This window comes from Pseudophryne corroboree, chromosome 5 (assembly GCF_028390025.1).
Source record: "Pseudophryne corroboree isolate aPseCor3 chromosome 5, aPseCor3.hap2, whole genome shotgun sequence".
In the NCBI taxonomy this organism is placed as follows: domain Eukaryota; kingdom Metazoa; phylum Chordata; class Amphibia; order Anura; family Myobatrachidae; genus Pseudophryne; species Pseudophryne corroboree.
The window spans coordinates 159,604,798-159,748,976 of NC_086448.1; the positions used below are offsets into that span (position 1 = coordinate 159,604,798).

Below are 144,179 nucleotides of genomic sequence, written 5' to 3' on the forward strand. Positions count from 1 at the left end.
CTTTTCTTTGCAAGTAGCTACTATACAAATTGGTTATCAATAACCCTGTACAGCTAATATAGGCACACACTGTACAATGGAACACGGAATAATGATTTTGCATCTTTGTCCATAATTCTCAAACCAAAATTTAAGGTAAAGAGGTCAATGACTTCATTTTACTTGATTTGTGATTCAGAGATTTCATAATGGCCTTACTTACTGGTCCAAGTCCGCTGTTCAGCCTATTCAGGAGTATATTCTCTCCAGCCCAGTTCATTCTTTGGGTTATATTTACTAAAGTGCAGGTTTATAGAAGTGGAGATGTTGCCCATAGCAACCAATTAGATTCTAGCTATTATCTTCTAGAAGGTGCTAGATAAATGGTAAGTAGAATCTGATTGGTTGCTATGAGCAACATCTCTACTTCTATAAACCCACACTTTAGTAAATACTGTACACCCTCTTGTCTCTCTAAGCATCCCTACGTGTCTGATCGGAGTGACAATAGAACAAGAGCTACGCATGACCTGGTGATGTCAACACATACATATGGTTAAATCACATACATAAAATACTATTTCCCTTGACCTCTGGCTTTTAATACATAGATCAGTCTCTGTGAGTGCCTTCACTTTTGTACCATGAACTATGAGTTCTATATTATTGTCCGCAGTCTTCTAGTGGGTGTTCTTTTTGGGTTTTCTGGTTTAATACTGGGATTAGTAAGAGAATGGCATTGTTTCCAGATCATTTGTGATGTAAGACAGTTTGACAGATTTTAAACTATTATTTATCCCTCTCCAAGCACTGTTCTGTACCATAAGGATGTTCCAACTCACTTCCTTCAGTTTGTAACCACCATAGTGAATAGGTAGACTTGATCTGTCCTTGTCCATCTGGGAGTTTTTGCAGGTTTGATCCTGACAGAGGCTCTGCAACTTGCTGCTTGCCATTACCTTATGACACAAGCCTGCAAACTTTTGTTGGAACTACTATGCAACTCCTATTCAGATCAGTTGGCGGATTGGTTCTTTGCAGAATAAATAACAGAAAAGGCAATACTGATAGCCCATACAGATAACATTTCACCATTTAATAATACACTGAATAATATCTTTTAGAAAACACAGTCATTATTAGAATATGGCAGGACATATAAATCTAGACTAGAAGTAGATAAAATGAAAATGCATGCAATGTCATAAAGCAACAGTATAACCATCTATTTAGCAATTTCCAGAATATCCATACAGCAAGAAGTAACAATCTTTTCATACAGCAAGAAGTAACAATCCGACTGCAGCTTGTTGCAGATGAGAGATTTCTTTCAAACAAGTGGTGTAGTCGGTATCAAAGCCTGGAAGTCTGTAGTATCGTCTTCCAGCACCATTAATCTGGAAATTGTATATTCAGTAATAGTGAGCCAACTGCCAAGAAGATATAGAATGTCACTGAACTCTAATGACCATATAAGATGCACAGGCAAATCCCTGAAACCATAATGTGACCCTTGGTAGACGAAATAGTTATTCACTCTGTCTCTGTGCTCCACACTGATTAGTATATATGGAGCATATAACTTCAAAAGACGGCAGGATCTAATAGGATTTGAGGTAACAATAAGGTTAAAAAAGGGGCAGACTAGACGGGCCTAGTGGTTCTTATCTGCCGTCAAATGTTTCTGTGCACTGACACAGTTTCTCCCTGTGTATGAATCTGGTGGTGCGTGCCCCTGTCTATATGGGTGTAGTATGTTATGCCGGCAGCCAGGATCCCGACGCCCAGCATACCGGCGCCGGCATGCAGGGAACTGCTGGGCGAGCACAAATGAGCCCATTGCGGGCTCGCTGCGTTCGCCACGCTGTGGGCACGGTATTCTCCCTCCAGGGGGGTCGTGGACCCCCAAGAGGGAGAATAGTTGTCAGTATGCTGAGTGTCGGGATTCCGGCGCCGGTATACTGAGTGCTGGGATCCCAACAGCCGTCATACTGAATACCACCTGTCTATATCAGCGCTGCTATCTACAAGAAAGCACACCGATATACTAGGCAATGTATAAAAGGTAAGTGGCACTGACTGTTACACCGATATACTAGGCAATGTATAAAAGGTAAGTGGCACTGACTGTTACACCGATATACTAGGCAATGTATAAAAGGTAAGTGGCACTGACTGTTACACCGATATACTAGGCAATGTATAAAAGGTAAGTGCTACTGACTGTTACACCGATATACTAGGCAATGTATAAAAGGTAAGTGGTACTGACTGTTACATTGATATACTAGGCAATGTATAAAAGGTAAGAGGTACTGACTGTTACACCGATATACTAGGCAATGTATAAAAGGTAAGTGGCACTGACTGTTACACCGATATACTAGGCAATGTATAAAAGGTAAGTGGTACTGACTGTTACACCGATATACTAGGCAATGTATAAAAGGTAAGTGGCACTGACTGTTACACCGATATACTAGGCAATGTATAAAAGGTAAGTGGCACTGACTGTTACACCGATATACTAGGCAATGTATAAAAGGTAAGTGCTACTGACTGTTACACCGATATACTAGGCAATGTATAAAAGGTAAGTGGTACTGACTGTTACACCGATATACTAGGCAATGTATAAAAGGTAAGTGGTACTGACTGTTACACCGATATACTAGGCAATGTATAAAAGGTAAGTGGCACTGACTGTTACACCGATATACTAGGCAATGTATAAAAGGTAAGTGGTACTGACTGTTACACCGATATACTAGGCAATGTATAAAAGGTAAGTGGCACTGACTGTTACACCGATATACTAGGCAATGTATAAAAGGTAAGTGGCACTGACTGTTACACCGATATACTAGGCAATGTATAAAAGGTAAGTGCTACTGACTGTTACACCGATATACTAGGCAATGTATAAAAGGTAAGTGGTACTGACTGTTACACCGATATACTAGGCAATGTATAAAAGGTAAGTGGTACTGACTGTTACACCGATATACTAGGCAATGTATAAAAGGTAAGTGGCACTGACTGTTACACCGATATACTAGGCAATGTATAAAAGGTAAGTGCTACTGACTGTTACACCGATATACTAGGCAATGTATAAAAGGTAAGTGGTACTGACTGTTACACCGATATACTAGGCAATGTATAAAAGGTAAGTGGTACTGACTGTTACACCGATATACTAGGCAATGTATAAAAGGTAAGTGGCACTGACTGTTACACCGATATACTAGGCAATGTATAAAAGGTAAGTGGTACTGACTGTTACACCGATATACTAGGCAATGTATAAAAGGTAAGTGGCACTGACTGTTACACCGATATACTAGGCAATGTATAAAAGGTAAGTGGCACTGACTGTTACACCGATATACTAGGCAATGTATAAAAGGTAAGTGGCACTGACTGTTACACCGATATACTAGGCAATGTATAAAAGGTAAGTGGCACTGACTGTTACACCGATATACTAGGCAATGTATAGAAGGTAAGTGGCACTGACTGTTACGATGCATGCAGCTATTGATTTTGATAGCTGCAGGTGTCGTTGCCCATTCACCACAGCAGGGACCTGGTTGTGGCGGCTGCCGGCTTCACGCTGCATGGAAGATCTCGCAAGACTTGGGAGTTTTCACTCCCCCACTTCAGCATCCAAGATGTTAATACATCTCAGCGCTGCTGCTTCCTGCTTCACCTCGGTAAAGAAGCGATGCAGAAAGCATTATACCTGCATGATACGTGCAGGTGTAATACATTTACCCCTATGTTACTATGTGTATCTCCACCTGAAAGCAAGTTGTAAGTACCTCAATTAGCAATGTGGGAGCCTTTGCCGGCAAGGCATTACATACAGTACAAGCTGGAAGCCTGAGCAGCGGTTGTTGGGAGTAACCCTTCTCAGTGGATGAGAGCGGGTCAGGGTGCCAGAGGCAGTCAGACAGATGTTCGCCTGTGATTCAACTCAAATAACAAGGGAGCCTAACGAATTTCCCGGCTCTTATTCATTGCCCGTTTCACCAGAGAGGGTGCAAAAATAAATAACAGCCTGCTGGTGGGCAACATTCGTCTTTTTGGGGTCTATTTACTAAGCCTTGGATGGAGATAAAGTGGACAGGGATAAATGACTAGCCAATCAGCTCCTAACTGTCATGTCACAGGCTGGGTTTGAAAAATGACAGTTAGGAGCTGATTGGCTGGTACTTTATCTCCGTCCACTTTATCTCCATCCAAGTCTTAGTAAATACTCGTAGAGCCCTTAGTGTCCTAACATTTTGCCCCTTTTATACATGGACATCTGCAGCACAATATTCCATTCTGTAGAGCAACTTAAGGGGAGGATTTTGCCTATCTGCTGTTACAATGTTTAGCTGTACACATCCCTGGGAATTACTGCAGCCCAATATTGCTCTATTTCCTACGCACCTCTGTGGGTCCAAGGGAAAATTGTCAATGTTAATGGCCATAAGGTGCTGATGCTCCGACCGTGCTGATGGTACTTTACTGACATCGCCTGGAATAGAGATCTCCCCACGATGCCCTTCTGAGCTTAACTTGACTTTTTAGACACATTAACATCATGGCTGTGTAATGAAACGGAAAACAATTTGCTGCAAATAGTTATGGAAATAATAATTATATTCTTGCAGAGACAATACAAAATGATAATTGCACACACAGCTGACACCATTATTACCTAATAAGCATAATGGATACATAATATAATACCAGAGCAGAGATATTACAAGTTAAGGAGCGAATAACGTTCTGTTTGTTTTATGCTGGACGGAGCATTATTCAGAGGAGGTTAGTAAAAGTGCGCTTAACATGAAGTTTATGCTCATCTTTATTAATCAGAAAACAGTAAGCAAGAACGATTCCACCAATGTGCACTGCTCAAATTCATTATGGTTTATGAACACCTAATGTATCTAAAATTACACTTTCCTCATCCGCAGTGAGATTCTGCAATACAGGCACACATTATCTTCACTGAACTTGCCAGCTCCTCTGGAACAATTTAATCACACAGGCAGGGAAATAACTGGCTATAAACCATTGTTCTTTACAAGTTCACAATCCTTTTCATTGTGCTATTTAAGGAGATAAGACATACATGTAGAAATTATGATTTAAGAATACAAAATGACAGAGAAAACAAATTGTCGCTTTAACTGTAGCATAACCTTGAGGGGTATTTTTCTGTGCTTAACCTGCAGGAAAAGGCTCAGCCTTAGCACTATAGTATTATTTATGGAGAAACAAATTACAATAAAGACAAAATGGAACTGTGGTGGTCATTCCGAGTTGATCGCTCGCTAGCTGTTTTTAGCAGCCGTGCAAACGCTATGCCGCCTCCCACTGGGAGTGTATTTTAGCTTAGCAGAAGTGTGAACGAAAGGATCGCAGAGCGGCGACAAAGTTTTTTTGTGCAGTTTTAGAGTAGCTCAATACCTACTCAGCGCTTGCGATCACTTCAGACTATTCAGTTCCTGTTTTGACATCACAAACACGCCCTGCGTTCGCTCAGCCACACCTGCGTTTTCCTGGCACGCCTGCGTTTTTTTGAACACTCTCTGAAAACGGTTAGTTGACACCCAGAAACGCCCACTTCATGTCAATCACTCTGTGGCCAGCAGTGCGACTGAAAAGCTTCGCTAGACCTTGGGTGAAACTACAACGTTCGTTGTAATAGTACATTGCGTGCGTGCATGGCGCCGCATACACATGCGCAGAAGTGCCATTTTTTAGCCTCATCGCTGCACAGCGACCGAATGCAGCTAGCGATCAACTCGGAATGACCCCCTGTGTTCTTTGGAAATAAAACATTTTTATTTTGCAAATTGTTATAGTGATCATACAGTATATCCCTTCTTGGTTACACTTTATAAGTACTGTGCGGTTTGTCATCCACTGGGACGCTACTCATTTACACAGGATTTCTCCGGCCAAAAGAATAAAGGAAAGATAAACAGGACATTCTCCATTCACGTTTCTTTGTATTTCTCTTTTAACATCAAACCAAGTCATATTGGATCAGTCCCTGTCCTGAATATTTTTCAAGACCACCATGGGTCCAACAAATGCAAAGACGTAAAACAAATACAATAAGAAATAAATGTGGTGACCTAAGAGAAAGGTCCTTGTCGGGGATTGACACGTTGAACATTGTGACTTTGGTGAGTGCACTCTATATAATTTTTTTGTGAGAATTGATTCGTAGTTAAAACAGGATATGACAGGACGGTATCCGGTCTCTAGGTCGACCACACTTAGATTGATAATGTCTAGGTCGACCACTATAAAAATTTAGAGAGGAATTTTAAATCAAGTAAATTGTGTTTATATGTCATCCTTAGGTACAGTTATGTGGTGAGTGACAGGAGTTGTTTCTGTTTGTCCACATATTTTATGATTGGAAGCCACCAGCACTGGTTTTATCTATTACATTGACCATAAATAATAGGTCGACAAGGACTCTAGGTCAACATGTTCTAAGTCGACATGACAAAATGTCGACATGAGTTTTTCACTGTTTTATTTTTTTTACTTTTTCATACTTTACGATCCACGTGGACTACAATTGGGAACAGTAACCCGTGCTGAGCGCAGCGGTAGCGGAGCGAAGCACCTTGCCAAAAGCATGGCGAGTGAAGCGAGCCATGCGAGGGGACACGGTGCACTAATTGGGGTACCCGGTCACTGTACTTATTAAATCACATCCAAAAAAGTGAAAAAAGTCATGTCGACCTTCTGTCATGTCGACCTAGTACATGTCGACCTAGAGTCCCTGTCGACCTAATTCTATGTATAACCAATAAGCAAACTGCTAACCATCATTAAAGGTGAAAGACATACAATGCTTTACTGTAGACCAGTGGTTCCCAAACTTTTTTGAATCATGGCGCGCTAGAGTATCAGAATATTTTACACAGCAAAAGTTTCTTATTCAAAAATTTAGAGAGGAATTTTAAATCAAGTAAATTGTGTTTATATTAGAGATGAGCGGGTTCGGTTCCTCTGAATCCGAACCCGCCCGAACTTCATGTTTTTTTTCACGGGTCCGAGCGACTCGGATCTTCCCGCCTTGCTCGGTTAACCCGAGCGCGCCTGAACGTCATCATCCCGCTGTCGGATTCTCGCGAGGCTCGGATTCTATCGCGAGACTCGGATTCTATATAAGAAGCCGCGCGTCGCCGCCATTTTCACACGTGCATTGAGAGTCATAGGGAGAGGACGTGGCTGGCGTCCTCTCCGTTTAGAGAAGAGAGAGACACAGTAGAGACGAGAGAGACACAGTAGTAGTAATTTTGGGGAGCATTATTAGGAGGAGTACTACTATACTACTATACTACTTGCTGAAGTGATATAGATTAGATAGTGTGACTGTAAGTGTATTGTATTATCTGACTTGTGGGGGAGACACTGACAGTGGGGAGCAGTTAGAGTCTGAGAGCAGGACTCAGGAGTACATATAACGTACAGTGCACACTTTTGCTGCCAGAGTCAGTGCCACACTGCCATTGTTGTGACCACACTGACCACCAGTATAATAACATATTTTGTGATTGTCTGCTTAGGACTCGGAGTACTAGTTGCAAGTTGCAACGTGAGTGACCTGACCACCAGTTTAATAATCAATCACCACCAGTTTAATATATATATATATATATATATATATATAATTGTATATAATATATATATATATATATATATATATATATAATATTGTATACCACCTACCCGTGGTTTTTTTTTTTTTATTCTTCTTTATACATACTACTATAGTAGCTTACTGTAGCAGTCTGCGGTGCTGCTGACCTGACAGTGTCCAGCAGGTCCGTCATCAGTCATTACATAATAAATATATATAGTACCTGTCCGGCTGCAGTACTAGTGATATTATATTGATTTCATCTCATTATCAATAATTTATCATCCAGTCTAGACTCTATATTAGCAGCAGAAACAGTACGTTAGTCCACGGCTGTAGCTACCTCTGTGTCGGCACTCGGCAGTCCATCCATAATTGTATACCACCTACCCGTGGTTTTTTTTTTTCTTTCTTCTTTGTACATACTACTATAGTATAGTAGCTTACTGTAGCAGTCTGCGGTGCTGCTGAGCTGACAGTGTCCAGCAGGTCCGTCATCAGTCATCATTACCTAATAAATATATTATCTACCTGTCCGGCTGCAGTACTAGTGATATTATATATACATACATATATATATTGATTTCATATCATTATCATCCAGTCTATATTAGCAGCAGACACAGTACGGTAGTCCACGGCTGTAGCTACCTCTGTGTCGTCACTCGGCAGTCCATCCATAATTGTATACCACCTACCCGTGGTTTTTTTCTTTTCTTTCTTCTTTGTACATACTACTATAGTATAGTAGCTTACTGTAGCAGTCTGCGGTGCTGCTGAGCTGACAGTGTCCAGCAGGTCCGTCATCAGTCATCATTACCTAATAAATATATTATCTACCTGTCCGGCTGCAGTACTAGTGATATTATATATACATACATATATATATATTGATTTCATATCATTATCATCCAGTCTATATTAGCAGCAGACACAGTACGTTAGTCCACGGCTGTAGCTACCTCTGTGTCGGCACTCGGCAGTCCATCCATAATTGTATACCACCTACCCGTGGTTTTTTTTTTCTTTCTTCTTTGTACATACTACTATAGTATAGTAGCTTACTGTAGCAGTCTGCGGTGCTGCTGAGCTGACAGTGTCCAGCAGGTCCGTCATCAGTCATCATTACCTAATAAATATATTATCTACCTGTCCGGCTGCAGTACTAGTGATATTATATATACATACATATATATATTGATTTCATATCATTATCATCCAGTCTATATTAGCAGCAGACACAGTACGTTAGTCCACGGCTGTAGCTACCTCTGTGTCGGCACTCGGCAGTCCATCCATAATTGTATACCACCTACCCGTGTTTTTTTTTTCTTCTTTCTTCTTTGTACATACTACTATAGTATAGTAGCTTACTGTAGCAGTCTGCGGTGCTGCTGAGCTGACAGTGTCCAGCAGGTCCGTCATCAGTCATCATTACCTAATAAATATATTATCTACCTGTCCGGCTGCAGTACTAGTGATATTATATATACATACATATATATATTGATTTCATATCATTATCATCCAGTCTATATTAGCAGCAGACACAGTACGTTAGTCCACGGCTGTAGCTACCTCTGTGTCGGCACTCGGCAGTCCATCCATAATTGTATACCACCTACCCGTGGTTTTTTTTTTTCTTTCTTCTTTGTACATACTACTATAGTATAGTAGCTTACTGTAGCAGTCTGCGGTGCTGCTGAGCTGACAGTGTCCAGCAGGTCCGTCATCAGTCATCATTACCTAATAAATATATTATCTACCTGTCCGGCTGCAGTACTAGTGATATTATATATACATACATATATATATTGATTTCATATCATTATCATCCAGTCTATATTAGCAGCAGACACAGTACGGTAGTCCACGGCTGTAGCTACCTCTGTGTCGGCACTCGGCAGTCCATCCATAAGTATACTAGTATCCATCCATCTCCATTGTTTACCTGAGGTGCCTTTTAGTTGTGCCTATTAAAATATGGAGAACAAAAATGTTGAGGTTCCAAAATTAGGGAAAGATCAAGATCCACTTCCACCTCGTGCTGAAGCTGCTGCCACTAGTCACGGCCGAGACGATGAAATGCCAGCAACGTCGTCTGCCAAGGCCGATGCCCAATGTCATAGTACAGAGCATGTCAAATCCAAAACACCAAATATCAGTAAAAAAAGGACTCCAAAACCTAAAATAAAATTGTCGGAGGAGAAGCGTAAACTTGCCAATATGCCATTTACCACACGGAGTGGCAAGGAACGGCTGAGGCCCTGGCCTATGTTCATGGCTAGTGGTTCAGCTTCACATGAGGATGGAAGCACTCAGCCTCTCGCTAGAAAAATGAAAAGACTCAAGCTGGCAAAAGCAGTAGCACCGCAAAGAACTGTGCGTTCTTCGAAATCCCAAATCCACAAGGAGAGTCCGACTCCAATTGTGTCGGTTGCGATGCCTGACCTTCCCAACACTGGACGTGAAGAGCATGCGCCTTCCACCATTTGCACGCCCCCTGCAAGTGCTGGAAGGAGCACCCGCAGTCCAGTTCCTGATAGTCAGATTGAAGATGTCAGTGTTGAAGTACACCAGGATGAGGAGGATATGGGTGTTGCTGGCGCTGGGGAGGAAATTGACCAGGAGGATTCTGATGGTGAGGTGGTTTGTTTAAGTCAGGCACCCGGGGAGACACCTGTTGTCCGTGGGAGGAATATGGCCACTGACATGCCTGGTGAAAATACCAAAAAAAATCAGCTCTTCGGTGTGGAAGTATTTCAACTGAAATGCGGACAACAGGTGTCAAGCCGTGTGTTGCCTTTGTCAAGCTGTAATAAGTAGGGGTAAGGACGTTAACCACTTCGGAACATCCTCCCTTATACGTCACCTGCAGCGCATTCATAATAAGTCAGTGACAAGTTCAAAAACTTTGGGTGACAGCGGAAGCAGTCCACTGACCAGTAAATCCCTTCCTCTTGTAACCAAGCTCACGCAAACCACCCCACCAACTCCCTCAGTGTCAATTTCCTCCTTCCCCAGGAATGCCAATAGTCCTGCAGGCCATGTCACTGGCAATTCTGACGATTCCTCTCCTGCCTGGGATTCCTCCGATGCATCCTTGCGTGTAACGCCTACTGCTGCTGGCGCTGCTGTTGTTGCTGCTGGGAGTCGATGGTCATCCCAGAGGGGAAGTCGTAAGACCACTTTTACTACTTCCACCAAGCAATTGACTGTCCAAAAGTCCTTTGCGAGGAAGATGAAATATCACAGCAGTCATCCTACTGCAAAGCGGATAACTGAGGCCTTGGCATCCTGGGTGGTGAGAAACGTGGTTCCGGTATCCATCATTACTGCAGAGCCAACTAGAGACTTGTTGGAGGTACTGTGTCCCCGGTACCAAATACCATCTAAGTTCCATTTCTCTAGGCAGGCGATACCGAAAATGTACACAGACCTCAGAAAAAGAGTCACCAGTGTCCTAAAAAATGCAGCTGTACCCAATGTCCACTTAACCACGGACATGTGGACAAGTGGAGCAGGGCAGGGTCAGGACTATATGACTGTGACAGCCCACTGGGTAGATGTATGGACTCCCGCCACAAGAACAGCAGCGGCGGCACCAGTAGCAGCATCTCGCAAACGCCAACTCTTTCCTAGGCAGGCTACGCTTTGTATCACCGGTTTCCAGAATACGCACACAGCTGAAAACCTCTTACGGCAACTGAGGAAGATCATCGCGGAATGGCTTACCCCAATTGTACTCTCCTGTGGATTTGTGGCATCGGACAACGCCAGCAATATTGTGTGTGCATTAAATATGGGCAAATTCCAGCACGTCCCATGTTTTGCACATACCTTGAATTTGGTGGTGCAGAATTATTTAAAAAACGACAGGGGCGTGCAAGAGATGCTGTCGGTGGCCAGAAGAATTGCGGGACACTTTCGGCGTACAGGCACCACGTACAGAAGACTGGAGCACCACCAAAAACTACTGAACCTGCCCTGCCATCATCTGAAGCAAGAAGTGGTAACGAGGTGGAATTCAACCCTCTATATGCTTCAGAGGTTGGAGGAGCAGCAAAAGGCCATTCAAGCCTATACAATTGAGCACAATATAGGAGGTGGAATGCACCTGTCTCAAGCGCAGTGGAGAATGATTTCAACGTTGTGCAAGGTTCTGATGCCCTTTGAACTTGCCACACGTGAAGTCAGTTCAGACACTGCCAGCCTGAGTCAGGTCATTCCCCTCATCAGGCTTTTGCAGAAGAAGCTGGAGACATTGAAGGAGGAGCTAACACGGAGCGATTCCGCTAGGCATGTGGGACTTGTGGATGGAGCCCTTAATTCGCTTAACAAGGATTCACGGGTGGTCAATCTGTTGAAATCAGAGCACTACATTTTGGCCACCGTGCTCGATCCTAGATTTAAAGCCTACCTTGGATCTCTCTTTCCGGCAGACACAAGTCTGCTGGGGTTGAAAGACCTGCTGGTGAGAAAATTGTCAAGTCAAGCGGAACGCGACCTGTCAACATCTCCTCCTTCACATTCTCCCGCAACTGGGGGTGCGAGGAAAAGGCTCAGAATTCCGAGCCCACCCGCTGGCGGTGATGCAGGGCAGTCTGGAGCGACTGCTGATGCTGACATCTGGTCCGGACTGAAGGACCTGACAACGATTACGGACATGTCGTCTACTGTCACTGCATATGATTCTCTCAACATTGAAAGAATGGTGGAGGATTATATGAGTGACCGCATCCAAGTAGGCACGTCACACAGTCCGTACTTATACTGGCAGGAAAAAGAGGCAATTTGGAGGCCCTTGCACAAACTGGCTTTATTCTACCTAAGTTGCCCTCCCACAAGTGTGTACTCCGAAAGAGTGTTTAGTGCCGCCGCTCACCTTGTCAGCAATCGGCGTACGAGGTTACATCCAGAAAATGTGGAGAAGATGATGTTCATTAAAATGAATTATAATCAATTCCTCCGTGGAGACATTGACCAGCAGCAATTGCCTCCACAAAGTACACAGGGAGCTGAGATGGTGGATTCCAGTGGGGACGAATTGATAATCTGTGAGGAGGGGGATGTACACGGTGATATATCGGAGGATGATGATGAGGTGGACATCTTGCCTCTGTAGAGCCAGTTTGTGCAAGGAGAGATTAATTGCTTCTTTTTTGGTGGGGGTCCAAACCAACCCGTCATTTCAGTCACAGTCGTGTGGCAGACCCTGTCACTGAAATGATGGGTTGGTTAAAGTGTGCATGTCCTGTTTATACAACATAAGGTTGGGTGGGAGGGCCCAAGGACAATTCCATCTTGCACCTCTTTTTTCTTTAATTTTTCTTTGCGTCATGTGCTGTTTGTGGAATGTTTTTTGGAAGGGCCATCCTGCGTGACACTGCAGTGCCACTCCTAGATGGGCCCGGTGTTTGTGTCGGCCACTAGGGTCGCTTTTCTTACTCACACAGCTACCTCATTGCGCCTCTTTTTTTCTTTGCGTCATGTGCTGTTTGGGGAGGGTTTTTTGGAACGGCCATCCTGCGTGACACTGCAGTGCCACTCCTAGATGGGCCCGGTGTTTGTGTCGGCCAATAGGGTCGCTTATCTTACTCACACAGCTACCTCATTGCGCCTCTTTTTTTCTTTGCATCATGTGCTGTTTGGGGAGGGTTTTTTGGAAGGGACATCCTGCGTGACACTGCAGTGCCACTCCTAGATGGGCCCGGTGTTTGTGTCGGCCACTAGGGTCGCTTATCTTACTCACACAGCTACCTCATTGCGCCTCTTTTTTTCTTTGCGTCATGTGCTGTTTGGGGAGGGTTTTTTGGAAGGGACATCCTGCGTGACACTGCAGTGCCACTCCTAGATGGGCCCGGTGTTTGTGTCGGCCACTAGGGTCGCTTAGCTTAGTCATCCAGCGACCTAGGTGCAAATTTTAGGACTAAAAATAATATTGTGAGGTGTGAGGTATTCAGAATAGACTGAAAATGAGTGTAAATTATGGTTTTTGAGGTTAATAATACTTTGGGATCAAAATGACCCCCAAATTCTATGATTTAAGCTGTTTTTTAGTGTTTTTTAAAAAAAACACCCGAATCCAAAACACACCCGAATCCGACAAAAAAAATTCGGTGAGGTTTTGCCAAAACGCGGTCGAACCCAAAACACGGCCGCGGAACCGAACCCAAAACCAAAACACAAAACCCGAAAAATTTCCGGCGCTCATCTCTAGTTTATATGTCATCCTTAGGTACAGTTATGTGGTGAGTGACAGGACTTGTTTCTGTTTGTCCACATATTTTATGATTGGAAGTAGTGATGTGCACCGGACATTTTTCAGGTTTTGTGTTTTGGTTTTGGGTTCGGTTCCGCCGCCGTGTTTTGGTTTCGAACGCGTTTTGGCAAAACCTCACCAAAATTTTTTTGTCGGATTCGGGTGTGTTTTGGATTCGGGTGTTTTTTTCAAAAAACCCTAAAAAACAGCTTAAATCATTGAATTTGGGGGTCATTTTGATCCCATAGTATTATTAACCTCAATAATAATTTACACTCATTTTCAGTCTATTCTGAACACCTCACAATATTATTTTTAGTCCTAAAATTTGCACCGAGGTCGCTGGATGGCTAAGCTAAGCGACCCAAGTGGCCGACACAAACACCTGGCCATCTAGGAGTGGCACTGCAGTGTCACGCAGGATGGCCCTTCCAAAAAATACTCCCCTCCCCAAACAGCACATGACGCAAAGAAAAAAAGAGGCGCAATGAGGTAGCTGTGTGAGTAAGCTAAGCGACCCTAGTGGCCGACACAAACACCTGGCCCATCTAGGAGTGGCACTGCAGTGTCAGGCAGGATGGCCCTTCCAAAAAATACTCCCCAAACAGCACATGACGCAAAGAAAAAAAGAGGCGCAATGAGGTAGCTGTGTGAGTAAGCTAAGCGACCCTAGTGGCCGACACAAACACCTGGCCCATCTAGGAGTGGCACTGCAGTGTCACGCAGGATGGCCCTTCCAAAAAATACTCCCCAAACAGCACATGACGCAAAGAAAAAAAGAGGCGCAATGAAGTAGCTGTGTGAGTAAGCTAAGCGACCCTAGTGGCCGACACAAACACCTGGCCCATCTAGGAGTGGCACTGCAGTGTCAGGCAGGATGGCCCTTCCAAAAAATACTCCCCAAACAGCACATGACGCAAAGAAAAAAAGAGGCGCAATGAGGTAGCTGTGTGAGTAAGCTAAGCGACCCTAGTGGCCGACACAAACACCTGGCTCATCTAGGAGTGGCACTGCAGTGTCACGCAGGATGGCCCTTCCAAAAAATACTCCCCAAACAGCACATGACGCAAAGAAAAATGAAAGAATAAAGAGGTGCAAGATGGAATTGTCCTTGGGCCCTCCCACCCACCCTTATGTTGTATAAACAGGACATGCACACTTTAACGAACCCATCATTTCAGTGACAGGGTCTGCCACACGACTGTGACTGAAATGACTGGTTGGTTTGGGCCCCCACCAAAAAAGAAGCAATCAATCTCTCCTTGCACAAACTGGCTCTACGGAGGGAAGATGTCCACCTCATCATCATCGTCCGATTCATCACCCCTTTCACTGTGTACATCCCCCTCCTCACAGATTATTAATTCGTCCCCACTGGAATCCACCATCTCAGATCCCTGTGTACTTTCTGGAGGCAATTGCTGCTGGTGAATGTCTCCATGGAGGAATTGATTATAATTCATTTTAATGAACATCATCTTCTCCACATTTTCTGGAAGTAACCTCGTACGCCGATTGCTGACAAGGTGAGCGGCGGCACTAAACACTCTTTCAGAGTACACACTGGAGGGAGGGCAACTTAGGTAGAATAAAGCCAGTTTGTGCAAGGGCCTCCAAATTGCCTCTTTTTCCTGCCAGTATACGTACGGACTGTCTGACGTGCCTACTTGGATGCGGTCACTCATATAATCCTCCACCATTCTTTCAATGGTGAGAGAATCATATGCAGTGACAGTAGACGACATGTCAGTAATCGTTGGCAGGTCCTTCAGTCCGGACCAAATGTCAGCATCAGCAGTCGCTCCAGACTGCCCTGCATCACCGCCAGAGAGTGGGCTCGGAATTCGTAGCCTTTTCCTCGCACCCCCAGTTGCGGGAGAATGTGAAGGAGGAGATGTTGACAGGTCGCGTTCCGCTTGACTTGACAATTTTCTCACCAGCAGTTCTTTGAACCTCTGCAGACTTGTGTCTGCCGGAAAGAGAGATCCAACGTAGGTTTTAAATCTAGGATCGAGCACGGTGGCCAAAATGTAGTGCTCTGATTTCAACAGATTGACCACACGTGAATCCTGGTTAAGCGAATGAAGGGCTCCATCCACAAGTCCCACATGCCTAGCGGAATCGCTCTGTTTTAGCTCCTCCTTCAATGCCTCCAGCTTCTTCTGCAAAAGCCTGATGAGGGGAATGACCTGACTCAGGCTGGCAGTGTCTGAACTGACTTCACGTGTGGCAAGTTCAAAGGGCAGCAGAACCTTGCACAACGTTGAAATCATTCTCCACTGCGCTTGAGACAGGTGCATTCCACCTCCTTTGCCTATATCGTGGGCAGATGTATAGGCTTGAATGGCCTTTTGCTGCTCCTCCATCCTCTGAAGCATATAGAGGGTTGAATTCCACCTCGTTACCACCTCTTGCTTCAGATGATGGCTGGGCAGGTTCAGGTTTTTTTGGTGGTGCTCCAGTCTTCTGTACGCGGTGCCTGTACGCCGAAAGTGGCCCGCAATTCTTCTGGCCACCGACAGCATCTCTTGCACGCCCCTGTCGTTTTTTAAATAATTCTGCACCACCAAATTCAAGGTATGTGCAAAACATTGGACGTGCTGGAATTTGCCCAGATGTAATGCACGCACAATATTGCTGGCGTTGTCCGATGCCACAAATCCCCAGGAGAGTCCAATTGGGGTAAGCCATTCTGCGATGATCTTCCTCAGTTGCCGTAAGAGGTTGTCAGCTGTGTGCGTATTCTGGAAAGCGGTGATACAAAGCGTAGCCTGCCTAGGAACGAGTTGGCGTTTGCGAGATGCTGCTACTGGTGCCGCCACTGCTGTTCTTGCAGCGGGAGGCAATACATCTACCCAGTGGGCTGTCACAGTCATGTAGTCCTGAGTCTGCCCTGCTCCACTTGTCCACATGTCCGTGGTTAAGTGGACATTGGGTACAACTGCATTTTTTAGGACACTGGTGAGTCTTTTTCTGACGTCCGTGTACATTCTCGGTATCGCCTGCCTAGAGAAGTGGAACCTAGATGGTATTTGGTAACGGGGGCACACTACCTCAAGAAATTGTCTAGTTCCCTGTGAACTAACGGCGCATACCGGCCGCACGTCTAACACCTACATAGTTGTCAAGGCCTCAGTTATCCGCTTTGCAACAGGATGACTGCTGTGATATTTCATCTTCCTCGCAAAGGACTGTTGGACAATTGCTTACTGGAAGTAGTACAAGTGGTCTTCCGACTTCCCCTCTGGGATGACGATCGACTCCCAGCAGCAACAACAGCAGCGCCAGCAGCAGTAGGCGTTACACTCAAGGATGCATCGGAGGAATCCCAGGCAGGAGAGGACTCGTAAGACTTGCCAGTGACATGGCCTGCAGGACTATTGGCTTTCCTGGGTAAGGAGGAAATTGACACTGAGGGAGTTGGTGGTGTGGTTTGCGTGAGCTTGGTTACAAGAGGAAGGGATTTACTGGTCAGTGGACTGCTTCCGCTGTCGCCCAAAGTTTTTGAACTTGTCACTGACTTATTATGAATGCGCTGCAGGTGACGTATAAGGGAGGATGTTCCGAGGTGGTTAACGTCCTTACCCCTACTTATTACAGCATGACAAAGGCAACACACGGCTTGACACCTGTTGTCCGCATTTCTGTTGAAATACTTCCACACTGAAGAGCTGATTTTTTTGGTATTTTCACCAGGCATGTCAATGGCCATATTCCTCCCACGGACAACAGGTGTCTCCCCGGGTGCCTGACTTAAACAAACCACCTCACCATCAGAATCCTCCTTGTCAATTTCCTCCCCAGCCCAAGCAACACCCATATCCTCATCCTGGTGTACTTCAACACTGACATCTTCAATTTCACTATCAGGAACTGGACTGCGGGTGCTCCTTTCAACACTTGCAGGGGGCGTGCAAATGGTGGAAGGCGCAAGCTCTTCACGTCCAGTGTTGGGAAGGTCAGGCATCGCAACCGACACAATTGGACTCTCCTTTGGGATTTCGAAGAACGCATAGTTCTTTGCTGTGCTTTTGCCGCAAGTCTTTTCTTTTTTCTAGCGAGAGGATGAGTGCTTCCATCCTCATGTGAAGCTGAACCACTAGCCATGAACATAGGCCAGGGACTCAGCCGTTCCTTGCCACTCCGTGTCGTAAATGGCATATTGGCAAGTTTACGCTTCTCCTCAGACGCTTTTAATTTTGATTTTTGGGTAATTTTTTTCCTGATCTTTTGTGTTTTGGATTTTACATGCTCTGTACTATGACATTGGGCATCGGCCTTGGCAGACGATGTTGATGGCATTTCTTCGTCTCGGCCATGACTAGTGGCAGCAGCTTCAGCACGAGGTGGAAGTGGATCTTGATCTTTCCCTATTTTTTTAACCTCCACATTTTTGTTCTCCATATTTTGCGCACAACTAAAAGCCACCACAGGTATACAATGTAGATGGGTGCAGGGGCGGATCCAGAAGAAAATGATAGGGGGGGCACCATGGAAGGGGCAAGTACATTTGTGTGCGGCTTCGGTGCATGTGAGGTGGCGCTTCTAATACAATGCCCACAGTTGTAGCGCTCATTATGCAATGTCCACTGTACTGGTAGTGCCCCTTATATAGACCCCCAAGTAGTGGTGCCCCTTTTGCAATGCCCGTATTGCCCCCAGTAGTAATGTTGCCTGTAGTAATGCCCCCAGTCATTATGCCCCCAGTGGTAATTCCCCTGCAGTCATGACCCCAGTAGTTTACCCCCCCCTTTAGTTTAGCCTCCCAGTGGTAATGCCCGCAGTAGTTTAGCCACCGGTAGTAATGCCCCCCTGTAGTTTGCCCCATTGTAGTTTAGTCCCTGTAGGTATGCCCCCTTGTAGCTTAGCCTTCAGTAGTAATGCCCCCAGTAGTTTGGCCCCTGTAGTTATCCCCCAGTAGTTTGGCCCCTGTAGTTAAGCCCCCAGTAGTTTGGCCCCCCTGTAGTTTAGCCCCCAAGTAGTAATGCCCCTGTAGTTAAGCCGCCAGTAGTAATGCCCCTGTAGTTACGCCGCCAGTAGTTGGCACCTTTATAGTTGGCCCCCAGTAGTTTGCCCCCAGTAGATGCCCCCCAGTAATAATGTCCTCCAGTAGTTTGCCTCCAGTAGTAATGCCCCTTATGAGTTTGCCCCCACTAGATGACCTCCCAGTAGTAATGCCCCAGTAGATGCCCCCCAGTAATAATACCCCCAGTAGATGCCCCCCAGTAGCTGCCCCCAATAGATGACCCCCCCAGTAGTAATGCCCCCAGTAGATGCCCCCCAGTAATAATGCCCCAGTAGCTGCCCCCAATAGATGACCCCCCAGTAGTAATGCCCTCAGTAGATGCCCCCCAGTAATAATGCCCCAGTAGCTGCCCCCAATAGATGACCCCCCAGTAATAATGCCCCCTACGAGTTTGCCCCAATAGATGACCCCCCTGTAGTAATACCCCAGTAGATGGCCCCCAGTAAAAATGTCCCCCAGTAGCTGCCCCCAATAGATGACCCCTCAGTAGTGATGCCCTCAGTAGATGCCCCCTAGTTATAATGCCCCCAGTAGTTTGCCCCCCCAGTAGTAATGCCCCTTGTTGATGCCCCCCCAGTAGTAATGTCCCCCGTAGTTTGCCCCCAGGAGATGCCCCCGCTGCATTAAGGAAATAAAAAACATACTTACCGAGCCCCGTTCCCGCGCCGCTGAAGTCCTCCTCCTCCCCGGGCGTCCGCTCCTCAGTCACTCAGCAGCACTATGAGAGAGACGTCATGACTGACGTCTCTCCCATAGCGCACAGTGACAGCGCCGGAAGCCGGAGCTCAGTACTGAGCTCCTGCCTCCAGCTGCCGCTGTGCAGGGAGACGGGCGCCCGCTGGTAACACAATCTCAGCAGGCGCCCGTCATTTCCCTGTGCGGCGCCGGGGGAGAACGGGACGGAGGCCAGAAATGACAGGGGGGGCACGGGCCCGAGTGCCCCCCCCCCTGGATCCGCCACTGGATGGGTTGATAGTATACTATTATTACTTATACTTATGGACGACGAGTGACGACACAGAGGTAGGTACAGCCGTGGCCTACCGTACTGCTGCTTATATATATATAATATACTGTATAACGGACCTGGTGGACACTGTCAGCAGACTGCTAAACTAGTATGAAGAAAGAAAAAAAACACCACAGGTATACAATGTAGATGGGTGGATAGTATACTATTATTACTTATACTTATGGACGACGAGTGACGACACAGAGGTAGGTACAGCCGTGGCCTACCGTACTGCTGCTTATATAATATACTGTATAACGGACCTGGTGGACACTGTCAGCAGACTGCTAAACTAGTATGAAGAAAGAAAAAAAAAACACCACAGGTATACAATGTAGATGGGTGGATAGTATACTATTATTACTTATACTTATGGACGACGAGTGACGACACAGAGGTAGGTACAGCCGTGGCCTACCGTACTGCTGCTTATATATATATAATATACTGTATAACGGACCTGGTGGACACTGTCAGCAGACTGCTAAACTAGTATGAAGAAAGAAAAAACACCACAGGTATACAATGTAGATGGATGGATAGCATAGTATTATATTACTTATGGACGACGAGTGCACTGACGACACAGAGGTAGGTACAGCCGTGGCCTACCATACTGCTGCTTATATATATATATAATATACTGTATAACGGACCTGGTGAACACTGTCAGCAGACTGCTAAACTAGTATGAAGAAAGAAAAAAAAAACACCACAGGTATACAATGTAGATGGATGGATAGTATAGTATTATATTACTTATGGACGATGAGTGCACTGACGACACAGAGGTAGGTACAGCCGTGGCCTACCGTACTGCTGCTTATATATATATAATATACTGTATAACGGACCTGGTGGACACTGTCAGCAGACTGCTAAACTAGTATGAAGAAAGAAAAAAAAAACACCACAGGTATACAATGTAGATGGATGGATAGTATAGTATTATATTATATTACTTATGGACGACGAGTGCACTGACAACACAGAGGTAGGTACAGCCGTGGCCTACCGTACTGCTGCTTATATAATATACTGTATAACGGACCTGGTGGACACTGTCAGCAGACTGCTAAACAAACTAGTAGTATGAAGAAAAAAAAATACACAGGAGTGTTTTTCAGGCAGACAAACGTATACTGGACTGGTGGTCACTGTCAGCAAAACTGTGCACTGTACTCCTGCTATAACTGCTCCCCAGTCCCCACAATTAGGCAGTGTGAGCAGTGCACTCAGCACAGATATATCATGCAGCAGTGCAGCACACTGAGTGAGCACAGATATGGTGGTCGGAGCGTTTTTTTCAGGCAGAGAAACAAAGGATTAAACTCACTGGTGGTATAATCAAAACCCTGCACTGTACTCCCTAACAGCTGCTCCCCGTCCCCAATCCTCCCCACAATTATAACAATGTCACTCTTAGTCTTTTCTATTACGGAGAGGACGCCAGCCACGTCCTCTCCCTATCAATCTCAATGCACGTGTGAAAATGGCGGCGACGCGCGGCTCCTTATATAGAATCCGAGTCTCGCGAGAATCCGACAGCGGGATGATGACGTTCGGGCGCGCTCGGGTTAACCGAGCAAGGCGGGAGGATCCGAGTCGCTCGGACCCGTGTAAAAAAAAGGTGAAGTTCGGGCGGGTTCGGATTCCGAGGAACCGAACCCGCTCATCACTAATTGGAAGCCACCAGCACTGGTTTTGTCTATTACATTGGCCATAAATAATTTGAATTGGTCCTGGACCACCATTCCAAGGCACCACTGCAAGTGTCCTGAGACACCCCAGGGTGCCACGGCACACAGTTTGAGAACCACTGCTGTAAATACAAAAATCATTTTACTACAGAAGAGGAATTACAAGTACTCTCAAACTTAATGTGATAAATTAATTGGCCCAGTCAGTTTATGTCTAAGAGTACAGGTTGAGTATCCCATATCCAAATATTCCGAAATACGGAATATTCCGAAATACGGACTTTTTTGAGTGAGAGTGAGATAGTGAAACCTTTGTTTTTTGATGGCTCAATGTACACAAACTTTGTATAATACACAAAGTTATTAAAAATATTGTATTAAATGACCTTCAGGTTTTGTGTATAAGGTGTATATGAAACATAAATGAATTGTGTGAATGTAGACACACTTTGTTTAATGCACAAAGTTATAAAAAATATTGGCTAACCTTACCTTCAGGCTGTGTGTATAAGGTGTATATGAAACATAAATGCATTCTGTGCTTAGATTTAGGTCCCACCACCATGATATCTCATTATGCAATGGTATGCAATGGTATGCAATTATTCCAAACTACGGAAAAATCCCATATCCAAAATACCTCTGGTCCCAAGCATTTTGGATAAGGGATACTCAACCTGTATTAGGAAAACTAAAATAGCGCTTTAAGAATAATTAACCAGATTTTTTAATTAATCACTTCTGACAAGTATAATTCCAAGTGATCAGAGAATGTCAAGTGCACTTCCACTCAGGGTCAGCGACAGGAGGTCAAAGGGGACACCTGTACCAGGCCTCAAGGATCAGAGGGGCCCCAAGGATACACCACTTAGTGTCCGGCAGGGATGTGAGCCGTCTTGTCCAAAAAGACCAGTGAGCTGTAGGTGGGCGCAGTCTCAGAGTGACAGGAGCCTCTCACGCACAGTGACTGTGCAGCACGAGTGTGCACCTACTCTTCTGGAACCAGCTCTGTTGCAGGCAGTTACAGGACATTGAGTATTGGTATTATCCATTTAAATTAGCGATGAGCGGGTTCGGTTCCTCGGAATCCGAACCCCCCCGAACTTCACCCATTTTACACGGTTCCGAGGCAGATTCGAATCTTCCCGCTTTGCTCGCTTAACCCGAGCGCGCCCGAACGTCATCAACCCGCTGTCGGATTCTCGCGAGATTTGGATTCTATATAAGGAGCCGCTCATCGCCGCCATTTTTCATTTGTGTATTGGAAATGATAGTGAGAGGACGTGGCTGGCGTCCTCTCAGTTTTATTCAGGTGGCTGCAAATATCTGTGCTCACTGCTTTATTGTGGGGACTGGGGACCAGCAGTATTATATAGGAGGAGTACAGTGCAGAGTTTTGCTGACCAGTAACCACCAGTATTATACGTTCTCAGCCTGAAAAACGCTCCATATCTGTGCTCAGTGTGCTGCATATATCTGTGCTCACACTGCTTTATTGTGGGGACTGGGGACCACCAGTATTATATAGGAGGAGTACAGTGCAGAGTTTTGCTGACCAGTGACCAGTGACCACCAATATTATACGTTCTCTGCCTGAAAAACGCTCCATATCTTTGCACAGTTTGCTGACCACCAGTATATAATATATAGCAGTACGGTACAGTAGGCCACTGCTCTACCTACCTCTGTGTCGTCAAGTATACTATCCATCCATAACTGTGTTGCATTTCAGTTTTGCACAGTTTGCTGACCACCAGTATATAATATATAGCAGTATGGTACAGAAGGCCACTGCTCTACCTACCTCTGTGTCGTCAAGTATACTATCTATCCATACCTGTGGTGCATTGCAGTTGTGCGCAGTATATATAGTAGTAGGCCATTGCTAGTGATACTGGCATATAATTCCACACATTAAAAAATGGAGAACAAAAATGTGGAGGGTAAAATAGGGAAAGATCAAGATCCACTTCCACCTCGTGCTGAAGCTGCTGCCACTAGTCATGGCCGAGACGATGAAATGCCATCAACGTCGTCTGCCAAGGCCGATGCACAATGTCATAGTAGAGAGCATGTAAAATCCAAAAAAATAAAGCTCAGTAAAATGACCAAAAAATCTAAACCAAAATCGTCTGAGGAGAAGCGTAAACTTGCCAATGTGCCATTTACGACACGGAGTGGCAAGGAACGGCTGAGGCCCTGGCCTATGTTCAAGGCTAGTGGTTCAGCTTCACCTGAGGATGGAAGCACTCATCCTCCTGCTAGAAAACTTAAAAGAGTTAAGATGGCAAAAGCACAGCAAAGAACTGTGCGTTCTTCTAAATCACAAATCCCCAAGGAGAGTTCAATTGTATCGGTTGCGATGCCTGACCTTCCCAACACTGGACGGGAAGAGGTTGCGCCTTCCACCATTTGCACGCCCCCTGCAATTGCTGGAAGGAGCACCCGCAGTCCAGTTCCTGATAGTCAAATTGAAGATGTCACTGTTGAAGTACACCAGGATGAGGATATGGGTGTTGCTGGCGCTGGGGAGGAAATTGACAAGGAGGATTCTGATGGTGAGGTGGTTTGTTTAAGTCAGGCACCCGGGGAGACACCTGTTGCCCGTGGAACGAATATGGCCATTGACACGCCTGGTCAAAATACAAAAAAAATCACCTCTTCGGTGTGGAATTATTTCAACATAAATGCGGACAACTGGTGTCAAGCCGTGTGTTGCCTTTGTCAAGCTGTAATAAGTAGGGGTAAGGACGTTAAACACCTAGGAACATCCTCCCTTATACGTCACCTGGACCGCATTCATCAGAAGTCAGTGACAAGTTCAAAAACTTTGGATGACAGCGGAAGCAGTCCACTGACCACTAAATCCCTTTCTCTTGTAACCAAGCTCCTGCAAACCACACCACCAACTCCCTCAGTGTCAATTTCCTCCTTAGACAGGAAAGCCAATAGTCCTGCAGGCCATGTCACTGGCAAGTCTGACGAGTCCTCTCCTGCCTGGGATTCCTCCGATGCATCCTTGAGTGTAATGCCTACTGCTGCTGGCGCTGCTGTTGTTGCTGCTGGGAGTCGATCGTCATCCCAGAGGGGAAGTCGGAAGACCACTTGTACTACTTCCAGTAAGCATTTGACTGTCCAACAGTCCTTTGCGAGGAAGAAGAAATATCACAGCAGTCATCCTGCTGTAAAGCGGATAACTCAGGCCTTGGCAGCCTGGGCGGTGAGAAACGTGTGTCCGGTATCCACCGTTAATTCATAGCCTACTAGAGACTTGATTGAGGTACTATGTCCCCGATACCAAAAACCATCTAGGTTCCATTTCTCTAGGCAGGCGATACCGAAAATGTACACATACGTCAGAAAAAGACTCACCAGTGTCCTAAAAAATGCAGTTGTACCCAATATCCACTTAACCACGGACATGTGGACAAGTGGAGCAGGGCAGACTCAGGACTATATGACTGTGACAGCCCACTGGGTAGATGTATTGCCTCCCGCAGCAAGAACAGCAGCGGCGGCACCAGTAGCAGCATCTCGCAAACGCCAACTCGTTCCTAGGCAGGCTACGCTTTGTATCACCGCTTTCCATAAGAGGCACACAGCTGACAACCTCTTACGGAAACTGAGGAACATCATAGCAGAATGGCTTACCCCAATTGGACTCTCCTGGGGATTTGTGACATCGGACAACGCCACCAATATTGTGCGTGCATTACATCTGGGCAAATTCCAGCACGTCCCATGTTTTGCACATACATTGAATTTGGTGGTGCAGAATTATTTAAGAAACGACAGGGGCGTGCAAGAGATGCTGTCGGTGGCTCAAAGAATTGCGGGCCACTTTCGGCATTCAGCCACCACGTGCCGAAGACTGGAGCACCAGCAAACACTCCTGAACCTGTCCTGCCATCATCTGAAGCAAGAGGTGGTAACGAGGTGGAATTCAACCCTCTATATGCTTCAGAGGATGGAGGAGCAGCAAAAGGCCATTCAAGCCTATACATCTGCCTACGATATAGGCAAAGGAGGGGGAATGCACCTGACTCAAGCGCAGCGGAGAATGATTTCAACGTTGTGCAAGGTTCTGAAACCCTTTGAACTTGCCACACGTGAAGTCAGTTCAGACACTGCCAGCCTGAGTCAGGTCATTCCCCTCATCAGGCTTTTGCAGAAGAAGCTGGAGACATTGAAGGAGGAGCTAAAACAGAGCGATTCCGCTAGGCATGTGGGACTTGTGGATGGAGCCCTTCATTCGCTTATCCAGGATTCACGGGTGGTCAATCTGTTGAAATCAGAGCACTACATTTTGGCCACCGTGCTCAATCCTAGATTTAAAACCTACATTGTATCTCTCTTTCCGGCAGACACAAGTCTGCAGAGGTTCAAAGACCTGCTGGTGAGAAAATTGTCAAGTCAAGCGGAACGTGACCCGTCAACAGCTCCTCCTTCACATTCTCCCGCAACTGGGGGTGCGAGGAAAAGGCTAAGAATTCCGAGCCCACCCGCTGGCGGTGATGCAGGGCAGTCTGGAGCGAGTGCTGACATCTGGTCCGGACTGAAGGACCTGCCAACGATTACTGACATGTCGTCTACTGTCACTGCATATGATTCTGTCACCATTGAAAGAATGGTGGAGGATTATATGAGTGACCGCATCCAAGTAGGCACGTCAGACAGTCCGTACGTGTACTGGCAGGAAAAAGAGGCAATTTGGAGGCCCTTGCAGAAACTGGCTTTATTTTACCTAAGTTGCCCCCCCTACAGTGTGTACTCCGAAAGAGTGTTTAGTGCAGCCGCTCACCTTGTCAGCAATCGGCATATGAGGTTACTTCCAGAATATGTGGAGAAGATGATGTTCATCAAAATGAATTATAATCAATTCCTCCGTGGAGACATTCACCAGCAATTGCCTCCAGAAATTACACAGGGACCTGAGATGGTGGATTCCAGTGGGGACGAATTAATAATCTGTGAGGAGGGGGATGTACACAGTGAAAGGGGTGATGAATCAGACGATGGGGAGGAGGTGGACATCTTGCCTCTGTAGAGCCAGTTTGTGCAAGGAGAGATTGATTGCTTCTTTTTCGGTGGGGGCTCAAACCAACCAGTCATTTCAGTCACAGTCGTGTGGCAGACCCTGTGGCTGAAATGATGGGTTTGTTAAAGTGTGCATGTCCTGTTTATACAAAATAAGGGTGGGTAGGAGGGCCCAAGGACAATTTCATCTTGCACCTCTTTTTTCTTTAATTTTTCTTTGCATCATGTGCTGTTTGGGGACTATTTTTTGAAGTGCCATCCTGTCTGACACTGCAGTGCCACTCTTAGATGGGCCAGGTGTTTGTGTCGGCCACTTGGGACGCTTGGCTTAGTCATCCAGCGACCTCGGTGCAAATTTTAGGACTAAAAATAATATTGTGAGGTGTGAGGTGTTCAGAATAGACTGGAAATGAGTGAAAATTATGGTTATTGAGGTTATTAATACTATGGGATCAAAATTACCCCAAAATTCTATGATTTAAGCTGTTTTTGAGGGGTTTTTGTAAAAAAAACACCCGAATCCAAAACACACCCGAATCCGACAAAAAAATTTCAGGGAGGTTTTGCCAAAATGCGTCCGAATCCAAAACACGGCCGCGGAACCGAATCCAAAACCGAAACACAAAACCCGAAAAATGTCCGGCGCATATCACTAATTTAAATGCATACACACAAGGACTACATAACTTGAACTCAAACCTCACCAGTTGCCCACAAGGGGGTTAATTTAACCCATACATTGTATTAACAATAGTAGTCCAGCAGACTTTCTCCCACCATACTGCCTAGCACATACAAGCTTAGTACTGGTGCAAACCTTATATCTTTCTCTTGCATAATTTGCATGATCTAAAGTCAAGACTTCTCTCTGGACCAATAATTTGAATAGTGTTTTTATTTTTATTTAATATTTTTCACTCAATTAATATATACAGTATAAGGAGTGTATAAGCTGTACCTACACCTCACTATTTGCCCACAAGGGGTGCAACCAACATAATGTATCATCAAAAGTAGTCAAACAGACTCTATTGCACCACACTGTGCGTGCTGTACAAGTTCATCATTGACGTTCACCTTATTCTTCTCTACATCTTGTATCCCCTACCTACACTTTTAAGAGGACTCCTTTCTATTTCTCCATCTACACTTATGAAGTGGACTCTCATCTACGATCCAAAACTACATGGGCATTTACAAATATCCACCTCCTAATGTAGACAGCAGATCCACTGTGCCTATCATTCTCAGCGGCTCAGTCCGAGCTTCAATCCATACTCTAATTTAGGTGCATTCTCATTAGTGTTTCACTAACTGAGTTCCTTCCTTCTACTTCCATACCTCGCTGCACATGCCCGATCTCATCTGATCTTGGAAGCCAAACAGTGTTGGGCTGGGTCAGTACTTGGAAGTGTTGTAGAGATTTATGGACAAATACTGTTGCGGGATTTGAATATAACACTAACAGCAGAATCACTACTTTTCTTTCTTCACTCTATCCTTACGGGCGATTCTTAGCCACCTCTTGTCATGGATTTGTCTTGAAAAACTAAGCAGTATGGTTACCAATACTGCACCATTCAAAACTAGTGTATAGGTTCTCTCAAGTGTCGACTGACCCAATGGGATCTTATTAATACAGATTTTTTTAGTACTGGTCAGGGTGAAATAGATGTAGTACCGTCTTTGTCTACATCCCTTCAATCCATTCTAAACGGATAGATTGACCAGAACATACGCTTATTTTTTATTAACTTTGTTTCATACTTTCAATGTTGCAAATCTGTCCTTTGTTGAATACAAGTTTATTTTAATGATTATAAGAATAAAAGCTATATTTAATGTCTTCTAAATATTTCATGGCATTTACCAAATGAATAAGAGTGCACCCACACAAGAGTCTTCTTTCTCTCCATTTGATTGTTAAGTTATGGGACATGGCAGAAGCTCTGCTGGCCAGGATTCCCATGCCCTGCACCGGTCTCTTCTGATGGGGTCTGCTGTGAAATGATCAGGTCTTGGTACTGGTAAGTGCAGCACAGGTGAGTCTCTCCCCGGGGTAAGAGTGGATTGGTTAAAGGATACAGGGCTTTAGGATGGGGTGGGGGAACTGGGAAGGCAGTATGGAGTCATTGAGGAGAAACAGACTGTGGGGTGTGTGAGGGAGGAAGGAGAGAGGGAGACAGAATGTGGGGTGTATGGGGGAGGAAGGAGAGATATACAGTACATCCAGAAAGTATTCACAGCGCTTCACTTTTTCCACATTTTGTTATGTTACAGCCTTATTCCAAAATGGAATTCATTAATTTTTTCCCTCAAAATTCTACACACAATACCCCATAATGACAACATGAAAAAAAGTTTTTTTTAGATTTTTGCAAATGTATTAAAAATAAAAACTAAGAAATCACATGTACATAAGTATTCACAGCCTTTGCCATGAAGCTCAAAATTGAGCTCAGCTGCATCCTATTTCCACTGATCATCCTTGAGATGTTCCTACAGCTTAATTGGAGTCCACCTGTGGTAAATTCAGTTGATTGGACATGATTTGGAAAATCACACACCTTTCTATATAAGGTCCCTCACTTGACAGTGCATGTCTGAGCACAAATCAAGCATTACGTCAAAGGAATTGTCTGTAGACCTCTGAGACAGGATTGTCTTGAGGCACAAATCTGGGGAAGGGTACAGAAAAATATCTGCTGCTTTGAAGGTCTCAATGGGTAAATGGAAGAAGTTCGGAACCACCAGGACTCTTCCTAGAGCCGGCAAGCTGTCTAAACTGAGCGATCGGGTGTGAAGGGCCCTAGCCAGGGAGGTGACCAAGAACCCGATGGTCAACTCTGTCAGAGCTACAGCATTCCACTGTGAAGAGAGGAGAACCTTCCAGAAGGACAACCATCTCTGCAAAAATCCACCAATCAGGCCTGTATGGTAGAGTGGCCAGACTGAAGCTACTCCTTAGTAAAAAGCACATGGCAGCCCACCTGGAATTTACCAAAATGCACCTGAAGGACTCTCAGACTATGAGAAACAAAATTATCTGGTCTGCTGAGACAAAAATGTAACTCTTTGGCATAAATACCAGGCGTCATGTTTGGAGGAAACCAGGCACTGCTCATCACCAGGCTAATACCATCCCTACAGTGAAGCATGGTGGTGGCAGCATCATGCTGTGGGGATGTTTTTCAGCAGCAGTAACTGGGAGACTAGTCAGGATAGAGGGAAAGAAGAATGCAGCAATGTACAGAGACATCCTGGATGAAAACCTCAGACTGGGGCGACGGTTGATCTTTCAGCAGGACAACGACCCTCAGCACACAGCAAAGATATCAAAGGAGTGGCTTCAGGACAACTCTGTGAATATCCTTGAGTGGCCCAGCCAGAGGCCAGACTTGAATCCAATTGAACATCTCTGGAGAGATCTAAAAATGGCTGTGCACCAACGCTTCCCATCCAACCTGATGGAGCTTGAGAGGTGCTGCAAAGAGGAATGGGCGAAACTGCCCAAAGAGAGGTGTGCCAAGCTTGTGGCATCATATTCAAAAAGACTTGACGCTGTAATTGCTGCCAAAGGTGCATCAACAAAGTATTGAGCAAAGGCTGTGAATAGTTATGTACATGTGAATTTTTAGTTTTTTATTTGTAATAAATTAGCAAAAATCTAAAAAACACTTTTTTCCTGTTGTAATTATGGGGTATGGTGTGTAGAAATTTGAGGGGAAAAAATTATTTATTCCATTTTGGAATAAGGCTGTAACATAACAAAATGTGGAAAAAGTGAAGCGCTGCGAATACTTTCCCGATGCACTGTACATATTAATATACAGTATGTGTATGTATAAATAAATAAATGAATAAATATACATTTATTTATTAACAGTTTCTTATATAATTCTGTTGCGCTTTAATTTAACAGATTATATATGTATAATTGAGGGGGACACTAGCGCACGCAGGGGGGGGGTTCCGAGTACCTAGAAACCCCCCAGCCACCGATGCATCGCCGTAGGTGAGCGTTTTTTTGGGGGGAAAGGGGTGAGGAGGCAGAGAGATGAAGGAACTATGGGGCAGATTTATTGAGCTTGGTGAAGTGATAAAGTGGAAGGTGATAAAGGACCAGCCAGTCAGCTCCTAACTGACATTTTTCAAACCCAGCCTGTGACATGGTAGTTAGGATCTGATTGGCTGGTGCGTTATCACCTTTCACTTTATCACTTCACCGAGCTTAATAAATCTGCCCCTATGTCACGTCAGTGACGCTGCAGCTGCCTCCTCCGCAGCGGAAGCGCCGTAGCGCACAGCTCCTCCTAGGTACTATACTGTAGTTCCTATGGGCTACCGGGGCTGGAGTGTTGGCCGTGTGACACGCTGTAGTCTGTCCTGAGTCCTGAACGTCCATCGTTCATCGCCGGCGCCGGGATCCTGCTGCTGGTTGCTACATAACAAGCATACAGTGGAGAGTAGCTGCTGCCCCAGCCTCAAGGTCAGTGTAACTGCAGGACCTGCCGGTGGTGGAGGGCTGGGGAAGGGAGCCCAGCAGATGCACTGGTAGGTGCACACAGTAGATACTGTAGATATATATATATATATATATATATATATATATATAGTTATATATATATATAGTTATATATATATACAGTATATAGTTTTATATATATATATATATATATATATATATTCACCCCCAGGACTGGCACTCACTTGTAATACATAGATGCAGCCGGTGCCCTCACAAGTAATACAATACCTCCCCCTTGGGTGCAGCACTCCGGGCTTGACAAAAACACGAGACTTATGTTGATCTATTAACGTTTCAGTATTAAACTGTCATCATAATAACATGTTATTCTGATGACAGTTTAATACTGAAACGTTAATAGATCAACATAAGTCTCGTGTTTTTGTCAAGCCCGGAGTGCCGCACCCAAGGGGGAGGTATATATATATATATATATATATATATATATAGATATAGATAGATAGATAGATAGATAGATATAGTGTGTGTGTGTGTGTGTGTGTGTGTGTGTGTGTGTGTGTGTGTGTGTGTGTGTGTGTGTGTGTGTGTGTGTGTGTATATATATACTCGGGTCTGGCACTCCACGCTTACATCATATCTGCGCCAGCGAGTTCACAGTGAGAAACAGATACATGCAATGAGTGCAGCAGCATTGCATGTGTGTGTGTGTGTGTATATATATATGCTGTATATATGTATATATAATATATATATGTGTATATACAGTATATATACAATTATATATATATATTATATATGTATAGACATATATACACACACACACACACACACACACACACACACACGTCTCTCATACATGCCTGGCACTCAGAATCAAATAGAATACAGGAAGCAACTGCTTAAATTAACGTTTAGTTTCTATGTATACAGTATAGATATGGTGGCACTCATGGACTCTTCGTCACCCCATAATGAAGACTCACAGCCACCCGTATGCTACTCCAACATTTTACTGTATAATTAATAACTAGAGATGTGCACCGGACATTTTTTGGGTTTTGTGTTTTGATTTTGGATTCGGTTCCGCGCCCGTGTTTTGGATTTGGACGCGTTTTGGCAAAACCTCCCTGAAATTTTTTTGTCAGATTCAGGTGTAGTTTGGATTCGGGTGTTTTTTTACAAAAACCCCTCAAAAACAGCTTAAATCATAGAATTTGGGGGTCATTTTGATCCCATGGTATTATTAACCTCAATAACCATAATTTCCACTAACTTCCAGTCTATTCTGAACACCTCACACCTCACAATATTATTTTTAGTCCTAAAATTTCACCGAGGTCGCTGGATGACTAAGCTAAGCGACCCAAGTGGACGGCACAAACACCTGGCCCATCTAGGAGTGGCAATGCAGTGTCAGACAGGATGGCACTTAAAAAAATAGTCCCCAAACAGCACATGATGCAAAGAAAAAAAGAGGTGCACCAAGGTCGCTGGATGGCTAAGCTAAGCGACCCAAGTGGCCGGCACAAACACCTGGCCCATCTAGGAGTGGCAATGCAGTGTCAGACAGGATGGTACTTAAAAATATAGTCCCCAAACAGCACATGATGCAAAGAAAAAAAGAGGTGCACCAAGGTCGCTGGATGGCTAAGCTAAGCGTCCCAAGTGGCCGGCACAAACACCTGGCTCATCTAGGAGTGGCACTGCAGTGTCAGACAGGATGGTACTTAAAAAAATAGTCCCCAAACAGCACATGATGCAAAGAAAAAAAGAGGTGCACCAAGGTCGCTGGATGGCTAAGCTAAGCGACCCAAGTGGCCGGCACAAACACCTGGCTCATCTAGGAGTGGCACTGCAGTGTCAGACAGGATGGCACTTAAAAAAAAAGTCCCCAAACAGCACATGATGCAAAGAAAAAAAGAGGTGCACCAAGGTCGCTGGATGGCTAAGCTAAGTGACCCAAGTGGCCGGCACAAACACCTGGCCCATCTAGGAGTGGCACTGCAGTGTCAGAAAGGATGGCACTTAAAAAAATAGTCCCCAAACAGCACATGATGCAAAGAAAAAAAGAGGTGCACCGAGGTCGCTGGATGGCTTAGCTAAACGACCCAAGTGGCCGGCACAAACACCTGGCCCATCTAGGAGTGGCACTGCAGTGTCAGACAGGGTGGCACTTAAAAAAATTAGCCCCAAACATCACATGATGCAGAGATAAATTTTTTAAAAAAAGTGTGCAAGATGGAATTGTCCTTGGGCCCTTCCACCCACCCTTATATTGTATAAACAGGACATGCACACTTTAACAAACCCATAATTTCAGTGACAGGGTCTGCCACACGACTGTGGCTGAAATGACTGGTTGGTTTGGGCCCCCACCAAAAAAGAAGCAATCAATCTCTCCTTGCACAAACTGGCTCTACAGAGTCAAGATGTCCACCTCCTTCTCATTGTCCGATTCCTCACCCCTTTCACTGTGTACATCCCCCTCCTCACAGATTATTAATTCGTCCCCATTGGAATCCACCATCTCAGGTCCCTGTGTACTTTCTGGAGGCAATTGCTGGTGAATGTCTCCACGGAGGAATTGATTATAATTCATTTTGAGGAACATCATCTTCTCCACATTTTCTGGAAGTAACCTCGTATGCCGATTGCTGACAAGGTGACCGGCTGCACTAAACACTCTTTCGGAGTACTCACTGTATGGGGGGCAACTTAGGTAAAATAAAGCCAGTTTGTGCAAGGGCCTCCAAATTGCCTCTTTTTCCTGCCAGTATACGTACGGACTGTCTGACGTGCCTACTTGGACGCGGTCACTCATATAATCCTCCACCATTCTTTCAATGGTGACTGTCACAACTGAGGGTCTGGGCTGACAGGAGGAAGCCTCAGTTGTAGGGGCTGGGATAAACTTAAACTTGGAAGGTTTAATCAGACCCCTGGACATGTAAGTGTATTGGAGAAGGATCACCCGAAGGTGTGACCATGACAACCAGGGTTTAATAGTCAATAAAAGTTTTATTAACAAACTCTGTATTTTGCACAGCAGTAAATAAAGAACAAGCAGTGATTAATTGATACAGTTCCTGGATCACTAAGATCTTGGCTGGAGCCACAGAGCACTGGTAGGATATGGATCAGATGTTAAAGTCCCATAGATGGATTGTCCTTACCAGGCCTGTCTGTAGTAGTGAGGATAGCTGAGGAACACGTCAGCAGATGTAATTCTTGGAGCTGGATCACTGTAGCTGAAAGGACTGCTGTGAATGCTGGATGGAACCATCCAGATGATGAAAACACGGAGTGGATGCTGGATGGAACCAGCCAGGTGATAGGATGAAGCTAGGGAGCGTGGATACTGGAAAGATGAAAGGTGGTTACCGATGGTTTGTGGATACTGCTGATATGGAGGTATCCGTTGGAACAACACCGGCACTTTAAGGAAGCTGGATACTGCTGGAAGCTGATCGCTGGAAGCAGATGGTTTGTAGCTGGAAGCTGGAGTAGTCACGGAGGACTGCAGAGTCAGGCTGCACCGCAAGATGGAAAGCAGGTGCGGGTCTCTTAGTGGCTGCTGGTAACAGGAGCTGGAAACCTGGAGAAACAATCACAGGAGAGAGAGAGACTGGAACAAGGTTTGACAACCAAAGCACTGACCACTTCCTGGCCCAGGCACAGGATACTTATACCTGCAGCAAGGCAGGCATTGGCTGGGCAATTATGCAGATTCCCGAAGCAGCAGATTGGTGGAAACTGAGGCATGTGATTGAAACCAACATGGCTGCGCCCATGTTAGCACTTGGAGGGAAAGTTAGTTTGAGAAACCATGTGGAGATTCGGCAGTAATGGCGGCGCAGACCGCAGAGGGCAGGAGACGTCACACTGGCAACCTGCACACAGGAACCACATGGATGACAGCGGAGATCGCGGCAGACATGAAACGCCACACTGACATTCAGTAATCCGGAGACACAGGAGCAGCGGCGGAGGCCGCAGGGGCTGGAGACGCCAAACGTGATGCCGCTGTGATAGCGTCTCAGAGTGACAGGAGGGAGATGTAGAGCATGGACATCAGTAACACAGGTGAGATCCGGCCCTGGAACGCTGAGCCAGCCTCAGGAGACATCTAAATGGCAAATAATGGCGTCCAGAAACCCGGATCGTGCCAGTGACAGAATCACATCCAGTGACAGTAGACGACATGTCAGTAATCGTTGGCAGGTCCTTTAGTCCGGACCAGATGTCAGCACTCGCTCCAGACTGTCCTGCATCGCCGCCAGCGGGTGGGCTCGGAATTCTTAGCCTTTTCCTCGCAGCCCCAGTTGCGGGAGAATGTGAAGGAGGAGCTGTTGACGGGTCACATTCCGCTTGACTTGACAAGTGTCTCACCAGCTGGTCTTTGCACCTCTGCAGACTTGTGTCTGCCGGAAAGAGAGATACAACGTAGGCTTTAAACCTAGGATTGAGCACGGTGGCCAAAATGTAGTGCTCTGATTTCAACAGATTGACCACCCGTGAATCCTGGTTAAGCGAATTAAGGGCTCCATCCTCAAGACCCACATGACTAGCGGAATCGCTCCGTTTTAGCTCCTCCTTCAATCTCTCCAGCTTCTTCTGCAAAAGCCTGATGAGGGGATTGACCTGACTCAGGCTGGCAGTGTCTGAACTGACTTCACGTGTGGCAAGTTCAAAGGGTTGCAGAACCTTGCACAACGTTGAAATCATTCTCCACTGCGCTTGAGTCAGGTGCATTCCCCATCCTTTGCCTATATCGTATTGAATGGCCTTTTGCTGCTCCTCCATCCTCTGAAGCATATAGAGGGTTGAATTGCACCTTGTTACCACCTCTTGCTTCAGATGATGGCGGGGCAGGTTCAGGAGTGTTTGCTGGTGCTCCAGTCTTCGGCACGCGGTGGCTGAATGCCGAAAGTGGCCCGCAATTCTTCGGGCCACCGACAGCATCTCTTGCACGCCCCTGTCATTTTTTTTTTAATTCTGCACCACCAAATTCAATGTATGTGCAAAACATGGGACGTGCTGGAATTTGCCCAGATGTAATGCACGCACAATATTGGTGGCGTTGTCTGATGTCACAAATCCCCAGGAGAGTCCAATTGGGGTAAGCCATTGTGCGATGATTTTCCTCAGTTTCCGTAAGAGGTTGTCAGCTGTGTGCCTCTTATGGAAAGCGGTGATACAAAGCGTAGCCTGCCTAGGAACGAGTTGGCGTTTGCGAGATGCTGCTACTGGTGCCACCGCTGCTGTTCTTGCTGCGGGAGGCAATACATCTACCCAGTGGGCTGTCACAGTCATATAGTCCTGAGTCTGCCCTGCTCCACTTGTCCACATATCCGTGGTTAAGTGGACATTGGGTACAACTGCATTTTTTAGGACACTGGTCACTCTTTTTCTGACGTCTGTGTACATTCTCGGTATCGCCTGCCTAGAGAAATGGAACCTAGATGGTATTTGGTACCGGGGACACAGTACCTCAATCAATTCTCTAATTCCCTGTGAATTAACGGTGGATACCGGACACACGTTTAACACCACCGCAGCTGCCAAGACCTGAGTTATCCGCTTTGCAGCAGGATGACTGCTGTGATATTTCATCTTCCTCGCAAAGGACTGTTGGACAGTCAATTGCTTACTGGAAGTAGTACAAGTGGTCTTCCGACTTCCCCTCTGGGATGACGATCGACTCCCAGCAGCAACAACAGCAGCGCCAGCAGCAGTAGGCGTTACACTCAAGGATGCATCGGAGGAATCCCAGTTTGGAGAGGACTCGTCAGACTTGCCAGTGACATGGCCTGCAGGACTATTGGCGTTCCTGTCTAAGGAGAAAATTGACACTGAGGGACTTGGTGGTGTGGTTTGCAGGAGCTTGGGTACAAGAGGAAGGGATTTAGTTGTCAGTGGACTGCTTCCGCTGTCACCCAAAGTTTTTGAACTTGTCAATGACTTCTGATGAATGCGCTCCAGGTGACGTATAAGGGAGGATGTTCCTAGGTGGTTAACGTCCTTACCCCTACTTATTACAGCTTGACAAAGGCAACACAAGGCTTGACACCTGTTGTCCGCATTTCTGTTGAAATAATTCCACACCGAAGAGGTGATTTTTTTTGTAATTTGACCAGGCATGTCAATGGCCATATTCGTCCCACGGACAACAGGTGTCTCCCCGGGTGCCTGACTTAAACAAACCACCTCACCATCAGAATCTTCCTTGTCAATTTTCTCCTCAGCGCCAGCAACACCCATATCCCCATTCTGGTGTACTTCAACAGTGACATCTTCAATTTGACTATCAGGAACTGGACTGTGGGTGCTCCTTCCAGCACTTGCAGGGGGCGTGCAAATGGTGGAAGGTGCCACCTCTTTCCGTCCAGTGTTGGGAAGGTCAGGCATCGCAACTGACACAATTGGACTCTCCTTGGGGATTTGTGATTTAGGAGAACGTACAGTTCTTTGCAGTGCTTTTGCCAGCTTAAGTCTTTTCATTTTTCTAGTGGGAGGATGAGTGCTTCCATCCTCATGTGAAGCTGAACCACGAGCCATGAACATAGGCCAGGGCCTCAGCCGTTCCTTGCCACTCCGTGTCGTAAATGGCATATTGGCAAGTTTACGCTTCTCATCAGACGCTTTTAATTTTGATTTTTGGGTCATTTTACTGAACTTTTGTTTTTTGGATTTTACATGCTCTCTACTATGACATTGGGAAGACGAAGTCGATGGCATTTCATCGTCTCGGCCATGACTAGTGGCAGCAGCTTCAGCACGAGGTGGAAGTGGATCTTGATCTTTCCCTATTTTACCCTCCACATTTTTGTTCTCCATTTTTTAATGTGTGGAATTATATGCCAGTAATATATATCAATAGCAATGGCTACTGTACCGTACTGCTATATAGCAATAGCAATGGCCTACTGTACTGTACTATATATGTATACTGTTGGTCACCAAAATGCTGCACTGTATTACTAGAAGCTATAGAAAATAGTGATGAGCGGGTTCGGTTTCTCGGAAACCGAACCCCCCCGAACTTCACCCTTTTTACACGGGTCCGAGGCAGGTTTGAACCTTTCCGCCTTGCTCGGCTAACCCGAGCGCGCCCGAACGTCGTCATCCCGCTGTCGGATTCTCGCGAGATTCGGATTCTATATAAGCAGCCGCGCGTCGCCGCCATTTTCACTCGTGCATTGGAGATGATAGGGAGAGGACGTGGCTGGCGTCCTCTCCGTTTATTGTTGAACTTGATTGCTTTATTGCTTAATTGTGGGGAGGACTGGGGAGCAGCTGTTAGGAGGAGTACAGTGCAGAGTTTTGCTGATAAGTGACCACCAGTTTTATCCGTTCTCTGCCTGAAAAAACGCTCCATACCATATCTGTGCTCAGTGTGCTGCATAATATGTCTGTGCTCACACTGCTTAATTGTGGGGACTGGGGAGCAGCTGTATTATATAGCAGGAGTACAGTGCAGAGTTTTGCTGAAAGTGACCACCAGTATACGTTGTCTGCCTGAAAAACACTCCATATCTGGGCTCAGTGTGCTGCTTTATTGTGGGGACTGGGGACCACCAGTATAATTAATATTATATAGGAGGAGTACAGTGCAGAGTTTTGCTGACACAGTGACCACCAGTATACTATATATAGCAGTACGGTAGGCCACTGCTGTACCTACCTCTGTGTCTTCATTCATTAAGTATACTATCCATCTACATTCTTCTATACCTGTGGTGCATTTTAGTTTTGCAGTTTGCTGACACAGTGACCACCAGTATACTATATATAGCAGTACGGTAGGCCACTGCTGTACCTACCTCTGTGTCGTCATTCATTAAGTATACTATCCATCTACATTCTTCTATACCTGTGGTGCATTTTAGTTTTGCAGTTTGCTGACACAGTGACCACCAGTATACTATATATAGCAGTACGGTAGGCCACTGCTGTACCTACCTCTGTGTCGTCATTCATTAAGTATACTATCCATCTACATTCTATACCTGTGGTGCATTTTAGTTTTGCAGTTTGCTGACACAGTGACCACCAGTATACTATATATAGCAGTACGGTAGGCCACTGCTGTACCTACCTCTGTGTCGTCATTCATTAAGTATACTATCCATCTACATTCTATACCTGTGGTGCATTTTATTTTTGCAGTTTGCTGACACAGTGACCACCAGTATACTATATATAGCAGTACGGTAGGCCACTGCTGTACCTACCTCTGTGTCGTCATTCATTAAGTATACTATCCATCTACATTCTATACCTGTGGTGCATTTTAGTTTTGCAGTTTGCTAACACAGTGACCACCAGTATACTATATATAGCAGTACGGTAGGCCACTGCTGTACCTACCTCTGTGTCATCATTCATTAAGTATACTATCCATCTACATTCTATACCTGTGGTGCATTTTAGTTTTGCAGTTTGCTGACACAGTGACCACCAGTATACTATATATAGCAGTACGGTAGGCCACTGCTGTACCTACCTCCTGTGTCGTCATTCATTAAGTATACTATCCATCTACATTCTATACCTGTGGTGCATTTTAGTTTTGCAGTTTGCTGACACAGTGACCACTAGTATACTATATATAGCAGTACGGTAGGCCACTGCTGTACCTACCTCTGTGTCGTCATTCATTAAGTATACTATCCATCTACATTCTATACCTGTGGTGCATTTTAGTTTTGCAGTTTGCTGACACAGTGACCACCAGTATACTATATATAGCAGTACGGTAGGCCACTGCTGTACCTACCTCTGTGTCGTCATTCATTAAGTATACTATCCATCTACATTCTATACCTGTGGTGCATTTTAGTTTTGCAGTTTGCTGACACAGTGACCACCAGTATACTATATATAGCAGTACGGTAGGCCACTGCTGTACCTACCTCTGTGTCGTCATTCATTAAGTATACTATCCATCTACATTCTATACCTATGGTGCATTTTAGTTTTGCAGTTTGCTGACACAGTGACCACCAGTATACTATATACAGCAGTACGGTAGGCCACTGCTGTACCTACCTCCTGTGTCGTCATTCATTAAGTATACTATCCATCTACATTCTATACCTGTGGTGCGCCTCTTTTTTTCTTTGCATCATGTGCTGTTTGGGGACAATTTTTTTGAAGTGCCATCCTGTCTTGACACTGCAGTGCCACTCCTAGATGGGCCAGGTGTTTGTGTCAGCCACTTGTGTCGCTTAGCTTAGTCACACAGCGACCTTGGTGCGCCTCTTTTTTTCTTTGCATCATGTGCTGTTTGGGGACAATTTTTTTGAAGCGCCGTCCTGTCTTGATTGACACTGCAGTGCCACTCCTAGATGGGCCAGGTGTTTGTGCCGGCCACTTGTGTCGCTTAGCTTAGTCACACAGCGACCTTGGTGCGCCTCTTTTTTTCTTTGCATCATGTGCTGTTTGGGGACAATTTTTTTGAAGTGCCTTCCTGCCTGACACTGCAGTGCTACTCCTAGATGAGCCAGGTGTTTGTGTCGGCCACTTGTGTCGCTTAGCTTAGCCATCCAGCGACCTCGGTGCAAATTGTAGGACTAAAAATAATATTGTGAGGTGTTCAGTGTTCAGAATAGACTGGAAATGAGTGGAAATTATGGTAATTGAGGTCAATAAAACTATGGGATCAAAATGACCCCCAAATTCTATGATTTAAGCTGTTTTTTAGGGTTTTTTGAAAAAAACACCCGAATCCAAAACACACCCGAATCCGACAAAAAATTTTCGGTGAGGTTTTGCCAAAATGCGTCCGAATCCAAAACACGGCCGCAGAACCGAATCCAAAACCAAAACACAAAACCCGAAAAATGTCCGGTGCACATCACTAATAGAAAAGTATATATATTATTGTATATATATATATCAGTATAGAGCGGTGTAACTGTGACACATGTGTGTCCTGACAAGCAGTATAGAAGCTATAGAAAATGATTTAAAATTATTGTATATATCAGTACAGAGCGGTGTAACTGTGACACATGTGTGTCCTGACAAGCAGTATAGAAGCAATAGAAAAGTATATATATTACTGTATATCAGTAGTAGTACAGAGTGGTGTAACTGTGACACATGTGTGTCCTGACAAGCAGTATAGAAGCAATAGAAAAGTACTTATATTACTGTATATATCAGTACAGAGCGGTGTAACTGTGACACATGTGTCCTGACAAGCAGTATAGAAGCTATAGAAAAGTATATATAATATTACTGTATATCAGTACAGAGCGGTGTAACTGTGACACATGTGTCCTGACAAGCAGTTTAGAAGCTATAGAAAAGTATATATATTACTGTATATCAGTAGTAGTACAGAGTGGTGTAACTGTGACACATGTGTGTCCTGACAAGCAGTATAGAAGCAATAGAAAAGTATTTATATTACTGTATATATCAGTACAGAGCGGTGTAACTGTGACACATGTGTGTCCTGACAAGCAGTATAGAAGCAATAGAAAAGTATAATTATATATTACTGTATATATCAGTACAGAGCGGTGTAACTGTGACCATGTGTCCTGACAAGCAGTATAGAAGCTATAGAAAAGTATATATATTATATACTGGTGGTCCCCAGTCCCCACAATGCAGCACACTGCTCAGATATTTGCAGCACACTGAGCACAGATATGGAGCGTTTTCAGGCAGAGAACGTAGATATTTTCAGCACACTGAGCACAGATTATTTGCAGCACACTGAGCACAGATATTTTCAGCACACTGAGCACAGATTATGGAGCTTTTCAGGGAGAGAACGCAGCCACGTCCTCTCCGTTCAATCTCCAAAGCACGAGTGAAAATGGCGGCGACGCGCGGCTCCTTATATAGAATACGAATCTCGCGAGAATACGACAGCGGGCTGATGATGTTCGGGTGCGTTCTGGTTAACCGAGCAAGGCGGGAAGATCCGAGGCTGCCTCGGAACCGTGTAAAATGGGTGAAGTTCGGGGTGGTTCGGATCCCGAGGTACCGAACCCGCTCATCTCTAATAATAACATTCATCAGGTATACCCTGACTGACAAAGGTTATAATAAAGTGAAACGTTGGAGTAGCCTGCAGGTGCCCCTGAGTCTTAATTTGAAAGAGTCCGTGAGTGCCACCATTTGTATACTGCATATAACATTACTGTTGGAAGGCACCGAGGCAGATTACTGAGTGCATACTACCTCAGTCTCCGCCCCCTTATGCTTGGCTCAACCCCCTCCATGGAAACCCCTGTTCACAAATCCTGCGTTTGCCCCTGGGGCCCCCAGAGATATCACTGTACCGGGCCCCAAGATTTCTGTTGCTGGCCCTGGTTCCATTACACAGAGAATTCAGTAGCAGATATTATGGTGATTACAGATTTGTGAGTCTGACATTAATGGTAAGGAAATTAATAGAGCTGTTCCAAGAAAAAGAATTGTTCAGATGTACATGGCCAAAGTGATCAAGGTGGATTAGAGGATATTGCTTATTTAGATTTCAGTAGGCAATTAATAAACTGAAAACCATTGTACTAGAAAGCCCTCTCATGCTAGCCCGATAAGGGGGCATGTTCTCTCGTGCCTAGACTCCCATTTTCATCACTCTGGGAGCGTTACTGGGAGCGTGCCCAGTAACCATGGAAATGCTTGGCTGCCCCTGGAGACCCACCTGGCTGCACTGCTAGTTCCTACACTATGACAGGAGCTGAGTGCTGCACGTAATGTCACAGTGCAGCAGGCGGCTCATGTCACTGACGATCGCTCTTGTCACTGAGGAGGAGTTAGCATCTTGGTGGGTGTGGCTCGCACCCCCCTAGTTGCAGGTGGAACAGATAAATATTTGGCTAAAGGCTAAGATACAGAGATTTTGGGGTTTATTGACAAAGCCAGCGATTCTGATCATGTTTATGCCCATAATGTAAAAGGGCAAAACTTTGACTAACAAATTACAGCTATTAAAATCAGTGCCGGGCATAAACATGATCAGAAATGCCAAGTTCTACAACCAGCCTCTTTGTGAATAACCCCCTTTATGTCCATGATGTAAACTCAGTGGAGTATCTCAAGGATCACTACTGCAGTAGGGTCAGTTTTGTTGAATAATGGCCCTCATTCCGAGTTGATCGCTCGCTAGCTGCTTTTAGCAGCAATGCAAACGCTAGGCCACCGCCCTCTGGGAGTGTATCTTAGCTTAGCAAAAGTTCGAACGAAAGGTTAGCAGTTCTGCTACTTAAAAATGTCATGCAGTTTCAGAGTGGCTCAAGACTTACTCCTAGCTTGCGATGACTGCAGTCTGTTTAGTTCCTGGTTTGACGTCATAAGCACGCCCTGCGTTCGGCCAGCCACTCCCCCGTTTCCCCAGCCACTCCTGCGTTTTTACCTGGCACGCCTGCATTTTTTAGCACACTCCCTCAAAACGCTGAGTTGCCACCCAGAAACACCCACTTCCTGTCAATCAAACAACGAACACTCGAGCGACTGAAAAGCGTCGCTCGAGCTGGTGTAAAACTACAAAGTTTTGTGTGAAAGTACTTAGCACATGCGCGCTGCGTACCATGTGCATGCGCAGAATTGCCGATTTTCCACCTGATCGCTGCGCTGCGAAAATCGGCAGCGAGTGATCAACTCGGAATGAGGGTCAATAATATACTGTAAAACTGATTGATTAGTTTAACCATAAATTATATACTGTAAACTGTGGTCTGAACGGGTTGGTGATATAAATATAATCGCAGAGGATACAAATATTTGTTAGCGAGTTGATAGCTCAGAAGAGGTAAAAGAAAACCTAGATGTTAAGAGGAAATAGACGACCCAACTAAGAAATGGAATGTTAAAATGAATAAATGAAAATGGAGAATACTGTGTGTGGGACACTCAGAAAGCTGCTTACATAAGGAACGATAGCGAGATGTCAGCACTCAGCAGCCACTGAGAAAAGGGACCTTGGAATTACAGTTTTCGGATTATATGAAGGTAAGCAATAAGTATAGATATGCAGTGGCTAAGGCCAATAGAATAATTGATTTGTCAGCAGCATAAGAGGGAGGTTATATTGCTACTGTATAGGTCACCGGTATGACCTTACCTTGAGTATTGTATACAGCTCTCGAGGCCGTATGTGAGAGCATTGATAACAATGATTTCCTTCATTAAAAAAAATGAATACACTGAAATTAAACTGATATTTGTAGCCTTCTACTGTATGAGGCATAGTAAACATGTTTCTGTAACATTAATTTATTTATCATACTATAGCTAAACAATGCTGATATTATTATAATGAAAGCTCATATACAGTAGCTACTTATATACTTATACAGTATATTCCACTTGCATTAAAAACTGTGAGGCTGATATCCAGTTGTGCACCAATTAGTGTATATGAATTTAAAAAGGTTCAAAGAAATAGAGCATTTCCGCACACACGCACAGTGGCAAACGCAGGATTTCTTGAGGGGGGTTTCCAAATGCAGTCCACAGTCTCTCGCTCTGAGGAACATTGGAGCATGTGCAGGAGTCTGGGAGAGCAGTAGAAGAACCTAGTAACGACCCTGGACATTAACGTAAACATTGGTCTTTTTATACACTGGTTGCTGTATGGAATAAAGTATTAATATTTAACACTGTAGATGGTCTATAGTATAGGCGGTATCAAACATTTAAATAATATAATTAAGTGGTCAGGAAAAGGTTAAACAAACCATAATAAACAGACAAGCATAATAGAACCAGTACTGCACTTTCTAAGCACACATTCTCCCACCTCATGGTAAGGCTCAGTACTGACTGAGGACTCAGATCCACACACACACAGCAAACGTGGTGGAAGTTGCTACCTCTGGGCATGTGCAGCAGCTCTGCTTTGTCCCTTAAATTGCATGATGTGGCGTCAGCTTTCATAATTGTATTATATACTATCACTATTGTTGTCATCATTTGAGCTACTTGCCAAGAGGAGGGGGGTTTCCAGGCAACCAGAAACCCCCCCTGCATTTGCCTATGACGCAGAGCCGCATATATCTGGAGCATACTTGCCCCCCCCCCCCCCCCCCCCCCCCGGAACGGCCGGGAGGTTCCCAAAAATCGTGTGGCACTCCCAGCCCCCCAGAAAGGAGAGCAAGTCTCCCGGAGCCTGCTCACGCCAGCCAACCAGCTCCCCCAACCGCCCATACACCCCCGCAGCCACAGCTTACCTATAGCAAGTGGGCCAGGCAATGACACGAATCGCGTCAACATAGCCCTGCCCCCTGCTCTGCAAAGCCGGTAACTGGTCATTATAGAGCGGGGGAGAGGACTGCGATTGCGCCTCTATGCCCGTGCACTTTGATGCCGCGCCCCCTGTTGTGCCAACCTGGCTAGCAGACAGAAAGTCGGCAAGTGTGATCTGGAGATGTATGTGCCATCTGTGCTGTGATTGCTACATGTGTAGATCATTACCATTTATTTGAACCCACCCTGTAGCAATTGCAGAAGAACTTCTAGCACCATATATACGTGTTTAGCAGGTGTGCATGCGCCACATTTGCGTAAACATGCCCTCACTGTTCCAAACATATGTACAGGCTTATTACGCGTGCCTGAAATTAGGAGGTGTGGCCTATCAGAAAGGGGCGTGGTCTCACATTAAGTGCCGTGATCGCAATCCACGCCCCCATTTTCGTCATTATGGGGGCATGAACAGCGCTGAGAGAGCTGCTGGTCATTCCCCCTGTCCCTCTCTGCCAGGAATAAATGTTGTGCGCATGCGCACAGCATCTATTCACCGCTGCTCTCCTCTGAGCAGTGAGTGACAGGGGGGATTTCCCAACTTCCCCCCCACCCGCGGGACACTGCGACTTGCGGGTGGGACAGCGGGACAGACAGTGAAAAACGGGACTGTCCCACCAAAATCGGAACAGTTGGGAGGTATGGTACTTTATAACTCCCTTCCACTTAGTGTGCAATGCAGGGGCTTTGAATATTTTTCAGATGAAAAAAATGGGCTTTTACTGAGATTTTTGCTCAATGAGATTTTCTGGGCAATCCAATTAGAGCCCAATTTTTTTTGCCCGATAAATTTCCCGTTTTTGGGCAATTAACCCTGAGACAGGGCCAGATTGGTCATTGGAGATGCACAAGGCAGTCACTGCAGCAATGCAAGTGGAATTTATTAGTTAAAAAAAAAACACTGCACAATAAGATGTTAGACGTGAAATTTCAGTACATATGTAATCTAATACATAAAAATTTAAATCTGTCATTCTGTCCTTCTGTCTGTTTTTCTATACAAATCCACAAGCGAAGATCGTGAAATTTCACATACAAGCATATTAAAACATGGCGGAGGCAACTAAAACAATTTGAAATCCCTAGCACCCCTAGGGGGGAGGGGGCAGACAGCAGCACAGAGTATATCAGGAGACAGCATAACTCTGGAATTGCTGGAGCAATGTACTCAGAAATTGGTACACATATGCCTTACAATCTGGCAACAAACACTGTGGGAGGAAGACACCCCTAGCACCCTTACGGGGTGAGGCAGCAGCACTGAGTATTTCAGCAGACAGCATAACTCTGGAATGCCTGCAGCAATTTACAACAAACTTGGTACACATATGACTTACACTCTGGAAACAAACACTGTGGGGGTCAGACACCCCGAGCACCCCTAGGGGTGGGACAGCAGCACAGAGTATGCCAGCAGTCAGCAAAACTGTGGAAGGCCTGGAGCAATATACACCAAACTTGGTACACATCTGACTTAAAATCTTGGAACAAACTCTGTGGAGTTTAGACATCCCTAGCACCCCTAGGGGTGGGACAGCAGCACAGAGTATTTCAGGAGACAGCAAAACTATGGAAGGCCTGAAGCCATTTACACCAAACTTCGTACACATCTCACTTACAATCTGGGAACAAACTCTGTGGGGGTTAGACACCCCTAGCACCCCTAGGGGTGGGACAGCAGCACAGAGTATTTCAGGAGACAGCATAAATCTTGAATGGCTAGACCAATTTACAACAAACTGGGTACACATTTGACTTACACTTGGGAAACAAACAATGTGAGGTCAGACAACCCTAGCACCCCTAGGGGTGGGACAGCAGCACAGAGTATGTCAGCAGACAGCATAACTGTGGAAGGCCTGGAGCAATTTATACCAAACTTGGTACACATCTGACTTACAATCTCAAAAACACTCCCAGCACCCCTAGGGGTGGGACAGCGGCACAGAGTATTTCAGGAGACAGCATAGCTCCTGAATGGCTAGACCAATTTACAAAAAACTGGCTACACATATGACTTACACTCGGGAAACAAACAATGTGGGGGTCAGACACCCCAAGCTCACCTAGGGGTGGGATAGCAGCACAAAGTATTTCAGCAGACAGCATAACTCTGGAAGGCCTGGAGCAATTTACACCAAACTTGGTACACATATGACTTACAAACTGGGAACAAACACTGTGGGGGTAAGACACCCCTAGCACCCCTAGGGTTGAGGCAGCAGCACAGAGTTTTTCAGCTGACAGCATAAGTATGGAATGCCTTGAGCAATTTACACCAAACTTGCTACACATATTACAAACACTCTGGGAACAAACCAGTGGTGCAAGTGTGTGGGTACGGGTGGGTACGGCGTACCCGTAAGAATTTAGCCGTGGGTACGCCGTACCCACACCGACGGGCCGCCGCTCCTTTTCCCTCCCTCCCTCTGCTACTCCCCGCCATCCCCGCCGCACCACCGCTGATGTGAGGGAAGGAGAGCGCAGCCTGCGCATCTTCTTCCCCTCAGTCTCTGGCGGGTGTCTCAGTTTAATTCAGCGCCGATCCGTGAGCCAATCAGAGCTCGCACCCGCGAGCTCTGATTGGCTCACGGATCGGCGCTGAATTAAACTGAGACACCCGCCGGAGACTGAGGGGAAGGAGAGGCGCAGGCTGCGCTCTCCTTCCCTCACACAGACAGGACGGCGACGGCAGCGGCAGTGGTGAGCAGGGGAGGGGGGGGGGGGCATGTATACCTGACACTGGGGGATATCTGGCACTGGGGGGGCATGTTATACCTGGCACTGGGGGATATCTGGCACTGGGGGCATATCTGGCACTGGGGGATATCTGGCACTGGGGGGGCATTTATACCTGGCACTGGGGGATATCTGGCACTGGGGGGGGCATGTATACCTGGCACTGGGGGATATCTGGCACTGGGGGGGCATGCATACCTGGCACTGGGAGCATATCTGGCACTGGGGGACTTGTGTACCTGGCACTGGGGGATATCTGGCACTGGGGGGGCATGTATACCTGGCACTGGGAGCATATCTGGCACTGGGGGGGACTTGTGTACCTGGCACTGGGGGATATCTGGCACTGGGGGCATATCTGGCACAGGAAGGACATGTGTATCTGTCACTGGGGGCATATCTGGCACTGGGGGCATATCTGGCACTGGGGGGACATGTGTATCTGGCACTGTGGCCATATCTGGCACTGCAGAGACATGTGTATCTGGCACTGGGGCATATCTGGCAATGGGGGCATACTTGTGTATCTGGCACTGGGGGCATATCTGGCACTGTGGGCATATCTGGCACTGGGGGCATACTTGTGTATCTGGCACTGGGGGCATATCTGGCACTGTGGGGGCATTTCTGTATCTGGCACTGGGGGGCAATGTATATTTGACACAGTGGGGGCATTTGTGTATCTGACACTGTGAGGCAATGTATATCTGGCACTCTGGGGGCATTTGTGTATCTGGCACTGTGAGGCAATGTGTATCTGGCACTGTGAGGCAATGTGTATCTGGCACTCTGGGGACATTTGTGTATCTGGCACTCTGGGGGCATTTGTGTATCTGGCACAGTGAGGCAATGTGTATCTGGCACTGTGGGGCAATGTATATCTGGCACTGTGGGGCAATGTGTATCTGGCACTATTGGGGTCATACGTGTATCTGCCCCTCCCCCCATATGTGTATCACGCCCCCATTTTCATTGGTCACGCCCCATGTGGCATTTGGCCACACCCATTTTTTGCGTGCGCGCCTTCGGCGCGCGCACACAGTACCCGTAAGTCATTTTATCTACTTGCACCACTGGAACATACACTGTTGGGGTAACACACCACTAGCACCCCTAGGGGTGGGCCAGCAGCACAGACTATATCAGGACATGTATGATATGTCAGTGATGACAGGGCTGCATGTGACAGGGGCAGTGACATGATGTGAGGAGGGCAATGGAGGTAGCACGAACCCACACACAGAGCTATATAGTGGAAGTAGCACGGTCCCCCAGCAGCACAGAGTATATCAGGAGATACACAATGTGCTGTGCTATTTTTAAATTGGGTTTTCATTTTATTGATGTGTATAACATTTTACATGCTTTTTTATACTATGTTATTTATATTGTGTGTTTAATATTTAAATTAATTTTTGTAAACAAACATTCTTAAAATCCTGGGCAACACCGGGTACTCCAGCTAGTGTGAAATAAAAAGGATGGGCACATTTTGTGATATCAAAAAGAAGATGGGAACATTTGTGAGGCCTAAAGTGGTGTTGAGTAGACTCTCTTACAGTATATCCATTTCTACAGTCCAAGAATAATCTGTGACAAAACTGGAATAGACAACAGTGATCCTAACCTTAATATTAGAGATGTATGCTGATCCCCATGTTCTGGTTTTGGATATGGATTTTTTGATAAAAATTGCTAAAAACATTTTAAATCATGTAATTTGGCCCTGTTTTTTTTCTAACACTATTAGTAACCTCAATAACGTTAATTTCCGGTCATTTCCCTCAATCTTAACTGCCTCACAGCTCACAATATAGTTCACCAATATAGGCCAAAGGCTGACTGGCTAAACGAAGTGACAAAGCAGCGGAACAAACAAATAGCAGTTAGTTTAAGAATATAATGTAGCACATTTATGAAACATTGCAGCCCAGCAGTGGCAGACAGGATATAACGGCACGGCAGTGGCAGACAGGATATAACAGCACAGCAGTGGCAGAGAGGCTATAACGGCACAGCTGTGGCAGACAGATATCACGGCACAGCAGTGGCAGACAGGATATAATAGCACAGCAGTCGCAGACAGGATATCACGGCACAGCAGTGGCAGACAGGATATCACGGCACAGCAGTGGTAGACAGGATATCAAGGCACAGCAGTGGCAGACAGGATATAATGGCACAACAGTGGCAGACAGGATATCATGGCACAGCAGTGGCAGACAGGATATAATAGCACAGCAGTGGCAGACAGGATATCACGGCACAGCTGTGGCAGACAGGATATCACGGCACAGCAGTGGTAGACAGGATATCAAGGCACAGCAGTGGCAGACAGGATATAATGGCACAACAGTGGCAGACAGGATATCATGGCACAGCAGTGGCAGACAGGATATAATAGCACAGCAGTTGCAAACAGGATATAACGTCACAGCAGTGGCAGAGAGGCTATAACGGCACAGCTGTGGCAGACAGGATATCACGGCACAGCAGTGGCAGACAGGATATCACGGCACAGCAGTGTCAGACAGGATATCACGGCACAGCAGTGGTAGACAGGATATCAAGGCACAGCAGTGGCAGACAGGATATAATAGCACAGCAGTTGCAGACAGGATATAACGGCACAGCAGTGGCAGACAGGATATAATTGCACAGCAGTGGCAGACAGGATATCACGGCACAGCAGTGGCCGACAAGATAGCAGTTTAATAAACTATGGGGTCTTACAAAGCCTTGGAATGAGATAAAGTGGATGAAGATAAAGTACCAGCCAATGAGCTCCTAACTGTCATGACCCAGGCTGTGTTTGAAAAACTGGAGCTGGTTGGCTGGTACATTATCTCCATCTAAGGCTTAGTAAATAGACTCCTATGCAGCACCATGAAGGACTTTTAGCAGTACAGAGAATCTCCCGTAACTCATCTGGGGGTTGAGCTTTTAGCCATATGGCTCTGACAGTTCCAAAGACTGTCAATTTAGTGTCTCCAGGTTCTCTATATTTAATGAAAAGCTTTTCTGTACTTCATTGTTTCTTAATATATTATGTTCATTCTAGCCCATTAGAATACACTGTTAATAGCAAAGGATTCCTGACAAGGGTTGAAAGAACTGATTCATGTATTCATTTTATTTAACTGATTAATTAATTAAGAATTAAAAAAAAAAATCACAATCTGTTTTGCAGCCACTAACAAAAGACCACAAGAGTACACTGTAAATAGCAAAGGATTCCTGACAAGGGTTGAAAGAACTCAAAAATTCATTAATTCATGAATTAATTAATTCATTAATTAATTCATTTAGTAATAAAAATACCAATCTGTTTTGCAGCCACTGACAAAAGGCTATACGAGTACAATGTTAGTAGCCAAGAAATCCTGACAAGAGTTGAAAGTAGCTAAGAAAATTAATACTTGCACTGCAGAGCTGCAAACTCCAAATCAGTCTATCTTACACTAACAAATATTAAGAGGTTCACCTGCTGGCCATACTATTCCACCCCCTCTTTCCTAATTGTGTTACACACCCTGTAGTAAATTTATGAGGTGCACCAGTGTGTCTGAGTATGAGGGATAAAACCATGTTTTTTTCTCCTAATTCTAGTTCACAAGTGGTGCAAGTTAGATTTGTCATTGTGCCCCCCTCACACTTATATTGGATATTAAAAATGAAATGCTAATTTTAACAAACCAAGCACTTCAGCAACAGGGACTGCCACTTTTGTGATTGAAGTGCTTTGTTTTTTTGGGTCCCCACAAAACAATTTTTTTATCATTAATCATGATGGTGTTGGTGGTGGAGGTTGCATGTGCTGGACCAAATTGCTGGTAGCTGATACTGGTTATTATTGTTTTATAAATTATTATAATTTTGTTAAATAAGATGCAGGAACTCACTTCAAATGAGAGAGGAGGTACCTAGAAAGTTATTGTCCCTAACTCTACTAACTTTGACCTCTCAAATGGTGCAGATGCCTTCACAAATATTGTCAGGATTTGGGTAAAAAAAATTCCATACCCAAGAGGTGGCTTTCTTTGTCTTCTGCCCAGGCATGACAATGGCTTTCTTTTTATAACAAGCAAGAACTGCTGCCAGTCATCATAACTGGCAGCAGTCACAGCACTAGAACTGGGTTGCTGCTCCTGCTTTTCTTTTGACTGATATTAGTAACAGTGGCCACTACTGAACAATATTTTTAAGAACAGTGCTTGAACAAGAACACATGCATTTTTTTTTTAACACTGCAGTAAGTAATGGACGGGTGGCACCTACTGATTTTTTAAGTACAGCGTCTGAGCAACAACAACACACAGGTTTTATTTAAATTTTTCATAATTATGATTTGGTAACACTGACACAGTCACAGTGCTGCAGCCCACTCTGTCACTGGGTGACCGAGTATCCCACTGCCCTTAATTACAGTCACAGTTGCCATAATACACACTTGCAGTCCACCCCACACTCTCTTCCTTCAACGTTCTGTGCGAAATGGCACCCAATCCACAAGGGAGGGACAGCACCTGGGGGATGACGATTTGCCTTGTTTTTGGATCTGTACCTGGTGGGAAATACTGAGCCCGGGCTCGGATGTACTCAGAAACTGGAAGTTCGGGTGGTTTTGGTTTTCCAAACAGCACATCTCTACTTTATACAGTGTAGGTCTGATGTTACTTGAATAAATGACAGTTATGAAGCTCACTGATAGGATAATATACACAAAGAATGCTGGGAGACAGAAACACCATCCGGGCAGACACACTGATAGTGCTGGAAAACAGGCTCACAGGACAGGCAGACACACACACACACACACACACACACACACACACACACACAACCAGTGCTCACCCTCTCTCCTTCCAGATCAGGCACCAGCAGAATATCCTCCTCCTAGGGCTTGTGCTGGGAGCTAGGGCTGACCAACCAGTGGTGGCTCCAGAGGTGGGGCTGCAGTGCAGTTAAAAATTAAAATATGGGAGCCACACCAACTGCACCTCAAACACTGGCAAACATCACCAGCCGGGACTCACTGGCAGGCTCCCCTATTTGAATTTTGGACTGCGCTGCTGCCCCACCTCTGGAACTGCCACTGCCAACAACCATTGATGGTTAGCAACCATAATTGGACTCCTTCTGGTGGTCAGTGACTTTTCCATCATTATGGAAGGATCAACAGTAAAAGCCGATGGCTTTTCTTTATTTTTGCATGCATGGCAGCTGTCTTCATTAGCTTCCGAATGCGCAGACCTGAACCATCGATAGTTCCTTGATGTGAAAAAAACCATTGGCTACTTATTTTTGACACCTAGGGGTAAATTTACCAAGGTGGGAGATTTTTAGAACTGGTGATGTTGCCCATGGCAACCAATCAGATTCTACTTACCATTTATCTAGCTGCTTCTAGCAGATAATAGATATAATCTGATTGGTTGCTATGGGCAACATCACCAGTTCTAAAAATCTCCCACCTTAGTAAATTTACCCCCTAGATGGACATCCCTACTAGTAGCCTCCTGATGACATGATGGAGGCACTCAGCACATACTAATACCCCTTTCAGACAGACAGCAATAACGTGGGTTATTATATGTGAACGCGCAGCAAAACCGGGTTGTGGCACAGTCTGAAAGGGGCCAGTTGAAATAACATGGGTCAAGCGACGCGGTATTTTTAACACGTGTAGCGAGCAGGGTTGAACACAGGTTTCAACCCGGCTCACAGTTCAGTGTGAATGGGTAAGCCGAGTCGATGTGACTTGGCACCCGTTCACTGCATAGGAAGAGGCTGCACTTGGAGTTCATCTCATCTCCAAGCACCGGCTCGGGATGCACTGGTGGTGAGGTCACCAACACGGCAATAAGCCGGGTCAGTCTGCCAGCCTGAAAAAGTTCTCAGTCGGGTCGCACCTGTCATATCGGTCTGAAAGAGGTATTAATCTGTTCTTCCCCAGCCTCTTATCACAGCTAGCATCTTGTTGCAGTGCATAGCACTCAGTGACAGACAAGTTGTACAATCATTTTCTGCACCCAGATGGGCATCCAGGAACCGCTTCTATAAGGGGTTTCCTGGAAGCCCATATTAATATTATAATATGATGAAGCATCAATGTTCTTTCTATCAACATACAACAGGGGAGATGTACTAACCATTGGACTGCCATGTTACAGGCTATGTTTGAAATATGACAGGAGCTGATTGGTTGGTAGTCTATCTCTCTCCACTTCATTGCTTTCAAAGGCTTTGTACAGCTGACCCCAAATGCCAAATCACCAGTAACCTACATCAATGCAAGCTATTACTCTATTATAATTGAAAATATGTTTTTCCGTTGAAGAACATTGAACTCAATTTGCAAATCCTCTGACACGTGTATTAGGCAACAAAACAGTAACAGTTGAGAGCACAAGTTGGGATTATATACTTATATTTAACAGTGTTCATAGTACTCAATAATAAACAAACATATAATTTCCTTCCATACAGGTACAAAATGCAGACAGGATGAGGGCGGCTTTGACTAAGCTGAACATGTCACTGATTTACACCATAAATAGCTTTGATGATGTCATTCAGCTTCAGCTACTTGTAAACAAGGATTTTAGTATATGTTGTTATGTGATTATATCTGCTAGATTTCACAGCACATAGGTAAACTCATTTTAACCTGAGTTCTTTAAAATATATTTTAAAGATGTCCAGTTCGGTTCTCCAGAAATCCGAATCCACACAAATTTTGTGGTTCCGAACCAAACCAAAACCTGGTTTGAATCTCCCGAGGAGTCCTGGTTTGGATCTTCCTGCTGTTCAGAATTCGGATTTTAAATTGGTTTTGGTTTGGAAAAATGACATGATTTTAGCGGTTTTTATCGATTCTTATCAATGGTCACTGTTTTTTTATCGATTTTCTTTTATTTGGATTTGAACCAAAACAAAAAAAACATGAGGTCCTTGCAAATCTTTAATATATTTAAATAAGAATGTCCCAATGATGTTACCCAAAATGACAGGCACACTTCTGATCACGTGGGGGTGGAAATAACATGAAATTTTATTTTATTTTTCCTCTTTTCATCAAGAAGCTCTTCCTGGAAGAACGAGTATTGATGAGCAATTCCAACAAACAAAGAGAGAGTAGCCATAGAGAAAGTTGAAGGAAACATGAAAGTCAGTTCAATATTAATGTCTAAACATTGCAGCACTGTAATCCAGATATTTTTCCTGCAAAACTAGTTTGAGTGTCAAGGATATACTGTATATGGGCTCCAATCAGACGTTGCACCTCATCCCTTATTGCTACTGCCTAGGAAAAGAGCTAAAATGTGTTGTGCAATTTGGTGTTGTTCCTCAGCTGTATTTGCTGAGAGGGGTTGGGTATGAAATCCCAGACAGAACACCAACAGCGGGATCCCGATGGTCAAAATCCCAATGGTCAGAATCCCAACAGATTGCTGTATTTTTACTCCACCCCTAACCCTAACCTACAGTACCTTTCCCGCAACCTAACAAAAACCTCCCCCTGCAGATTAACCTACCCCGCACAACCCTAACCTCCCCCCGCAGCCTAACCCTAACATCCTCTACCCCTAAAGGCTAAATCTAACTTTCCCCTTAGTGCCTAATCCCAAGGCCAGTACTTATCTTCAGGATCCATTGGAATTCTGACCGATGAGATTCTGCTGTCGGTATTCTAACCACATCCCGCTGTGATGTACTTAGCTTGTTTCAGTCCATGCTGCTGTTGGAGCTTCCTACATTTGTAATGGCAGTTGAACTTTGGACTTAGCAACCAGCGGATTGTTTTTTGGTGCAATAACATAGGTATTGGATAATCTATAAACATCCATAGGATGGAATCCGCTGGAGTCCTAAGGTTGCAATGCTTAGGTATTTAACCATTTTGTGCCGGCATGGAAATATTGAATTTCAGGTGTGTTAAAACAAGATATCAGATGCTTTGACTAATTTAAGGGGGCTAGGTTTTGGTCACTTGTGCCCTTTGCTATTTAGCCTGGCTTACCTTGTCCTGTTTATGTTTGGCAGATCATCAGGCCAGCATTGAGGGACTTACTTTGGATGCTTTAGCTCTGAGTAGCCTGAAGACTTATTAGGCAGCTTGGAATGATTGTCATGGTTTCCTTGCATCATGTTATAAAGGAGGTAAGATGATTCATTACTCTATGTTGGAGTTCGTTTGAAATCCGGATGAGCTGGGCCATTCCAAGATGGCAATGTCTGCCGCCTTGGCCGGCATTTTTTATTTTCCTTGTTTATTTGGTTGATCCGACTAAATATTTTTTGCTTTCCAAGGCATTAAAGGGTTGGACGTGGGAGCAAGTGGGTACTGGTGATTCCTATAGGAATAGTGAACTGTGCATCCTGAAAGAGCTGATCACTGTAGTTTTTGAGGTTGCTTTAGGCAAGTATGAGGTGACGCTTTTTAGTGTGGCCTTCTCACTAGATTATTTGGGGGCATTTGGGTGAGGGAGTTAGTGATGTTTAATGGAAGTTCTGCGACCTTGGGACTAATTTTTACAAATATTTTTGGCAAGTCGGATTTCATTATGTGTAAGATACATGGGGCCAACAACAGAAATCCTGGGGCCCACCCACACATCCTGCTGCTGTGTGTACCTATACATATATTTAATTAGAATTTCATTAGAATGGAAATACATTGTCCCTTAGAACACCACTCTGGGACTACTCTGAGATGTTTCTTCAAGTTCAGCTTCTTCTTGATTGATTTCAGTGGCAGCTCTCTCATTGGTGCGAGCTGGGTGGGTGTCTGCAGGGGGCGGATAAAAGTTGTGTGCAGCAATTCCATTTGCTCTTGCCAGGCTTCCTGTTTCTGCTCCATTTAGGGTCTGTGGTGGATGCAGTGAGGCAGGGACATATTTGGGAAGGACCGTAGCAGGCATAGCGTCATGACATCACAGCCTCATTCATTCATAAAATGTGCACGGACCGGATCAGGTGACATGGATTAACCGTGGGAGGTGGGAGGATACCCTGGCCGGCTTGATCATTTTTTTTGGCCTACTTGATCTGTGCTGGATGGGCGGCAGGCACGGTCAGTTTATCAGAATTTAGACACCCCATGTTGTGCGTGCCCCTCTGAACCTCATGGCTTGGGAAGGGTGTACCCTTTGTATCTCCCTGTACAGATCAGTCTGCTCAGGAACATTTTCTGTTCCTGCTCATGCAGATTCACTAGTTTTTCCAGCGAATTTAGTTGCATGCTTTGAAAATTTGCGGCTGAAAGGAGGGGCTCAATGACTTATCCGTGCCAATCTGTTGCTGGGCTTCCGCTGGATACTCTGGCTGCACTGCTGGCTCCATCTCAGTGTCACACTGCAGGACCTGGCTTCTGTCACTGTGGAGGAGTCAGAATTTTGGCGTCACCCCCTGGCTGGAACGGTGACACCCGAGTTCAGCCAGCACCCCCCATGTGAAGCATCTGCTCCTCAGTAGCCTATTGTGATGTCCAGTGGCGTTTTAAGAGAGGAGGAGGCCAGGGTGCAGCCTCCTCCGTTTGGGCCCCCTTCTCTATGCTGGCAGTGCTGAGAGTCTGAGCACTAGAATGCATAGACTCTACTGCGCATGCGCAGATCCCCGGGAAAATGGTGCGGCGGCCATTTTCCCTGAGATTTCTCTACTGCGCATGCGCAGAACTCCGTGAAAATGGCCGCTGGGTCATTTTCACAGAGTTTTAACACTGCCATGGACGTCGCCGCGGGACTCCAGAGGGGTGAGTATTCAGAAAATGGGAGCAGCGTGTGCGGTGGGGGCCCCCTCTGGCTCAGGGGCCCGTGTGCACCGCACACACTGCACCCGTTATAGAAACGCCAGTCGTGACGCCAGAATACTTGGGGCGTATTTAACTTTTGAGAGTGGCAAGTTAGTCACTACCTCAGGGGAGGACTTGGTCTACATTTCATGGACTGGCCAGTACTAGACTAATTGAGGGGGTGATGATGCTGAAATCTGGTTTGCGCTAGGGAGGAATTCCACCCCATATATTTCAATATTATTTTTGGGCTGTTGCTGACTTAGCACTGCTTTTGACCTGGCACCATATATATCAATATAATTGAATCAATAAATTAGGCTATGCTCTCTTTATTCCAATATCTGTGTCTGATTACTATTGATTAGTTTAAGTTGGTTATTGATGGAGTAATTAAACCAGTCAGTTACTTTTGAAAAATCTTAGAAAACAGAATTAATACTGTAGAAGCTACAAATAATTGCAATGTCAAACGCAGATAGAAGGCAACAATAAAAAAAAGCTGACGGCATGTCAGTAAGTACATAGATATGTAAGTCACGGCTGACCCTGAAAAAAGCTGCAGTAGCATTCTGTGCAGGCCTGAAAGGTGTTTAAATATTTTGATGTAGGTCATTATACTTGTAATGATCGTTCTGCAATCAATTTCTCAATCATTACAGACTGCAAACTTATACTCCAAACAATTCAACAGAATAATGAATGGGAAATCATACATGTTCAAGGCATTATTTTAATTTGATCTTATAGCTATTACATCCAATTAGTGTTACATGCAATAACAGATAGTCTGAATATGTTTTGCCACTTTTCCCCCCGTGCATTATGCTACAGGTAAATATGTATACAAGACTCAATGCAGTGCGAGGCTCAAGCTATAATATATATAAATAGTTATGTGTCTCCAATATTAGCATTCTGAGTTGCCATTAAAAACAGTAATTGATATAAGTTGCATAGTAAAAAAAAATAGAGCTGTATGAGATCTTTATATTCCCCACGGTTACTGTGCTAAAGTGTTATTGTTATTCTGAGTAGACAGAAGGCCACTTTATTCCCCAATGAACAGTTATCTAAAATGAATAATATATTTTGTAAATAGCTGTTACGGCTTAGACTGAAGCTTACAGACATAAATAGTAACACATAACAATGTGGAAAGCAACATGTATAGTTGCAGCATATGATTGCTTTGCATACTACAACCCATCAAATGATGGTGCTCAGGGCTCACCTGCTCCCACTTTGGCCCCCTGCTAAGTACAAATGCACAACTGAACGCATTATCTGCTGAAACCTTTGACTAAAGAATACTGATCCGGATGTGTGTGACACCACAGCCATACACTCGCTGTACTCGCCACAGGTTCTATTTCCACTCTATGGGTGTCGTGGACACCCACGAGTGGGAATAGTCCTGTTGCGCTGGTATGCCGGCTGCCGGCATTGCCAGCTGTCGGGATCCCTCTCAGTAGCGGGAAGTGGTAGGCGGGCGGTGGATCACAGTGGGTGGCATGCAGCCTGCCCTCCCTCCAGGCCTGGGACAGTTGTGCCCCCCAGCACCCCCCTGATGGCAGCCCTGCTGCCAGGTAAAGGGGGAGCCTCCACTGGGTCCCTCCATGACACCTGGGCCCGGAAAATAAGTACTGCTCCCTCGGCGCCACTGATTCCACCATCTTATATATCAAGTGTTCCGCACTCCACATAGATGACAAGCACATTTGGGCCATCTCACCTTTTGTTTCAGGCCTTTGGATGTTATTTGTTTCGGTCATGATCCCCTCAATATTCAGTTGTGCCTAATATATCAGTGCTTTGTTAATAAAATTTAGTAGTAGCATTAATAGTAAAAATAATAATAATAATAATAATAACAACTAGTCAACAGTGTTGCTCGAAATCAAGCAAAAAATGTATTGTGTGTTCTACAGTGCGTTGCTCTAAAGTTTACTGTATCCCGAAAGTGTTAGAAAGGATTCATTAAATCAAGTGGATTTAGGGTAGAAAAAAATTGGCAAGGGCTTTGCTGCAGTTTACAATCCAAAGGGAAAAACTCAATGCTTTTTCTATGGGAAACAATCACTACTTTGACGAGTTATTCCTCAACAACCTGATTATTTATCAAAATTCTCCGACCTTATTACACGTTTACAGCACACACCTTACCGAATGACACCTGAAACATCAAAATTGGTGTTGTCATTGCGGAGTAGTTGCTCTCACAAAGAAAATGCTTAGCCGATTATATAATAATAATGGGGGTAATTCCAAGTTGATCGCAGCAGGAATTCTGTTAGCAATTGGGCAAAACCATGTGCACTGCAGGAGAGGCAGATATAACATGTGCAGAGAGAGTATGATTTGGGTGGGGTGTGTTCAATCTGCAATCTAATTTGCAGTGTAAAAATAAAGCAGCCAGTATTTACCCTGCACAGAAATAAAATAACCCACCCAAATCACAACAAAAGTAGTTAATGATATTGTAAGTATCTGGTTATGGGGTAAAATAAACATCTGTATATAGTATGCCATATAACTCTCATTTCTTTTAGATAGTACCCATTTTTCCTGCCACTTCATTATGTCACAACACTTATTTTATAGACTTTAAACCTACCATGTGGGTGATTCAGAGATAAACACTGTGCAATAGCAGTTGCAACCTCTGTTGTAGCAGAAACTGCAAAATTATGCTAATGCTGCAGCTGATGGACTTCCTATTGAGACGCCCACTAACTGCAGCTCTAATTCGCAGTGATAAACACAAAGTGCACCACCAAGCAGACATGTCATGATATTATGTCCCAGTACCTGCTCTCAGTTGTTTTGCTCGTTGTCAGGGGTTTTGCTCATTGTCAGGGGTTTTGCTCGTTGTCAGGGGTTTTACTCATTGTCAGGGGAATGCCGCTAATGCTGCCACCAAGGGTCTGCTGTCCCAACGGGGGCCACCTGCCCCTTTCAAACTCTTGAAAATGTCCCTCCCAAAATGGATGCTGCCTCCTTTAGCATTTACAATATCTGCCTCCTCCAAAGGCAATAGAGCCTGGCAGGCACTGCTGTCTGTGTGCACGCTCTTACTGTGTGCAGCATAGCGATGAACGTGCACAGCTCCGATTCTCTGCGCAGTAATGCACAATACCGCTCCTCTGCGTTCCGGCGGGAATGAGACCGGCCATTCATTTGTTATGTCACTACGTTGTATTCCCAGATGCCCATTGCAGGGGAAATATGTTCAGCTTCTCTCATAGACGCGAAGGGAGCTGCCCCCTATTGCCTGGCTGTGGGAGGTCTTGGAGCACCCAGCTGCCCACAGGCTTCCTTGCAGCCTAATTCCTTCTCAGCAAATGAGTAGAGAGGGATAGAGGGGAGGGGCGAAGGAAGCAAACTTATATTACATGTTTATGAGTGGAGTGGTATTCTGAGGTTGGAGGCTGTTGGTATTGAATTGGAAGTGGGGCTGCGCTTTCTTTAGTGAAAAAAAGTGTGTGAGTGCTGCTGGGGTGTCTTTAATGAAAAAGGTGTGTGAGTGCTGCTGGGGTGTCTTTAGTGAAAAAGGGGTGTGATTGGTGCTGGGGTGTCTTTAGTGAAAAAGGGGTGTGAGTGCTGCTGGAGTGTCCTTAGTGAAAAAGAGGTGTGAGTGCTGCTGGGGTGTCCTTAGTGAAAAAGGTGTGTGAGTGCAGCTGGGGTGTCTTTAGTGAAAAGGGGGTGTGATTGGTGCTGGGGTGTCCTTAGTGAAAAAGGGGTGTGAGTGCAGCTGGAGTGTCCTTAGTGAAAAAGGGGTGTGAGTGCTGCTGGGGTGTCCTTAGTGAAATAGGGGTGTGGGTGCTGCTGAAGTGTCCTTAGTGAAAAAGGGGTGTGAGTGCTGCTGGGGTATCTTTAGTGAAAAAGGGGTGTGAGTGCTGCTGGGGTGTCTATAGTGAAAAAGGGGTGTGAGTGCTGCTGGGGTATCTTTAGTGAAAAAGGTGTGAGTGCTGCTGGGGTGTCCTTCGTGAAAAAGGGGTATAAGTGCTGCTGGGGTGTCTTTAGGGAAAAATGAGTGTGAGTGCTGCTGGGGTATCATTAGTGAGAAAGGTGTGTGAGTGCTACTGGGGTTTCTTTAGTGAAAAAGGGGTGTGAGTGCTGCTGGGGTATCCTTAGTGAAAAAGGGGTGTGAGTGCTGCTGGAGTGTCTATAGTGAAAAGGGGCTGTGAGTGCTGCTGGGGTGTCTATAGTGAAAAAGGGGTGTGAGTACTGCTGGGCTGTCTTTAGTGAAAAGGGGCTGTGAGTGCTGCTGGGGTGTCTATAGTGAAAAAGGTGTGTGAGTGCTACTGGGGTTTCTTTAGTGAAAAGGGAGTGTGAGTGCTGCTGAGGTATCCTTTGTGAAAAAGGTGTGTGAGTGCTACTGAGGTTTCTTTAGTGAAAAAGGGGTGTGAGTGCTGCTGGGGTGTCTATAGTGAAAAAGGAGTGTGAGTGCTGCTGGGGTATCCTTTGTGAAAAAGGTGTATGAGTGCTACTGGGGTTTCTTTAGTGAAAAAGGGGTGTGAGTGGTGCTGGGGTATCCTTAGTGAAAAAGGGGTGTGAGTGCTGCTGGGGTGTCTTTAGTGAAAAAGGGGTGTGAGTGCTGCTGGAATGTCCTTAGTGAAAAAGGGGTGTGAGTGCTGCTGGTGTGTCTATAGTGAAAAAGGGCTGTGAGTGCTGCTGGGGTGTCTATAGTGAAAAATGGGTGTGAGTGCTGCTGGGGTGTCTTTAGTGAAAAAGGGCTGTGAGTGCTGCTGGGGTGTCTATAGTGAAAAAGGAGTGTGAGTGCTGCTGGGGTATCCTTTGTGAAAAAGGTGTGTGAGTGCTACTGAGGTTTCTTTAGTGAAAAAGGGGTATGAGTGCTGCTGGGGTGTCTGTAGTGAAAAAGGTGTGTGAGTGCTACTGGGGTTTCTTTAGTGAAAAAGGAGTGTGAGTGCTACTGAGGTTTCTTTAGTGAAAAAGGTGTGTGAGTGCTACTGGGGTTTCTTTAGTGAAAAAGGTGTGTGAGTGCTACTGGGGTTTCTTTAGTGAAAAAGGAGTGTGAGTGCTGCTGGGGTATCCTTTGTGAAAAAGGTGTGTGAGTGCTACTGAGGTTTCTTTAGTGAAAAAGGGGTATGAGTGCTGCTGGGGTGTCTGTAGTGAAAAAGGGGTGTGAGTGCTGCTGGGGTATCTATAGTGAAAAAGGTGTGTGAGTGCTACTGGGGTTTCTTTAGTGAAAAAAGGGGTGTGAGTGCTGCTGGGGTGTCCTTAGTGAAAAAGGGGTGTGAGTGCTGCTGGGGTGTCTATAGTGAAAAAGGGGTGTGAGTTAGAGATGAGCACTTGAAATTTTTCGGATTTTGTGTTTTGGTTTTGGGTTCGGTTCCGCGGCCGTGTTTTGGGTTCGACCGCGTTTTGGCAAAACCTCACCGAATTTTTTTTGTCGGATTCGGGTGTGTTTTGGATTCGGGTGTTTTTTTCAAAAAACCCTAAAAAACAGCTTAAATCATAGAATTTGGGGGTCATTTTGATCCCAAAGTATTATTAACCTCAATAACCATTATTTCCACTCATTTTCAGTCTATTCTGAATACCTCACACCTCACAATATTATTTTTAGTCCTAAAATTTGCACCGAGGTCACTGGATGACTAAGCTAAGCGACCCTAGTGGCCGACACAAACACCGGGCCCATCTAGGAGTGGCACTGCAGTGTCACGCAGGATGGCCCTTCCAAAAAACACTCCCCAAACAGCACATGACGCAAAGAAAAAAAGAGGCGCAATGAGGTAGCTGTGTGAGTAAGATAAGCGACCCTAGTGGCCGACACAAACACCGGGCCCATCTAGGAGTGGCACTGCAGTGTCACGCAGGATGGCCCTTCCAAAAAACACTCCCCAAACAGCACATGACGCAAAGAAAAAAAGAGGCGCAATGAGGTAGCTGTGTGAGTAAGATAAGCGACCCTAGTGGCCGACACAAACACCGGGCCCATCTAGGAGTGGCACTGCAGTGTCACGCAGGATGGCCCTTCCAAAAAACACTCCCCAAACAGCACATGACGCAAAGAAAAAAAGAGGCGCAATGAGGTAGCTGTGTGAGTAAGATAAGCGACCCTAGTGGCCGACACAAACACCGGGCCCATCTAGGAGTGGCACTGCAGTGTCACGCAGGATGGCCCTTCCAAAAAACACTCCCCAAACAGCACATGACGCAAAGAAAAAAAGAGGCGCAATGAGGTAGCTGTGTGAGTAAGATAAGCGACCCTAGTGGCCGACACAAACACCGGGCCCATCTAGGAGTGGCACTGCAGTGTCACGCAGGATGGCCCTTCCAAAAAACACTCCCCAAACAGCACATGACGCAAAGAAAAATTAAAGAAAAAAGAGGTGCAAGATGGAATTGTCCTTGGGCCCTCCCACCCACCCTTATGTTGTATAAACAGGACATGCACACTTTAACCAACCCATCATTTCAGTGACAGGGTCTGCCACACGACTGTGACTGAAATGACGGGTTGGTTTGGACCCCCACCAAAAAAGAAGCAATTAATCTCTCCTTGCACAAACTGGCTCTACAGAGGCAAGATGTCCACCTCATCATCATCCTCCGATATATCACCGTGTACATCCCCCTCCTCACAGATTATCAATTCGTCCCCACTGGAATCCACCATCTCAGCTCCCTGTGTACTTTGTGGAGGCAATTGCTGCTGGTCAATGTCTCCACGGAGGAATTGATTATAATTCATTTTAATGAACATCATCTTCTCCACATTTTCTGGAAGTAACCTCATACGCCGATTGCTGACAAGGTGAGCGGCGGCACTAAACACTCTTTCGGAGTACACACTTGTGGGAGGGCAACTTAGGTAGAATAAAGCCAGTTTGTGCAAGGGCCTCCAAATTGCCTCTTTTTCCTGCCAGTATAAGTACGGACTGTGTGACGTGCCTACTTGGATGCGGTCACTCATATAATCCTCCACCATTCTTTCAATGGGGAGAGAATCATATGCAGTGACAGTAGACGACATGTCCGTAATCGTTGACAGGTCCTTCAGTCCGGACCAGATGTCAGCATCAGCAGTCGCTCCAGACTGCCCTGCATCACCGCCAGCGGGTGGGCTCGGAATTCTGAGCCTTTTCCTCGCACCCCCAGTTGCGGGAGAATGTGAAGGAGGAGATGTTGACAGGTCGCGTTCCGCTTGACTTGACAATTTTCTCACCAGCAGGTCTTTGAACCCCAGCAGACTTGTGTCTGCCGGAAAGAGAGATCCAAGGTAGGTTTTAAATCTAGGATCGAGCACGGTGGCCAAAATGTAGTGCTCTGATTTCAACAGATTGACCACCCGTGAATCCTTGTTAAGCGAATTAAGGGCTCCATCCACAAGTCCCACATGCCTAGCGGAATCGCTCCGTGTTAGCTCCTCCTTCAATGTCTCCAGCTTCTTCTGCAAAAGCCTGATGAGGGGAATGACCTGACTCAGGCTGGCAGTGTCTGAACTGACTTCACGTGTGGCAAGTTCAAAGGGCAGCAGAACCTTGCACAACGTTGAAATCATTCTCCACTGCGCTTGAGACAGGTGCATTCCACCTCCTATATCGTGCTGAATTGTATAGGCTTGAATGGCCTTTTGCTGCTCCTCCAACCTCTGAAGCATATATAGGGTTGAATTCCACCTCGTTACCACTTCTTGCTTCAGATGATGGCAGGGCAGGTTCAGGCGTTTTTGGTGTTGCTCCAGTCTTCTGTACGTGGTGCCTGTACGCCGAAAGTGTCCCGCAATTCTTCTGGCCACCGACAGCATCTCTTGCACGCCCCTGTCGTTTTTTAAAAAATTCTGCACCACCAAATTCAAGGTATGTGCAAAACATGGGACGTGCTGGAATTTGCCCAGATTTAATGCGCACACAATATTGCTGGCGTTGTCCGATGCCACAAATCCACAGGAGAGTCCAATTGGGGTAAGCCATTCCGCGATGATCTTCCTCAGTTGCCGTAAGAGGTTTTCAGCTGTGTGCGTATTCTGGATCCGGTGATACAAAGCGTAGCCTGCCTAGGAAAGAGTTGGCGTTTGCGAGATGCTGCTACTGGTGCCGCCGCTGCTGTTCTTGCGGCGGGAGTCCATACATCTACCCAGTGGGCTGTCACAGTCATATAGTCCTGACCCTGCCCTGCTCCACTTGTCCACATGTCCGTGGTTAAGTGGACATTGGGTACAGCTGCATTTTTTAGGACACTGGTGACTCTTTTTCTGAGGTCTGTGTACATTTTCGGTATCGCCTGCCTAGAGAAATGGAACCTAGATGGTATTTGGTACCGGGGACACAGTACCTCCAACAAGTCTCTAGTTGGCTCTGCAGTAATGATGGATACCGGAACCACGTTTCTCACCACCCAGGATGCCAAGGCCTCAGTTATCCGCTTTGCAGCAGGATGACTGCTGTGATATTTCATCTTCCTCGCAAAGGACTGTTGGACAGTCAATTGCTTGGTGGAAGTAGTAAAAGTGGGCTTACGAGTACGACTTCCCCTCTGGGATGACCATCGACTCCCAGCAGCAACAACAGCAGCGCCAGCAGCAGTAGGCGTTACACGCAAGGATGCATCGGAGGAATCCCAGGCAGGAGAGGACTCGTCAGAATTGCCAGTGACATGGCCTGCAGGACTATTGGCATTCCTGGGGAAGGAGGAAATTGACACTGAGGGAGTTGGTGGGGTGGTTTGCGTGAGCTTGGTTACAAGAGGAAGGGATTTACTGGTCAGTGGACTGCTTCCGCTGTCGCCCAAAGTTTTTGAACTTGTCACTGACTTATTATGAATGCGCTGCAGGTGACGTATAAGGGAGGATGTTCCGAGGTGGTTAACGTCCTTACCCCTACTTATTACAGCTTGACAAAGGCAACACACGGCTTGACAAATGTTGTCCGCATTTCTGGTGAAATACTTCCACACCGAAGAGCTGATTTTTTTGGTATTTTCACCAGGCATGTCAACGGCCATATTCCTCCCACGGACAACAGGTGTCTCCCCGGGTGCCTGACTTAAACAAACCACCTCACCATCAGAATCCTCCTTGTCAATTTCCTCCCCAGCGCCAGCAACACCCATATCCTCCTCATCCTGGTGTACTTCAACACTGACATCTTCAATCTGACTATAAGGAACTGGACTGCGGGTGCTCCTTCCAGCACTTGCAGGGGGCGTGCAAATGGTGGAAGGCGCATGCTCTTCACGTCCAGTGTTGGGAAGGTCAGGCATCGCAAACGACACAATTGGACTCTCCTTGTGGATTTGGGATTTCGAAGAACGCACAGTTCTTTGCTGTGCTTTTGCCAGCTTGAGTCTTTTCATTTTTCTAGCAAGAGGCTGAGTGCTTCCATCCTCATGTGAAGCTGAACCACTAGCCATGAACATAGGCCAGGGCCTCAGCCGTTCCTTGCCACTCCGTGTGGTAAATGGCATATTGGCAAGTTTACGCTTCTCCTCCGACAATTTTATTTTAGATTTTGGAGTCCTTTTTTTACTGATATTTGGTGTTTTGGATTTTACATGCTCTGTACTATGACATTGGGCATCGGCCTTGGCAGACGACGTTGCTGGCATTTCATCGTCTCGGCCATGACTAGTGGCAGCAGCTTCAGCACGAGGTGGAAGTGGATCTTGATCTTTCCCTAATTTTGGAACATCAACATTTTTGTTCTCCATATTTTAATAGGCACAACTAAAAGGCACCTCAGGTAAACAATGGAGATGGATGGATACTAGTATACTTATGGATGGACGAGCGACTGCCGACACAGAGGTAGCTACAGCCGTGGACTACCGTACTGTGTCTGCTGCTAATATAGACTGGATGATAATGAGATGAAATCAATATATATATAATATCACTAGTACTGCAGCCGGACAGGTATATAATATATATTTATTATGTAATGACTGATGACGGACCTGCTGGACACTGTCAGCTCAGCAGCACCGCAGACTGCTACAGTAAGCTACTATAGTAGTATGTATAAAGAAGAAAGAAAAAAAAAAACCACGGGTAGGTGGTATACAATTATGGATGGACCAGCGACTGCCGACACAGAGGTAGCTACAGCCGTGGACTACCGTACTGTGTCTGCTGCTAATATAGACTGGATGATAATGAGATGAAATCAATATATATATATATAATATCACACTAGTACTGCAGCCGGACAGGTAGATATATTTATTATGTAATGACTGATGACGGACCTGCTGGACACTGTCAGCTCAGCAGCACCGCAGACTGCTACAGTAAGCTACTATAGTAGTATGTATAAAGAAGAAAGAAAAAAAAAAAACCACGGGTAGGTGGTATACAATTATGGATGGACCAGCGACTGCCGACACAGAGGTAGCTACAGCCGTGGACTACCATACTGTGTCTGCTGCTAATATAGACTGGATGATAATGAGATGAAATCAATATATATATATATATATAATATCACTAGTACTGCAGCCGGACAGGTATATAATATATATTTATTATGTAATGACTGATGACGGACCTGCTGGACACTGTCAGCTCAGCAGCACCGCAGACTGCTACAGTAAGCTACTATAGCAGTATGTATAAAGAAGAAAGAAAGAAAAAAAAACCACGGGTAGGTGGTATACAATTATGGATGGACCAGCGACTGCCGACACAGAGGTAGCTACAGCCGTGGACTACCGTACTGTGTCTGCTGCTAATATAGACTGGATGATAATGAGATGAAATCAATATATAGATATATATAATATCACTAGTACTGCAGCCGGACAGGTATATAATATATATTTATTATGTAATGACTGATGACGGACCTGCTGGACACTGTCAGCTCAGCAGCACCGCAGACTGCTACAGTAAGCTACTATAGTAGTATGTATAAAGAAGAAAAAAAAAAAAAACCACGGGTAGGTGGTATACAATTATGGATGGACCAGCGACTGCCGACACAGAGGTAGCTACAGCCGTGGACTGCCATACTGTGTCTGCTGCTAATATAGACTGGATGATAATGAGATGAAATCAATATATATATATATATATAATATCACACTAGTACTGCAGCCGGACAGGTAGATATATTTATTATGTAATGACCGATGACGGACCTGCTGGACACTGTCAGCTCAGCAGCACCGCAGACTGCTACAGTAAGCTACTATAGTAGTATGTATAAAGAAGAAAGAAAAAAAAAACCACGGGTAGGTGGTATACAATTATGGATGGACCAGCGACTGCCGACACAGAGGTAGCTACAGCCGTGGACTACCGTACTGTGTCTGCTGCTAATATAGACTGGATGATAATGAGATGAAATCAATATATATATATATATATAATATCACACTAGTACTGCAGCCGGACAGGTAGATATATTTATTATGTAATGACTGATGACGGACCTGCTGGACACTGTCAGCTCAGCAGCACCGCAGACTGCTACAGTAAGCTACTATAGTAGTATGTATAAAGAAGAAAGAAAAAAAAAACCCACAGGTAGGTGGTATACAATTATGGATGGACCAGTGACTGCCGACACAGAGGTAGCTACAGCCGTGGACTTCCGTACTGTGTCTGCTGCTAATATAGACTGGATGATAATGAGATGAAATCAATATATATATATATATAGTATCACACTAGTACTGCAGCCGGACAGGTAGATATATTTATTATGTAATGACTGATGACGGACCTGCTGGACACTGTCAGCTCAGCAGCACCGCAGACTGCTACAGTAAGCTACTATAGTAGTATGTATAAAGAAGAAAGAAAAAAAAAAAAACCACGGGCAGGTGGTATACAATTATGGATGGACCAGCGACTGCCGACACAGAGGTAGCTACAGCCGTGGACTACCGTACTGTGTCTGCTGCTAATATAGACTGGATGATAATGAGATGAAATCAATATATATATATATATATATATATATATAATATCACTAGTACTGCAGCCGGACAGGTATATAATATATATTTATTATGTAATGACTGATGACGGACCTGCTGGACACTGTCAGCTCAGCAGCACCGCAGACTGCTACAGTAAGCTACTATAGTAGTATGTATAAAGAAGAAAGAAAAAAAAAAAACCACGGGTAGGTGGTATACAATTATGGATGGACCAGCGACTGCCGACACAGAGGTAGCTACAGCCGTGGACTACCGTACTGTGTCTGCTGCTAATATAGACTGGATGATAATGAGATGAAATCAATATATATATATATAATATCACTAGTACTGCAGCCGGACAGGTATATAATATATATTTATTATGTAATGACTGATGACGGACCTGCTGGACACTGTCAGCTCAGCAGCACCGCAGACTGCTACAGTAAGCTACTATAGTAGTATGTATAAAGAAGAAGAAAGAAAAAAAAAAAACGGGTAGGTGGTATACAATATTATATATATATTATATACAATTATATATATATATATTATATATATTAAACTGGTGGTGATTATTAAACTGGTGGTCAGGTCACTGGTCACACTATCAGCAACTTGCAAGTAGTACTCCTAAGCAGACAATCACAATATATATTATACTGGTGGTCAGTGTGGTCACAATGGCAGTGTGGCACTCTGGCAGCAAGTCCTGCTCTCAGACTCTAACTGCTCCCCACTGTCAGTGCCTCCCCCACAAGTCAGATATACATTATACAGTCACACTATCTATCTATCTATCACTTCAGCAAGTAGTAGTACTCCTCCTAAAGTACTCCTCCTAATGCTCCCCAAAATTACTACTGTGTCTCTCTCTACTCTAGTCTCACTCTCTTCTCTATAAACGGAGAGGACGCCAGCCACGTCCTCTCCCTATGAATCTCAATGCACGTGTGAAAATGGCGGCGACGCGCGGCTCCTTATATAGAATCCGAGTCTCGCGAGAATCCGACAGCGGGATGATGACGTTCGGGCGCGCTCGGGTTAACCGAGCAAGGCGGGAAGATCCGAGTCGCTCGGCCCCGTGTAAAAAAAACTGAAGTTCGGGCGGGTTCGGATTCCGAGGAACCGAACCCGCTCATCTCTAGTGTGAGTGCTGCTGGGGTGTCTATAGTGAAAAAGGGGTGTGAGTGCTGCTGGGCTGTCTTTAGTGAAATAGGGGTGGGGGTGTTATTAGTGAAAGAAGGCTGTGGGTATTGCTGGTGTGTTAGTGAAGGAGGACTTCTGCTGCATTGACTCCCATACATAAGTCAGTGACAGGGCATGATGATGGTGTTGGAGACAAGCAGGTCGGGATGAGGCTGGAGTGATACGGTAGTGTTGGTGAGATGCATGGGCGGATGATGATGGTGAGACGCAGAAGGGGGTAGTGTTTTGGATTCACAAGGGGTGGAGGGTGATGCTGGTGAGATATAAGGGTGGACTGAAGAGATGCAGGGAGGGATGGCGCTGGCAGGGCCAGCTCTACCATTAGGCAGCTTTAGGCGGCTGCCTAGGGGTGCTGGCTACTGGAGGGTGCCACTAAATTAATCTAGAAAAAAATGAAGGATGTCTATGTATGCGGCCTCCTCCTTTTACACTACGCAGGTTGCTGCGGGTCTAATCAGGTGAAGCCACCGCTATCAGGCTGTATCAAATAGTGCCTCAGTGCTTCCTCCATGCTGACACATGTAACATCAAGTCATGTGAAGGCACATAGGAGGTGGGTGTAACTATGGTTCCCGAGGGGCGCCTCACGGCTGCTTTTCATAGTCCTGATGCACCTCCTCTAGGCCTCTGGATCCCGGCTCTCCAGCAGCAAGCAGCACCTGACTACATGTAGTCCCTGTAATTATTATTATTATTACATTTTATTTATAGGGCGCCACAAGTGTTTCGCAGCACCGTACAAAGGACGGTTCCGGTATGAATGGTCGACCATGTTATGGTCGACAGTCATTAGGTCGAACCACTATTTGTCGACATTGACATGGTCGACATGGACACATGGTCGACACATGAAAAGGTCGACATGAGTTTTTTGTCGTTTTTTGCGTAAAGTGACTGGGAACCCCAATTAGTGCACCGCGTCCCCTCGCATGGATCGCTTCCCTCACCATGCTTCGGGCATGGTGCCTTCGCTCCGCTACCGCTTCGCTCGCCACAGATTACCGTTCTAATCGTAGTCCACGTGGATCGTAAAGTATGGAAAAGTTCCCCAAAAGAAAAAAAAGTAAAAAAACTCATGTCGACCTTTTCATGTGTCAACCATTTTCATGTGTCGACCATGTGCCCATGTCGACCATGTCAATGTCGACCAATAGTGGTCGACCTAATGACTGTCGACCATAACATGGTCGACCATCTGAACGGATACCCAAAGGACAGTACAGGGAGACAAAACTTAGCATAACAGTAAATAAATAACAAAAATAGAGTGCAGGTAACAAAGAGCACCACAATTCTCAAAACATAATACTGCTTAGATGTAAGTAGCGAGGGAGTAATCATTGTACTACTTGGGGCTGGCGGCCATAGAGAGAGAGGAGCCTTTACCAGTAGGAGAAAAAGCAGGTAAAGATGGTCGCTGAGTGAAATGTGTCAAGAAGAGGGCTTAGACAACAAGAGGAAAGAGGACCCTGCTCTGAAGAGCTAACAGTCTAGTGGGGTGGGGCGACAGACAGATGACATGAGGTGCAAGCAAGCAGGAGGAAGCCTGATGGCAGTATGCAAGCAAAGCAGAGATGTTCAAGGCAGGGGGATGGAGCAGCAGCCTATTAACTAGGTTATGCATCGAAGGGGTACGCTTTGATAAATACCTAGCTGGGTTTTCAGTGCCCATTTGAAGCTTTGCAAGGTCGGGGTGAGTCTAATGGAGCGGGGGAGCACGTTCCACTGAAGGGATGCAGCACGGGCAAAATCTTGAACTCGTGCATGGGAAGCAATGACCAAGACAGAGGAGAGGCGGCGGTCATCGGCCGACCGTAGTGGGCGGGAGGGAGTATGAAGGGAGCGGAGGTTGGAGATGTAGGGAGCAGTGGAATTAGATATGGCCTTGTATGTGAGGGTGAGGAGTTTGACGAGGATTCTGTAGGGGAATGGGAGCCAGTGTAGATTTTGTCGAAGGGGAGTGGCAGAAGTGGAGCAGCGGGAGAGGAAGATAAGCCTAGCTGCGGAGTTGAGGACAGATTGGAGGGGAGCGAGGTGGGAGCAATTGAGGCCAGTGAGGAGAACATTGCAGTAGTCGAGTCGTGAAATGACCAGTAAGTGGATGATAAGTTTAGTTGCACTCTGGGAGAGAAATGGCAGATGCAAGCAATGTTACGTAGCTGGAACCAACAAGATTGTGCCAATGCTGTAATGCTGCTTCTGCCACCTGTAATAGCAACTATGTCAATCACGAGAGAAAATAAGAAAGCAAGTTTTAGGTAAGTAACCCATGGGGGTTTCTGTTGGACCACGGATATTACAGATCTTACAGCCCAATGGGAGGTTTGCACTTGTAAATAATAATATAATATAATAGGGAAAATACAGGCACTGGAGCACAATACAGAACATATAGAGGAGAGGGGGCAGGAATGAACTTACAGATGGGGGATGGAACACAATAATGAGCATTCAGTATAACGATACTCAGCAAAAATATGACATTTGCCTCAGTGTCCTATATGATTCCTAACATGCCAGCTAGATTGTATACAGTACCTTGGCAGAAAGATGGTCGTCACTGAAGGTTTTGAAGTGAAAGTACATTGTGAACAAAGTAAAAAAATTTAGTGACTTTGTTTACAATATACTTTTTCACTTTAATAGTCCTTAAGTGTTGTCCCTTTTCTCTGTATATGTATAATGATGCAATTCACCCCAGTCCACCTAATGGCCACCTGTATCTCCCCTCCGAGAGATGGTGGGCTTTGCAGGTTAGGGGGCATTAGGCTGAAGCTTTGCCTGGGGTGCAGAGAGACCTTGCACCGGCCCTGGGCGCTGGAGAGACAAAGGGAGGGATGGAGCTGGGGAGACGCATGGAGGGATGGCACTGGGGAGACGCAGAAAGGGACGGCGCTGAGGAGACGCATGGAGGGATGGGTGACGCTTTGAGAGATGTAGGAGGATGGAGTCTCCCGGATGTTTGATCTGTGAAGTTTACATTTTACCCTGCCCCAGAATTTCAATTACTATGTATTATCTGGTTGAACCGTTGTTATATGAAGCTGACATATTATTCCTACACAAACAGAAGGCTACGTACCACAACGTCACCTATAGACATACTGAATACCCGCTCAAGACACTACCTAGAGAGGTTCAATTTCATCAAAGGTCCCCCATTGCAGAGAAACCACCATATAGATAAGAAAAGACTCAAACACAAGGGATATACATAGGGGTTGCAAAAAAATAAAATAAATGGGGCACCCAAGTGACAAAGACTTTGGGACCCCATAAAAAACTCAGAAGGGTGGAAGAAAATAATTAAGAGTGACACTGATGACATAGAAGAATTTTGTTTTTTCTAAGAGACCTAACATTGTAGTCACAGCTGGTAGAAGAAGTGTTAAAAAGCATCTAGAACGGGAATCAGTATGCAGCGGTGGGGGGGATGAGTTCCACCACCTCTCCAGGACCACTTTAAGCCCTACACCTCACCAAGCAGTTCTGTCTCACTGTGCACCTTACACCATATGGCTTATTGAGGCTACAAGTATGAGGACATAACATCAGTAAAAAATGTTACCTTAAATTATGTATTTGCCCATAAACTTAAAGCACAACACAATTCCCACCTATTCCACATTATGATACATGGACATGGGGGGTAATTCCAAGTTGATCGCAGCAGGAAATTTTTTAGCAATTGGGCAAAACCATGTGCACTGCAGGGGAGGCAGATATAACATGTGCAGAGAGAGATAGATTTGGGTGGGGTGTGTTCAATCTGCAATCAAAATTGCAGTGTAAAAATAAAGCAGCCAGTATTGACCCTGCACAGAAATAAAATAACCCACCCAAATCTAACTCTCTCTGCAAATGTTATATCTGCCCCCCCTGCAGTGCACATGGTTTTGCCCAATTGCTAACTTTCTTGCTACTGCGATCAACTCAGAATTAGAGATCTGCACTTGAAATTTTTCGGGTTTTGTGTTTTGGTTTTGGGTTCGGTTCCGCGGCCGTGTTTTGGGTTCGACCGCGTTTTGGCAAAACCTCACCGAATTTTTCTTGTCGGATTCGGGTGTGTTTTGGATTCGGGTGTTTTTTTCAAAAAACACTAAAAAACAGCTTAAATCATAGAATTTGGGGGTCATTTTGATCCCAAAGTATTATTAACCTCAAAAACCATAATTTCCACTCATTTTCAGTCTATTCTGAACACCTCACACCTCACAATATTATTTTTAGTCCTAAAATTTGCACAGAGGTCGCTGGATGACTAAGCTAAGCGACCCAAGTGGCCGACACAAACACCTGGCCCATCTAGGAGTGGCACTGCAGTGTCACGCAGGATGGCCCTTCCAAAAAACACTCCCCAAACAGCACATGACGCAAAGAAAAAAAGAGGCGCAACGAGGTAGCTGTGTGAGTAAGCTAAGCGACCCTAGTGGCCGACACAAACACCTGGCCCATCTAGGAGTGGCACTGCAGTGTCACGCAGGATGGCCCTTCCCAAAAACACTCCCCAAACAGCACATGACGCAAAGAAAAAAAGAGGTGCAATGAGGTAGCTGTGTGAGTAAGATAAGCGACCCTAGTGGCCGACACAAACACCTGGCCCATCTAGGAGTGGCACTGCAGTGTCACGCAGGATGGCCCTTCCAAAAAACACTCCCCAAACAGCACATGACGCAAAGAAAAAAAGAGGCGCAATGAGGTAGCTGTGTGAGTAAGATAAGCGACCCTAGTGGCCGACACAAACACCGGGCCCATCTAGGAGTGGCACTGCAGTGTCACGCAGGATGGCCCTTCAAAAAAATACTCCCCAAACAGCACATGACGCAAAGAAAAATGAAAGAAAAAAGAGGTGCAAGATGGAATTGTCCTTGGGCCCTCCCACCCACCCTTATGTTGTATAAACAGGACATGCACACTTTAACCAACCCATCATTTCAGTGACAGGGTCTGCCACACGACTGTGACTGAAATGACGGGTTGGTTTGGACCCCCACCAAAAAAGAAGCAATTAATCTCTCCTTGCACAAACTGGCTCTACAGAGGCAAGATGTCCACCTCATCATCATCCTCCGATATATCACCGTGTACATCCCCCTCCTCACAGATTATCAATTCGTCCCCACTGGAATCCACCATCTCAGCTCCCTGTGTACTTTGTGGAGGCAATTGCTGCTGGTCAATGTCTCCACGGAGGAATTGATTATAATTCATTTTAATGAACATCATCTTCTCCACATTTTCTGGAAGTAACCTCGTACGCCGATTGCTGACAAGGTGAGCGGCGGCACTAAACACTCTTTCGGAGTACACACTTGTGGGAGGGCAACTTAGGTAGAATAAAGCCAGTTTGTGCAAGGGCCTCCAAATTGCCTCTTTTTCCTGCCAGTATAAGTACGGACTGTCTGACGTGCCTACTTGGATGCGGTCACTCATATAATCCTCCACCATTCTTTCAATGGGGAGAGAATCATATGCAGTGCCAGTAGACGACATGTCCGTATCCGTAATCGTTGGCAGGTCCTTCAGTCCGGACCAGATGTCAGCATCAGCAGTCGCTCCAGACTGCCCTGCATCACCGCCAGCGGGTGGGCTCGGAATTCTGAGCCTTTTCCTCGCACCCCCAGTTGCGGGAGAATGTGAAGGAGGAGATGTTGACAGGTCGCGTTCCGCTTGACTTGACAATTTTCTCACCAGCAGGTCTTTGAACCCCAGCAGACTTGTGTGTGCCGGAAAGAGAGATCCAAGGTAGGTTTTAAATCTAGGATCGAGCACGGTGGCCAAAATGTTATGCTCTGATTTCAACAGATTGACCACCCGTGAATCCTTGTTAAGCGAATTAAGGGCTCCATCCACAGGTCCCACATGCCTAGCGGAATCGCTCTGTGTTAGCTCCTCCTTCAATGTCTCCAGCTTCTTCTGCAAAAGCCTGATGAGGGGAATGACCTGACTCAGGCTGGCAGTGTCTGAACTGACTTCACGTGTGGCAAGTTCAAAGGGCAGCAGAACCTTGCACAACGTTGAAATCATTCTCCACTGCGCTTGAGACAGGTGCATTCCACCTCCTATATCGTGCTCAATTGTATAGGCTTGAATGGCCTTTTGCTGCTCCTCCAACCTCTGAAGCATATATAGGGTTGAATTCCACCTCGTTACCACTTCTTGCTTCAGATGATGGCAGGGCAGGTTCAGGCGTTTTTGGTGGTGCTCCAGTCTTCTGTACGTGGTGCCTGTACGCCGAAAGTGTCCCGCAATTCTTCTGGCCACCGACAGCATCTCTTGCACGCCCCTCTCGTTTTTTAAATAATTCTGCACCACCAAATTCAAGGTATGTGCAAAACATGGGACGTGCTGGAATTTGCCCATATTTAATGCACACACAATATTGCTGGCGTTGTCCGATGCCACAAATCCACAGGAGAGTCCAATTGGGGTAAGCCATTCCGCGATGATCTTCCTCAGTTGCCGTAAGAGGTTTTCAGCTGTGTGCGTATTCTGGAAACCGGTGATACAAAGCGTAGCCTGCCTAGGAAAGAGTTGGCGTTTGCGAGATGCTGCTACTGGTGCCGCCGCTGCTGTTCTTGCGGCGGGAGTCCATACATCTACCCAGTGGGCTGTCACAGTCATATAGTCCTGACCCTGCCCTGCTCCACTTGTCCACATGTCCGTGGTTAAGTGGACATTGGGTACAACTGCATTTTTTAGGACACTGGTGAGTCTTTTTCTGACGTCCGTGTACATTCTCGGTATCGCCTGCCTAGAGAAGTGGAACCTAGATGGTATTTGGTAACGGGGGCACACTACCTCAAGAAATTGTCTAGTTCCCTGTGAACTAACGGCGGATACCGGACGCACGTCTAACACCAACATAGTTGTCAAGGCCTCAGTTATCCGCTTTGCAGCAGGATGACTGCTGTGATATTTCATCTTCCTCGCAAAGGACTGTTGGACAGTCAATTGCTTACTGGAAGTAGTACAAGTGGTCTTCCGACTTCCCCTCTGGGATGACCATCGACTCCCAGCAGCAACAACAGCAGCGCCAGCAGCAGTAGGCGTTACACGCAAGGATGCATCGGAGGAATCCCAGGCAGGAGAGGACTCATCAGAATTGCCAGTGACATGGCCTGCAGGACTATTGGCATTCCTGGGGAAGGAGGAAATTGACACTGAGGGAGTTGGTGGGGTGGTTTGCGTGAGCTTGGTTACAAGAGGAAGGGATTTACTGGTCAGTGTACTGCTTCCGCTGTCGCCCAAAGTTTTTGAACTTGTCACTGACTTATTATGAATGCGCTGCAGGTGACGTATAAGGGAGGATGTTCCGAGGTGGTTAACGTCCTTACCCCTACTTATTACAGCTTGACAAAGGCAACACACGGCTTGACAAATGTTGTCCGCATTTCTGTTGAAATACTTCCACACCGAAGAGCTGATTTTTTTTGGTATTTTCACCAGGCATGTCAATGGCCATATTTCTCCCATGGACAACAGGTGTCTCCCCGGGTGCCTGACTTAAACAAACCACCTCACCATCAGAATCCTCCTTGTCAATTTCCTCCCCAGCGCCAGCAACACCCATATCCTCCTCATCCTGGTGTACTTCAACACTGACATCTTCAATCTGACTATCAGGAACTGGACTGCGGGTGCTCCTTCCAGCACTTGCAGGGGGCGTGCAAATGGTGGAAGGCACATGCTCTTCACGTCCAGTGTTGGGAAGGTCAGGCATCGCAACCGACACAATTGGACTCTCCTTGTGGATTTGGGATTTCGAAGAACGCACAGTTCTTTGCTGTGCTTTTGCCAGCTTGAGTCTTTTCATTTTTCTAGCGAGAGGCTGAGTGCTTCCATCCTCATGTGAAGCTGAACCACTAGCCATGAACATAGGCCAGGGCCTCAGCCGTTCCTTGCCACTCCGTGTGGTAAATGGCATATTGGCAAGTTTACGCTTCTCCTCCGACAATTTTATTTTAGATTTTGGAGTCCTTTTTTTACTGATATTTGGTGTTTTGGATTTTACATGCTCTGTACTATGACATTGGGCATCGGCCTTGGCAGACGAAGTTGCTGGCATTTCATCATCTCGGCCATGACTAGTGGCAGCAGCTTCAGCACGAGGTGGAAGTCGATCTTGATCTTTCCCTATTTTTGGAACCTCAACATTTTTGTTCTCCATATTTTAATAGGCACAACTAAAAGGCACCTCAGGTAAACAATGGAGATGGATGGATACTAGTATACTTATGGATGACGAGCGACTGCCGACACAGAGGTAGCTACAGCCGTGGACTACCGTACTGTGTCTGCTGCTAATATAGACTGGATGATAATGAGATAAAATTAAAATATATATATATATCACACTAGTACTGCAGCCGTACAGGTATATATTATGTAATGACGGACCTGCTGGACACTGTCTGTCAGACTCAGCACTGCAGACTCCTAAAGTAAGCTACTAGTATCAAGAAGATAGAAAAAAAAAAACCACGGGTAGGTGGTATACAATTATGGATGGACGAGCGACTGCCGACACAGAGGTAGCTACAGCCGTGGACTACCGTACTGTGTCTGCTGCTAATATAGACTGGATGATAATGAGATAAAATTAAAATATATATATATATCACACTAGTACTGCAGCCGGACAGGTATATATTATGTAATGACGGACCTGCTGGACACTGTCTGTCAGCACTGCAGACTCCTAAAGTAAGCTACTAGTATCAAGAAGATAGAAAAAAAAAAAAAACCACGGGTAGGTGGTATACAATTATGGATGGACGAGCGACTGCCGACACAGAGGTAGCTACAGCCATGAACTACCGTACTGTGTCTGCTGCTAATATAGACTGGATGATAATGAGATAAAATTAAAATATATATATATATCACACTAGTACTGCAGCCGGACAGGTATATATTATGTAATGACGGACCTGCTGGACACTGTCTGTCAGCACTGCAGACTCCTAAAGTAAGCTACTAGTATCAAGAAGATAGAAAAAAAAAAAACCACGGGTAGGTGGTATACAATTATGGATGGACGAGCGACTGCCGACACAGAGGTAGCTACAGCCGTGGACTACCGTACTGTGTCTGCTGCTAATATAGACTGGATGATAATGAGATAAAATTAAAATATATATATATATCACACTAGTACTGCAGCCGGACAGGTATATATTATGTAATGACGGACCTGCTGGACACTGTCTGTCAGACTCAGCACTGCAGACTCCTAAAGTAAGCTACTAGTATCAAGAAGATAGGGGAAAAAAAAACCACGGGTAGGTGGTATACAATTATGGATGGACGAGCGACTGCCGACACAGAGGTAGCTACAGCCGTGGACTACCGTACTGTGTCTGCTGCTAATATAGACTGGATGATAATGAGATAAAATTAAAATATATATATATCACACTAGTACTGCAGCCGGACAGGTATATATTATGTAATGACGGACCTGCTGGACACTGTCTGCAGAATGCATTTATAAAAACACCACACGACGAGTGTTTAACTTTTTCAGGCAGACAATCACAATATACTGGTGGTCAGCAGACAATCACAATACTGGTGGTCAGTGGTCACTGGTCAGTCACACTGGCAGTGGCACTCTGGCAGCAAAAGTGTGCACTGTACTTAAAATATGTACTCCTGCTATAACTGCTCCCCAGTCTCCCCCACAATTAAGCTGTGTGAGCAGTGAGCACTCAGCACAGTCAGATAATGATATACAGTATTACATATGATGCAGCACACTGGGCTGAGCACAGATATGGTATGTGACTGTGTCACACTGTGTATCGTTTTTTATCAGGCAGAGAACGGATTAATTAAACTGGTGGTCACTGGTCACACTATCAGCAGCAAGTAGTACTCCTCCTAATAATATGCTCCCCAAAATTTGTGTCTCTCTCTAGTACTCTAGTCTAAACGGAGAGGACGCCAGCCACGTCCTCTCCCTATCAATCTCAATGCACGTGTGAAAATGGCGGCGACGCGCGGCTCCTTATATAGAATCCGAGTCTCGCGATAGAATACGAGCCTCGCGAGAATCCGACAGCGGGATGATGACGTTCGGGCACGCTCGGGTTAACCGAGCAAGGCGGGAAGATCCGAGTCGCTTGGCCCCGTGTAAAAAAACCTGAAGTTCGGGCGGGTTCGGATTCCGAGGAACCGAACCCGCTCATCTCTTCTCAGAATTACCCCCATGGTCCATGATAGTAAACATGCTGCACTGCATGTAAATGAACACAATACAGCTTAGCACACAGAGCCTGCAAACTAACACTCAATGTAATCACTGGAAATAATATTGGACTTGGAAGCCAGACAGATCAGTGATGAGCCAGCGAAAGAAGTTATCAACAGATAGCAATATAATAGACCCAAGAGAGAGATATTATGGATGGTAAAATGTACAATAAGGTTTTGGTCAGAGCTATGAATCTTCTCAAACAACCTAATTTAGTACATTATCATTTTTCAATACAACAAGCGTGTTACACACTAATGACATCTATTCAAGGTAAAGTAATGCATTTAGTACTGGTAAAAATATATACTGTAAGCAAGTGCAGGGAAAGCTTCTGAATAATTCACAATATGTTTTGTTTAGCATTTTAGAAATGTAAAATTACTATAAATCCCAGGATATATTCCAGTTTGAGACCTGGAATCATAATGTAATAGACTAAACAAATACTTAACAATTCTAAAATGTCTTTGGGCATTAACACCTTCATTACAGTGCTGCCAGTTTAGTGCCTAATATCTTGGGCGGCTATTGAAATGTTTGTTCTTTAGTGATAAGTAAAGATTGCCCATTGTTGCTATTCAGTTGTTCTGGGTGCCCTTTAATTATCGTGCTTATCACGCCCAGTGAGACAAGGTATAGCCGCGTAAAGCGGCAAAGCTCGTCTAAACTAATGAGCGCGATGGGGAAAAGTCTGGTTTGTTCGCCCAAACAGCCAACTTGTCACACATTTCAGCTCGCAACCTCCGGAGATACGAGTCGAAATGTGACTGCTGCGGCTAATGGGCGTCTGATCGGAGCAACATTTGAATAGCTCCGATAGATGCCCATAAGGGCTAACAATCTCTCCAACAACTGAATACCCCCCTTAGTGTGTAGTACCTTTATGGCAGGACATTTATGTAGTGAGTTACATCACACAATCATCTATGGTCTCACTGCAGTCTGACACATAAAAGTCCTTATATTCCGTCACTGCCATATTTGGTTTAGGCCATACAGTATACAGGAGACATGCAGTGCCTTGATAAAGTATATACCCACCTTTGTATTATTCATGTTTTGTTGCCTCACAACCTGGAATTAAAATGGATTGTTTGAAAGTTTGCATCATTTCATTCACAGAACATGGCTACAACTTTGAAGATGTTTTTTTTTTTTATTGTGAAGCAATCAACAAATAGGACAAAATAACAGAAAACTTCAGCATCCATAACTATTTACCCCCCTAAAGTCAGTACTTTGTAGAGCCACCTTTTGCAGCAATTACAGCTGCAAATCGCTTTGGATAAGTCTCTATGAGGTTGCCACATCTTGCCACTGGGATTTTTGCCCATTCCTCAAGGAAAAACTGCTCCAGCTCCTTCATGTTGGATGGTTTCCGCTTGTGAACAGCAATCTTCAAGTCTGACCACAAATTCTCAATTGGCTTGAGATCTGGGCTTTGACAAGGCCATTCCAACACAGTTAAATGTTTCTTCTTAAACCACTCGACTGTTGCTTTAGCAGTATGCTTCGGGTCATTGTCCTGCTGGAAGGTGAACCTCCGTCCCAGTCGCAAATCACAGGCAGACTGAAACAGGTTTTGCTCAAGAATATCCCTGTATTTAGCACCATCCATCTTTCCCTCGACTCAAAACAGTTTCTCAGTCCCTGCTGCTGAAAAACATCCCCACAGCATGATGCTGCCACCACCATGTTTCACTGTGGGGATGGTGTTCTTGGGGTGATGGGATGAGTTGGGTTTGCACCAGACATAGCGTTTTCCTTGGTGGCCGAAAATATCAATTTTAGTCTCATCTGACCAGAGCACCTTCCTCCATACATTTGGGGAGTCGTTCACATGCCTTTTGGCAAACTCAAAACGTGCCTTCTTATTTTTAACACTAAGTAATGGCTTTTTTCTGGCCACTCTTCCATAAAGCCCAGCTCTATGGAGTGTACGACTTATTGTGGTCACATGTGCAGATACATTAGTCTCTGCTGTGGAACTCTGCAGCTCCTTCAGGGTTACCTTTGGTCCCTGTGCTGCCTCTCTGATTAATGCCCTCCTTGCCCGGTCTGTGAGTTTTGGTGGCCGGCCCTCTCTTGGCAGGTTTGTTGTGGTAAAATGTTCTTTCCATTTGAAGATGATGGATTTGATGGTGCCCAGGGGGATCATCAAAGATTTGGATTGTTTTTTTATAACCCACCCATGACTTGTACTTCTCAACAACTTTGTCCCTGACTTGTTTGGAGAGCTCCTTGGTCTTCATGGTGCGATGCCTCTTGCTTAGTGATATTGCAGCCTCTGGGGCCTTTCAGAAAAGGTGTGTTTAAACTGACAGATCATGTGACACTTAGATTGTACACAGGTGGACTTCATTTCACTTATTACGTGGCTTCTGAAGGTAATTGGTTGCACCAGAACTTTTAAGGGGCTTCATAGCAAAGGGGGTAAATACATATGCACATGTCAATTTTAACATTTTTATTTATATAAAAAAAAAATTATATACATTTTTCTCATTTCACTTCACCGACTATTTTGTGCATATCCATCACATAAAATTCAGATAAAAAAAAAATTAAATTACCGGTTGTAATATAACAAAATAGGTAAAAAGCCAAGGTGGGTGAATACTTTAGCAATGCACTGTAAGCGGTTCATTGTGCTCACACATTGGGGTAAATTTACCAAGATGGGAATTCTATTTAAGATGGGATGTTGCCCATAGCAACCAATCAGATTCTACATCTCATTTATCTAGCACCTGGAATACCTGGAATCTGATTGGTTGCTATGGGCAACATCCCATCTTAAATAGAATTCCCATCTTAGTAAATTTACCCTGTTGTGTCACGTGACTTGTGACTTCAAGAATGGCGTAATGTCATGAATATCACGATCCGGGTAACTGGACGCCAGTACTTACCATTCAGGTGTCTCCTGAGGCTGGCTCAGCGTTCCAGGGCCGGGTCTCAGCGGCGTTGCTGATGTCCACACTCCACATCTCCTCCCTGTCATCCCGCAACACTGTCACAGCGGCCTCATAAGGTTACTTGCTAAATCCCAGAATGGCGTCTCCAGCCCTCCGCGGCCTTGGCCGCCGTTCCTGTGGTTCCAGTTTACAAATATCCCAGTATGGCGTCTCCTGGCCGCTGCGGCCTCCGCCGCCATTCCTGTGGTTCCAGTGTGCTAATGGCGTCTCCTGCCCTCCGCGGCCTCCGCCGCAATTACTGCCAATTCTCCACATGGTTCATAAACTGACTTTCCCTCCAACTGCTAACATGGGCGCAGCCATGTTGGTTCCAGTCACATGCCATTACTTCCACCAATCTGCTGCCCTGCTGGAATCTGCATAATTGGTCAGCCAATGCCTGCCTCTCAGCAGGTATAAATATCCTGTTCCTGAACCAGGAAATTGTCAGTGCTTTGGTTGTCAAACCCAGTGTTACCAGTCTCTCCTCCTTGTGGTTGCTCTATGCACTTCAGGTATTCCAGCTCCTGCCTCCAACTCCACTAAAGACCCGCACCAGTTTACCACCTTGCGGTGCAGCCTGACTCCGCAGTGCTCTGTCATTGCATCCTGCGACTGACTGATTGCAACACTGGCTTCCAGCATCCAGCGGTGTCCCGTTTCCAGTAACCATCGGTGCTCCGCCATCGATTTCCAAAATACCATCGGTGCTCTGCCATCGATCTCCAATTTCCATCGATCTCTAGCTACATTGGTGCTTTTGCACTTCCACACAGTTCCTCATCTGGTCCGGTTCCACCCGGCATATCCGGCAGTTCATTTGTGCTCAACAATACTACCAGCTTCCACTGGAACATCTGCTGGTCAGTTCCTCCTCTCACTCTATTACTCAGCAGATGGGTGCTGGTTAAGGACATACCAACTCCTGGTCTCCTAAGACTGTTACCTGATATTACCGCACCCAGAGGCATCCTCTCCACTGCTGCATTACTAGGAACTGTGTATTGTTTATACTGCTTTTACCATACCTGCATTCTACAACTGCCAATGTACCATCTGAACTGTGCTTAAATAAAACCCGTAAACCATACTCCTGTTGTCGTGGTCACGCCTTCGGGCATTGGTACTGCAAGTTCATCTGCATGTCTAAAAGTCCTATACTACCTCCCAGGTTTAAGTACACCTCAGCCCCTACAACTGAGGCTTCCTCTAGTCAGCACCAGCCCTCAGTTGTGACAGTAAGCACTGACCTAATGGATCCGGCGACCAGGCCGATGCAAGAACTGGCAGCCCGACTCGAACATCAGGAGGCTGCACAAGACCATGTTATCCGCTGTCTCCAGGACCTCTCCTCTCAGCTGGATGGAATTCAAACAACCCTCCGTGGTTTAGTGGCGTCTAGTGTGCCAACTTCAGTACCAACGGTGGTAACCCCACCCACCATACCCATTTCTGCTCCACGTCTTCACTTGCCGACACCTGCTAAATTTGATGGGTCCCCAAAAGCCTGTAGGGCATTTCTCAACCAGTGCGAGATTCATTTCGAGTTACAACCTGGCAGCTTCCCAACTGACCGCACCAAGGTTGCCTACATTATCTCCCTCCTCAGTGGCTCCGCCCTAGATTGGGCATCACCCCTATGGGAGAGATCAGTTGCTCTGTTGTCCTCCTATACAGACTTCGTGGCAACATTTAGGCGCATCTTCGACGAGCCAGGTCGTGTGACCTCAGCCTCCTCTGAAATCTGAAAGGGGACACGAACTGTCGGCCAATATTTAATACAGTTCCAGATTCTGGCATCAGAACTTTCCTGGAATGATGACGCTCTTTACGCAGCCTTTTGGCATGGCTTATCCGAATGTATCAAGGATGAGCTCGCTACCAGAGACTTACCTTCAAAGTTAAACAAGCTCATATCTCTCTGCACTAAGGTTTACCTGCGGTTCCGTGAAAGGGCAATTGAGCGAGGAAGGTCAACATTTCCTAAGACTTCTACTGTTCCTCCTCCTCATCAGCCATCTCCTCCCAAGGACGAACCTATGCAGATAGGTCATTCTCGTCTATCTCCGACAGAATGTAGAAGATGCCTATCCGAACGTCTCTGACCGTATTGTGCTGCACCTTGTCATGTCATCAACACTTGTCCCAAGCGTCTGGGAAACTCCAAGTCCTAGCTCGCCAAGGAGAGGGCCAGCTAGGAGTAATGAACTCCTCTCCATCTTCCAGTGACTGTAACCTCCCAGTCTTGCTTCAAGTGGCTCAGTGCACTAGGAACCTTATTGCCCTGTTAGACTCTGGAGCAGCTGGGAACTTTATGACTGAGGAATATGTCAAGCGGTGGTCCCTACCTACTGAGAGACTTTCGTCTTCCGTATCCTTGACTGCCGTGGACGGCAGTAGGGTTTCTGATGCAGTCATTACTTCTAAGACTCTACCTATCCATCTGAAGGTGGGAGCTCTTCATTCTGAACTAATTTCCTTCTGGTGATTCCAAAGGCCACTCATCCTGTGGTTCTAGGCCTTCCATGGCTTCGTCTTCATAAGCCTCAAATTGATTGGAGGACTACCCATATCCTGGCATGTGGTCCCTCCTGCTCCGAGACCTGCCTTTCTAAAGTACTTCCAGTTTGTACATCGTCCTCCAAATCTTCTGATGTTCCACCTCCTCCATACCGAGACTTCACAGACGTATTTAGCAAATTCTCTGCAGATATTCTTCCCCCTCATAGGGAATGGGATTGCCTTATCGACCTCATTCCGGGGAAGACTCCACCTCAAAGACGCACGTATCCATTGTCGTTACCAGAGACTCATTCCATGGAGGAATATATTAAAGAAAACCTGGCTAAAGGGTTTATCCGGCCTTCTTCCTCTCCAGCTGGCGCAGGCTTCTTCTTCGTAAAGAAGAAAGATGGTGGCCTGCGGCCTTGTATTCATTACCGTGGTTTGAACGACATCACTGTGAAAAATCGGTACCCTCTGCCTCTTATTACCGAGCAATTTGACCGCGTCAGTGGAGCCACCATCTTCACGAAGTTAGATCTGAGAGGTGCCTACAACCTCATCCGGATCCGGAAGGGTGACGAGTGGAAGACCGCATTTAACACCCGTGATCGACATTACGAGTACCTCGTCATGCCTTTCTTACTGAGTAATGCTCCAGCTGTATTCCAACACTTCGTGAACGAGATCTTCAGAGACATCCTCTATCGACATGTTGTGGTCTATCTCGATGATATCCTCATCTTTGCTAATGACCTGGAGGAACATGGTTTCTGGGTTAAGGAGGTCTTGTCCCATCTCCGTGTCAACCATCTGTATTGCAAGTTGGAAAAATGCCTTTTTGAAGTCAAATCCTTCCCGTTCCTAAGTTACATTGTGTCAGGTTCCGGACTAGAGATGGACCCTGAGAAACTTCAAGCCATCCGAGATTGGCCAATACCTACAACCCTCAAGGGTATCCAGAGATTCCTAGGATTTGCCAATTACTACAGAAAATTAATTATAGACTATTCCACTATTGTGGCGCCTGTCACTGCCCTTACTAAAAAGGGTGCCAATCTTTCCAAGTGGTCAGAGGAAGCTACTCGAGCTTTCCACCTTTTGAAGCAAAAGTTCATCTCTGCTTCAGTTTTGAAACAGCCAGATACCAGCTCATCCTTCACCCTGGAGGTGGATGCCTCTTCGTTGGAGTGGGCGCAGTCTTGTCGCAAAGAGCCAATGACGGCCACTTACATCCTTGTGGCTTCATCTCACGAAAGTTCTCTCTTGCTGAGCGCAACTACGCCATTGGCGATCAAGAACTTTTGACTATCAAACTAGCTCTGGAAGAGTGGAGATATTTGCTAGAGGGAGCTTCTCATACCATCACCATTCTGACGGACCACAAGAATCTCCTGTATCTAAAAGGCGCTCAGTGTCTCAACCCTCGCCAAGCCAGGTGGGCACTTTTCTTTTCTTGGTTCGACTTCAAACTTTATTTTTTGTCCGGGGTAACAGAATCGTAAGGCTGATGCTCTTTCCCGCTCCTGGGAGCAAGAAAATGAGTCTGAGTCTACTGACAAGCATTATATTGTTTATCCAGTGGCATTTTCCGCAGTGAGGACGGACTCTATGCCCCCGCCAGGGAAGAGCCTCGTAAAACCGGCTCTCAGAAGGAAGCTCCTGCAATGGGCACATTCCTCTCACTTCGCTGGACACACGGGCATTCAGAAGATCTTAGAATTTGTTTCCAGATCATACTGGTGGCCGACCCTGAAAAAGGACATTACAGAGTTTGTGGCATCCTGCCCAATATGTGCCCAACACAAGGTTCCTCGCCAGTCTCCCGCTGGGCAACTGGTTCCTCTATCTGTTCCTCATCGTCCATGGACCCATTTATCAATGGACTTTATTACGGACCTTCCTGTGTGTAATAAGTTTAATACCATCTGGGTGGTAGTTGACCGGTTCACCAAGATGGCTCACTTCATTCCTCTCACCGGTCTTCCGTCAGCTTCCAAGTTGGCTCAAGTCTTCGTCCAGGAGATCTTCAGACTACATGGTCTCCCTGAGGAGATAATTTCCGACAGAGGTGTTCAATATGTAGCCAAGTTCTGGCGAAGTTTATGCCTGGCCCTCCAAGTCAAGTTGAAATTCTCTACAGCTTATCACCCCCAAACCAACAGTCAAAAGGAAAGGGTGAATCAGGACTTGGAGGCCTTCCTCCGTATCTATGTATCTTCTTCCCAAGATGACTGGGTTCAACTCCTCCCATGGGCCGAATTTTGTCACAACAATCAGTACCATTCTTCATCTTCTTCCACGCCATTCTTCACCAACTCCGAATTCCACCCAAAAGTTCCTGAATTCCAACCGCTTCCAGCAACATTGGTGCCTGCAGCTGATATTTCTCTTCGTCAGTTTTCAAATAACTGGAAGAATGTTCGAGCAGCTCTTCTAAAAGCATCCTCCAGGTACAAGAAGTTTGCGGATAAGAAGCGTAGGAGATTGAGGGTGCCAAGCATGAAATTTGCTACTCGTTATATCGGTCCTTTTCAAATTTAAGTTATCAACCCAGTGGCTTACAAGCTCCAGCTACCTCCATTCCTGAAGATTCCCAGGATATTTCATGTCAACCAGTGATCCTGAACCGTTTCCATTCAGCGCTTCCCTCTGCTCCCAGACTCAACGTGGTGTTGAGTATGAGGTAGCCAAGATCCTGGATTCACGCTTCCGATATGGTCATCTTCAGTACTTGATCCACTGGAAAGGCTATGGTCCTGAGGAACGTTCCTGGACTAATGCCTCGAATGTCCATGCTCGTAAATTGGTCAGGGATTTCCATACCAGATTTCCTCAGAAGCCGAAGAAGTGTCCTGGGGCCACTCCTAAAGGGGGGGTGCTGTCACGATCCGGGTAACTGGACGCCAGTACTACCATTCAGGTGTCTCCAGGGCCAGGTCTCAGTGGTGTTGCTGATGTCTACACTCCACGTCTCCTCCCTATCATCCCGCAGCACTGTCACAGCGGCCTCATAAGGTTACTTGCTAAATCCCAGAATGGCTTCTCCAGCCCTCTGCGGCCTCCGTCGCCGTTCCTGTGTTTCCAGTTTACAAATAATCCCAGTATGGCGTCTCCTGCCCGCTGCGGCCTCCGCCGCCATTCCCGTGGTTCCAGTGTGCTAATGGTGTCTCCTGCCCTCTGCGGCCTCCGCCGCCATTACTGCCAATTCTCCACATAGTTCTCAAACTGACTTTCCCTCCAAGTGCTAACATGGGCGCAGCCATGTTGGTTCCAGTCACATACCATTACTTCCACCAATCTGCTGCCCTGCTGGAATCTGCATAATTGGTCAGCCAATGCCTGCCTCTCAGCAGGTATAAATATCCTGTTCCTAAACCAGGAAATTGTCAGTGCTTTGGTTGTCAAACCCAGTGTTACCAGTCTCTCCTCCTTGTGGTTGTTCTATGCGCTTCAGGTATTCCAGCTCCTGTCTCCAACTCCACTAGAGACCCGCACCAGTTTACCACCTTGCAGTGCAGCCTGACTCCGCAGTGCTCTGTCATTGCATCCTGCGACTGACTGATTGCAAAACACCGGCTTCCAGCATCCAGCTTCCAGCGGTGTACTGTTCCCAGTAACCATCGGTGCTCTGCCATCGATTTCCAAAATACCATCGGTGCTCTGCCATCGATCTCCAATAACCATCGATCTCCAATAACCATCGATCTCCAATTTCCATCGATCTCTAGCTACATTGGTGCTTTTGCACTTCCACGCACTTCCTCATCTGGTCCGGTTCCACCCGGCATATCCGGCAGTTCATTTGTGCTCAACAATACTACCAGCTTCCAGTGGAACATCTGCTGGTCAGTTCCTCCTCTCACTCTATTACTCAGCAGATGGGTGCTGGTTAAGAACATACCAACTCCTGGTCTCTTAAGACTGTTACCTGATATTACCGCACCCAGAGGCATCCTGTCCACTGCTGCATTACTAGGAACTGTGTATTGTTTCTTTTGCCTTTACCATACCTGCATTCTACAACTGCCGATGTACCATCTGAACTGTGCTTAAATAAAACCCGTAAACCATACTCCTGTTGTCGTGGTCATGCCTTCGGGCATTGGTACTGCAAGTCCATCTGCGTGTCTTAAAGTCCTATACTACCTCCCAGGTTTAAGTACACCTCAGCCCCTACAACTGAGGCTTCCTCTAGTCAGCACCCGCCCTCAGTTGTGACAATGAATCACATAACAAAACATGTCAGGACCCACTTGCTCTATCAGAAGAAACACAAATAATAGAGGGAATTCTCCATTGATTATTTAAAGAAAAACCATGTTGGAGAATTATGCTAAATTTTGTGCACAAAGGCCCGCTGTCACGACCGGGGTATCTGGACGCCATTACTTACCTTTCAGATGCCTCCTAAGGCTGGCTCAGCGCTCCAGGATCGGATCCCATCTGTTATTCTGATGTCCACATTCCTGCCTCCTCTCCTGTCACTTTGAGACGCTGTCACAGCGGCGCCATGTTACATCCGGAATGGCGTCTCCCGCGGCCTCCGCCGCCGTCCCTGAGTTTCTGCATGCAGGATGTCAGAGTGGAGCTTACGTCAGCCGCGGCCTCCGCTGTGCCCGCGTGGTTCAAATGTGCACTCATCAGTCTGGCGTCTCCTGTTTACTGTGGCCGGCGCCGCCATTACTGTTAAAGTTCCCACATGGATTACAAACCAATCTTCCCTCCAAATGTCTGCATGGGCGCAGCCATGTTGGATTCTGTCACCTGCTCAAATTCCTCCAATCCGTTGTTTGCATTGTAATCTGCATAATTGCCTAGCCAATCCCTTCCTTGCTGCAGGTATAAGTATTCTGTGCCTGAGCAAGGAAGGCGTCAGTGCTTTGGTTGTCAAACCTAGTTCCAGTTTGTCTCTCTCCTGTGGTTGTTTTCCAGGTTCCAGTTCCTATCTCCAAACCCCCACTAAAGAGACCCGCTCCAGTCTACCACCTGCGGTGCAGCCTGACTCTCCAGTCCTCTGGGACTCATCTGTTTCCAGTTACAGATTAACCTGCTTCCAGCATTGTGCTTCCAGCAGAGTTCAACTCTTCTTAAAGTGCCGGTACCCTTTTCTGCAGATTACCACTCACCACCGGTACTATTATTTCACCGCTCTCAAGCTCCATACATCATTCATATTTCATCGCTCTCAAGCTTCATTTATTATTTAACTGGTTCCAGCCAGTATCCACTCCGTGCCAACATCTGTCTGGTTCCAACCAGTACCCACAGCAGCTATTTTATCTACAGCAGCCCAGCTTTTCCTGGAACACCAGCTGGTACGATCCTGGGCTATCTCCATTACTACAGACGGGCCTGGTAAGGACTTTCCACCTAGAGGATAATAAGAACTGTCTCATGCTACCAGAGCCCTGTGGCCATTGCCATCTTGTAGTACCCAGGAACTGTGTCATTTAAACTGCTGATTTTATGTTTTCCTTTTATTGCTGCTGTGATACGGAGTTTGTCAAATAAACAACCTTGACTTTTATTTTGGTTGTCGTGGTCACGCCTTCGGGCAATCTTCTTACATGTAACTTACATGTCTAGGGGTCTGATATAACCTCCCAGGTTCCACTACACCTCAGCCCCTACAACTGAGGCTGCCTCCCGTCAGCTCAGGCCCTCAGTTGTGACAGTAAGCACTGACCATATGAATCCAGCCGGAGACCAGGATCAAGCGGCCAGGCCGATGCAAGAACTGGCAGCCCGACTTGAACATCAGGAGGCTGCACAGGGCCACATCATCCGCTGTCTCCAGGATCTCTCTACTCGGCTGGATGGGATTCAGACAACCCTCCGTGGATCAGACGCGTCCGGTGCGTCACCCACAGTGACTCCAGCTGTAACCCCACCCACCTTACCCATTTCTTCTCCATGTCTTCATCTTCCAACGCCAGCAAAATTTGACGGGTCTCCAAGATTCTGCAGGGGATTTCTCAACCAGTGTGAAATTCATTTTGAGCTACAACCTGGCAATTTTCCCAGTGACCGAACCAAAATTGCCTACATTATTTCTCTTCTCAGTGGCTTAGCCCTTGACTGGGCATCACCGTTATGGGAGAGGTCTGATACCCTGCTGTCCTCCTATACTGATTTTGTGTCAACATTCAGGCGTATCTTCGACGAGCCAGGCCGGGTAACTTCAGCTTCATCTGAGATTCTCCGTTTACGCCAGGGATCGCATACTGTAGGACAGTATCTTATACAGTTCCAGATCCTGGCATCCGAACTGGCATGGAACGACGAGGCCCTGTATGCTGCATTCTGGCATGGCTTATCAGAGCGTATTAAGGATGAGTTAGCTACCAGAGACTTGCCTTCTAAGTTAGATGAGCTAATCTCACTCTGCACGAAATTTGATTTACGTTTCAGAGAAAGAGCAACTGAGCGTGGAAGATCATCTGCTCCAAAGTCTTCTGCTCCTCCTCCTCGCCAACTGTCACCATCCAAAGATGAGCCCATGCAAATTGGTCGTTCCCGTCTAACTCCTGCTGAGCGCCGAAGACGTCTCTCTGAGTCTCTTTGTCTTTGCTGTGCAGCTCCGTCTCACACCATCAATGCCTGTCCCAAACGTCCGGGACTCCAGCTCCTAGCTCGCCAAGGAGAGGGCCGGCTAGGAGTAATGATCTCCTCTCCATCTCCTCATAATTGTAATCTCCCAGTCTCGCTCCAAATTGCTCAACGTTACAGGAACGTCATTGCCCTCCTTGATTCCGGAGCAGCAGGGAACTTTATAACCGAAGCCTATGTTAAACGGTGGTCCCTACCCACCGAGAGACTTCCTTCGTCCATCTCCTTAACTGCCGTGGATGGCAGCAAGATTTTCGACGCAGTTATTTCTCTAAGGACTCTACCAGTTCGTCTGAGAGTGGGAGTTCTTCATTCTGAATTTATCTCTTTTCTAGTGATTCCAAGAGCCACACATCCAGTGGTTCTGGGCCTTCCATGGCTCCGTCTCCACAATCCATCAATTGACTGGACGACTACGCAAATTCTGGCATGGGGTCCCTCCTGTGCTGAGACATGTTTGTTTATTAAAGTATTGCCTGTTTGTTCTTCCTCCTCCAGGTCGTCTGATGTTCCACCTCCTCCATATCAAGATTTCACGGATGTGTTCAGTAAAGCTTCTGCTGATATCCTTCCTCCTCATAGAGAATGGGACTGCCCGATTGATCTCGTTCCAGGGAAGGTTCCACCTCGAGGCCGAACTTATCCGTTGTCTCTGCCTGAGACGCATTCCATGGAGGAATACATTAAAGAGAACCTAGCGAAGGGGTTCATCCGACCTTCCTCTTCTCCAGCCGGCTCAGGCTTCTTTTTCGTAAAGAAAAAAGATGGTGGTCTGCGGCCGTGCATCGACTACAGAGGTTTGAACGACATTACCATCAAGATCCGCTATCCTTTACCCCTGATTACTGAGCTCTTTGATAGAGTTAGCGGAGCCACCATCTTCACAAAGTTGGACTTGAGAGGTGCATACAATCTCATCTGGATCCGTGAGGGTGACGAGTGGAAGACCGCCTTTAACACCCGTGACGGACATTATGAGTACCTCGTCATGCCCTTCGGATTGAGCAACGCTCCAGCTGTCTTCCAGCATTTCGTGAATGAGATCTTCAGAGACATCTTATACCGCCATGTCGTGGTCTATCTAGATGATATCCTCATCTTTGCCAACAATCTAGAGGAACATCGTTTCTGGGTAAAGGAGGTTCTGTCCCATCTCCGTGTCAATCATCTCTATTGCAAATTAGAGAAATGTGTCTTTGAAGTCAAATCCATTCCGTTTCTAGGTTACATTGTGTCCGGTTCCGGACTAGAGATGGATCCTGAGAAACTACAAGCAATCCAGAATTGGCCGATACCCGTAACCCTCAAAGGGGTCCAGAGGTTCTTAGGGTTCGCCAATTATTACAGAAAGTTTATACGAGACTTTTCCACCATTGTGGCGCCTATCACTGCATTAACTAAGAAGGGTGCTAACCCGTCCAAGTGGTCTGAGGAAGCTACGCAAGCTTTTCATCTCCTAAAACAACGGTTCATCTCTGCTCCAGTTTTGAAACAGCCCGACATCGACTCTCCTTTCATCTTAGAGGTGGATGCCTCCTCCGTTGGAGTAGGAGCGGTGTTATCTCAGAGAGCTAAAGATGGCCATCTACATCCTTGCAGTTTCTTCTCCCGGAAGTTCTCCCCAGCTGAGCGCAACTATGCCATTGGCGACCAGGAGTTGCTAGCCATCAAGCTCGCTCTGGAGGAGTGGAGATATCTGTTGGAGGGAGCTTCTCATTCAATCACTATACTTACCGACCACAAGAATCTTTTATATATGAAAAGCGCACAATGTCTCAACCCTCGTCAGGCCGGATGGGCACTTTTCTTTTCCATGTTCGACTTTAAACTCCAGTTCTGTCCGGGCTCTCAGAATCGCAAGGCCGATGCCCTTTCCTGCTCATGGGAGCAAGAAAATGAGTCAGAGTCTTCAGACAAGCATCCTATTATTAATCCGTTGGCATTCTCCACGATAGGGATGGACTCTACGGCCCCACCAGGGAAAAGTTTTTTGAAGCCGGTGCTAAGGAAGAAGCTCATGCATTGGGCCCATGCTTCCCGTTTTGCCGGACATACAGGTATCCAAAAAACCCTTGAGTTTATCTCTAGGTCCTATTGGTGGCCAACTCTGAAAAAGGACGTCATGGAGTTTATTGCATCTTGCCCAAAGTGTGTCCAACACAAAGTATCCCGCCAGTCGCCTGCGGGGCAACTGGTTCCACTATCCGTTCCCCGTCGACCATGGACCCATTTGTCGATGGATTTCGTTACAGACTTACCTATGTGCAACAAGTTCAATACCATCTGGGTGGTAGTTGACCGGTTCACCAAGATGGCACACTTCATTCCTCTTACCGGTCTTCCGTCAGCTTCCAAGCTGGCTCAAGTGTTCATACAAGAGATCTTCCGACTCCACGGTCTTCCTGAAGAAATTATCTCAGATCGAGGAGTTCAATTCACAGCCAAATTCTGGCGAAGTTTATGTCAAGTCCTCCAAGTCAAACTAAAGTTTTCCACGGCTTACCATCCTCAGACCAATGGTCAAACTGAGAGGGTGAATCAGGACTTGGAGGCCTTCCTCCGCATCTATGTGTCTTCCTCTCAAGATGACTGGGTTCAACTACTTCCATGGGCCGAGTTTTGTCATAACAACCAATATCATTCCTCATCTTCTTCAACACCATTCTTCACTAACTATGGATTCCACCCTAAAGTTCCTGAATTCCAACCGCTTCCAGCAACTTCTGTTCCAGCAGTGGATATCACTTTACATCAGTTTGCAAACAACTGGAAGAATGTACGAGCGGCTCTGCTCAAAGCATCGTTCAGGTACAAGAAGTTTGCAGATAAGAAGCGTAGAGCGGTTCCTGCTCTCAAGGTGGGTGATCGGGTGTGGTTATCCACGAAGAATTTGAGGTTAAGAGTTCCCAGCATGAAGTTTGCACCTCGCTACATCGGTCCTTTCAAAATTGAACAAGTCATCAATCCTGTTGCTTACAGACTCCAGTTACCTCCCTTCTTAAAAATACCCAGGACATTCCATGTTTCCCTGTTGAAACCGCTGATCCTGAATCGGTTTCATTCTACACTTCCTCCAGCTCCGAAAGTCCAAACTCAACGAGGCGTTGAGTCTGAAGTGGCGAAGATTCTGGACTCACGTCACCGTTACGGTCAATTACAGTATCTCATTGACTGGAAGGGTTACGGCCCTGAGGAACGCTCATGGACCAATGCTTCTGATGTCCATGCTCATGCCTTGGTCCGGAATTTCCACTCCAGGTTTCCTCAAAAGCCAAAGAAGTGTCCTGGGGCCACTCCTAAAGGGGGGGGGGGGGTGCTGTCACGATCCGGGTATCTGGACGCCATTACTTACCTTTCAGATGCCTCCTAAGGCTGGCTCAGCGCTCCAGGATCGGATCCCATCTGTTATTCTGATGTCCACATTCCTGCCTCCTCTCCTGTCACTCTGAGACGCTGTCACAGCGGTGCCATGTTACATCCGGAATGGCGTCTCCCGCGGCCTCCGCCGCCGTCCCTGAGTTTCTGCATGCAGGATGTCAGAGTGGCGCTTACGTCAGCCGCGGCCTCCGCTGTGCCCGCGTGGTTCAAATGTGCACTCATCAGTCTGGCGTCTTCTGTTTACTGTGGCCGGCGCCGCCATTACTGTTAAAGTTCCCACATGGATTACAAACCAATCTTCCCTCCAAGTGTCTGCATGGGCGCAGCCATGTTGGATTCTGTCACCTGCTCAAATTCCTCCAATCCGTTGTTTGCATTGTAATCTGCATAATTGCCTAGCCAATCCCTTCCTTGCTGCAGGTATAAGTATTCTGTGCCTGAGCAAGGAAGGCGTCAGTGCTTTGGTTGTCAAACCTAGTTCCAGTTTGTCTCTCTCCTGTGGTTGTTTTCCAGGTTCCAGTTCCTATCTCCAAACCTCCACTAAAGAGACCCGCTCCAGTCTACCACCTGCGGTGCAGCCTGACTCTCCAGTCCTCTGGGACTCATCTGTTTCCAGTTACAGATTAACCTGCTTCCAGCATTGTGCTTCCAGCAGAGTTCAACTCTTCTTAAAGTGCCGGTACCCTTTTCTGCAGATTACCACTCACCACCGGTACTATTATTTCACCGCTCTCAAGCTCCATACATCATTCATATTTCATCGCTCTCAAGCTTCATTTATTATTTAACTGGTTCCAGCCAGTATCCACTCCGTGCAAACATCTGTCTGGTTCCAACCAGTACCCACAGCAGCTATTTTATCTACAGCAGCCCAGCTTTTCCTGGAACACCAGCTGGTACGATCCTGGGCTATCTCCATTACTACAGACGGGCCTGGTAAGGACTTTCCACCTAGAGGATAATAAGAACTGTCTCATGCTACCAGAGCCCTGTGGCCATTGCCATCTTGTATTACCCAGGAACTGTGTCATTTAAACTGCTGATTTTATGTTTTCCTTTTATTGCTGCTGTGATACGGAGTTTGTCAAATAAACAACATTGACTTTTATTTTGGTTGTCGTGGTCACGCCTTCGGGCAATCTTCTTACATGTAACTTACATGTCTAGGGGTCTGATATAACCTCCCAGGTTCCACTACACCTCAGCCCCTAAACTGAGGCTGCCTCCCGTCAGCTCAGGCCCTCAGTTGTGACACCCTCATTCCGAGTTGTTCGCTCTGTAATTTTCTTTGCATCGCAGCGCTTTTCCGCTAATTGCGCATGCGCAATGTTCGCACTGCGACTGCGCCAAGTAAATTTGCTAAGAAGTTTGGTATTTTACTCACGGCATTACAAGGTTTTTTCTTCGTTCTGGTGATCGTAGTGTGATTGACAGGAAGTGGGTGTTTCTGGGCGGAAACTGACCGTTTTATGGGAGTGTGTGAAAAAACGCTGCCGTTTCTGGGATAAACGCGGGAGTGGCTGAAGAAACGGGGGAGTGTCTGGGCGAACGCTGGGTGTGTTTGTGACGTCAAACCAGGAACGACAAGCACTGAACTGATCGCACTGGCAGAGTAAGTCTCGAGCTACTCAGAAACTGCACAGAAAAATCTTTTCGCAATATTGCGAATACTTCATTCGCAATTCTGCTAAGCTAAGATACACTCCCAGAGGGCGGCGGCTTAGCGTGTGTAATGCTGCGAAAAGCGGCTAGCGAGCGAACAACTCGGAATGAGGGCCAAAAGCAGAATGAGGTGAATTTATCATTGAAGAGTTTTGAAATCTTCAGTAATCTCCAAGTTACCAATATATTTCTGTATAAAGGAAAAACTTACAGTGCTGCCAGTCATAACAGACATAAAAACTGTGTGTAAATATATCTCACGAATCACTGCTTTACATGATCGATTTATTCATTGTAAAATACATTTCCCAATATGCAACACACAGCAGTTTTACATATTTGATATCAAATACTGACATATGACAAGTGTTTAAAGTGTTTTGGATTCATTTTAAATATATATATATATATATATATATATATATATAAATCACAGAGTAGTGCCCGGCACTCCAGTATCCCCCAGGGTTTAGTGCTGTGGTGCCTTCCCGGTGGCCAAAGGTCACAAGATAATGCAGCAAGAAAACTTGGCGGCACTCAGCAGGCTTCTTTCAATCCTTTAATATGGTCTTAGAGCCGACATGTTTCGGGGCTTGTACCCCGTCCTCAGGGCCAGAACAGAAATGAATCAAGTGGACATATCACATTTAAATACCCCCACCAAACAAGACACTAAGTAGCTAAGTGTACTCACCTGCTCCACGCCGTGCTCGCCCGCTCTGGTCCAGCGTCAGTGCCCGGTCCCGGCTTGATGACGTCCGTGGCGCGATTAGCTGTGTTTCCGTCCCCATGGTTACAGCCAGATACTTGCTGTCATCCATTTGCTCCATCGCACGCCTCTCTCCGCCCGGCGTCCAATGCCGTTGAGCCTCCTCTGACACAGCCATTGACGTGACGGCACGTGAGTGTAGCTGGGGTATCACCATGGCAACCATGTTCCCCGTAGTGGAACGCATGCCAGAAAAAAGTTCTGCATAAGATACAATACAAAAGACAAAAACCGTGAAAAAAATTAAAAAAGCATAAACTATACACCTAGTATAATGCTGCAAGCAATTGATACAACATACAATTAAAAACTGAACATGAAGTTTATCATCCCTACCTCAGGCATGGACAAAAAAGGGAAACTGTATTAGACTGTTTTAAGTTACTGAGACTGGACCTGAGTGGTAAATAGGTCCATAACTGATAATTACTTTATCTAGCTCTCTAAAGAGAATAATTTTATAATTTCATATGCTAAAGGAAACATTGTAATCCCAAGTTTTCATTGAGTCCCCCTGGTGACAGTGTGCCTAAAGTGTAAATCCATCTAGTCTCCCTCTGGAGTAAAGTCCTAGCCCTATTACCTCCTCTAAGGGACAATGGTACATGGTCTATCAATATTGCTCTAATGCTGGCTACCCCATGTTTTGCCACTAAACAGTGGCATGCGAAGGGTTGATCACTCATGCCTTTCTCTTGGGCCTTTTTAATGGCACTTCTATGCAATGCCATCCTCTCCCGAAACTGTCTAATAGTCTTGCCTACATAGGCAAGACCACAGGGACAGGTAAGGAGGTAGATGACATGGGTGGTAGTGCACGTGAGCCTATGTGCTATTGTCATCTTTTTACCCGAATGTGGGTGATTAAAGGTAGCACCAGTGATTAAGGTATTACAAGTGGTGCACCCCAAACATTTGTAGCAACCTAGTTTAGGCCTCAAAAAGTGTGACTGGGTGTGTCTAGTGAGCTTGGTGACATCTAATTTTACTACATGATCTCCTATGTTACGGCCTCTCGTGTGGCTAGGCATGATCTTAGTGTCCACCAATGTCGACAAAGCTGCATCTGTTTGGATAATCGGCCACCATTGTTTGACCTTTTTTGTAATCCTTGTCGATGCCGTGGTATATTTATTCACCCAGGGTAACCTTTTATCTACATTTTTTTTGGTGGTAACCCCCAATGTTTGTGCTCGAGTCAGTTTGAGCACCTTCTGTTTGGATGCCTCCAATTCTTTAAGAGGGTATCCACGCTCAGTAAATTTGTAAAGCATCTTATCCAAAGCTATTAAAGTTTCATCATAATCTGATGTGATGCGTCTGACCCTCAAAAATTGAGAAAAAGGTAACCCCTTTCGAAGAGATAACGGGTGAAAGCTTTGATGGTTCAATAGGGTATTTCTATCAGTGGGTTTTACATATATGGAGGTTTTCAAGACCCCATTTGACCTGGTGATAGTAACATCTAAAAAATTAATGAATGTTTTATCTATCTCATATGTAAATTTCACTACGTGCTCAGTCGCATTATGTGTATCCCATATGGATTTTAAGGATTCCTCAGAGCCATTCCAAAGTACCAGTAAATCGTCTATGTACCTCCTGTAGTATACTAGACGACTAGAAATGTTAGTGTCTAATAAAAACATATGTTTTTCTAAGTGGTACATGAATGCGTTGGCGTACGATGGGGCCACCGCCGACCCCATCGCACATCCCGCTGTTTGTACATAAAATTGGCCATTGAAAAGGAAATAGTTCCTACGTAACACCTTATCCAATAGTGTTAGGGTCTCCTGCCCTGTGCTGCCACGTCGTCATGGCAACCGGGAGACAAGTACTAGCGGAGTAACCTGAGCGCAGCTGATACTCCGGTTCGGGTCTTTTGCTGTGCAGTGGTTATAGGCTCTGTGCACGGCAGGGGATCCGGTGCTGGTTTTTGTACTCACAGTCTGTGAGGTCTGAGTGGGGCGTGGACAGCACCTGCTTTATAAGGCCTCTTTCCAGGTTAAGCAGATGCTGCTGAATCTTTGTTGGTTAGTCAGTTCCTGAAAGTTAGCCAGTACTGTGTAGCTTTGTATTTGTTTGTTGCTTACTGCAAATAGGCCTGGGGATTTGGTATTACACTCTGCCAATCCAGACCTAGCAGTAAGACTGGAGTCAGTCGTTTAGCTTGCTGGGGTTGTTACTACTCTGTGAACTTAGCAAGTTTGCGGCTGTATTCTAAGACTTGCCTGTCTAATCCTGTCTCACTGTGCTAGGTGTCAGGGGTCAGTTTAGTGGCAGTAAACTGAACCTGTGCACTGCAAGTGAGAATTAGGATTGTGGAGACTCTCCTTGTGTCTATCATTCCATCTCTGACCAAGGAGTTTACTGCCACACCCGTTGGTAACCCTTTAGGGTTTTGCTGTTGCCCTTAGCAACAGCATTTCGGGTTCTCTATGTATTAAAACACAACATCTTGCTTTTCCCATCTGAGCAATTCTAATACAAGGGAGATACCCAGTTCCTTAGCCTCTGGGCTTCTCTGTTCACTTTGTGTGTATTTTGTTACCCTATCACCTTCTGTGTACGTTATGTCATATTCCCCAGTCTGTCTGTGAGTCCATTTGTTGTGCATAACAGTTCTGACACCAGTACTTTCCTGCAGGCACTGGTGTACATAACAGTTCTGACACCAGTACTTTCCTGCAGGCACTGGTGTACATAACATATTCAGCAGCCTAATACTCCTGTTGAAATTTTGTGGGAATATGGAGCATACCCCTCAAAATACGTTGCAACAGGTGGTCGATCAGGTGCAGGTCCTGACTCGACAATTTAATGATCTGTCCATTAAAATGCACACCTCCCAGGCTGCTGGCGGAGCTCCCGCAGCAGCAGCACCTGCAGGGGTTAAGGAGCCGAAAGTAAATCTCCCGGATCGTTTTTCTGGAGATCGCTCGCAGTTCTTTTGTTTCAAGGAGAGCTGCAAGCTATACTTCCGGCTTAGGCTTCAGTCTTCTGGGTCGGAGATTCAGCGGGTGGGCATAGTGATTTCCTTGCTACAAGGAGACCCACAGGTCTGGGCATATGGGTTGCAGCCTGACTGTCCGTCGCTTAAAAGTGTTGATGCTTTTTTTACGGCACTGGGCATGTTGTATGATGACCCTGACAAGACGGCCTCAGCCGAGGCTCAGATTTCGATCCTTAAGCAAGGGCGAAGGCCAGTTGAGGTTTACTGTACGGAGTTTCGGAGGTTGGCCCATGATACCCAGTGGAATGACCCAGCCCTGAGACACCAGTACCGAAGAGGTCTTTCTAACCAGATAAAGGACCAACTGGTACAATATCCCTTGCCTGATAGCTTGGATCAGCTCATGCAGTTATCCATCCGGGTGGATAGACGGCTGAGAGAGCGTAGGCTTGAAAGGGAGACTGAGATTTCCTTCCTTCCCAAGGGAACCTCAGACTCTGAGGAATATTCCGAGGAGCCTATGCAGATTGGGGCTACCCGCCTCTCCTCGCGTGAGAAGACGCGGAGGAGACAGCAGGGGTTGTGTTTGTACTGTGGGAATAAAGGTCATGTGGTAGTATCATGCCCAGAAAATCCGGAAAACTTCAGGGCCTGAGGGTGATGGGAAATATCCTGTCAGGCCAGAAGTCAGAATTTCCCAAGAAGACTTTTATCATTCCGGTGACCTTGAAGATCCTCGGTCAAACTGTCAAGACTGAGGCCTTTGTGGACAGTGGGGCCGACGGGGTTTTTATGGACCGCCAATTCGCCCTGAAACACTCTGTTCCCTTAGTACCCTTGGCATCGGAAATTGAGATTTGTGGGTTAAACGGGGAACCATTATCCCAAGGTAAAATTACCTCTTGCACTAGCCAGATTTCTTTGTTTATTGGAGCCACACACTCTGAAAAATTGTCCTTTTATGTGACTGTCTGTACTTTTGCCCCATTGGTGTTGGGGTTACCCTGGTTAAGGGCCCACAATCCTCAATTTGACTGGGTCTCTGGGGAGATTCTTAGTTGGGGTACTGATTGTTTCAGGAGTTGCTTGAGCCTTCCAGTCAGGCTCTCGCAGCTAAGTTTGCCAGGATTGCCAGGGTGTTATGCAGATTTTGCGGACGTGTTCTCCAAAAAAGTTGCAGAGGTACTACCTCCCCATCGCCCCTATGACTGTGCCATTGATTTGTTGCCAAATGCTAAGCTTCCCAAGAGCAGGTTGTACTCCCTGTCACGTCCTGAGACTCAGGCTATGGCAGAGTACATTCAGGAGAACTTGGCTAAGGGATTTATCAGACCTTCACAGTCTCCAGTTGGGTCGGGGTTCTTCTTCATGGGTAAAAAGGACGGTTCGTTGCGACCCTGCATCGACTTCAGGGAATTGAACCGTATCACGATTAAAAACTCATACCCACTGCCTCTCATTTCGGTCTTGTTTGACCAGCTTCGTACTGCCACCATTTTTTCTAAGATTGACCTACGCGGTGCGTACAATCTAATCCGAATAAGAAAGGGGGATGAATGGAAGACTGCCTTTAATACCCACTCAGGGCATTATGAATATTTGGTGATGCATTTTGGGCTCTGTAATGCCCCGGCAGTCTTCCAGGATTTCATGAATGATGTGCTCGGGGAATATTTGGATAGATTCTTAGTTGTATACTTAGATGACATCCTAATCTTCTCCCATTCCCTGGAGGAACATCGGAAGCATGTACGCTTAGTCCTCCAGAAACTCAGAGACCACCGGCTTGGGGCGAAGCTGGAGAAGTGCGAATTTGAAGTTCAGCAAATCGCATTTCTAGGATATATTATCTCCCCAGAAGGTTTCCAAATGGAGGGTTCCAAGGTACAGGCAGTCCTGGATTGGGTGCAACCCACTAGTTTGAAGGCGCTTCAGCGTTTCCTGGGCTTTACGAATTTTTATAGACGATTTATCGCTGGATTTTCGTCTATAGAGGCGCCCTTGGTGGCACTCACTAAGAAAGGGGCGGATGTTGCTCACTGGTCTTGTGAGGCTAAAGCGGCTTTTGCCCGTCTCAAAAGGGCATTTGTTTCGGCCAAGGTGCTGCGACACCCAGATCCAGAGCGTCCTTTTGTGGTGGAGGTGGATGCCTCTGAGATGGGTATTGGGGCAGTGCTTTCTCAGATGGGAGTGTCTGATAATCGCCTTCATCCCTGTGCTTACTTTTCCCGTAAATTTTCACCTGCCGAGATGAATTATGACGTGGGTAACCGGGAATTGTTGGCTATTAAGGATGCACTCGAGGAGTGGAGACACTGGCTTGAGGGGGCTAAGTTTGTGGTCTCAATTCTCACTGACCATAAGAATCTGGCATATTTAGAGTCAGCGAAGCGTCTCAATGCCAGGCAGGCACGATGGGCTTTGTTTTTTGCTCGCTTTAATTTTTTGATAACATTTCGCCCTTGGTCAAAAAACATCAAGGCTGATGCGCTCTCGCAGAGTTTTGCTCCAATCCAGGAGACCACCGAGGAGCCGTTGCCCATTGTTTCCCCATCATGTATTAAAGTGGGCATTACCCAGGACCTCTTATCATTAGTCCTTAGAGCACAGGAGCAGGCTCCTCCAGACCTTCCGGTAGGTCTTTTGTTTGTGCCTCCTAGGTTAAGACAGTGAGTGTTCCTGGAATTCCATGCCAAGAAGTCGGCAGGTCACCCGGGTATTGCCAGAACTCGGGAGTTGCTATCTAGGGCGGTGTGGTGGCCCTCGGTGGCTAAGGATGTGGATCAGTGGGTTCGGGCATGTGACATCTGTGCCGAAATAAGACTCCTAGAGGAATTCCTGTTGGCCCATTACATCCACTCTCTATCCCATCTAAGCCATGGACCCACATTTCAATGGATTTTGTGGTGGACTTGCCCAAATCCTCGGGGATGACAGCCATCTGGGTTGTCGTTGACAGGTTTTCGAAGATGGCGCACTTCGTTCCACTGGTTGGGCTGCCATCGGCCAGACGCCTGTCTGAATTATTTATGCTGCATGTTGTGCGTCTCCACGGGTTGCCACTTGATGTGGTCTCTGACCGCGGATCCCAGTTTGTGGCCAAATTCTGGAGGGCATTTTGTTCCGATCTCCAGATTTCTGTCAGCTTGTCGTCAGGCTACCATCCGCAGTCTAATGGGCAGACTGAAAGGGTGAACCAGTCCTTGGAGCAGTTCCTCAGGTGTTATGTCTCCAAGTGTCAGACTGACTGGGTTGCTCATCTGTCCATGGCGGAGTTTGCCTATAACAACGCGGCTCACTCTGCTACAGGGATCTCTCCCTTCCTTTGTGTGTATGGGCATCATCCTAAGGCCAATTCTTTTGACCCCCTGGACTCCACGCCTGGTGGTTCCTCTGTGGTTTCGGTCCTTAGAGGTATTTGGCGGAAAGTGAAGAAAGCCCTTGTGTCTGTGTCATTAGTGACCAAAAGGGTTTTTGATAAGCGGAAAAGACCCTGCAGCTTCAAATTAGGAGACTTCGTCTGGTTGTCTACCAAGAATTTGAAGTTGAGACAGCCATCTCATAAGTTAGGCCCCCGGTTCATCGGCCCTTATAAGATCACCAGGGTTATCAATCCGGTGGCATTTCAGTTAGATCTGCCCCATTCTTTGGGTATCAATAAAACATTTCATTGTTCCCTTTTAAAACGGGCGATTAGGAATCCTTCTTCCAGTGGAAGACCTTCCCCTCTTCTGATACGTGGCCAGAGGGAGTTTGTTGTTGAAAGGATTCTTGACTCCAAGGTGGTTCGGGGTCGGCTGTCATTTTTGGTGCACTGGAAGGGGTATGGCCCGGAGGAGCGGTCGTGGGTGCGCAGTTGTGATCTTCATGCCCCCAGACTGATACGCTCTTTCTTCTCGCAGTTCCCCGATAAACCCGGTGGTAGGGGTTCTTTGACCCCTCGTCAGAGGGGGGTACTGTTAGGGTCTCCTGCCCTGTGCTGCCACGTCGTCATGGCAACCGGGAGACAAGTACTAGTGGAGTAACCTGAGCGCAGCTGATACTCCGGTTCGGGTCTTTTGCTGTGCAGTGGTTATAGGCTCTGTGCACGGCAGGGGATCCGGTGCTGGTTTTTGTACTCACAGTCTGTGAGGTCTGAGTGGGGCGTGGACAGCACCTGCTTTATAAGGCCTCTTTCCAGGTTAAGCAGATGCTGCTGAATCTTTGTTGGTTAGTCAGTTCCTGAAAGTTAGCCAGTACTGTGTAGCTTTGTATTTGTTTGTTGCTTACTGCAAATAGGCCTGGGGATTTGGTATTACACTCTGCCAATCCAGACCTAGCAGTAAGACTGGAGTCAGTCGTTTAGCTTGCTGGGGTTCTGTTACTACTCTGTGAACTTAGCAAGTTTGCGGCTGTATTCTTAGACTTGCCTGTCTAATCCTGTCTCACTGTGCTAGGTGTCAGGGGTCAGTTTAGTGGCAGTAAACTGAACCTGTGCACTGCAAGTGAGAATTAGGATTGTGGAGACTCTCCTTGTGTCTATCATTCCATCTCTGACCAAGGAGTTTACTGCCACACCCGTTGGTAACCCTTTAGGGTTTTGCTGTTGCCCTTAGCAACAGCATTTCAGGTTCTCTATGTATTAAAACACAACATCTTGCTTTTCCCATCTGAGCATTTCTAATACAAGGGAGATACCCAGTTCCTTAGCCTCTGGGCTTCTCTGTTCACTTTGTGTGTATTTTGTTACCCTATCACCTTCTGTGTACGTTATGTCATATTCCCCAGTCTGTCTGTGAGTCCATTTGTTGTGCATAACAGTTCTGACACCAGTACTTTCCTGCAGGCACTGGTGTACATAACAGTTCTGACACCAGTACTTTCCTGCAGGCACTGGTGTACATAACAAATAGCTGTAAAAAGAAAAAGGGCTCAGGGCCCTCATAATTCTCGTTCCCCTCTATGAGTGACCTCACCGCCTCCACACCTGCCTCATGTGGAATGCAGGTGTAGAGGCTCGTGACGTCTGCACTACACAAGAGGAAATTGTCAGGCAGAGGATTAAGTTGTTGCAATTGAATCAATAGCGACGTAGTATCCTTCAAATAGGAAGGTAGAGCTTGTACACAAGGATTCAAAAATACATCCAAAAAGATAGATATTGGTTGATATAATGACCCCCTAGCCGACACAATTGGTCGGCCAGGTGGGTTTACCATAGTTTTATGTACCTTAGGCACCGTATAAAAAAGTGGCACTCTAGGGTACTCAACTATTAATGCTTTACTAATATCCTCTGAAATGATACCCAGTTGGCTAGCCTGTGTTATCATACTATCTAGCTCCACTTTATATTCCCTAGTAGGGTTTTTTACTAGCTTTTGATAAACTGTAGTATCATTTAGTTGACGTAGACATTCATTAATATAGGATGTTGTATCCAACACTACTATAGACCCCCCCTTATCGGCTTTTCTTATAATGATATCTTCCCTTTCTGAAAGATTTTTAAGGGCTAATCTTTCTTGTTTGGTCAAGTTAGAGGGGGTAGACTCCAACTGAGCCCTACTACCCTCATCTTCTACCATTCTAGTAAATGTCCGTATCGAAGGATTTAAAGAAGGGGGATCAAACTGTGACTTCTGGGCCACTTTACGTAGTTGTGCTGGAATATCTGATTTCTTGTCAGGAGCTGGTCTATTATTGAAAAATTATTTTCTCCTTAAAGTCCTATTTAGACGGTGGACTTCTACTTTTCATTCAAGTGGATCTGGTCGGGTAGTAGGGACGAATGTCAAACCTTTAGCTAATAGGCGGTATTCCAAGTCCGTAAGTGAGGTTGAAGACAAGTTGAAAACCAGTTCTTTTAAGGTCGAGGAGGTCTTGGAGCTGCCCCTTCCTCCTCGTCCTCTTCCTCGACCTGCTATCGGTGTTCGGTTGGAACGTGTCCGTACCCCTATGGGGTGTTGCCCCAAAGGGAACTGTTCATCAGCTGGATCAATATCGCCAAGACTTGATTCGTTTTAAACAGGATAAACTAACTAAGGTCAAGAGAGACTATGAACAGAGGCAGGTATACCCGTGGTTGGGTAATACTAGGACTGGGCAGGATCACAGACCAACTTATAGACGCCAGCATTCACGCAGATGGAATGGGAAACAAGACACCAGTACCTCTGCAAGCGACTCTGAATATGCCTCTTCCCAGAGACCATCAGCTGATGAACAGTTCCCTTTGGGGCAACACCCCATAGGGGTACGGACACGTTCCAACCGAACACCGATAGCAGGTTGAGGAAGAGGACGAGGAGGAAGGGGCAGAACCAGAGGATCTTACGCTCCAAGACCTCCTCGACCTTAAAAGAACTGGTTTTCAACTTGTCTTCAACCCCACTTACGGACTTGGAATACCGCCTATTAGCTAAAGGTTTGACATTCGTCCCTACCACCCGACCAGATCCACTTGAATGGAAAGTAGAAGTCCACCGTCTAAATAGGACTTTAAGGAGAAAATAATTTTTCAATAATAGACCAGCTCCTGACAAGAAATCAGATATTCCAGCACAACTACGTAAAGTGGCCCAGAAGTCACAGTTTGATCCCCCTTCTTTAAATCCTTCGATACGGACATTTACTAGAATGGTAGAAGATGAGGGTAGTAGGGCTCAGTTGGAGTCTACCCCCTCTAACTTGACCAAACAAGAAAGATTAGCCCTTAAAAATCTTTCAGAAAGGGAAGATATCATTATAAGAAAAGCCGATAAGGGGGGGTCTATAGTAGTGTTGGATACAACATCCTATATTAATGAATGTCTACGTCAACTAAATGATACTACAGTTTATCAAAAGCTAGTAAAAGACCCTACTAGGGAATATAAAGTGGAGCTAGATAGTATGATAACACAGGCTAGCCAACTGGGTATCATTTCAGAGGATATTAGTAAAGCATTAATAGTTGAGTACCCTAGAGTTCCACTGTTTTATACGGTGCCTAAGGTACATAAAACTATGGTAAACCCACCTGGCCGACCAATTGTGTCGGCTAGGGGGTCATTATATCAACCAATATCTATCTTTTTGGATATATTTTTGAATCCTTGTGTACAAGCTCTACCTTCCTATTTGAAGGATACCACATCGCTATTGATTCAATTGCAACAACTTAATCCTCTGCCTGACAATTTCCTCTTGTGTAGTGCAGACGTCACGAGCCTCTACACCTGCATTCCACATGAGGCAGGTGTGGAGGCGGTGAGGTCACTCATAGAGGGGAACGAGAATTATGAGGGCCCTGAGCCCTTTTTCTTTTTACAGCTATTGGATAAGGTGTTACGTAGGAACTATTTCCTTTTCAATGGCCAATTTTATTTACAAACAGCGGGCTGTGCGATGGGGTCGGCGGTGGCCCCATCGTACGCCAACGCATTCATGTACCACTTAGAAAAACATATGTTTTTATTAGACACTAACATTTCTAGTCGTCTAGTATACTACAGGAGGTACATAGACGATTTACTGGTACTTTGGAATGGCTCTGAGGAATCCTTAAAATCCATATGGGATACACATAATGCGACTGAGCACGTAGTGAAATTTACATATGAGATAGATAAAACATTCATTAGTTTTTTAGATGTTACTATCACCAGGTCAAATGGGGTCTTGAAAACCTCCATATATGTAAAACCCACTGATAGAAATACCCTATTGAACCATCAAAGCTTTCACCCGTTATCTCTTCGAAAGGGGTTACCTTTTTCTCAATTTTTGAGGGTCAGACGCATCACATCAGATTATGATGAAACTTTAATAGCTTTGGATAAAATGCTTTACAAATTTGCTGAGCGTGGATACCCTCTTAAAGAATTGGAGGCATCCAAACAGAAGGTGCTCAAACTAACTCGAGCACAAACATTGGGGGTTACCACCAAAAAAAATGTAGATAAAAGGTTACCCTGGGTGAATAAATATACCACGGCATCGACAAGGATTACAAAAAAGGTCAAACAATGGTGGCCGATTATCCAAACAGATGCAGCTTTGTCGACATTGGTGGACACTAAGATCATGCCTAGCCACACGAGAGGCCGTAACATAGGAGATCATGTAGTAAAATTAGATGTCACCAAGCTCACTAGACACACCCAGTCACACTTTTTGAGGCCTAAACTAGGTTGCTACAAATGTTTGGGGTGCACCACTTGTAATACCTTAATCACTGGTGCTACCTTTAATCACCCACATTCGGGTAAAAAGATGACAATAGCACATAGGCTCACGTGCACTACCACCCATGTCATCTACCTCCTTACCTGTCCCTGTGGTCTTGCCTATGTAGGCAAGACTATTAGACAGTTTCGGGAGAGGATGGCATTGCATAGAAGTGCCATTAAAAAGGCCCAAGAGAAAGGCATGAGTGATCAACCCTTCGCACGCCACTGTTTAGTGGCAAAACATGGGGTAGCCAGCATTAGAGCAATATTGATAGACCATGTACCATTGTCCCTTAGAGGAGGTAATAGGGCTAGGACTTTACTCCAGAGGGAGACTAGATGGATTTACACTTTAGGCACACTGTCACCAGGGGGACTCAATGAAAACTTGGGATTACAATGTTTCCTTTAGCATATGAAATTATAAAATTATTCTCTTTAGAGAGCTAGATAAAGTAATTATCAGTTATGGACCTATTTACCACTCAGGTCCAGTCTCAGTAACTTAAAACAGTCTAATACAGTTTCCCTTTTTTGTCCATGCCTGAGGTAGGGATGATAAACTTCATGTTCAGTTTTTAATTGTATGTTGTATCAATTGCTTGCAGCATTATACTAGGTGTATAGTTTATGCTTTTTTAATTTTTTTCACGGTTTTTGTCTTTTGTATTGTATTTTATGCAGAACTTTTTTCTGGCATGCGTTCCACTACGGGGAACATGGTTGCCATGGTGATACCCCAGCTACACTCACGTGCCGTCACGTCAATGGCTGTGTCAGAGGAGGCTCAACGGCATTGGACGCCGGGCGGAGAGAGGCGTGCGATGGAGCAAATGGATGACAGCCAGTATCTGGCTGTAACCATGGGGACGGAAACACAGCTAATCGCGCCACGGACGTCATCAAGCCGGGACCGGGCACTGACGCTGGACCAGAGCGGGCGAGCACGGCGTGGAGCAGGTGAGTACACTTAGCTACTTAGTGTCTTGTTTGGTGGGGGTATTTAAATGTGATATGTGCACTTGATTCATTTCTGTTCTGGCCCTGAGGACGGGGTACAAGCCCCGAAACATGTCGGCTCTAAGACCATATTAAAGGATTGAAAGAAGCCTGCTGAGTGCCGCCAAGTTTTCTTGCTGCATTATATATATATATATATATATATATTATATATGCCTTTATAAAAAAGGAACACTCAGGAAAAAAAATGTAGAAATATCTGTACAGCCAGTCCACAAAGCTTCTAATGTCCATTGAGGAACTAATGGGGGTAATTCAGGGTTGATCGCAGCAGCAAATTTGTTAGCAGTTGGGCAAAACCATGGCCCTTATTCCGAGTTGATCGCTCGCTGCCGTTTTTTGCAGCGCAGCGATCAGGTTACTACTGCACATGCGTATGCACCGCAATGCGCACCCGCGTTGTACGGGTACAAACAGCATCGTTGCTGTGCAATGCTTCTAGCGACGAAACCATTTGCACAACCGATCGCAATGAGATTGACAGAAAAAGGGCGTTTATGGGTGTCAACTGACCGTTTTCTGGGAGTGGTAGGGAAAACGCAGGCGTGTCCAGGCACTTGCAGGGCAGGTGTCTGACGTCAGTTCCGGGACCGAACAGGCTGAAGTGATCGCAAGGGCTGAGTAAATCCAGAGCTACTCAGAAACTGCAAAAAACTTTTTCGTCCCGCTGGGCTGCACAAGCGTTCGCACACTTGCAAAGCGAAAATACACTCCCCTAGAGGCGGCGACTATCTGATCGCTGCTCTGCAAAAAATAGCTAGCGAGCGATCAACTTGGAATGAGGGCCCATGTGCACTGCAGGTGTGGCAGATATAACATTTGTAGAGAGAGTTAGATTTGGGTGGGTTATTTTGTTTCTGTGCAGGGTAAATACTGGCTGCTTTATTTTTACACTGCAATTTAGATTTCAGTTTGAACAAACCCCACCCAAATCTAACTCTATCTGTGCATGTTATATCTGCCCCCCCCCTGCAGTGTACATGGTTTTGCCCAACTGCTAACAAATTTGCTGCTGCGATCAACTCTAAATTTAGGCCCAATGTCCCACTACACAGATCCAATCACCCCACAGGAGCGTGCTGAAAAAAATGGGTGTGGTCACGCACCAATGGGGGCGTGGTTGCTGAAAAGGGGGAGTGCTGACATGACACACCACCTGTATCGCGTGACAAATGGAAACATTATTTTCAATTGCACACGCACCTTACCTGTCTGATTTTTTTCTCGCAATGTGGAACCTCTGAAGAAATGTATCCTCTGAGGCAGACGGCGTCTTCAGTCGGTATTCACTATTCATGTAGGAGATCCCATCGTCCAGAAGATGCCTGATTGTGTAGGAGTATTAGCAAGGTCACCATCATACAACAGCGGTTCCACCAGATTCACATTCTGCCCCCTGCATCTCTCAGCCACACCATCACCAATCCCCTGTGTCGTCACTCAGCACATCATCACCTACCCCCTGTGTCGTCACTCAGCACACCATCACCTACCCCGTGTCGTCACTCAGCACACCATCACCTCCCCCTGCGTCGTCATTCTGCACACCATCACCTATCCCGTGTCGTCTCTCAGCACACCATCACCTATCCCGTGTCATCACTCAACACACCATCACCTATCCCGTGTCGTCACTCAGCACACCATCACTTATCCCGTGTTGTCACTCATCAGCACACCATCACCTACCCCCTGTGTCGTCACTCAGCACACCATCACCTCCCCCTGCGTCATCATTCAGCACACCATTACCTCCCCCTGTCTCGTCTCTCAGCACACCATCACCTATCCCGTGTCATCACTCAGCACACCATCACCTACCCCGTGTCGTCACTCAGCTCACCATCACCTATCCCGTGTCATCACTCAGCACACCATCACCTATCCCGTGTCATCACTCGGCACACCTCACCTATCCCGTGTTGTCACTCAGCACACCATCACCTATCCTGTGTTGTCACTCAGCACACCATCACCTATCCCGTGTCGTCACTCAGCACACCATCGCCTACCCCCTGTGTCGTCACTCAGCACACCATCACCTCCCCGTGTCGTCACTCAGCACACCATCACCTTTCCCGTGTCATCACTCAGCACACCATCACCTTTCCCATGTCGTCACTCAGCACACCATCGCTTATGCCCTGTGTCGTCACTCAGCACACCATTACCTACCCCCTGTGTCGTCACTCAGCACACCATCACCTCCCCGTGTCGTCACTCAGCACACCATCACCTTTCCCGTGTCATCACTCAGCACACCATCACCTTTCCCATGTCGTCACTCAGCACACCATCGCTTATGCCCTGTGTCGTCACTCAGCACACCATTACCTACCCCCTGTGTCGTCACTCAGCATGCCATCACCTATCCCGTGTCGTCACTTAGCACACCATCGCCACCCTACACACACACACACACACACACACACACACACACACACACACACACACACGGGTCAGGGCCACCCTATACACACACATACATGGGTAATTACCAGCCTACAGTTACACAGGGGCCAATTCCAGACTATGGACACACATACACACGCTGTGGGTAGAACCACACACTCACCTTGGGACCAGACACTCCTCTTCCATCCACCTCCAAGTTCAATCTTCCTGCCAGAGCTCTCCTTGCCTGGCCTGTTCTTCTATCACTCCCGATTCCCCCTTTGCGGATATCTCAGTGCCTGCTGCTTCAAATGTGCAGGGGCGGGAAGAGGGGGGGGACTGCTTCTTCTGTCGCCGATGGGCAGGGGGGGGTTTAAACCGCTGCTGCTGTTGCCGCTGGGAAGGGGGGGGGCGCTGCTGCTGCGGCCGCTGAGAGGGGGGAACCGCTGCTGCTGTGGCCGCTGAGAGGGGGAGGGAACCGCTGCCGCTACTGCCACTGAGAGGGAAGGGGGGAGAACCGCTGCTGCTACTGCCGCTGGGAAGTGGGGGGGGGACTGCTGCTGCTATTGCCGCTGAGGGGGGGAGGGAACCGCTGCTGCTACTACCGCTGGGAAGGGGGGGGGACCGCTGCTGCTGCCGCCGAGGGGGACGGGACGGACCGGGACCCGGATTTAACATGGGTCAGGGAGATCGGAGGCACTTTCCGGGGCAGACTGGCCGGGGAAACGGGAGGCCGGAGTGTCGGGACGTATGTAGCGGGGGCAAGTGAGCATGATGCCCTGGCCGGTGGCGCCCCCCTCTGCTGGACGTGCCACGGCTCCCAGGGCACGTGCCCTGCTCGACCCCCCTTAGATACTCCTCTGGTTGTGAATAAGAGTTTTAATAGCATAGAGTGAGAGGAAGGGCCCGATGCTGTAAATATTGTGGAGAAACCGGCAGGTTTGTGAAAGTGATTGGATGTGGTGGGGGTGGAAGGAAGGAGTAGACTATTAGTGAAATCTACTGTAGACATCAGGTTTGTGGAAGGGAGTAGAGTGAGAAGTCAGCGGAGAAGGAAATGGTGGGAGCAGGGGGAACCTTGACTGGGGGAAAGATGATGAGTTCAGTTTTAGAAATATTGACTTTCAGGAAGCATTGTGCCTTCCAGGATGAGATGGCTGATAGACAAGAGTTGACACAGGAGAGGGCAGAGATAGAGAAGTCCATACAAGAGAGGTGAATTTGAATATCATGAGCACAGTGTATTATGAGCACAGTGTAGTTCAACAAATCTGATAAGTTCACAGAGGGAAGACTTTTAGAGGAAGCAGAAGAGGAGAACTTTGTGGGGACCCTGACAGGAAGAAGAAGTAGAGGGGTGGTAGTGGTGGGGAGTGTAGATATAGAGAAAGCATACAGTAGTTGGACAAGTGAGAAGAGACCCAGGAGAGAGTGTATGATTTGGAGGAGAAGGGGATTGTCAAGAAGTAATATTCCAATAGTGTGTCGCTATGTTATTAGCAGAGCTTGTACTATTAGTGTTATGTTGAAAAAAAACACAAATATTTTATATGATATTTTATGTAATATAAACAATTGCAGGCATCTTTAAATAACCACCTCTGCTTGACAGAAACACAGTCACAAGACCCACCAAGATCACACAGGATAGAAGAGAATGTCTGGGTCTTGCATTAATTCTATAAATCATTGGTATTCCAAGAGGAGATGTAACCCCCAAGAAGTCTTGTCTTCAATCCTCCACAATCTTCCAGTACTCATCAACAGATTAGTGGGAGCTTCTCTCAAACTTGTCTACTCACATGTATGTGTAGGTATTGTCAGGGCTGGCAACAGAAATCTTCTGGCCCGGTACATAGATATCTCTGGGCCCCCCATCAGCCATATATGGCCATTATGTAATACACAGGATACAGTATAATACTGTATATGCTTTTGATAGCATGTGACTTTTACTATAAAATCACCACGACATCAGGGTCGAAAATAGTATTGTTGTCATATAAAATTACCCCCCCCCCCCCCCCCCACAGTATTGCAACCTACTTCACATTACACCACACAGTAGTGTCTCTTTTTTTTTTTTTGGGGGGGGGGGGGGGAATAAGTTTTATTGTTTTTTGTAATAAGAAAAGCAAATGCAAAAACATTAAACAATATACGGATCAATACAGAAGGTGCATAAAGGTGAAGCATCAATAAGACATAGTGACATCACGGTCCATAGTGATCCTATCCATCAAATATCAAACAAAAAGAATTCAAACAACAATACAATTATAGAAAGAACAAGACAAGGAAAGAAAGAATAAGAAGCAAGAACAAGAAAAGGAGGGGAGGGGGGGCTGAGCGTCGGCCAGACGAGGTCGGTCACATTATCAAGTCCTGTCACATGTGTAGATAGTGGATCAGATGGTTGTCAATGGCGGTTCAGCATTAAAGTGCATTGTCCATGGCGTCCAAGTGCGTATAAAAGTGATTGATGTGTCATGAAGGGCAGCGGTGATGCGTTCCAGTTTGTATGTGGTCCATATAGCATTAATAGTGGCAGGAAGAGTAGGAGGAGAGGCGGATTTCTAGTTCGCTGCAATTTGGCATTTGGCTGTATTTAAAATGTGCTTAATTAGTCTTAGTAGATGGCTCGAAATGTCAGGGATAGGTCACAAAAGTAGAGAATAAAACGGTGAGTCGGGAATAACTACACCAGTGATTTCCAAAATTAGCTTATGAATCTGGCGCCAGTAGCGGTGGGCGAGCCCACAGGACCACCAAACATGCAGCATGGTTCCCCTCTGCCCACAAAGTCTCCAACATCTATCAGAGCAGGAAGGGTAGATAGCCTGAAGTCCAGACGGTACTAAGTACCATCGGTAATAGATTTTATAAGAGTTTTCCTTGATTTGCAAAAATTGATAGAAAGTTGAGTGGGGAAGAGAGAAGCGCGATTGTAGGTCCGTAAACGAGGGAAATGAAGAGGGAGGGGCCAGATCCATCAAGAAAAGTACATTGTGTGAAGTCCAATATTTAAAAGCAAGGTGGTTAGTACCTGGAGGGAACTTAATATTGTCCCAAAGGGGAGTCAATAGCGGATTATAGGAACGAAGTCGATAAAGGCGGGTACAATGATCCCAGACCGACAATGAAAAGCGCATTGTCGTCAATAAGAGAGACGAGGCCGGGCGGGAGCGAGGCACGCACCATAACAGGGTTGAAGATGTATACATATTTACTGCATGAGCTTCCAAAAGTGTCCATAATCTCTGTTCAGGAGGCGAGTGCCAGAGAACACAGGAGGCTAAGTGTGTAACATGGTAGTATCTAATCAAGTCCGGCATACCAAGGCCCCCTGAGGTACGATGTTGTTGAAGTAATCGTATCTTAACTCTGGGCTTCTTTCCAGCCCAAATGAAGATAGACAAATCCCTTTGAAGATTCTTCAATATTTTAGTCGGTATGTGGATTGGGAGGGTCTGCCAAAGATATAGTAATCGCGGGAGTATGTTCATTTTGACAGCAGCTATGCGCCCAAACCAAGAGATATAGAGTTTGTTCCAACCAACTAGATCAGTTCGTATAGACGCGAATAGGCGTGGGAAATAGGCTGCTTATAGTGATGCGTGAGACTTAGTTAAATAGATACCTAGATACTTAAGCTTAGTGTGTTGCTACTTAAATGGATAAGAAGACTGTAAGAGGCATAGATCCCAGGAAGACACGTGTATATCCAAGATCTCTGTTTTATCAGTGTTGAATTTGTAATTAGATGACTATAAGTATGAATCTCCTTAAATAAATGTTGTAAAGATATGTGTGGGTCAGTTAAAGTTATGATGACATCGTCAGCATACAGCGCTGTCTTGAATTCATGGTTCCCCACCGCAATGCCCGAGATGTTAGTGTTCAGTCTGATTTTTGCCGCCAAAGGCTCCATCACCAGAGCGAATAGCAATGGGGAGAGTGGGCAGCCCTGCCGGGTGCCATTTCTCATAGAAAGAGATGGGGAGGAAAGACTGTTGACGAGAACGGAGGCAGAAGGGTTGTGATAAAGTGAAGTAACGGCATTATAAAAAGCACTTTGCAGGCCTATATTTCTCAGGGTTTGTTGAATAAAGGGCCATGCTACTCTATCAAAGGCTTTTTCTGCATCCAGAGCCACCACCAGGGTCGGAAGGGACTCCCGTTGAGAGAGATGAATAAGATTGATAAGTCGGTGAGTGTTGTCCGCTGCTTGCCGGTTAGGAACAAAACCGACTTGATCCGGATGCACCAACACTGTCAGGAATGGTGTCACGCCGCCGCCCCGCCCGCCATACTTACCTCTCAGGGCGCGCTGGTCCTCTCTGCGGCCGTCCTTGCTGGCGGCTCCCGCCGCTCTGTCCGGCGTCTGGGCGGGTGACATCATCAGGCACTTCCCACCAACCAGACGGTGGTGGGAAGTATAAATTCAGGCGCCAGGCACTGCATCAGTGCCTGAGTATCATCAGTTCCCCAGAGTGGTGATCACCAGACCTCATTGCCTTCAAGCACCTCCGTGCCTCCAGCACCTCCGTGCCTCCAAGCACCTCCATGCCCCAAGCACCTCTGTGCCTCCAGCACCTCCGTGCCTCCAAGCACCTCCGTGCCTCCAGCACCTCCGTGCCTCCAAGCACCTCCGTGCCTCCAGCACCTCCGTGCCTCCAAGCACCTCCGTGCCTCCAAGCACCTCCATGCCCCAAGCACCTCCGTGCCTCCAAGCACCTACATGCCTCAAGCACCTCCGTGCCTCAAGCACCTCCGTGCCTCAAACACCTCCGTGCCTCCAGCACCTCCGTGCCTCCAAGCACCTCCGTGCCATAAGCACCTCCGTGCCTCCAAGCACCTCCGTGCCTCAAGCACCTCCGTGCCTCCAAGCACCTCCGTGCCCCAAGCACCTCCGTGCCTCCAAGCACCTCCGTGCCTCCAGCACCTCCGTGCCTTCAAGCACCTCCGTGCCTCCAAGCACCTCAGTGCCGCCAAGCACTTCTGTATCTCCTAGCACAGTCAGTGCCTTCCGCGTCCTGTACCTCTAATTTACCGTGCGTCCAGCAAACACAGGCTTCCGCACCGTGCATTCCAGCCACGGTTACTATTCTCAATCTTCCTGTTCTCCAGCCACGTTCATTATCGTCTGTCTGCAGAGGATTCATCAGCCCTTTCAAGTTCTTGTTTTTCAGGAGATCTTCAATATCCAACACGTGCCTCCTGCCTGCTGTCCGAATCCTGTATGAGGAAAACCTACATTCTGCCATCTCTGTTGCGGCCCAGTTGCGGTTCCTCTACCCGATCTTCGGAAGATACCCTGAGTCCACAACAATCCCAAACCAAGTCAGTGATAAATGGGGCCAATCTGTTCGCAAGAATTTTAGCGAACAACTTAAGGTCTGTATTTAAAAGTGAGATGGGTCTATAATTTTTCAGTTCAAGCGGGTCACGATCAGGCTTGGGTATAACGATAATGTTGGCCCTGGTGGTGGCTGCGTCCAGCGAGCCCAGTTCCAGTAAAGAGTTAAATAATGAGTGAAGCATGGGAAGAAGAGATTGTGCAATTTTTTTGTAATAGATGGCAGTATAGCCATCGGGACCCGGGGCGGACGAGCGGCGCAGCAGAGCTATCGTGACAAGAATTTCCTCGTTGGAGATAGGGGCATTAAGTATTTCTAGATCCGAAGCGGAAAGTTTTGGTAAGCGACAGGTGGTGAGGTAATGTTGGCTGTTGGTGATATGAAGAGGATCAGTATTAGCAGGTGAAGATAAATTGTAGAGTGATTCATAATAATCATGAAATTGTGAGGCCATAACCTTGGGGTGACAAGTCACGGATCCGTCAGAACATTTCAAGGCAAGTATTCGATTTTGCGTTCTTTTTGCCCGAAAACGGCGAGCCAATAAAGTGTCTGCTCTATCCGATTTTTCATAAAACTTCTGGCGGATCCATAAGAGTGAGTTAACCGTTTTTTTGGTGAGAATTTGCGACAGCTGTCCCTTAAGTGAGAGGATCTTAGTATAAAGTCGTATTTTCGGGAAGCGCTGGTGGAGAAGGGTTAGAGAAGTTAACTCTGTTTCCAAATCAAGAATACGTTTAGCTTCTATCTTTCTGTGAGTCGAAGCAAGATTAATGAGGAGGCCATGTAGCGTGACCTTGTGAGCTTCCCATAACACCGTAGGGGAAATATCAGGAGAGCTATTATCAGTAAGGTAGGTGCGTATCATGTCGTTAATTTCAACAATGTTAGAGGGTTTAAGGAGAAGAGACTCATTTAAACGCCATGTCCGAGGGGACGAGAGTGTATGAGGGATAGCAATATCCAATACGAGGGCATAGTGGTCTGACCAAGTAGTGGGAATTATTTGTGCCCCGCGGAGGCTCTGAGTGGAATCACGGTCAACAAAGATGTAGTCGATGCGGGTGTAGAGGTCGTGTGGGGGTGAATAATGTGTGTAGCCTCGAGCGGATGGATATAGAGTCCTCCAGCTATCATACAAGTTGTGAGAGGAGATGCAGGTCCGTAAAAGCTTAGACATCTTCGTGTGGGTAGATGTCCCCGTGCTAGGGTGAGACCTATCAAAAAAAGGGCCAAGGGAAATATTACAATCCCCAGCAATTATAATTTTGGAATTCGAGAATTTAGAGAGCTGGTCAGAGAAGGTCCCAAAGAAAGAACCCTGCTGCATGTTCGGGGCATACACGGACGCCAAGGTGATAGGGATTTGATTGAGGGTACCTGAGAGGATTACAAATCTACCATTATCGTCGTAAATAGAATCATGAATGACTATGGGGAGATCTCGGTGGATCATTATAGCAGTGCCGCTGCGCTTGGCTGACATAGTAGAGTGAAAGGTGTGAGGGTACTTTTTACTGTTTAAGGAAGGGTGGGGAGCTTTAAAATGAGTTTCTTGAAGAAATACTATATCCGGCTTGTGCCGAGCAAAAAAATGGAATGCCATGGAACGCTTAGTCGGGAAATAAAGACCATTGACATTAATGGATAGCAATTTCAAGGTCATGGAGGGTAATAGACATCAGAGTGCAGTACAGTGAACAACCATTGACGTGGCCAAACATAGAAGAAGCGAAAGAACAGAAAGAAATAGAAAAGAATAAGAGCAAGAAGGAGCTCAAAGGATAGGCCCATTCCTAAAAGCGGGTAGGGCCTAAAAGAGGAAGGGGTAGTGCCAACCAGACAGCCCCTTCGGTGTGTGGGGGGGGGGGGGGGGTAGCGACAATATAAGAAAACAATAAATAAAAACCAGAACATGGATAACAAGAATAAAGATATCCTGTGGTCGAGCGCAAGGGCAAAGATATAAACAGGTCAAGACATAAAAAGAATAATTTGACATCCTGACATGACTAGTCAAATATATAATGAAATGACTACAGTGATAGTAACTATATATATATATATATATATATATATATATATATATAGATCACAATTGGGAGAACAAACAATGTCACATTATAACATTTAGTGAATGACTGTAGTATATTACAACAAGAAGCGGGTTAACAGTAGCGATAACACCATATCTAAAGCCTGAGGCGGCCCCACTCTATTAAGCAAAATATCAGCCATACCAGTTCAAGGCACAGTAAACATTGTCCAAATGGGTCCAGGCAGGACCATCATGCAAGGGTCCCATAAGTCAGTCCGTTAAACAACTCGAGCAGTGCTTGCAGAATGTAGGGGGGTGGGGGGAGGAGAGGGAAAAAAAGGGGACAAATGGGGGGGGGGTAAATGGCACAGTAATCAGCAAAACATAGTTACGTATCTGCAGTCATAAGAGAGCTCTGTCATTTAGTAGACCAATCAGGAGTCGGTGCTATAGGCCTCAACGGAGACGTGGGAGTGAGCTGATTCCTAATCTCGCCAGGTGGAGGATCGAGAATGCCAAGAGTCTTGAGAAGGTCGTAGCCTAGAGCAGGGGTTTTAATTAAGTGATGGGACCCATCTTTGGTAACTTGGAGCTGAAAAGGGAATCCCATTTTATACTTAATAGAATGAGTACGGAGGACTCTGGTAATTGCAGCAAGGTCCCGACGTTTTCTAAGTGTAGAGGGAGCTAAGTCTTGGTATATTTGAAGTTGAGTGCCAGAATAATCTACGGATTGAAGTTCCCGCGCGGCCGACATAAGCTTCTTTTTAGTCTTATAATAGTGGAACCGGCGGATGACATCTCGGGGTGGTTGAGTCGGGGGAGACCGAGGACGGAGCGCTTTATGCGCTCTATCTAGAAGGAGCAGGTCTTTCTGAGTACCGGGGACCAAATTCAGAAACAGGCCTTCTAGAAAATCTGGGAGGGCTTCCAAAGTAACACTCTCAGGGATGTTGCGGACCCTAATATTATTTCTCCGGTTCCGGTTGTCCAGGTCCTCCAGGTGGTCCTCATGCACATCGACATCAGTGCGGAGGTCAGTCAACTCCTGCTCAAGCACGGCCTGGTACTGGCAGACATCGTCCATCTTACATTCCAACGAATCAGTACGCGTGCCCAAGTCGGTCAGATCTTTTCTAAATTCTGCGAGCGCTGACCTCATTTCGGTTTCAATAGTTTTGGTGACAGTAGAGACAATGTCTTGGGTGGTAAGGTGAGCCCTTGACGATGGAGAGTCTTCCGAATCAGACATTCGATCTGCAGTTGAAGAGTTATGAGAAGTAGATCCCGCTTTCTCCCATGCACGGAGGATGCTGGGCTTATTAGCAGCATTGGATTTGCAGTTCTTTTGCGACATAATAGAACGGGAAAGGCAAGGAAGTAGATACCAAGAATATCAGCTCCGCATAGGAAATCTCAGATGTATCCGGAGAATAATCTCGAGAGAGGCCTCGGCTAGGAGAGTAGCTGACCCTCTAGCACTAGGTGACCGCAGGATAAGCTTGCCTAGGACAGGCATCAGGAGCGCCATGGAGCGCCTCTTAGAGCATGGGCGACCATGAGTAGAGAATCACGGTGAGATGGAGTGGGATGCCGCGGTGACCCAGGGCCCAGGCGACTAAGGAGTATAAGGTGAGTATAAGATGGCCGCAGGGAATTGCAAACAGGGGCCACCACGGGTGCACACGCACGGACCAGCCAGTGATCTGCAGCAGCGGTGGGGGGCCACGAGCAGTGACAGTCAGCACCCCGTCTGGATATCCGTGTGGTAGTGATATAGCAAGCAGGTGATGAATCGGGCTAAGGGACAAGTTGGGGCGCTGAAGTATCCACCTTCACCCAGGGGAGGGGGGCCACAGAGTGTACACTGCCCTGGGATGTCAGTGTTGCAGTCACTGGGGACAGGGAGGGCCACAGAGTCTGTGGAGAATGCACTGTGGTAATAGGAGAGCTGTGGGGAGTCAGCGGGCCGTGGAGGTGAGCAGCAGTGCAGCCACAGTAGTACCTCTTATTCACGCTACACCACACAGAAGGGCCCATTATACACGTTATGCCACACAGTAGGTGTATTATTGACCCCACCTTCCTTGCTCCCGGGTATCACTGACAGTATGCAATCAGTGAAAGCGGCTGTGGTCTAATTTTTTGCACCAGATTCTTGGGGCCCCTTTGAACCTCGGCGCCAAGTACAGGAGTCCCCATTGAATTCCCCACCCCACCCCCATCACTGGTCCTGGTGGTTATTGTTAGAGTCAGATAAATTGGATGAAGTCATTCCTTAAAGCATGGGACAGTCACCGCACAATTCGGTTGAAAACGATCGCAATCTGCCAATCTGATCGGCCAATTTGAGAGTATGCAATTTGATTGTCTGCGATTGCGATCGCATTATCGCATTTGCATGAAGGTCACAAGTTATTTTAACATTGGTAATGTCTAAGGCTATGATATTAAGATGCAATTCATGAAGTTGATATACTTAAATGATATTTGCAGCTGAACATAGTAAAAATGCTTTTAGGTATTCAGTACACACACTGTGTACTATCTGGATAAAAATTATTTATGTACTCAATGTGCAAACTGCGTACTGTTTAGACCTGTTTTGATTTTTATTAGACTAGGAGGCTTCTGGTGAGCTGATCGATACAAAGTTCTTACATTAAACTGCATTACTGAACCAGATTATACAGGTCTACAAACGGTGCCCTAAGGGCATACATGTGGGCGACAAAGACTCACTTCAAGGAACAACAACCAGATGAAGCAACCTATAGGGAATCGAATACTTGGAATGTCCTGACCATTCCATCTAGAGATGGTGACCTTTATTGTGAAGTTTGTTTATAGTGATGTCATAGCCTATTTCATTGTGAAATGTATAAAACTGTACACGTAACTAGGTGTGTGCAGAGTGTGCTCCGCACATAGCACTGCAGCATCGGGGGCGATTTTGGCAGCACTTTTCAATTATGAATTATCTAATTACTTTCACTTGCAGCTTCCCCCCTTTTTGAAGCCCAGCATCTCCTGACCGTCCCTGTCTCCTACCCCCACCCCTTTTGTCACTAATACCTATACAGCATTCATTTCATGGACTTGACTTGATAGCTCTTTGTTGTTCAGTCGCACTGTCCTTTATTGTGAAGTGAAGGACTTATTGTGAAGTGGAGGACTTATTGTGAAGTGATGGGGGCGTGTCCAGCTTCCCCGGAGATGCTGGCTGCCCTTGGAGACTGGGCAGCGTGCAGTGCCGGCTCCTTATTTGTGACAGGAGCCGAGTGCTGCAGAGGATTATCACACTGCAGCACTCAGCTCCTGTCACTGCAGAAGAGTCGGCACTTTGGTGACACCCCTTCCGAGGGTGACACCTGGGTGCGGGCCGCACCTGCCTTCTAACGCCACTGCGTCCACTTTATCTCCATCCAAGGCTTAGTAAACAGATCCCATAGTCATTAACACACTTTAACTCATAATTCATGCAACGAGTCTTATGCTCGAGTCAAAAAATCTGTGTTCTACCAGTCATTGGCACATTGCCGGAAATGGGTTTCAATGTTTAGACAGACAATGTCTAGGTTGACAAGCAAAAGGTCGACCCTATATGCTCGACGTGTATTAGGTCGACACTGACAGAAGGTCGACATACATTAGGTCGACACTGACAAAAGGTCAACACTGGAAAAGGTCGACAGGTACAAAAGGTCAGCAGGTTCAAATGGTTGACACAACTTTTATCATTTTTTTTTTGCATTGTGTACACCTCTTTCAAATGTTACCATCCACATGGACTATGAATGGCAATGGTAACCTGTGCCAAGTGCAGAGGTAGCGGAGTGAGGTACCTTGCCCACAGCTCGCGAGCTAGCAAGGGGACGTGGTACACTAATTGGGGTTCCCTGTGCACTGACGGTGTAAACAACACAAAAAAAATGTTGCGCCAACCTTTTTTGTGGCGCCTGTTTCCCGTTTCGACCTTTTGTACCTGTCGACCTCTTCCTGTGTTGACCTTATGTCAGTGTCGGCATAATGCATGTTGACATTTTGTCAGTGTCGACCTAACGAATGTTAACTATATGGGGTCATAATGTAGTAGACTAAACAAATACTTAATTCTAAAATGGGGTCGAAGTAATAACTGTTGACCTAGACATTGTAGATCTTCTATACCACACCCGACGGAATGGGACATGTTCAGCCCACAGATTACATACTATCGCTATACACAATATCTTGTGTTCATATATAATCAAAACATATTATTTAAAATATGTGTAAAATAGAAGTGTGTGATGTCAGTCATGATGGATCGGGCAGTGTCTATGCACAACACACTTCACAATCCCGTCTGTAGATATATCTGCAGATCAATTGATCTGCAGATATATCTATAAGTTTGCACAGATATATCTATAAGTGTGTACCCAGCATTAGAACTAGGTCCATGAGGACTTTGCAATGTAACCATCATTAGGGTTATGTGGGAGCTCTGACAACTGAAACACATGCAGGCTCTGACTGCTGTGATATGTGAGTTCGGCACATACTGTATCAGGGTACAAATGGAATTAAGTTTATCTTGCACAATGAATGGGCTTTATATATTTATGTAAGTCCTTACTGACCATCTGTTCCCCGGTCAGCTATTATATCTTGGTTTAAAAATTAAATTTGGAGAAGAGAATTGAGATATTTTGGACTAATAATTTGTTCTTTCCAAAACACAACCTTCCTGTGTTCTTGTGCTCTCTTCAAACATCAAATCATCCAACTAAACAATCTAACTTCACTTCACCAACCCCAATTCCTCTGGAAGCTTATTCTCATGACAGCACTATAGAATGTGTGGATCTCAGCATTTGTGTGTTACAAAGCATATCTGGATAGCAGGGCGGCTTGGCAGGTAAGTGCACCTGAGGCAGGTAAATAGGTGTTACTATCAAAGTTCAGATAAACTCCCTGGATTGGGAAGGTCAGTCCTGATTTCTCAGTAAACTTCATCTAAAACATGGTTACGGTCAGTCCGCCTTGTCTGCCGTCTCTTAGACGTACTGTGGACCTGATTCAGTAAGGATTGCAAATTCTGCTAAGCAGCAGAATTTGCAATCCTTGTGATCGCATGCTGGAGGCCGCCCAGGGTGAGACCTCCCAGCATGCTGACCGCCGCCCCTTCCCCCTTGACCAAGCATGAATTGCGATCGCACCACAATTTCTGGTTCATCGCTAAAATTATGGAAGACGTCATCTTTCTGATTGCGGCAGCTGCGTGTGACATCACATAACCGTCCCGATTACACCCCCGCCACGCCCTCATTTGCACCGGCACACCCCTATTTATTAGCCACGCCCCCACAACGCTCTGTCTCCACCTTGAAAATGGAGTGTTGCCGCACCCCGGCCCGCGAACGCCTCTTCCTGATTGCGATCCAACCTGAATCATGCCCAGTGTCTGCAGGCTGCAGTAAGCGTCTCTAATCTTGCAATGTTATTAACTGACGTCTACAACACTGAGCCTGATGGGCGGTTACCAGTAGGCAGACAAGGATCCTCCCTGGCAGTTATGCATATGCTTGCTGAGCAAGTAGCCAGCCACAGAGGTACAGAATTGTGCTGTCCCAGACCACCCCTACTGACACTGTCTGGGATTTATCTCAGTCAGCTCAAAGCTGTAATTACTGACTGACCTGCATCGGTTTTACCCAGAGTCTCCATTGTTCTGAAGCCAGTGGTCCAATCTGTGTCCCTTTTTATAATGTAGAGATATTTTTGTATTGTTTGTATATTGCCATACAGTACTAGTAGCATTTCAATATACTAAGTTGCAATAAAATATGTTTTAGTTTCATTTATAAAAAAAATGGATTGATGATTTGACAGAAATCTGGTTCCAAAAAGATTTAAAGAATATAAATCAGTCAATTATATAAACAGCATCCGGAATCAGAAGCTAGTTAGTAACCTGGCCAGTGATGTAAGAAAATAAATATGAATAACAAGTAGGGTAATCTTAGGACACAGATGCTTTTGTCTAAATTTATATATAGAAACAGTCATGTCCTGGAATTTACATAGCTGAGATGATCTGAATAAATATTACCGATGGTAAAGAATGCCTCGAGGGGTTGATAAACAAATTTATCTGAGTTTTCTATTGCTATTGTTGCTATTATGCACTATTTGTAATAACAATTATGCTAATATTTGCAACAACGGGGAATCAGCTACAAGCAGCCTGTTTTGCGTTCACATAGTAAAAGTTAGATGCTGTTACAGTAATGAACAACAACCCACACAATGTGATTATAGCAATGATCAACCTGCAGTTCTGGGAACAGTTAATAACACGGCGAGGCAACATACTCTCTCTACAGCAATTAAATAACCAACAGGGAAATCTTGGTCATTTAGTTTATCTTCATTTTTAATAGACCATAATTCATGCTACTTATATTACAATAACTGTTCTATTTAAGATGATAACTGTGAAACCCACAATTGAAACCAAAGAATGACAAATTGCTTCTTTGTGAAGACTTACTGCAAAAACACTTTGGGGCTGATTCGCACGCACCTGAGCCGGACATCCATGCGTCGGCAATTTGGAATGCCGTCCCACCCACTCTTTTTCTGTCTGAAGCTGAATGTGTCACCATCAGTACCTGGAAAAGTATCTGTCCATGCTGGGTTCAAAAGACAGGCGTTCCATCACCGTCTGCACAATGCTGCAATTGGATTACATTCCCATGACGCTGGTGTCCCACTGAGGGGTGTGGTTCATTAGATCGACAGTGAAAAGATTAACAATGAATAGGTCAACACCCATTGGTCAAGTCAACTGGGATATATGAATAGGTCAACACCTATAATCAAATGGTCAAATGGGATAGCGGTTGACTGATACAAAAGGTCAACATTGTTGGGTTGGGGAGATATAATTTAATTTTGGCGCCCCTAAATCACTGAATGTTACCCCCTCAGGGGCAGCTGGACTTACCCACCACATCACCTATCTGATGAAAGGTCCATCTATCTATCCATCTATCTATCTATCTATCTATCTATCTATCTATCTATCTATCTATCTATCTATCTATCCACACACACACACACACACACACACACACACACACACACACATTTATGTAAAAACACAGCATAGAGGACACTATGGGGAATGCAGATAAATGCAGCACATGCACCAGTGGCTGTTACGTGGGAGGGATCCAGACAATCCCTCTCTCTGAAAATTGTGTGATATGTATCCCATAGACTACAATGGTTAATGCCATCGTTATTGTGTGGGAAAAAGGGAAAGCGCCGATTTCTTTGATATCTGCTGCAGAACCCCTGTAATACTTTCAGGGGGTACTTACATTTTAAGGGTATCCTGATTTTTCATACGATTTTCTATGTATAACAGATATGACCCAAAAACATAACTGTAACATGTGAGTGACTTTATGTAGAGGATGAAGAGAAAGTTTCCACTTATAGCTCACACACTGGCTGAGGCTGTGCATGGAAGGTAATGAGACTTTACAGGGTATATTTTCAGCTGAACCTGGTTGGAATGGGGGGAGGTCAGGGGGTGTTGCGAGGGAAGGAGGTGGGAGGACAAATGGGAGCTGCGGGGAAAGAGGTGAGGAACATATGACACGGGAGGTGAGAAGAGCAAAGGGCTGGTTCCATCGGAGTGGCCAGCTCACAGTAACTAGCCAAACACTGTATGGGTTGGAGCTGGGTGCAGGGAGTTATAAGACTGTGGGGAGGAAAAAGGGTATTATCTCTTTCCTGACACTGCCCGTATTAACTGTAGCTGGAAGCTGCACTGTGCCCCACAACCCAGTACTCTGACTGGTGCCTCTCAAATATTTGGGTGAGGTGAGCCACCCAATTGCCTTCCCTGTTACAGCGCCTATGTTCCTAGTGCCTAACCCTAACCGTCGGGGTAAGTGCCTAACCATAACCATCCCTCCTAGTGCCTAACTGTCCCTCTTAGTGCCTCACCATAACCATCAGGGGTAAGTGCCTAACCCAAAATCTCTGGTAAATTTATAACCCTAATCCTAATCCTGAAAAAATAAAAATTACTCAACCGTTTTGTCAACCATGCCAATGTCGACTTTTTGTACCTGTCGACTGATATCTATGTCAACCTTTTGTGTGTCGACCTTTTGTATTGCTTGACTTTATGTCCATGTCGAACTATTGACTGTTGACCAATGGGTGCCAACCATTTCACTGTCAATGTAACAACCGGTACCCCCACTGAGAATCAGGCCCTGATGCATGTGAGTTCTGTTAGTTCTTATTCACTTGTACTCATTTGACTCTCAGTGTGAGCAAGTTAATATAATGCAGATACAGTATGTGTTAATACAAATAGGTTTTTAGACTTAGAAGTGTCTGTCAGTCAGGCAAGCCCACATCACGCATACAGTAAATGTAAGGAGAGATTGATAAGAAGAGGTAGATTTATGGTCAGTGTCATTACCAGGTAGTATCAGCATCATCAGAGCAGAACATCAGGTTACCTGATGATCCCAGTGTACATGTTTGAGGTAATCTACCTACCACTGGACGTAAAGTAGAAAGTGCAGTACTTCTATGTGATCCAGTCATTCTGTGTACATGTGATTTCACCAGCTACCCTCCAAATAGAAAATTAGGAAGAGTCCCTTTGTAATATTGTCATTAAGCCTAAAACCCAAATGCTAATTAAGATACATGACTAGACTATATCCTACGTGGACACATAATAAATTTGAATAGGCTGAATATTAAAGACCTTTTTTTTTTTTTTTACCTCTTATTACCACAATTTGTACATTAATTTAATAGAGATGTGCAGCGGGCACTTTTCGTGTTTTGTGTTTTGGTTTTGGATCTGGATCCCCGCTCTTGTTTTGGATCTGGATTGGTTTTGCCAAAACCACCCTTTCAGGTTTTGGTTTTGGATGATTTAAAAAAAAACAAACACAAAAACAGCTAAATTCACAGAATTTGGGGGTTATTTTGATCCTACGGTATTATTAACCTCAATAACATTAATTTCCACTCATTTCCAGTTTATTCTGAACACCTCACACCTCACAATATAGTTTTTAGGCCAAAAGGATACACCGAGGTCGCTGGATGACTAAGCTAAGTGACACAAGTGGGCAGCACAAACACCTGGCCCATCTAGGAGTGGCACTGCAGTGGCAGACAGGATGGCAGTTTTAAAAACTAGGCCCCAAAGAGCACATAATGCAAAGAAGAAAAAGAGGTGCAATGAGGTCGCTGGATGACTAAGCTAAGTGACACAAGTGGGTGGCACAAACACCTGGCCCATCTAGGAGTGGCAATGCAGTTGCAGACAGGATGGCACTTTTAAAAACTAGGCCCCAAAGACCACATAATGCAAAGAAGAAAAAGAGGTACAACGAGGTTGTTGGATGACTAAGCTAAGCAACACAAGTGGGTGGCACAAACACCTGACCGATCTAGGAGTGGCACTGCAGTGTTAGACAGGATGGCACTTTTAAAAACTAAGCCCCAAAGAGCACATAATGCAAAGACAAAAATAAGAGGAGCAAGATGGAATTGTCCTTGGGCCCTCCCACTCACCCTTATGTTGTATAGAGATGAGCGGGTTCGGTTTCTCTGAATCCGAACCCGCCAGAACTTCATGTTTTTTTTCACGGGTCCGAGCGACTCGGATCTTCCCGCCTTGCTCGGTTAACCCGAGCGCGCCCGAACGTCATCATGACGCTGTCGGATTCTCGCGAGGCTCGGATTCTATCGCGAGACTCGGATTCTATATAAGGAGCCGCGCGTCGCCGCCATTTTTCACACGTGCATTGAGATTGATAGGGAGAGGACGTGGCTGGCGTCCTCTCCGTTTAGACACTTGATTTACTAATTTTGGGGAGCATTAGGAGTACTCAGTAGTGTACAGTGCAGAGTTTTGCTGATAGTGACCAGTGACCACCACTTTTATTTATAATCCGTTCTCTGCCTGAAAAAAGCGATACACAGCACACAGTGACTCAGTCACATACCATATCTGTGTGCACTGCTCAGGCTCAGGCCAGTGTGCTGCATCATCTATTATCTATATATAAATAATATTATATATATCTGTCTGACTGCTCAGCTCACACAGCTTATAATTGTGGGGGAGACTGGGGAGCACTACTGCAGTGCCAGTTATAGGTTATAGCAGGAGCCAGGAGTACATAATATATTATATAGTGAGTGACCACCAGACACACAGTGCAGTTTATTTAATATATCCGTTCTCTGCCTGAAAAAAGCGATACACACAGTGACTCAGTCAGTCACATACCATATCTGTGTGCACTGCTCAGGCTCAGGCCAGTGTGCTGCATCATCTATATATATTATATATCTGTCTGACTGCTCAGCTCACACAGCTTATAATTGTGGGGGAGACTGGGGAGCACTACTGCAGTGCCAGTTATAGGTTATAGCAGGAGCCAGGAGTACATAATATTATATTAAAATTAAACAGTGCACACTTTTGCTGCAGGAGTGCCACTGCCAGTGTGACTAGTGACCAGTGACCTGACCACCAGTATATAATATTAGTAGTATACTATCTCTTTATCAACCAGTCTATATTAGCAGCAGACACAGTACAGTGCGGTAGTTCACGGCTGTGGCTACCTCTGTGTCGGCACTCGGCAGCCCGTCCATAATTGTATATACCACCTAACCGTGGTTTTTTTTTCTTTCTTTATACATACATACTAGTTACGAGTATACTATCTCTTTATCAACCAGTCTATATATTAGCAGCAGACACAGTACAGTGCGGTAGTTCACGGCTGTGGCTACCTCTGTGTCGGCACTCGGCAGCCCGTCCATAATTGTATATACCACCTAACCGTGGTTTTTTTTTCTTTCTTTATACATACATACTAGTTACGAGTATACTATCTCTTTATCAACCAGTCTATATATTAGCAGCAGACACAGTACAGTGCGGTAGTTCACGGCTGTGGCTACCTCTGTGTCGGCACTCGGCAGCCCGTCCATAATTGTATATACCACCTAACCGTGGTTTTTTTTTCTTTCTTTATACATACATACTAGTTACGAGTATACTATCTCTTTATCAACCAGTCTATATTAGCAGCAGACACAGTACAGTGCGGTAGTTCACGGCTGTGGCTACCTCTGTGTCGGCACTCGGCAGCCCGTCCATAATTGTATATACCACCTAACCGTGGTTTTTTTTTCTTTCTTTATACATACATACTAGTTACGAGTATACTATCTCTTTATCAACCAGTCTATATATTAGCAGCAGACACAGTACAGTGCGGTAGTTCACGGCTGTGGCTACCTCTGTGTCGGCACTCGGCAGCCCGTCCATAATTGTATATACCACCTAACCGTGGTTTTTTTTTCTTTCTTTATACATACATACTAGTTACGAGTATACTATCTCTTTATCAACCAGTCTATATATTAGCAGCAGACACAGTACAGTGCGGTAGTTCACGGCTGTGGCTACCTCTGTGTCGGCACTCGGCAGCCCGTCCATAATTGTATATACCACCTAACCGTGGTTTTTTTTTCTTTCTTTATACATACATACTAGTTACGAGTATACTATCTCTTTATCAACCAGTCTATATTAGCAGCAGACACAGTACAGTGCGGTAGTTCACGGCTGTGGCTACCTCTGTGTCGGCACTCGGCAGCCCGTCCATAATTGTATATACCACCTAACCGTGGTTTTTTTTTCTTTCTTTATACATACATACTAGTTACGAGTATACTATCTCTTTATCAACCAGTCTATATATTAGCAGCAGACACAGTACAGTGCGGTAGTTCACGGCTGTGGCTACCTCTGTGTCGGCACTCGGCAGCCCGTCCATAATTGTATATACCACCTAACCGTGGGTTTTTTTTCTTTCTTTATACATACATACTAGTTACGAGTATACTATCTCTTTATCAACCAGTCTATATATTAGCAGCAGACACAGTACAGTGCGGTAGTTCACGGCTGTGGCTACCTCTGTGTCGGCACTCGGCAGCCCGTCCATAATTGTATATACCACCTAACCGTGGTTTTTTTTTCTTTCTTTATACATACATACTAGTTACGAGTATACTATCTCTTTATCAACCAGTCTATATATTAGCAGCAGACACAGTACAGTGCGGTAGTTCACGGCTGTGGCTACCTCTGTGTCGGCACTCGGCAGCCCGTCCATAATTGTATATACCACCTAACCGTGGTTTTTTTTTCTTTCTTTATACATACATACTAGTTACGAGTATACTATCTCTTTATCAACCAGTCTATATATTAGCAGCAGACACAGTACAGTGCGGTAGTTCACGGCTGTGGCTACCTCTGTGTCGGCACTCGGCAGCCCGTCCATAATTGTATACTAGTATCCAATCCATCCATCTCCATTGTTTACCTGAGGTGCCTTTTAGTTGTGCCTATTAAAATATGGAGAACAAAAATGTTGAGGTTCCAAAATTAGGGAAAGATCAAGATCCACTTCCACCTCGTGCTGAAGCTGCTGCCACTAGTCATGGCCGAGACGATGAAATGCCAGCAACGTCGTCTGCCAAGGCCGATGCCCAATGGCATAGTACAGAGCATGTCAAAACCAAAACACCAAATATCAGTAAAAAAAGGACTCCAAAACCTAAAATAAAATTGTCGGAGGAGAAGCGTAAACTTGCCAATATGCCATTTACCACACGGAGTGGCAAGGAACGGCTGAGGCCCTGGCCTATGTTCATGGCTAGTGGTTCAGCTTCACATGAGGATGGAAGCACTCAGCCTCTCGCTAGAAAACTGAAAAGACTCAAGCTGGCAAAAGCACCGCAAAGAACTGTGCGTTCTTTGAAATCCCAAATCCACAAGGAGAGTCCAATTGTGTCGGTTGCGATGCCTGACCTTCCCAACACTGGACGTGAAGAGCATGCGCCTTCCACCATTTGCACGCCCCCTGCAAGTGCTGGAAGGAGCACCCGCAGTCCAGTTCCTGATAGTCAGATTGAAGATGTCAGTGTTGAAGTACACCAGGATGAGGAGGATATGGGTGTTGCTGGCGCTGGGGAGGAAATTGACCAGGAGGATTCTGATGGTGAGGTGGTTTGTTTAAGTCAGGCACCCGGGGAGACACCTGTTGTCCGTGGGAGGAATATGGCCGTTGACATGCCAGGTGAAAATACCAAAAAAATCAGCTCTTCGGTGTGGAGGTATTTCACCAGAAATGCGGACAACAGGTGTCAAGCCGTGTGTTCCCTTTGTCAAGCTGTAATAAGTAGGGGTAAGGACGTTAACCACCTCGGAACATCCTCCCTTATACGTCACCTGCAGCGCATTCATAATAAGTCAGTGACAAGTTCAAAAACTTTGGGTGACAGCGGAAGCAGTCCACTGACCAGTAAATCCCTTCCTCTTGTAACCAAGCTCACGCAAACCACCCCACCAACTCCCTCAGTGTCAATTTCCTCCTTCCCCAGGAATGCCAATAGTCCTGCAGGCCATGTCACTGGCAATTCTGATGAGTCCTCTCCTGCCTGGGATTCCTCCGATGCATCCTTGCGTGTAACGCCTACTGCTGCTGGCGCTGCTGTTGTTGCCGCTGGGAGTCGATGGTCATCCCAGAGGGGAAGTCGTAAGCCCACTTGTACTACTTCCAGTAAGCAATTGACTGTTCAACAGTCCTTTGCGAGGAAGATGAAATATCACAGCAGTCATCCTACTGCAAAGCGGATAACTGAGGCCTTGGCATCCTGGGTGGTGAGAAACGTGGTTCCGGTATCCATCATTACTGCAGAGCCAACTAGAGACTTGTTGGAGGTACTGTGTCCCCGGTACCAAATACCATCTAGGTTCCATTTCTCTAGGCAGGCGATACCGAAAATGTACACAGACCTCAGAAAAAGAGTCACCAGTGTCCTAAAAAATGCAGCTGTACCCAATGTCCACTTAACCACGGACATGTGGACAAGTGGAGCAGGGCAGGGTCAGGACTATATGACTGTGACAGCCCACTGGGTAGATGTATGGACTCCCGCCGCAAGAACAGCAGCGGCGGCACCAGTAGCAGCATCTCGCAAACGCCAACTCTTTCCTAGGCAGGCTACGCTTTGTATCACCGCTTTCCAGAATACGCACACAGCTGAAAACCTCTTACGGCAACTGAGGAAGATCATCGCGGAATGGCTTACCCCAATTGGACTCTCCTGTGGATTTGTGGCATCGGACAACGCCAGCAATATTGTGTGTGCATTAAATCTGGGCCAATTCCAGCACGTCCCATGTTTTGCACATACCTTGAATTTGGTGGTGCAGAATTTTTTAAAAAACGACAGGGGCGTGCAAGAGATGCTGTCGGTGGCCAGAAGAATTGCGGGACACTTTCGGCGTACAGGCACCACGTACAGAAAACTGGAGCACCACCAAAAACTACTGAACCTGCCCTGCCATCATCTGAAGCAAGAAGTGGTAACGAGGTGGAATTCAACCCTCTATATGCTTCAGAGGTTGGAGGAGCAGCAAAAGGCCATTCAAGCCTATACAATTGAGCACGATATAGTAGGTGGAATGCACCTGTCTCAAGTGCAGTGGAGAATGATTTCAACGTTGTGCAAGGTTCTGATGCCCTTTGAACTTGCCACACGTGAAGTCAGTTCAGACACTGCCAGCCTGAGTCAGGTCATTCCCCTCATCAGGCTTTTGCAGAAGAAGCTGGAGGCATTGAAGAAGGAGCTAAAAGGGAGCGATTCCGCTAGGCATGTGGGACTTGTAGATGCAGCCCTTAATTCGCTTAACAAGGATTCACGGGTGGTCAATCTGTTGAAATCAGAGCACTACATTTTGGCCACCGTGCTCGATCCTAGATTTAAAGCCTACCTTGGATCTCTCTTTCCGGCAGACACAGGTCTGCTGGGGTTGAAAGACCTGCTGGTGACAAAATTGTCAAGTCAAGCGGAACGCGACCTGTCAACATCTCCTCCTTCACATTCTCCCGCAACTAGGGGTGCGAGGAAAAGGCTCAGAATTCCGAGCCCACCCGCTGGCGGTGATGCAGGGCAGTCTGGAGCGACTGCTGATGCTGACATCTGGTCCGGACTGAAGGACCTGACAACGATTACGGACATGTCGTCTACTGTCACTGCATATGATTCTCTCAACATTGATAGAATGGTGGAGGATTATATGAGTGACCGCATCCAAGTAGGCACGTCACACAGTCCGTACTTATACTGGCAGGAAAAAGAGGCAATTTGGAGGCCCTTGCACAAACTGGCTTTATTCTACCTAAGTTGCCCTCCCACAAGTGTGTACTCCGAAAGAGTGTTTAGTGCCGCCGCTCACCTTGTCAGCAATCGGCGTACGAGGTTACATCCAGAAAATGTGGAGAAGATGATGTTCATTAAAATGAATTATAATCAATTCCTCCGCGGAGACATTGACCAGCAGCAATTGCCTCCACAAAGTACACAGGGAGCTGAGATGGTGGATTCCAGTGGGGACGAATTGATAATCTGTGAGGAGGGGGATGTACACGGTGATATATCGGAGGGTGAAGATGAGGTGGACATCTTGCCTCTGTAGAGCCAGTTTGTGCAAGGAGAGATTAATTGCTTCTTTTTTGGGGGGGGTCCAAACCAACCCGTCATATCAGTCACAGTCGTGTGGCAGACCCTGTCACTGAAATGATGGGTTGGTTAAAGTGTGCATGTCCTGTTTTGTTTATACAACATAAGGGTGGGTGGGAGGGCCCAAGGACAATTCCATCTTGCACCTCTTTTTTCTTTTCTTTTTCTTTGCATCATGTGCTGATTGGGGAGGTTTTTTTTGGAAGGGACATCCTGCGTGACACTGCAGTGCCACTCCTAGATGGGCCCGGTGTTTGTGTCGGCCACTAGGGTCGCTAATCTTACTCACACAGTCAGCTACCTCATTGCGCCTCTTTTTTTCTTTGCGTCATGTGCTGTTTGGGGAGGGTTTTTTGGAAGGGACATCCTGCGTGACACTGCAGTGCCACTCCTAGATGGGCCCGGTGTTTGTGTCGGCCACTAGGGTCGCTAATCTTACTCACACAGCTACCTCATTGCGCCTCTTTTTTTCTTTGCGTCATGTGCTGTTTGGGGAGGGTTTTTTGGAAGGGACATCCTGCGTGACACTGCAGTGCCACTCCTAGATGGGCCCGGTGTTTGTGTCGGCCACTAGGGTCGCTAATCTTACTCACACAGCTACCTCATTGCGCCTCTTTTTTTCTTTGCGTCATGTGCTGTTTGGGGAGGGTTTTTTGGAAGGGCCATCCTGCGTGACACTGCAGTGCCACTCCTAGATGGGCCCGGTGTTTGTGTCGGCCACTAGGGTCGCTAATCTTACTCACACAGCTACCTCATTGCGCCTCTTTTTTTCTTTGCGTCATGTGCTGTTTGGGGAGGGTTTTTTGGAAGGGCCATCCTGCGTGACACTGCAGTGCCACTCCTAGATGGGCCCGGTGTTTGTGTCGGCCACTAGGGTCGCTAATCTTACTCACACAGCTACCTCATTGCGCCTCTTTTTTTCTTTGCGTCATGTGCTGTTTGGGGAGGGTTTTTTGGAAGGGACATCCTGCGTGACACTGCAGTGCCACTCCTAGATGGGCCCGGTGTTTGTGTCGGCCACTAGGGTCGCTAATCTTACTCACACAGCTACCTCATTGCGCCTCTTTTTTTCTTTGCGTCATGTGCTGTTTGGGGAGGGTTTTTTGGAAGGGCCATCCTGCGTGACACTGCAGTGCCACTCCTAGATGGGCCCGGTGTTTGTGTCGGCCACTAGGGTCGCTAATCTTACTCACACAGCTACCTCATTGCGCCTCTTTTTTTCTTTGCGTCATGTGCTGTTTGGGGAGGGTTTTTTGGAAGGGACATCCTGCGTGACACTGCAGTGCCACTCCTAGATGGGCCCGGTGTTTGTGTCGGCCACTAGGGTCGCTTATCTTACTCACACAGCGACCTCGGTGCAAATTTTAGGACTAAAAATAATATTGTGAGGTGTGAGGTATTCAGAATAGACTGAAAATGAGTGTAAATTATGGTTTTTGAGGTTAATAATACTTTGGGATCAAAATGACCCCCAAATTCTATGATTTAAGCTGTTTTTTAGTGTTTTTTGAAAAAAACACCCGAATCCAAAACACACCCGAATCCGACCAAAAAAATTCGGTGAGGTTTTGCCAAAACGCGTTCGAACCCAAAACACGGCCGCGGAACCGAACCCAAAACCAAAACACAAAACCCGAAAAATTTCAGGCGCTCATCTCTAATGTTGTATAAACAGGACATGCACACTTTAACAAACCAATAATTTGAGCGACAGGGTCTGTCACACGACTGCGGCTGAAATGATTGGTTTGTTTAGGTCCCCACGAAAAAAGAAGCAATTAATCTCTCCTTGCACAAACTGGCTCTACAGATGCAAGATGTCCTCCTCATCCTCCGATTCCTCACAGAGTATTAATTTATCCCCACTGGAATCCACAATCACAGGTCCCTGTGTACTTTCCGGAGACAATTGCTGGTAAATGTCTTCCTGGAGGAATTTATAATTCATTTTGATGAACATCATCTTCTCCAGAAGTAACCTCGTACGACAATCGCTGACAAGTTTACCGGCTGCACTAAACACTCTCTCGGAGTACATACTGGAGGGGTGGAAACTTAGGTAAAATAAAGCCAGTTTGTGCAAAGGCCTCCAAATTGCCTCTTTATCCTGCCAGTATACATACGGACTGTCTGACCTGCCTGCTTAGATGCTGTCACCGATATAATCCTCCACCATTCTTTCAATGGTGACAGCTTCATATGCAGTGACAGTAGAAATGTCAGTAATTGTTGGTAGGTCCTTCCGTCCGGTCCAGATGTCAACACTTGCTCCTGACTGCCCTGCATCACCGCCTACGGGTGGGCTAAGAAATGTTATCCTTTTCCTCGCAGCCCCAGTTGCGGGAGAAAATGAATGAGGAGCTGTTGATGGGTCACGTTCCGCATGAGTTGACAATTTTCTCACCAGCAGGTCTTTACACCTCTGCGGAATTGTGTCTACCGGAAAGAGATACAACGTAGGCTTTAAACCTAGAATTGAGCATGGTGGCCAAAATGTAGTGCTCTGATTTCAACAGATTGACCACCCTTGAATCCTGGCAAAGCGAATGAAGGGCTCCATCCACAAGTCCCACATACTTAGAGGAATCGCTCCGTATTAGCTCCTCCTTCAATTTATCCAGCTACTTCTGCAAAAGCCTGATGAGGGGAATGACCTGACTCAAGCTGGAAGTCTGAACTGACTTCACGTGTGGCAAGTTCGAAGGGTTGGAGTACCTTGCACAAGACGTAAATCATTCTCCACTGCGCTTGAGCCAGGTGCATTCCCCCTCCTTTGCCTATATCATAGGTGGATGTACAGTATAGGCTTGAATGGCCTGTTACTGCTCCTCCATCCTCTGAAGCATATAGGGTGTTGAATTACACATTGTTACCACCTCTTGCTTCAAGTGATGGCAGGGCAGGTTCAGGAGTATTTGCTGGCGCTCCAGTCTTCAGGACGCAGTGGCTGAATGTCGAAAGTGGCCCGCAATTGTTCGGGCCACCAACAGCTTCTCCTGCACGCCCCTGTCATTTATCAAAAAATGATATACCACCAAATTAATTGTATGTGCAAAACATGGGACATGCTGGAATTTGCCCAGATGTAATGCACACACAATATTGGTGGCGTTGTCCGATATCACAAATCCCCAGGAGAGTCTAATTGGGGTAAGCCATTGTGCGATGATGTCCCTCAGTTTCCATAAGAGGTTGTCAGCTGTGTGCCTCTTATGGAAACCGGTAATACACAGCGTAGCCTGCCTAGGAACAAGCTGGCATTTGTGAGATGCTGCCACTGGTGCCGCAGCTGTTGTTGCTGCGGGAGGCAATAAAGCTATCCAGTGGGCTGTCACAGTCATGTAGTCCATAGTTTGCCCTGCTCCACTTGTCCACATGTCCGTGTTTAAGTGGACACTGGGTACAACTGCATTTTTCAGGACACTGAGGACACTTTTATTAATGTCCCTGTACAGTCCGGGAATCGCTTTCCTAATGTCGAAATCCCACTGCACTAATGGCGGATACCTAACACCAACATAGCTGTCAAGGCCTCAGTTATCTGCTTTGCAAAAGGATGACTGCTGTCATATTTCATCTTCCTTGCAAAAGACTGTTGGACAGTCAATTGCTTAGTTGAAGTAGAACAAGTGGTCTTCCGATCCGACTTCCCCTCTGTGATGACAATCGACTCCCAGCAGCAACAACAGCAGTGGCAGCAGCAGCAGCAGTAGGCGTACCACTCAAAGATCCTTCGGAGGAATCCCTGTTAGGAGAGGACTCATCAGTCATGCCAGTGACATGGCCTGCAGGACTACTGACGTTTCTGACTGAGGAGGAAATTGACGTTGAGGGAGTTGGAGGTGTGGCTTGCAGGAACTTGGGTACAAGAGGAAGAAGGGATTTAGGTGTCAGTATAATCTTAGACTCTTACCCAAAGTTTCTGAACCCTACAATGACTTCTGATGAATGAACTGCAGGTGACGTATAAGGGAGGATGTTCCTAGGTGGTTAACGTCCTTACCCCTACACGGCTTTACACCTGTTGTATGGATTTGTGGAGAAATAATTCCACACTGAAGAGGTGGCTTTTTTGGTATTTTGCCCAGGCATGACAATGGGCTTATTCATCCAACGGACAACAACTGTCTCCCCCGGGGCCTGATTTAAACAAACCACATCACCATCAGAATCCTCATTGTCAACTTCCTCCTCAGCGCCAGCAACACCCATATCCTCATCCTGGTGTACTTCAACAGTGACATCTTCAATTTGAATATCAGAAACTGGACTGTGGGTGCTCCTTCCAGCACTTGCAGAGGGCGTGCAAATGGTGGAAGGAGCCACCTCTTCGTACAGTGTTGGGAAGGACAGGAATCTCAACCGCCAACATACTTGGACTCTCCTTGGGGATTTGTGATACCATCTTAGAACGCACAGTTCTTTGCTGTGCTTTTGCCAGCTTAACTCTTTTTATTTTTCTAGCGGGAAGATGAGGGTTTCCATCGTCATGTGAAGCTGAACCACTAGTCATGAACATAGGCCAGGGACTTAGCCGTTCTTTGTCACTCCCTGTCGTAAATGGCATATTGGCAAGTTTACATTTCTCCTCAGATGATTTAAATATATTTAATTGAGTCATTCTACTGAACTTTGGCTTTTTGGATTTTACATGCCCTCTACTATGACATTGGGCATCGGGCTTGGCAGACGATGTTGATGGCATTTCATCGTCTATGTCATGACTAGTTGCAGCAGCTTCAGCACTAGGGGGAAGTGGTTCTTGATCTTTCCCTATTTTATCCTCCAAATTTTTTGTCCTCTATTATTTTTTTGGAGTTATATAACAATATGCGGCACAGGAGAGCGTACCCCTACACCACACAGGGAAAACCCTGTAAACATTATGACAGTACCACTGGACTTATACGGCAGTACCACTGGATTTATACGGCTGTACCGCTGGACTTTTATGGCAGTACCGCTGGACTTATACGGCAGCACCACTGGACTGGACTTATACGACAGCATCACTGGACTGGACTTATACGGCAGTACCTCTGGACTTAAACGGCAGTACCACTGGACTTGTACAGCAGTATAGCTTGACTTATACGGCAGCACCACTGTACTGGACTTATATGGCAGCACCACTGGACTGGACTTATATGGTAGCACAACTGAACTGGACTTATACGGCAGGACCACTGGACTGGACCTATACGGCAGCACCACTGGATTTATGGCAGCACAGGACACCACCCCAGGAATGACTGGACTGATGCAGCACAAGACACCACCACTGGACTGATGCAGCACAAGACAGCACCACTGGACTGGACTTATACAGCAGCACTGACTTTTGGCAGCACAGGACACCACCACTGGACTTATGGCAGCAAAGGACACCACCACTGGAGTGACTGGACTGATGCAGCACAAGACAGCACCACTGGACTGAACTTATACAGCACCACTGGACTTATACGGCCATACCGCTGAACTTATACGGCAGCACCACTGGACTGGAGTTATATGGCAGCACCACTGGACTGGACTTATACAGCAGCACCACTGGACTGGACTTATATAGCAGCACCAATGGACTGTACTTATATAGCAGCACCACTAGACTGGACTTATATGTCAGTTCCGCTGGACTTATATGGCAACACCACTGGACTGGACTTATACGGCAGCACCACTGGACTGGACTTATACAGCAGCATCACTGGACTGGACTTATACAGCACCACTGGACTTATACGGCAGTACCACTGGACTTATATGGCAGTACCACTGGAGTTATACGGCAGTACCACTGGACTTATACGGCAGTACCTTCAGACTTATATGGCAGCACCACTGGACTGGACTTATACGGCAGCACCACTGGACTGGACTTATATGGCAGTACCGCTGGACTTATACGGCAGTACCACTGGACTTATATGGCAACACCACTGGACTGGACTTAAACAGCAGCACCACTGGACTGGACTTATACAGCACCACTGGACTTATACGGCAGTACCACTGGAGTTATACGGCAGTACCACTGGACTTATACGGCAGTACCTTCAGACTTATATGGCAGCACCACTGGACTGGACTTATACGGCAGCACCACTGGACTGGACTTATACGGCAGTACCGCTGGAGTTATACGTCAGTACCACTGGACTGGATTTATATGGCAGCACCACTGGACTGCACTTATACAGCAGCACCACTGGACTTATGGCAGCACAGGACACCACCACTGGACTGATGCAGCACAAGACAGCACCACTGGACTGGACTTATACAGCAGCACCACTGAACTTATGGCAGCACAGGACACCACCACTGGAGTGACTGGACTGATGCAGCACAAGACAGCACCACTGGACTGAACTTATACAGCAGCACTGGACTTATGGCAGAACAGGACACCACCACTGGAGTGACTGGACTGATGCAGCACAAGACACCACCACTGTACTGATGCAGAACAAGGCAGCACCACTGGACTGAACTTATACAGCACCACTGGACTTATACGGCAGTACCCCTGGACTTATATGGCAGTACCGCTGGACTTATATGGCTGTACCACTGGACTTATACGGCAGTACTGCTGGACTTATATGGCAGTACCACTGGACTGGACTTATACGGCAGTACAGCTGGACTTATACAGCAGTACCGCTGGACTTATACGGCAGCACCACTGTACTGGACTTATACAGCAGCACCACTGGACTTATAGCAGCACAGGACACCAACACTGGAGTGACTGGACTGTTGCAGCACAAGACACCAACACTGGACTGATGCAGCACAAGACAGCACCACTGAACTGGACTTATATAGCACCATTGGACTTATACGGCAGTACCTCAGGACTTATATGGCAGTACCACTGGACTTATACGGCAGTACCCCTGGACTTATACATCAGTACCGCTGAACTTATATGGCAGCACTGCTGGACTTATATGGCAGCACCACTGGACTGGACTTATACGGCAGCACCACTGGACTGAACTTATACAGCAGCACCACTGGACTTATGGCAGCACAGGACACCACCACTGGACTGATGCAGCACAAGATAGCACCACTGGACTGGATATTTACAGCAGCACTGGACTTATACGGCAGTACCGCTGGAGTTATACAACAGTACCCCTGGACTTATACGGCAATACCCCTGGACTTATACGGCTGTACTGCTGGATTTATACGGCAGTACCACTGGACTTATACGACTGTACCGCTGTACTTATACGGCAGTACCACTGGACTTATATGGCAGTACCGCTGGACTTATACGGCAGCACCACTGGACTGGACTTATTTGGCAGTACCGCTGGACC

The 144,179-nt window shown here is 46.2% G+C and overlaps 1 long non-coding RNA gene across 1 annotated transcript; it reads right to left on the minus strand.

Moving 5' to 3' along the window:
• Nucleotides 1-1,119: 1,119 nt before the first annotated feature.
• Nucleotides 1,120-114,567, minus strand: LOC134928881 (uncharacterized). Its single transcript, XR_010178096.1, has 4 exons — nucleotides 113,969-114,567; nucleotides 112,602-112,718; nucleotides 4,420-4,577; nucleotides 1,120-1,409 (listed from the first exon to the last, which is right to left on the minus strand). It is a non-coding gene; the product is annotated as an uncharacterized LOC134928881 (long non-coding RNA).
• Between the last annotated feature and the right edge of the window lie 29,612 nt (nucleotides 114,568-144,179).